Source organism: Taurulus bubalis (assembly GCF_910589615.1).
Source record: "Taurulus bubalis genome assembly, chromosome: 6".
Classification (NCBI taxonomy): domain Eukaryota; kingdom Metazoa; phylum Chordata; class Actinopteri; order Perciformes; family Cottidae; genus Taurulus; species Taurulus bubalis.
In genome coordinates, this window is record NC_136594.1 from 16,918,910 (window position 1) to 17,043,289 (window position 124,380).

Genomic DNA, 124,380 nt, shown 5'->3' on the forward strand with positions numbered 1-124,380 from the left:
CAGCCCCTTAAGGTTATACATTTTCTCTATTTCTTTGGATTGAATAATTGCCTTCCAGAGAAAGTACATTTACTGAAGTAAATACCGTTTTGAGTATTTCCATTTACTAATTCATTTCATTTTTTTCTTAATTTTTTTCTTACTGATCAACATTTATTTTCATTATTAGTATATTTTACAAAACACATGCACATAGTTTGACCATCTTAACATAGTATGGGTGTAGATTAAACCAACCATCAATATAATATTCCAGTAATATAATGTATTTATGTGTTTATAAAACTATTTTTGAGGGTTAGAAGTGTGAATGAAATGTATATATATATATATATATATATATATATATATATATATATATATATATATATATAATTGTAATTATTATGTTTCTTTATATTTAATTAATTATCTGATTTAATTGATGCGAATTTAGGTTATAATATATACGCATTATGCTTCTATCTATACCTTTTCAGTCTTTCAGTCTACATGCTACTATTCTGAATTGAGCCATTATGCATGATTAAAAGTTATCAATATGTAGATCATTTAATTAGTCATTTAATTATGGAGAAGTCACTCAAAATGAAAGGCTTTCATATTATTCTATGTCACTAAAGCAGCAGGGTCCCACCATGTATGCGATCTATAATGCATGATGTTGCCTGACAGGGTCACTTTACGGCACAGTAGCGCCCTCTAGCGGGTGGCAGCCAGCCAGTCCCCGTGTTGCCTATATGTCTGGGCCACAGTAACGGGACAGCAGGTTCAACCATCAGTTGGGAGTGGAGATGGGTAAACAATAACGGCTCCGTGTTTTATACATTACCTATCTTTCTACTCTGCAGTTTTTTTATTTGTATTAATTGAAACCTCAGACTCAGTTCGCTTTGGGCTAATTGAAATAGACTCGACTCTTCCGTCAATTAGACAACACCGGCTTTTTGTTCCCATCCGTCATGGCGATTGCCCACCTCGCCACCGAGTACGTCTTTTCCGATTTTTTGTTAAAAGACCCCACCGAGGCCAAGTACAAAGGGGTGCGTCTGGAGCTGGCGGTGGACAAAATAGTCACGTTTCTGACGGTGGGTCTGCCTTTGTTCCTCATCTCCCTCGCTTTTGCGCAAGAGGTGTCAGTTGGTGAGTTATTGAATTTGTGAGCATCCTGTCAGGAGCAACCTTCATCATCATCTGAATTTATAATCCTGTCAATTTTTCCTCACATAGAATAATGCACATCAAGCCTGCATGAACTTCTTTGTCCCTCTCCCGCTGCTCACTGCTGTAGCACGTTTATTCCAATGAACCAAACTTAAAGGCAGTGGCGGATTAAGCAATGTGTTCTGCATGACTGGAGAAGAGTTATATTCAGTAAACGGCCAGAAAAAGAGAGGTGTGAATGTTGGAGAAGGTGTGGTTTAAGTCCCCACCCTTCTGCTTATCACACGCCCAGACAGAGAGGCAGTCACACTGCCGCTGCTGCTGTTGCTGCTGCTGCTGCTGCTGCTGCTGATGATGATGATGATGGTGGTGGGAACTTTGGGCATGACAGTTTATAAACTAGTGCTTTATGGAGAAAGGAACTGGAAAATAGCTAACACAAATTAACAGCAGGTGATCTGCATTCCTCTTTAGTGTAAACCCAAAAATATATACAGCTTCATCAGCAGTTTAACAAATCTATGTAATCCTCTGAGGTCATAATACCATCTGTTGTTATCATTATCGGCAAGTACTGCCAGTGCGGCCCCAAAAAGACAAAATGGATCCATTACACCACAAGACTTGAGAGACCTTTTATTGTGCAACAATGGCGGAAAGACACGATTACTATGGTCAGCTTTTGTTTTCACATTATGCTAAAAAGCTGCATGCACATTATTGCCAAAATCCCACTTTGGTTTTACTTATTGAATATATCACAAAGGAGATGTGGAGAGAAACTATGGCTTTTCAACACAAGACATTAGATGGAGATGTAGGTCTTTTTTTACTGCAGACATTCTGACTGTCATAAGCACAGGTGTTACTAATAGCATTAACAATGGCTCTGTACTATTCAGGTGTCGCAGTAAGCCGTGACAGTGATAGGATTCAGTCTACTGTAATATAAAAATGTATTATCCACCCTAATTATACCGGTAAGAGTAGACTTAATATTATAAATACCACTGAGTACAACACAATGGGCCTTTTTTCACAGCAGATATTTTACTCATGTTAAATTAATAAGTGGCTGAAAACATGTTGTCCTATGATGTGAATGCCCAGTGCTTCATTCTCCTACCACATACAAGACTGAATGTCATAGATGGACACACACATATAATTCTGTAGTGAGAATGTGCTCATGTTGGTTTAAACTTTAAAGCATCATTCTGTAATATTAATATTAATATGACAGCCCTCGTGGTGCCAAAATATTACTTTCTGCTGGCTATCTGGGTCATTTGTGACTTGCTCATGCCTGATTGGACTCCCCTCTCACCATACAGGGGACGGCATAATTATTGACACAAAGTATGCTGAAAACAAACAAATTAGGCCATGAGTGTAGAAGAGGGAGGGCTGACAATTGTTGTAGTGTTTGTTTCTCTTTTCAGAAGTATCCAAATGAATCGGATTAACTCTACCCTTTCCTCCCCAAGGTACCCAGATCAGCTGCTTTGCTCCAACTAACTTCTCTTGGAGACAGGCCGCATATGTGGACTCGTTTTGTTGGGCAGCTGTACAGCAACAAGGTGACAGCTCACCACTATGGCTGCACAAGGTACAGACATGTTTTTTTCTTTAATTATCAGCTATGGATGCTCATTGACCATTGAGAGACAGGCTTGAAACTGACTACCCAATGCTCATGCAGTTCAAAACAGAGAAATGCCTTCTTTCTAATGTTACAGTTATACTAATGTAGGGACAATTAGCTAAATTGAGGGAATTATAGCGTTAAATTAGAATTATTTGGCCACCGATTTAATCTCAGAATCAACCTGATAACATAATAAACCATTTATTTTGGTGATCAATCAAGATTATCTTAATGCACAAATTAGCTATTGGAAATGAATGACCTGAACTTAAATAGATCAAAGAAAAACATATTTACAAGAGAGTTGATAAAGAGGCTAATTGTAAATTTAAATTCACCTGGTCAGCAGAGAAGAAGCATATTACAAGCGTGTCTGTGGCTGGCAGCTACCGTCGTTACGGTGACGTCAGGAGTGAATGATGGTGCAGCGACGGGGATAAAGATTAGTGGAAGTTGAGGTGACGCAGAGACAGACTGATAAATAATAAAATCTGCAAATGGACTTTATAGGCAGAATTTGGTCAAACAGATCTGGGAAACTACCGATCACCCGACATGCTTACCCAAAGGGGGCGGTGTCAATGTTCAACCCACATCTGGGCACTCTGTCCCACAGACGTTAGAGGCCATAAGAATGTGTATCTGAATTTTAAGACAACTTCTTAAATGGCCATACATAGTTACTAAATAACTGACTAAATATCTGGCATTCTGAGGCACAGGAGTTTACAACGAGAACAAACAAGACATTTGTATCTTTAATGGTTGGTTAGATATTAATACCTGATGTTAACATGCCTGCTTGGGGGAATTTGTAAAAAAAAAAAAAAAAGTAAAAAGTATTCAGTCATGTATTACAGCATTTTAGAAGCCTGTGTTTCTTTGTTTGAAACAAAGGGGAGAGCAGTCACTTTAAAAGGAGAATGGGTTGATTGTCCGTACGAGCAGCATTATGAGGACTTTACAGTTATGTGTCCAGACACACATTTCAGCTTGAAATGTATGTCGAGCTAACCTGTTGTTAGACACTATCATCCTTTTAATCCCATTTTGAATAATGTTAATTTTTTCTGTCGGGTGAAAGAAAGTCCCAGTCATGAGGGAGCCTGGGTAATGCCAACCATGTCAACAGGGCCATTAGCAGTTCCTGGTTAATCCTGTCTCATCCAGGAGGACTTTCATGTTCTTTACTATAAATACCAGTCTTGGTCTGTTATCTAGTCAGACTGGCCCCTAATGGTCTCACCACGAATTTACAGCTGTAATAAAAGGGATCACAGTCTGCTTTGGAGGGCACTGGAAGACATCACCTTTAAGCTGTGTCTGTATTCTGCTCCTAAATATCCAGAAATATTTTTTTGTCTTATTTTTCTCATGCATCTTTCTTCTGTTGTCTCTCTTTCTGTGATTCCCTCAGTTTTTCCCGTACATCCTGCTCTTACTGGCCATCCTCATGTATATCCCGGCCCTGTTCTGGCGTTTCTCTGCAGCTCCGCACCTCTCCTCTGACCTGAACTTCATCATGGAGGAGCTGGACCGCTTTTACAATCGTGCCATCAAAATGGCCAAGAATCTAGCATCCTTAGAAAGCAAAGGTTCACCTGAGGACACCCAGAGGTAAACACATTTGTATTGCTCACTACGATGTCCTCTTTAGCAGGAGATGCAAGGATCTTGTTCAGGTAAATACTATGGTGTTTGCGTTTCTAAACACTTGTGTCTTCATGCAAAATGTCTTTCTCTGCTGCAGTGCTTTGGACCTGACCGAGGGTTGCTTTAAATACCCTTTAGTGGAGCAATATCTGAAGACCAAGCGCTTCTCTTACTGCCTCATGGTCAAGTACCTATCATGTCGGGGACTGACTCTGCTGATACTCCTGCTAGCCTGCATTTACCTCGGCTACTACATCCAACTTGTCTCGCTCACTGACGAGTTTTCCTGCGACCTGCGTACAGGGGTGTTGAAGAACGACAGCATGGTGCCGTCTGCTGTGCAGTGTAAGCTCGTGGCAGTGGGTGTTTTCAGGCTGCTCAGTTTCATCAACTTGGGGGTGTATGTGCTTCTTGTTCCGCTGGTGGTGTACGCTGCTCTTGGACCAGCTCGCCAGAGCTCCAGCTTTCTCCGGCCCTATGAGTTGCTGCCAGGCTTTGGATCTTTGGGCGTGGTCACGCCCTTCTACAACGACCTCAGTATCTACCTGTTATTCCTGCAGGAGAATCTGAGCGAACTAAAATCATATAAGTGTCTGCAGGTGGGTCCAAGCACAGATACTGTAGGTCCAATGTTAGAATTTGTCATCTGCATTTTCTTTTGCTTTTTCTGTGAAAAATAAATAATGTGTCTTTTTTACAGGTGCTTGAGTTGTTGCAAGAAGCTGGTGAAGAGGGGTTTGACACAATGTGTCTGCTGCAAACTCTGGGTCAGGTGAAGACTGATGTGATAGACAGTAAGAAGACATGCTTACGCAAGAACAACAAAGAAACTAATACATCCGAGGAATGATTCCTCTGAGGTAAGACAGACGATTTATTCTTCTAATGGAAGCTGTTTAACTTCATTGAAATTAACTGATTATGTGATGGATTTAACCTTGAACATGTTTTATTTTCCTTGTTACCCATTGATTCAACAGAAAAATAATAAGATCTGCTATGGTGAAAAAGAAGATCAGTGAGACAAACCTGTGCACTTACATGTATCTGAATTGATGGTGATGTATTGCCTTACAGCAGTGTAATCCATATCCAAAACAGAGGCTTCTGTATTTTGGCCAACAGACATTGTACTTGTACTCAGATATCTTATTTTTAGTAAATGAGAATATAACAAGTCTCAAGTCTGAGGCGACATGCTGCGAATTCCTATCTTTTTCTACATGCTACCTTTCTCTGATATCAGATAGCATTGTCAACTTGTTACACTTGTTTAACTTGTTTCAAAAGTCTGGACCCAGGCAAACTTTTCTCAGGATCTCAAAAATCTTCCAATCATAATTTATAATAAAATCTATGTTCCTTGGCCTGCAATCTGTACATTCAATTTCCATTTGCAAGAGTCCACTTCCTGCCCTTTATTTTAGAATAACACAGGTTTTAACATGTATTTCCAGTGGTAGGATAATAATAAGATGTCTTGATTGATGGCATACTACAAACATGAATTGTTTGACAATATAAGAATCACTAGAGCCTGGACTGTGAAACATGTGATTATGTATGCATAAACGTGTTGTTAACAACAGGTGGTATACTGTATGTGCATGTTGAAAGTAAAACAAGACCTTGGTATTACAGACAGATGGACTGATAGCAGCTTTGCATTTCATATGAAAGATGAATTAATATTCTTTGGGGGAGTAACATGTCATTAACAGATGGTGTCAGATGTAAAACGTTCAGGCTTTAAGGGGCTTTCTACAATTAAGTTATGTTGTTCTCCATTATGTCGTCATTGCCCAGTACAGACAAGTTAAATGTGAATGAATTCCGTCTCTCTCTCCTTGTAAAATACATTGTTTTCCAGAATACTTGTGACCAGCAAAGTAGAAACATCTGTTCATTACAATATAATGCAAATCATTTCGCTGCAATAAATATGATACTTAAAAAGTAATCGTGAATTGATCTTGGTCTATGGGGCATTGAGGCTTTTCTTTGTGGTAGTTTTGCATTGGCATTATAAAGTATTCCTATGTGGAAACTAGGTGGGAAAAATATTGGAAACACCATACAACTGCCAATAGTCAAATATAGACAGACATCACTTCTTTGTTGTTCTTTGTTGTGTCGGACAACTTTGCCTTCACAGCTCAGTGTATTGTGTCGTGTCTGAAGCTCCGCCTTCCGCAGCTTCAAGTGCGTTCAGTGACATGATTGGATAAAACGTTGAAAACGTCATCTTTATTGTCCAATAGGCTTCGAGAAGGGAAGCTTCGTTTGTATTTGGTTGGTGAATCGAGCACCGTCTTAACGTAATGAGAGATTAGTTTGTACAATCGCAATACGTCTGTTGAACAAGTCTGGAACATTTAGTCTCAACTCGTATAATATTCCCGGAGCTACAGCATGTTTTAATCGTTCCCTTATATGCAGGTGAGTCTGATTGATGTTTGTGTTTTTACTGTGTTGTTCCCTTATGTTAGCTAGAAGTCGCTTAGCTGACTTAGCTATGTTAGCCTAGTTGAAAAGCTTAGCCTTATGGCCAACACCGCTGTTGACTGTTAAAAGTTGCTAACGCGTTCCGTTCATATCTTTACTTCTTCGTACTTGATATACATACATGCTACAACATGCTTCTGTGGTTTTAGTATATCAAAACACGCATCGCTGTAGACTAACGCAAGCTAACCATGTTAGCATTCGCTAGCCGCAACAGTTATCTTGCTTGGATGTTTAAGATGTTTGTGCTCTTATGGCAGTTGTAGACCGTATCAAAAGCTGTCACGTTGCTGTGGTTTACAGTTAGGTCTCCGATCCACATCATCCTGACACAAAGCTGCAGACATGGTGGAGCCAACGTCACACAAGTTTGCATCACTAGCAGAGGAGATGGGCTTCTGGAAGGAGCAGGCAGAGGCACACCAGCAAAGGTAACAATACTAGACGTTAAAACTCTACACCTTGGATGTTTTTAACAGGCATCTGAAATAACAAGCATGCATGTTATACACCGGAGTGAGTGAGTGAGTGATTGGTGGTAGTAAACATTGTTTTGTCATCAGGGCTGATGAGGCTCAGGAGGAGCTGCAGGAGTTTCAGCAGATGAGCCGAGAGTATGAAGCAGAACTGGAAACTGAGCTGAAGCAGTATGAGGGTCGAAACAAAGATCTGCTTTTTGACAACAACCGCCTACGCATGGAACTGGAAAGCATAAAGGTAGAGCACCTTGATTGTAAATAGGCCCTGGACCCTACAGAGCTTGACAAGCTCTGGTGCCCCAGTTACTGATGAGTGATGAAGACAGACAGCCTTTAGCTGACCCAAATTCAGTTTATTGTTGCTTCTGCCACTTGGGAAAAACTGCCTCGCTGTTATGCAGCTGACTGCTATTTTTGTTCAGTGATTCATGGGGAAGAAATCATTAATGAGAGACGCGAATGCAGGATTTCCTAAAAACACCCTGGTTGTCGGGGATAAGGAGGAGAAAGAACGTTCAAAGGGAATTTTGACCTCGGTTAATGTTGGAAAAATACACAGATCCTCTTATTCAAACATTCCTGCAATTGCATTGATTCATTTGCCATGACACTGTGAAGCAGGCATTGGCATGTGAATTCATTGAGTGCTGTGTGCTGTTTGCAGGAGAAATTCGAAGCTCAGCATTCTGACGCTTTTAGGCATATCTCAACCCTGGAGGAAGATCTGGCACAAACCACAGCAGTGAAAGATCACCTGCAGAAATACATCAGAGAGCTAGAGCAGTCCAATGATGACCTGGAGAGGACCAAAAGGTCAGTGTCTTAAGAGGTCTTGTGTCATTGTCTCACCAATGGGCTTCATCATCAAATGACACTACTGACCTTGTCTTTAATGCACATACACACATACAGTTAGACTGTAGCACACATAGCCAATATGTACAATAGCTCCAGTGTTAACTATAATGGCCCATCCTCTTGTTCCCAGGGCTACCATCATGTCTCTGGAGGACTTTGAGCAGCGAATGAACCATGTCATTGAGAGGAATGCCTTTCTTGAAAGCGAGTTGGATGAGAAAGAAAACCTGCTTGAGTCTGTTCAGAGGTTGAAGGATGAAGCCAGAGGTACACACACACACTGCAGCTTCTCAAGTTTGCCAGAACTGCTGATCTCTGCAAACTGACACATATGCTTAACTCAGTGAAATTTGATAGCCAATGTATTTTGAGCATTTGAGGAGAATCATGAGGGTAAAATGTTTTTTTTTTATTATTAGAAATGTAGACCGTCAGTGTGGGCTCAAGATTTTCTCTTGCTTGTGAAAGTGCAGATGTGCAGAGCACATGTTGATCAGCTGGTTGTTCATTTTGTGGTATGCTCAAGTGTATCTTTAACAGTAGAGTTGATGTTTGTCTATGCTAGGTTTTAAGCTTGGCTTGGTATAAGACACTTGTGTTATTGTTTTGAATTGCTGTTTCTAGTTGATAAAAGTATGCACATTATTACCAGACTTCATAGATTATCTATTTGGCCTGAAATTACATTTTTGTACTTGGAACGTAATGGAAACTGATGTTTTTCTTCAAACATGTGGTACTGGTATCTTTGTCTTTTTCAAAAAGCTGACTCTGTTTACCTGTCTATTCTGTTTGTGTCAGACCTTCGCCAGGAGCTGGCTGTACGTCATAAGGATAGACGTCCGTCCAGCAGCTTGGGCAAAGACACGGATAGAGCAGATCTGCCATGCCCCTCAGCTGGTAACCCATCCACCACCGTCACACCCTCCAAACCTATCAGCTCATTTGCCACGCCCCCTCCTTCCAGTATCCGACGAGGTGAATAGAAAAACGTTGACTACAGTAATAACCACAGTAAAAACTGACTATACCAACTTAATATTAACATATTATGTCACCTACTTGTATCTGTTTTAGGTGACGGTCTAACAGGGACTCCCCTCACAACGTCTGCTAGAATATCTGCACTCAACATTGTAGGGGAGCTGCTGAGAAAAGTTGGGGTAAGCGATTTAAAGATGAATGGTTCAATCAATGGTTTTCTGTTCTTGTTTTTCCCCATGTATGAGCTGACTGATTATTTATTGATATCCCTGCCAGAATCTGGAGTCAAAGTTGGCGTCCTGTCGAGACTTTGTGTACGACACGTCTGTCAGCAGACCAGCCCTTCCAGCTGGCCCTGGCAGTCCTTCTTGTTTAGACAGAGGCTCTGAGATCCAAGCTAGCAGCATGAGCCCCCCTCCTCAGTACGAAAGGTGAGGAAAATGACATCAGTGTAACTTCAATTATTACATTGAAGTCAGTTTTTCTCATTAAGGATCATCTTACTTCTACCTAAACATAGCTGCACCGTTGCTTAAACTTTCAGGGAGTTATTGTTTTATTTTGTCTGTAAAGCCAACAAATATTGTTAACAATAAGGGTGTTCTCATTTTTATCTGAGGTTTGCTCATGAGTGTATGTGCTACATCTTGTCTTGCAGTTTAGTGAAACGGTTAGAGTTTGGACCGGCTCCTCCGAGAGGCGTCTCCCAGGGTGCTCAGTCTCCTCAGGGTGGGGTCAAGATTCTTCTATGAGAGAAAAGAGACGAAAAACCGCCTTCCTCATTCAATAACCGGACACCAACTCCCTGTCGCCTCTCCATCCTTAATAAACTACAGCAATGGGGACTTTGAACTCAGCTGTCTTCCCTTGTCGCCACGTGCCCTGCTGAACTCTTTTAAACAAGAAAGCCTCTCTCCTTGCCCCACATAATCAGCGCATGGACTTCTGCTGCCTCAGGCTAGTATCACACCATATCTATCAAAGGATGCAGCAGGAAGGAACAGAGAACCTACTCACACTATCTTCTGCTGTATCATTGACACTGGTGGGAGCATTTGAAAAAAAAATTCTGCATCTACTGATTTTTGTTCTGTGGTGGATCAACGGGGCTGATGAAACATTACTCCTCCCAGGAAACACATTCAGGATGGGAGCTGTTCTTGTCCACTGACCATGCAATAGGATGCTGAATAGGGGCCACTGGACATGACCCTGATAAAGGGAACAAGAACCTTGAAGTATCATTTAAAAAAAGTTTAGATTGTACAAATATTGTTTGTCAAAACCAAAGCTTTAAAAAAAAAAGAAAGGAAAACGACTGATTAAAATTAAAAGTAATGAATGATTAATAAATAAATAATTTGATATAAAAACAAAATATGGTGAAACTTAGTTATTTTTGTTTTCATATTCTTTAAGCTAAGGGCTCGAATAATGTAGCACTGAGCAACATCAACATTAACTTACCTCTGTTGAAATACTTTCCCCACGCCGAGCCCCCAGTATTTGTTTTCTAGAATAGACTCAATATTTCCCCCTGCTACAAAAACTTTAGTCTCTGCCAGGATCTGGTGTCAGTATTTCAGCCATCGCTGCCTTCATCAGTGTCGTTACCTTTTCAGTTTGTAGGCCCTGCGTGGCAGTAAACTCATGCTGCATGCCAGGCGTCTTGGAATGAAATAACGTCACTTCCCTTCAGGCTAGTTTAATATCACATGGTTTTCAGTTTGACCCGGTTCTTTCGATCACCCCCTCTGACTGTTGCACAGACTTGTTTTAGCTGACCCATTATTATCCGGTAGTCGAAGCTGACGAACGTAAAGTATAGGAATAGGTTTTCGGTCTCGGAGATGAGACGTTCATTTGTCATGCTGCAGATTTATGATTTAGTGTTACTAATAACTTTTATAATGATTGAAGTTGATTGTAGAAGTTTAAATCGGCACATTGTTCACTACTGAATGTATAGTAATATTCCCCTTTTATAGGTGTGAGACCTCCTGTCTGCCATCAAGAGTTATATGGTGGGCGACTGTGGATACCAAGCAATAATAGATTTGAACTATTCATCCAGCAGCTTATTTATCAAATATTACAGTACATATTTGAAGACCACATTGCAGTGTAGCCTGTGTGTAAAGTTAACTTGTGGTTAATACATATGAGAACTGGATTTCCTGCTCCTCTTTGCTGTTTAACCTCCTCCTTGACTGACATTAGCGAGCTGTTACTGTAATCCACCACCACTGTGCACTGGGTGTTTGTATACAGCAGCACCTCTGGAACTGCTTCTGTATTTGGACTGTAAACTGTATGTGCCTGAGGTACTATACCCACTTTTATCCTGCTGGTTTGCAGTTTTTCTATTGAACTGAACAGATGAGAATGTTCTGATCTTTGAAGTTACTGACCAAGATGGAAATATTAAAAGGAGAAAACCAAGTTTTTTTTGTTTGTTTAAAGATCTTTATTTCTTGTGCAGGTGGTTCAACAGTAAATAGATACAATTGGTGTCATGTAAACATCCGTTGATTACATATAACATGATCAAATGAGAATGAGTTGGTTTCTGGGTGATATGGGGGCTTTTTCTTGTACAGTAAATCAGGACAAAAGGGGGAGGAAAAAATAGAAAATGACGACGCCCAATACTGAAATCTGGCTGGTGATTTTATAGTTGAGGCTCCCTTAAACCTTGTCTAACCTAAAAAAACACTCTTGCTGAGCTTGAGTAAGAGTAATCTAAACATGTCTGGGCATGATAATAAATGATATAAAACCGTGACTTAAGAAAATGTTTAACAACTAAATATGTGTTTGTCGGGATACAAACAGCAGCACTGACTGGAGGTGTAGAAAGATATTTCTATACTCTGCATCCAATCTGTCAGTGCTGCTCTGAACAGCAGTCACAGGCAACAAGACAACAGTCGCTGATAAGAGATACAGATCCATATCCGTAGAGTTACATGTCTGCTTTAAGTTGTGGTGGCTTATTATGGAGACTCGAGGTTTTGCTGGCAGGTTAGCGTGGTAATTAGAGGCACCTGTTTGTGTACAAAACTTGCATTAGAAGGAATCGGTCATTCAGTGCAGTACAAAGCAGTGTAACATAAAAAGGAACAGCAAATCAGCATAGCCACCAAAGCAACTCCCCTAGATATCAAGTCCTTCTGATTATTGTGTATTAAGAAAAAGTGCTCTGAAACAAGACAATAGATCGGCACACTATTGGATGTTTGAGAAAATATATATATTTCAAAGTGATATGGAAGAACAAGATAGCATAAAAGGCTTTGAAGTTATTCTCTGTTAAAGTGGCAGACGGTGCCCTGGTAGGTAATTCTGATATCTGGTAATTTGGTGTCCCTCACTCCACAGACTTGGTTCCATTGAAGTCACTTTGGGAGTCGGCCTCCTCCTCTGAGGCGTCATCGACCACCCGTCGGCCGCCGCCCGTACGCCGAGCTGCGCTGCCAAAGGAGGGCTCATTTCCACGCCTGCAAGTGCCACAGAGATGGACACGGATACAAACGGAAACATATCCCAACAGTGAGAGGAGCGGTTATTTGACAGTTTTTGAGCTGGTTAAGGTTTGAAAACCACTCTTGTGTTGATGAAATACAGAATGTACAGTTGTGCTTTGGTTACAGAGTAAGCACGCCGGTTATCTTTGTAACTCATTTGACTCCTGGCTCAGGAAAATGAGTTTGGTTTATGGCAATTAAACCAAGCACTGAGAAAAATATGGCCACTAGTTAGAAATTGGGGTAATAGAAAGATCACTTGAAATCAAAAATTGAGTTTTTTTCTAAATAAATCATGGCAGCTGATGAGCCATATTTCTCTCAGTTAGGCCCAATGAAAGAAATGATAGCATTAAGAGCGCATGGGGGTATGAAAAGTTATGGTAAAAATGGTGATGGAGCAACTTTAGGCGCAGAGGTACCTGCTGTGTTACTCCTTGGGTTCAGGGTTGCCTCTGGAATAGAGATGGACACCATTGTTTTGCTTGTGCTCAGTGAAGGCCACCAAACTAAATTCCACGAACATTTTACTGCTTTAAATGTGTGTTTACAACCCTCTAAATATGACTGTGGTGACAACGTACTCTTTAGCACTCAAATGTAGGTGACCCGAGAACAGATATCGCTATTTGAGCGAATGTTTGTGCGTGAAATGAAACACAAATACACAGACATCCTCCTCTATTTATCATTCTGTTACTTTTCCTACTGTGGTGTGTGTCCTGTTGTAGCGTCACAGGAATAAAAAGGTGAATGAGACAAGAGAAACAAAACAAAATGAAACTCTGCCCTTCCAAGAAGACGGAAAGACTCTTTGGCACTTTGTTTTACCTGAGTTTGGTCTTAAGAGAGTTGACCTCACGGCTCATGGCGTCGCTGGCCTCGGTGGCTTCATCCAGCTCCCGCTGCAGCTTCCTGCGGGCGGCTGTAGCGCGCTGAGACTCCTCCTCTGACTCCTCGAGCTGCCGCTTCAGCTGTTTCATGCGGGTATTTGACTTTTCCGCCTGGTGAGCGAACAGAGGACACCTCACTAACTTTTCCTGTGCACTCGATTCCAAATAGCCATCAACTCAAAAACATGGATAACGTTTGTTGTTTGTGCACACCAAGAAAATGAACAGAACCAATGTGCATGGCTGCGTAGAGTGATCATACCTGGTCTTTGTACTGCTCGGCCTGTTTCCTTTCATCTTCCACCTGCATTATCAGGTCCTTGAGCTTCTTGTCCTTCTGGCGCACAGTCTTAGCCGATGCCTGCTTTTCCCTGAGAGAAGACAAAAGAGTTCAGAGGTTAACACAAGTTTAACTGTAGACAACTTTGTTTGAAGTGCACCATGAAGTTTCACGTGTGCTTAGGACAGAATAACATTGATAATAGTCTTGCTGGAAGATACAAATTAATTCCTTGTCAATTAGGTTTTACATGGAAATGTCCCTTATGCCATGGTTTTAACTCATCAGTGATATAAAACCATTTGAAAAACACTTTGATCACTTTCTCAGTTTCCGACCTGTTTTCCTGCTCCAGCTGCTCCTCCAGCTGTGCCACTTTAGCCTCCAAGGAAGTGATAGAGGACTTGAACTTGGACTTGACCTGGTTCTCCATCTCCTGCAGCTTTGACTTCAGGTCCTTGTTCTGGCGCTCCATCTGCTGCCGGGCACTCTCGTTCTTCTGGGAGGTGCTGCGCTCTGTCTGCAGCTCGTTGTTCAGCTGATCCGTCTGTATGCATGCAAGGAAAAGGATGAGGCCTCTGCATGTTTTAAGGCCTTTATGACTCAAGTAGCTGCTACTGTCTGGTCACCTGCTGTGTGCTCTTCCTCAGCCTGTCGTTGAGGATCTCCATGTTGCTCTGTTCTTCCTCCAGCTCCTCCTCTAGCTGGGAGATCTTAGCTTCCAGGCGGCGTTTCTCATCTGCCAAGGATGACCTGTGCACAGAAACGGGTGTAACCATCACTTTGTCTTTGGCCTTTATTTCACAGACTAAAGCAGTAAAATCTCTACCCACTTTCCAGAGGAGTTGCTGGCCAGCTCATCAGATAGCTCGTCTCTTTCGGCCTCCGCCTGCTTCCGTGCCCTTTCAGCTGCAGCCAGTTCCTAAAAACATGTTAGAGGGTTAGTCCTTTATTTAAAGCCTCTAATCTCATCTTTGCTTATTTTATATATTGTATGTATTCTTACCTCCTGTATCTGCATGAGCTCAGCTTCCAGACTCTTGGCCTTCTTCTCACTCTCCTTTGCGGTGGTTAACACCTCTTCTCTGGCAGAGCGGGCATCTTCCAACTCCCTCTGATAGTCCTTCAACTGCGCCTGGAGGGAGGAAGAGAAAGAGAAATAAGGAGTGCATCAGAAAGGGATTTATTCAACAGGTTTATTAACAGAACAGCACTAACCAGAGTTTTGACCTGATTGTGGATGCAATGCTCACATTTATTGTGCTGTAGTTACCCAATATTTAGTTTAGTTGAAAGATAGTACTTTGGAAGCGTTAGGTACACACTTCCTTGCACCTGAAGATACTAAATAATAACAAAAAGAAGGAAACGATACTTGCATCTAAAATCAGATTAAATAAAATGCTGCATTTCATTCGTCCCTTCACTCTCACCTGGAGCTTGCGGAGCTGTTTGATGGCCTCATCCCGTCCCTTGCTGGACGTCTCGATTTGACCCTCCATATCTTTCATGTCTGTCTCCAACTTCTTCTTGGCAGCTGTCGCCAGGGCCCTCTGCTTACGCTCATCCTCCAGCTCTGTCTCCAACTCACGGACCTGCAGTAGGTATTCATCATTGCTTGGATCAGTGGTTTCTGAAACCTTTTTCACGCATTAACTGACACAAATTAGACCATGAACCCCAATTGATAAGATTTTGTCCCGGGGTACCTTTGGATGTTTTATTACAGAGAGTGTTTAAAGTCCATGAGCAAAGTCAAACACTCTGTCATTGTGTTACTTATGGATGGAACTATAGTGAAAGTAAATAATTCCCCCTGGAACCCACTCAAGGACCCATTACCTGCTTGACAAGCTGTCTCTTCTTCTCCTCTCCCATCTCATCTCGTCCCTGAAGGTCTCGGTCAAACTGGGCTTTCAGGGCCTGCATGTTGACCTCCAGGCGCAGCTTGGCGTCCTCAGCCGCCTGCAGCTCGTCCTCTAGCTCCTCCAGCTGGGTCTTCATCTCTTCCACCTGAGCATCCAGACCTCGTTTGGACTTCTCCAGCTCATGGACCTGCCATCAATATTTCGCTAAATTAACAACTATAGTTTGGTGTAAATAGCATACAATGAGAATAATCAAACCATGGACTTTCAGCCTCAAAAACGTCTTGTCAGTCCAGTCAGTTAGTGATGTTCTTAATGAAATATTTTCCAGCACTAACATTTTTTCCAACATCATCCTTGGAGCTGATCAAGTCCTCCATCTCCATCTTCAGGGACTTGTTGGCTCTGTCCAGCTCTTCTTTTGAACTCTGGGCCTCATCCAGAGCTCTCGTCAGGGACATAGCCTTGGTCTCCTTCTCTCTGGCCTCGGCTTCAGCTCTGTCTCTCTCATCTGCATATTTACTGGAGATACTCTTCTCCTCAGCCAGCATCTGAAGACCAGAGAAGAGGGAAACCCATGGATAAAGTTGTTTGAGGGTGTTAAGACAGTAATCTCTTAGTGTTACCAGTTTTCTTATTTAGCTGACCTGGTCAAACTTCTTCTGCTTCTTTTCCAGGTTGGACACATTCTGTCTCTGGTTGTCCAGGTCCATCAGCGTGTCCTCGAGCTCTTGCTGCAGGCGGTTCTTGGTCTTCTCCAACTTATCATACGCAGATGCCTTCTCCTCAAACTGGGTGTTTGCTGCCTCCAAATCTCTTTGCATACGTTTCTTACCTTCTTCTAGCTGCTCGATGTTTCCCGTCATTTCATCTATCTTCTTCTTCGAATCTGACAACTGTGCACAGAAGAAGACTTTAAGGCACTAATTGTGAAGACGATAAATGCATTTTATTTTTAGCTTTGTTCATCCTCTAATGTTTTTACTAAACCTCCCACTTGCATCTCACCTACAGTAAAACGTTACTGAAATTTCTCTTGAATGTAAATTAGCAACCCCTAGTTTGAACTCTGACCTGGATGTTGAGGGTGGAGACGTGTCTCTCCACATTCCTCTTGGCCTCCATCTCCTCTTCAAGCTGCTCCTGCAAGTTATTCTTGTCATCTTCTGCTTGCCGCAGTTTTGTGGAGAACTGCAGTTTCTGACGTGTCTCCTCAGCCAACAGCTCCTGTGGCAGAACACCAGGTCAAAGGTCAATGCTTTGATTCTGACCTTTTGGTCAGGAAGCATTATAGTAGTAGTAGTATATTTAATTGTCACAGTAAATGTACTGTATGGGGATTATATCATATGCTTATATCATATAGCTCTAACAATTATGCTTAAAGTCCAGTTACCTGTGAGTCTTGGAGTTGGGAGCTAAAGCTGGAAACATCTTTGCTTAGTTTGATGTTCTTGCCCTCGGCTTCATTCAGTAGGTTTGTCACACTCTCCAGTTCAATCTGTATCAAGACAAAGATCCGGTTTCTGGGACTTTCATTTTCAGCACATCAATCTGGTAGCTTTTTTTTAATGTGCAGTACTGATATAAATACTGAAAGTAATTTACAGTGATCTTCGAGCAGCGATCTCCCAGCTCGGTCTTCTGCTTCTCGCTGTCGGTGAAGCGCGACTGTAGATCTGTCACCTGACCTTCCAACTTCTTCCTCTTGTGCTCCCCGTCTTGTTTGGCCTGGGTGAGTGAGTGCACCTCTATGGTTAAATCTGATGTCTCCTTCTCCAGAGCTTGTTTGGCCTTCTCCAGGTTTGACTTCACCTGAGCAGGAGAGAGAAAATACAAGATCAATATTCTGTGTATTGTACATATGAAAAAAGGGGGTAGATTGCCTTTCAGAAACAGTATGAACTTTACATAAACAAGCTAAATGACACTGTATGGAATGATGCAGGCGTACTCGTTTGGACTGCTCCAGCTGGTCTGTGAGCTCCTCCACAGCCTGGGTGTGTTTCTGCCTCATCTCCTGTATCTGGGACTCGTGTGTCCGGTTCTCTTCATCGATGGCTTTCTTCAGCAGGTTCACCTCCTGCTCACGTTTGGCCCTGGATGGATGGATCATGCAGATGTTTACTTGTTTTACAAATATGACAAAGCTGTCACTTCTGTTTTACACCTTCATTCTATGGAAACCTTCGAAGAAAAAGGCAATATTTATGCTTATCAATGTAATAAGTATTTTCTCTAAAACCTCTACCATAGCCATACATTCTTAATAAGTAATAATTGGATATCATTATATTTGTATATGTCAGTATCGTATGACCGACCTAAGTTCCTGCTGTGTGGCAGTACTGTCCAACGTGTCCTCTAGCTCAGACTTGAGGGCCTCCAGCTCCTCCCCAAGGTCCCGTTTGATCTTCTCTGCTTTGTTCCTAGCTGCCCGCTCAGAGTCAAGGTCCTCCTGCAGGTCGGAGATGTGTCCCTCCAGCTCTCTGATCTTCTTCAGAGCATTGTTCTTCTGAGCTGTCTCATCTTCTAACCTGAGGAGGAAGAATAGTGCATCAAGGAGAATATTTGTTAGCATGACTGAGTTGCAGCCAAGAAGTTACATTTTAAAGTGCTACTCTGCCTCAGATGAATTGACCTACTGGGCTTTGCAGATTCATGCGTATTGTAGATAAAAGCTGTAAATGAGTTCTACTTTTGTCACTTCTTCGGACTTTACCTGGCCAAGGCGTTCTGTAGCTCCTCCTCTTTCTTTGCGAGCTGGGCTTTGAGGTCAGCTATCTGGGCCAGCAGGTCGGCTATCTGCTCTTGCATGTCATTTGACTCTGCTTCCAACTTACGCTTTGCCTTATCCAGCTCCTGGCGACCCTTCTCTTCTTTTTTCAAACGGACTATAATTACAGCAGAGAGGTAACAATAATTATTGTCTTTTCTATGAGTATAGCTTCGGTGGCAACATAATGGTTTTGAGGGTGTTAATACCCAATGATTCATGACAGATGATTACCCTCTAGTTCAGAGATCATGGATTCGTGTTTATTTTTTAGCTTGGTGAGGTTCTTTGACTTCTCCTCTTCCTCTGCCAGGTTGGAACTGAAGTCTGCAATCCTCTCCTCCATCACCTTCCTCTCCTACAAAATAAAGAGTTGGTAATCTATTTGCTGCAATCCACTTTCTCCTATTGACATATTAACTCTCTTAATAACTGACTGACCATTATAAATGTCTCAGATAAACTGTTTGTCCAGACATACCTTCTGCAGCTTGTTGTTCTGGTCCTCCATCACCAAGATGTCGTCCTCCAGTTTTTTTACCTTCCCCTCACTGGTAACCTTCTCTAGCTGCAGCTTTTGACGGGCATCTTCCTCCTCCTCCAAATGTTCTTCCAATTCCTACAAGAACCACACGGCAGCATTCACGTTCTGCTGCTATTACCTCACATCATAAGAGCATACATAGCTAAGCATCTATAGAACAGCTACAATAAACACTAAGTTAAGAACAAGAAACAGATGTGTAGACCTGCATCTGCTGTTGCATCTTCTTCTTATCCACTAACAGCGTCTGAGCACGTTCTTCCTCTTCATCCAGTCTCGCCTCCATCTCATGGAGAATCTCCTCCAACTCCTGCTTCTTAGACGCCAAGCGAACCCTCATCTCCTCAGCCTCGGCATACAGCTCTGTCTCTGCTTGAAGCTGTTCCTGCAGTGCGTTCCTTTCCTCCAAAACCTGCAGCAGACAGATCAGATATAATTGGGCTCAGCTTCATTGGTAGACCTTTAAAATTAGCTTATTCTTATTGGCTTGGTTTCACTCATGTATTAAATGAAACACTGAAAAGACTTTGAGATTTCGTCCTTTACCGATGTGTGTTTCAAGGTGATCTCCTTCAGGTCAACTTCAGTCTTCATAGCAATTTCTTTGGCTTTCATCAGCTCTTCGTCCTTCAAACCCATCTCCTCCTCCTGGCGTGTCACTTGCAACAGAGGCTTGACCTGTGGTTCACATTGTAAAAAATGTACACAAATAACTAATTTTACCTCTACGTTACAAACATTAGAAAAGCCTAAAAAACTGTGTTTTACTGTGATTTTGTTGCATTATTCTGCAGAATGATTAGCTGACCTTTGTGAAGAGCCTCCACCACTGCCAGTTCCTTAGTTTGAGGTAGGCAGCACAGTTCCTCTGGATCACTTTCATTGCTGTGAGTTGCTGTTGCCTCTTGGCAAATGCTCTTTAAAAATAAAGTGAAACAAATATACCATGTATGATACAAAGCAAACAGTTTCTAATTTATAGTGATAAAAACATTTAAAAAGTACAAAAACGTGATGAAAGCCTCCTCTATTGTTACAAAATACTGTCTAAAAGACTAGATATTATTAGAATAAGTGGGAGGAGGCTTGTGAATTCATACTTTCTGGCCAGGAATCCTCTAGCCTGGGACTGGAAAGCGATGATGACCACAGTGATCTTCAGATCTCTCTCCTCCTCCAGCTGGGCCAGGACTCCTGTGCGGAAGAAGATCTTACTCTGTCCGATCCTGTACAGGTTGGGGTCCAGGTCCACATGCTTGATCTATACAGACAGGAGATCAATGAGAAAAAGGAGGCTCACACTGTCTATAAAAAACCTCTGAATGAACGTAAATATAAACATTTTAATTTCGTGAACTTATGTGTTTACCATGAGGCAGCAGGCTTGTTTTCCATCCATGAAACCTTTGGGGATAGAACCCGCTGCCAGGATCTCATAACTATGAGACAGGAAAAAGACACACATGTGCTTCGTAAGGTTTACAAATATTATAATTTTTAATGGCACTTTATAAATTGGTGAGTCTCCTCAGATCCCGCTCACCGCTGGCGAAACTCTTGGAAGAGGATTCTGTTGGGAAATCCTTGTCGGCAGATTCTGATCCCCTCCAACACACCGTTACACCTCAGCTGCTCCAGGACCAGGAAAGCATCCAGCTTCCCGGCCTGAGAGGAACAGGATTTAAGTTTGAATACACTGGCTTTTATAAAATAATCTCACATATCACAAAATATTGCACAGTTACTGCTTCATGTGGGTATTTGTTTTCATGTTATATAAATCATGTTAAGGCTTTAGGAATGTATTTTCTTTTACTTCTTTCAAAACATCCAAATCTGAACAAATTATCCTACAGGGAGCCAGAAAGTGCAGCCCTAGACAGATCACCAGTCTACCACAGAGGCCAACACATAAAGACAGCTGACAACTGCCTCCTGTTAAACAGTATGACAAATTATTTTATCATCTAAGGTCCTGACTTTTTCCTCACTGTAAAATAGACTGCATGCCTTGCCATAACTAGTGTTACTGTCACTGCACTTTTCTTTACCCTCTTCTCGTGGTTGGGGATGATGCATCTGACGAAATTGGGCTGGGTGTTGTGCAGTGTGGTCATGAGTTTGGCCAGAGACTCCTTGTAGAGCTGTCCCACCGTGCGGAACATTCCCTTCTTGGTCTTTGAGCTGTCTGTCATCTTGGCTAGTGTGTCAAGACCCACCACTCTGTCCCCTGAAATAGACAACACACAAGTTTGTTCACTCAACTTAAAAAAGTGTGCTGAATACAATGTGTACAATGTTTTGTTCCTATTTGATTTGACTTGACTTTATTTGATGGACATCACAGTGGCATTAGCATCGTAACATACATTCATGCACAATAACTAGATTCACTGTGTTAAGTGTTTGTATCGAAAGTCTAATTTACAACACCTGGCCACAGTAGGCTTATTTTTATTTTTTTTAAGAAAATACATCCACAAATACATACATTTAAAGCCCCTATGGGTACAGTTTTCACACCATGTTTCAAATTAATCTGATGGCACAGGGTTTTATTTGTAGTAAATTAGAGAATCCAGAGGAAAATCAGTGCAGTGTTTGTATTGCCTCTAGTCCATTCATCTCAATGTCAGATTTGTGGCAGGGCAGCAGCATGCATTTATGTCTGCCACAGTGTGACTGACGTTTTTAAATTCTACAGATGGAGGCTTTCAACTAAAGAACATCATTCATTTGAATACAGACTAAAATGTTGTTGCGATAGCAGTGTGTTTCACTATATACTTAGTTCTTATTAAGATGTTTTTTGACCATTTCTGTTTTATTGATACACAGAGACAGGAAAAGAAGGGGAAAGAGCGAGGGTATGACATGCAGCCAAATCTAATTGCATCAGTGTCACTGCACTGAAATCAGTCCAGACTTCTCACCATCTTTCCAGAGGTCCTGCATAAACTGGCTGGAGGAGTTGTTGAGCAGCGATGTGACGTTGTCATTGAGAGGGTCCATGTTCTTTGTCAACCAGGCTGTGGCGTTATAGTCCACCTACAACAAAACAAAACAACATCAATGTTGATTGAGCTTCACTTACATATATGATCTTACATTTCAGCAATAATCTCAGCAATATTGTTTTCAATCATTGTACCCAAATTACAACTCAACATGTTCATATGAGGACACCATATCATGCTTCATCACTTATTTATTCACTTATTGTAAGTCGCTTTGTATAAAAGCGTCAGCTAAATGATATGTAATGTAATATCATATTATACAAACATCCCCTCATACTCACCCTCCCTGCATAATGGAAGAGGGAAAACTCTGTCTTGTCTTTGAGCTGTTTAGGTTTGGCAAATTTCACATGGTTCCCTTGTGTGCTTGAGAGTTTCTCCACAAAGGAGACATCGGTGGCTTTGGGAAACCAGCACTCCTCATCCAGCAGAGCCAGGACGCCGGGAGGGTTGTTCTGCAGAGAATGTAGTGATTACTAACTAACATGTATATTAAGACACACCATACTTAATCACATATGTGCGTCAGGCAGGAGAACATACTTGGTTTGGCCTATTAAGGAAGTGGATTTAAATTACACTGTGCTTCTATTGTCTCAAGGCCACTCACCGGCCTCTCGATGAGCTCAATGCAGGGTTGCAGGTCGAGACCAAAATCAATGAAGTTCCACTCGATGCCCTCTCTCTGGTACTCCTCCTGCTCCAAGATGAACATGGTGTGGTTGAAGAGCTGCTGCAGCTTCTCGTTGGTGTAGTTGATACACAGCTGCTCAAAGGAATTGTCCTAAAAAAAAAAAAAGAACTTAACATACATGCCTTTTGTGTTTATTACAGGTGCAATACTTATCTAAAAAAACAATATTTAGACTCATACAAAAGTAATCCCTCTCAGATTATTGATGTCTGATTTAACAACATGTCCAAACCTCAAAGATCTCAAAGCCGGCGATGTCGAGAATTCCCAGGAAGGAGGCTCCCTGGCGTTTGGTCTTGTCCAGGGCCTTGTTGACTCGGCCCAGGATCCAGCGGAAGAGTCGCTCAAACACAGCTTTAGCCAGGGCTTCAATAGCAAAGTCAGCCTGACAAATACACATCAACAGTAATTATCTACATGATTGAATGAAGTATTATTGTTCTTATGTTTCACTCCCTGTAGTACCTGCTCTTTGGTCTGTGCCTTCTGCACCACCTCTCTGCCCACTTTGATCCGAGGGGTGAGGATGGCACGTGTAAAGTCTGTCACATTGATGCCCTGCAGGTGACACACCTTCTGGGCCGCTAGAGAGAGAAGAAATATGGAGGTGCATTCAAAACAAGAATGTTTTTTCTGTTTTTGTACATGTACTGCCACAGTTACAATTTGTGCATTTTATATTGGTAACAAGTAAAGTGAGAAGTTGTTGTGTCTGACCGGTATTGTCTGGCATAGTGGCCTGCTCCTGGTTCCTCTCTTTCTTGAACTCAATGTTTCCCAGCTGCATGACTGTGGAGCACACCTTCATCATATCTAAAACACAAACACACGAGAGTTAGCATCAAAGAAAAAACAGCAGTGGCACCTCCAAGCAGCCCATCAAACTCTTGCCAAGTAGAGTCAAGATCGCTGTTACCGACTCTCTCCTCCTCGGTGAAGCCCATGATCTTCATTGCCTCCATGGTCTCTTCATACATCTCATCGTCCTCCTGGCCGGTGACCTGAACATGACCCGCACTCAGGAAACGGTAATTAGTGAACGGCTCCAGAAGAAGCTCCTCTGAAGAATGTAGCACACAACATCAAACATTTCATTAATGACTGATTCACTTTCTGTGAACCTGACAGTGACGATGTACAACAACATGGGAGGTTAACCTGCAGTAACTATCCAGCAGGATGTAATATTACTGATTATGCGTCAACTCACCACGCAATTTGCCCTGGACACCAGCAATCATGTAGTAGAAGATGTGAAAAGCTCTTTCTGTCTTTGCTTGTCTGATACAGCGAGACTTCTCCAGCAGGTCTGAGAGTTTTAGCTGTTAGAGAATACATACACACACTGAGAAGGGTTCAATCGACCAAATCAACCTCTGTTTAGGCCCCATGCGAAGATGAAGAGTTCAATGCTATTTCATGTCTAATCTGCCTTCCTCACTTTGATTAAAAATAGACTGATAAATAAAGAAGAAGAATCTACAGATGTAACATTAAATTGGCAGCACTTTATAAAAAAGGTATGTTTTAAAACTTTGAATCTTTATCACATATAAAAAACATTTTATAATGGCCTTACAGTTCAGTATTGTAAAAATCAAGCAGAAATTGAATAGGCTAACTTAATCTAAAGAAAATGTTGAGAGGCAAAATAAATTACCTCTCGTATTTGAACTGATACAGAATTGACACTAATCCTTCTTAAGGCCTTTGCCGAACAAAAAGTGCATTGTTGCACAAGCAAAACTTGCTTTCAGAGCGTAAAAACACAGATAGGATACACGTCTCAATGTTGGCTCCAACGATGTAGCCGGTCACTTCAAAGTTGATGCGGATGAATTTACCCTGTGAGACAGAAGATGTTACAATGTAAATGCTGTAATTGACAAAACAGGCCCTAAAGAATCATATTACCGTAAAAACAAAACTAAATACTCACAAATCGGGAGGAGTTGTCATTTTTGATGGTCTTGGCATTTCCAAAGGCCTCCAGGATGGGATTGGCCTGCAGGAGCTGCTTCTCTAGCTCCCCCTAGTGACAACGGTGGTACACAGAAACATCACTATGACACACTGATGGATTGCTGGAGGCGGAGTGCAGCACTGTAGGTGGTGAGCAGTGGGGATGAAGTGGTTCAGGGTGGATATGGGCTGGGGAAGGTTTATCAGAGACAATATTAATGAGTACAAACTTTCTAAGAAGTAAATCCACAAGTTGCTTTAAGATGACAGTATAACTCCTTCCTAATCTTCTTTGGCTTCTCTCAGTATATTACAGAACAAAGACACGTGGCCTGAAGACCGCATTTAATTTTGAAAGACAAAGTCTTAAAACGAGGAGAAGCTGCTGTTGCTGGTGTGGAAACAGAGAGAGAGAGAGAGAGAGAGAGAGAGAGAGAGAGAGAGAAATGGACAAGTGAGGTTATGCTCGGAGAGACACGGCATCCGAATAATTTTAACATTACACAACCTTTGATGAATATTACCAAAGTATTTGCATTCAACGTGTCGGAAAATCAAAAATAATTCAGATTCACAAACAGCCTTCTGGAGATGTGATTTGCTTCGAGCGTGACTGCAGAGCCTGTGGACTGGTAGGTGGAGCTGGGTGATGGTCAGTAAATGAGGCAGACACTCCTTCACTCTGCATCGAGCTAATCCACCTGATCAAAGGGGTCTGTGTCCGCCTAGCATCGAGGTCAGGTGCTGGAGATCTCTACCTTAAAAACACTCCCTTCAGCTACCCTGTAAACGAGCTAAAGCCACGAAGAGGAGAGGGGCACGAGTGCTGTGTTAATAGTGTAGTAAAAAATGGCAATGGTGAGAGAACAATGATGAAGATTAATGATGGACATGTTCAGACATTTGTTTACTTCATTGATCTTGATTGTGAATTCTTATTGTTTTTCTAACAAGGCAGTCATTTCTTTAAAAAGACTATTAGAATAATTAAAAGTCAATCTTTTTTATGTTTAAGGAAAAACTGGGAAGATACAGACCAGCTGAAGAGGTGTAGTTCAGAGTTGGCAGAGCAGAGAAGAGGGTCTTAGTCACTGGGAGAAAGAAAGGAGAAAAAGAGAAATAGAGTGCAGCAAAACGGCAAAAAAAAAAGGCAAAAGAAAGCTGATGGGAAGGATTGTTCTTAAAACACTGTAAAGAAAACGCTCAAGCAGCTAACTAATGAGCAGTTAGCTGAGTCAAAATAGTGCCTGAGGAAGAGAGAAAGTGAAGGCAGAGAAAAGAGATAGACCCAATGCTTTTTCTTTTCAGGCGAGGTCCGGGGGAGCCTCGGAGTCTTACAGCTGAACATTGTTTCCTCTGTGGCAGACACCCTGAGGGGGATTGGAGCTAATAACAAGTGGAAGAATCGCTTTGACCCACAAATGAATCTTTCCGATACCTTCACCTGACGCAAGAGCAACGCCACGAACCATCAACGCCTCGTCAGACGACTGCGACGTCATTTTACTCATCCTGACCTGAAGTGCTGTTCAAAAACAGCCGCAAGAATGTCAGGTGAGAGGACGAGGAGGAGGGGAGGGAACGGAGAGGAATGGTGGGGAAGTCGGTGTTTAATAGATCAAAACAGGACACGGGCATGCTCACACTGTGCTCGTTGATCTGTGAGAGACCCTGTCACTGCCTGGGAGGCTCCAATCTCATCTCCGCTGGCAGTGAAAGGGTGTTCATGAGAGGATGGTTGACACAAAACTCAACACGATGAACTAATTCAGGAGTATGAAGCACTACATTCCCTTCACAGTAACTGTGAGTCAGTACTATGATGATGGTCATGCAGTCTAAATCAGCTGTCGTTGGGTAAGTTATAGACACAGCGAATGTTAGAGTAAACACCTTCTAACTAAAGAGCAGCAAGATTTGGGATCTCGACCCTTTGTGTCAACAAATCATCACAAACAGAAACAATATATTTGGGTAACTCAGTGACACTTTCTTCATGCACTTTTCTAACCTAAGGAAGGGACACACACAAACACTACACACAAAAACACACTCCAGGCATTCCCCTTTACTCACGTAGGCAAACTGTGTTCCTGATTGTTGCTATTTGGAGGAAATGGCGATATAAAAGGATTAAAGCGGGCAGTTCCCTGCATATGTTGAAGAGTGAGGGAACTGGCTGATATACAACATGATCTCTTCACAGAGATACTTACAGCACTGCTGTCCTTCTTGCCTTTATGTGAGGAGGCCACAACAGCCAGATACTGGATGACCTTCTTGGTGTTCTCCGTCTTGCCAGCACCAGACTCTCCACTAGGGAGGAAAAAGTGAGAGGGGGATTAAAAGATACACAGAGAGCAAGACGATAAGCAGCACTGACAGGTACTCTGTTCACAGTTCAATAACCCAGTTTAATTGAATGGAAATGTCTGTCCAATGTCGGACTCAAAGCATAATGTTATTGTTCAGTCTTCCTACTACATATGATTAGGGATGGGTATCGTTTGGGTTTTTTCTGATACCGGTGCTAAACCGATACTTTTAAAACGATACCGGTGCCTAAACGGTGCCTGAACCGATACTTTTTTATTGCCAAGGCAATTTTTTTTTCTTCAAATTGAACAATATTATTAACTGTTTAAAGTATACTATAAATATAAATAAATAAGTACATACAAAACACTTGTCTTCAAACTACAGCTTCAAACCTTTTAACTTCAAACTATAAAAATATATATTTAAAAAAAGAACAGACACAAGCATCAGGTGGCCTGATGGGACCGTGTGCAACAGAACTCAGACACTGTTGGATCCTAAAACTGCTGCTTTACTGGACTACACGTCATCATTAATATCAACTGGAGAGATTTGTTCCAGAAAGCCAAGGACGGACGTTCAAAAGCTCGTGCTCGTGTCTCCAGCGATCTCTGTGTGCACGCGCTGTGTGTGCGTGTGTGTGTGTGTGCGTGCGTGTGTGTGTGTGTGTGTGTGTGTGTGTGTGTGTGTGTGTGTGAGCGCTGGAAGCCCCGCCCCCTCGAGCCCCGCTCTGCATGCAAGCAGACAGAGAGCAGAGCAGCGAGTGTGCTCTGATCCGCGCTATTTTAATAATCGTTTTTAGCGTGCGGGCACCGCGCTACCTTTTTAGTATCTATATACTGTGCAACTTTACAGAGTAGTGTAAAAAAAAAGTATTTAAATCGGCTCAGGCACCGGAAGGAAGCACCGAAATCTGCGTTGCTTTTCGGTCCGGTAGGTACCGGACGTTCTCGGTACCCAACCCTACATATGATGCCCAGATCCTTTGACCAACTATCATGTTCATAATCCATACCTATTCAGTGAGGTTATGTCATTTTTTTAAATTTCTAAATGATCCCTCTCCTCCTATGTGGCATTTCTGACTTTGTCTGATAGCAAACAGTGGAGAGATAGACGGACATAGATATGTTACACAGGTGGTATGGGCCTTATTCTTTTAAGTTAGTTTCCACACTAAACTAACAGGCTGATCTTGTAGTAGGTACTCTCCATGCAAGAAAGCGAATAAATCTACCGCACAAAATGTCAATATATTCCTTGATGTAATGGCCTCACCTCACACTGTGTATATATATCTACAATAAAACCTTATAACGGTTACTAAATTATCTGGAGTTATATGATACTCTCAGACTAGTCAGAAACCTATAAGTTAAATATGTACTGCCTTTTTTAAGAGAGATTTTATAACAAACAGAAGCAGGATCACATTCCTTCCAGAAAAGGATCATGGATACTTAGAAAGACAAAGTTGAATGATACCAGAGCCACCATCCAGCAGTCCAACACACAGAAACATCCTTCCATAAAAGGCTTGGGGTGCTCCATGTGCTGGCAGCGCTGAGAGGAATCTAATTACTCTGTCCTGTCCAGGTTTGTGACGACATGCGACATCCAGGCTCCTACTGTAGGGAGCCGTCAGTGCAGAACACATTCTGATGGGAGTTTTTCCTCCAGATGGTCTTTTAAACTGTCACTTCCTGCGTGTCCTGCTTATCGTACAGCTTTTACTGACAATCATAAGATTATTTTTAAAGTACCATATTGCTAAAATTCCGATGCGTAACTATGTTTTATCATGAATTTGGAAAATATTAGCTCTTCTCCTTGTAAAATATTGAATATTTTAAGACTTTATGAAAAATATAAAGAGAGAGTTGAGTGTGCACCCTGTGATGGGATCTGTGGAGGCAATTTTGTATTTATAAAGAGTTACACACAAGGTTGATAACAAGAGTGGCAGACAACGCAAACAGTGTCCTCAGTCATCTGAGGAAAGGAAATTAAGCTAATTGAAGGGGAACCCTCCATCGTTAGATGTGATGCGTTCAAGCACTCAGCAGGTTCAGAAAAGGCTGTGCATCTGTGCTCTTCTGCAACATTCTGCAACTTTACGGCCACTATCTCTATTCCGTCAGTTCTGTCTTTCACACACACGCAATGGATATTAGACCAAGGAAACTGGTGACCCCACTGAGAAATGTCAACATCTCAAGAATGGATTTAGCAGCAGGCTCCCAGCTATTTCCCATGACAAATTCTTGCTACTGTGTGGAGGAATTTGAGGAATACAATCACTGCTAGTATTACTAGAATACACACAAATGCCTGTAAAAGCAAGCGAGGTGTCACTTCAATTGCTGCTAAGCATGAGACTACAAACTGCATTTCTTTGCACAACCTTGTGTTGTACAATGACAACAAATTAAAGATTAAACAGGAAATCCCAAAATGCTATGTTTCATAAGTCTCCCATGACAGCATATTAACACACACTTTTAAACCTCATGCATTAAAGAGGTCTAGATGAAGGATTGTTGTAAAAACAATATCAAAGTGCACACACGGTGCAATGAGCCACACGTGTAAACATGCAGGAGGACCGTGTCATACATGACATTCCACGTATCGCACCAGAAACATTTCTCCCATATAAGGCTCCAGAGGCCTGCTGAGAATGAGACCAGCTGGAGCTCAAACTGAACTCTGTTAGGGACTGACTATGGTTCCACAGAGAAGACAGAGTTTGTATTTCAGCCCTGTTGTATCATAGAACTTCCAGTTTATCACTTTAAACTTGTTTTGAATCATGCTTTGTATCAAACATCTTCATCTTCACCAGAAACAAACAAATACCTCCCTGCACAGAGACAGGGATAAATACTTGCAAAGAGAGCTTGATAGTTGAGGAAATGGTCTGATGATATCAAGGAATTTTCAGCATCGTGGCATCTGTACATTGTGAGTAGAGAGAGCCTTGAGGGGGAAAGGCCCATTCCTTTTATCCCCTTTATTGGGACAACTGGATGCTGAGCATGCTACTGTTCACTCAGAACTAATACGGGAGATACTGTGATCTGGATGTTAATCCGCTCAGCTCCTTGATACTAATCCGTCAATTTAACTGTCTGTAGTGGACTCACAAATGTTTGATTTGGTGCATTAAAAGCTCTCCACATTGATCCTTCTGATGAAATAAGCATAGAGTACCTTTTAGTGGAAGTGGAAATAGATAGACGAAGAACACATGCATGTGGATTGTACACAATTTGAGAGTGGAAAGTAAGTGAGAGCAACCTAAGGGGCAATAGTTCCTAGAAAAAGTAGTAGGAATACACAATGTAACATGACCTGGCACACATATGATTTATACAAAAGCCTATTAGGCCACTAAAACAAATTGGTAAATGAATGTTGTTTTCTATGAATTAAAGTAAAGGCCAGTCCAAAGCAGTTACTGCTGTAGACAATTAGGTCCTTTATCCCTGAATGTCCAATAGATGTCAAAGTTCTCAATAATTGGTTTGAAAAAAATAACAATAAATAAACAAAATGAAGCCCAAACATTTGCAGAGCTAATCTGGTTCTCCCATCAGCAGGCAGGGCATACTTCCTGACCGAGGGTCTGAGAAGAGAGCGAGGCCTCAGCCCCCTGGGACGCATTAACGCTCATCAAGTTTGGCTCCATAAGGAATACAATACAAGTCACAACAACATTATCGAACAAACGAGAGCTGTCTGTATCCAGCCAGCCCCATCTTAAAAAAATATCACAGTTATTTCATGTATGATTTCTTGCTGGTTGAGTCTGGCTCCTGAGAGACCAGAGAGGTAATTTGTTTCACTCTGTGTTTACTCAAGCATTATGTAACTGTTCTTCCACACAAACACAACACGCAGCCTTTCTGATGCCATTGATGTGACGTCCAGGAAAAAGGTTAAGGAGAAACGACAAGGGTGAGTTTGGAGGTGACAGATTTTTACTTACGTGCAGAGGATTGACTGGTCCTCACGATCTGGAGATAAAAAGAGAGTTTATAGTGTTAGACAAGTTTTATGACAGCTCATTCACAAATATACAGTGAGTAAGTGTCCAGATCACTTGTAAAGTCATGTGGTAAACCAAAAGAATCTGCAATGACCAATACAAATATGTTATTTTTATATTATGTATTACAAGCACAAGGACGTTATTTACTTTTTTTTCATCTTTTCTTCTTCCTTATGTTTGGCCACTTGTGAAACCACAATCTTTTCTCCAGAAATAAAGATCAATCTACTGTTACACTTGAGACACCAGCTGGGACTCGGTTCAAGGCTTTAGAGGAGGCTCAGTGATTTGCAAAGGCTCCCCTGTGCCTAAAGAAACATTGAACTCCCACAAATACTTTGATTGTTAACCATGAAATCAACTCTGAATGTGCTGAGCAATGAGTCATTACATCGGCTCCACAAATGCTCCTGGGAGAATACAGTGAGTCCATGTAAGGCTATTTAGTATTTTGTAACTGTATCCTGCAATACAAAGTGCTCCTGGGGGAGGACAGGGAGTACCGTTGAGAGAAAAGTTAACCTTGCTCTCAGTGTTCAACATGAAACCTCTTTGTAAGTGACACCTGAAAGCTTTACAGCAAACAGCTCCTCATCTTCATACAGTGAAGAGCATCATTAATGTGCAGCGACATCATTTTTAGACAGTGATTTATTAAGCTGTGTTACAGTGGCCCTGAACTGCAAACTAGTTCCACTGGATCCATTCCACACACACACACACAAAATGTAGCATGTTCCGTCTCTGCAATTCCTAATTAAGGCAAAGGAAAGAGAGAGAGAAAAAGAGAACGAGAGAGAGAGAGGTGGCCAGAGTCGTGAGCTTTTGCAAAACTTCCAAAATCAACACTCAGTCTTGCGCCAGAGATTCAGAGAAAAGATACTTTTTTGTGACACTGATTGTTCAGATTAAGTAAAACCCCAAATCTGATTATAGGGGAGTGTCTGCACTTGTCTGGCAAACACAAATACAATGGGAGCACAGAAGAAAAGCATGCTAGTCACCTGCTGCAGGGAAACATTTAACGGGACAGCAAACTCCCTGCGGGAATTTCAATGTTTTTCTCCTGGACATCAAAGACTGAGACACGGTATGAGAAGAATGGGATCTCGGCCAAGATAGCAGGAAGAACGTCTCAAAGCTTAGGAGACTTATCTGGATTTGCTGTTGTTATGCACCACTTCCACTATAACATGTGAACTGTTCACAGTACAACTCTCAGTGTAGACATCCTGCATCATTAGTCACTACTTCATGGGAAATCCCACTAATATATCAACAATAACAACTCTCTGCCAGCCACAGTGTGACACAATAAAGGCTCAAGCGGAGCTCATAGATGTGTAGATATAGTCTTAACCTTTTGGCAGTTGAGGACTCTTTAGTGCAGAGAAAGGCTTATTGAAAGCATTTACACTGAGACCATCCTGAAGCTTTATGGTTCTTTCTTGAATGTACGTTCTTCATAATGTTTCAAGACCAAAGATTGTATATAAGAGGAAGATGTAGTCACCCTGACGTCACCCATTCATTGGTGGACTAACGTATTGAAGCCTTGAGTTTGGCATTTTGGCCATCTCAATTTAGTTTTTCGAAACCAAAAGTGACACGACAGAAAACGCTGAATACGACTAAAATTGTAATAATTAACTTTGATGGAGTAAAAACACACCATGAAAGGGTTAAAGTTGTGACACAAAAAACACAGACAACTCTCAGACTAGACAATGTCGGTAGAGAGCTGTCAATCCCAAGGTGGCCCCGCCCTAAAGCATACCTGCTTTATGGTCTATTTGACTATAAATGGGACCATAATTTACTAAATGAACATCATGTTGTATTGAAGAAGACTGAGAACTCGTGATTGAGACCATGAACTCATGTTCACAATGTTTACTGAGGGAATACATCAAGTGAGAAGTTGGGTCATTTTCTTATAGACTTCCATACAATCAGACTTCTTTTTTAAACCAGAGGAGTCGCCTGCTGTTGGCCATTACTTTCACATTGGATTCACTCAAAGACTCAAAAGCAAGCATTTCTGTTGAAAAACTGTTTGGAATTAAATATTAAGATTTCTACGATTAAAACTTCTTGAGATTAACGATCATAATATGATACCAGCAAACCAATCTAGCAGCTAATTCCTTCTTTAAACCTAAAATTTAGTGCCATTAACTAAGCACACCTGCGTTGTCAGTCAGACGCTTATGACTGCCTATGTCTGGATTAAAAACAAGAAGTGATTTCTGTCTGCCTTAAAAACAAGAAGTGATTTTCTACTGAAAGAACTTTCTACTGAAACAACAAACAGCATATTTTAAGTCACATCTTAAAAGTCATGTTTAAAGATTTGAAGAAGTGATACTTTTTTTACAATGCTGTCTTTGCTTTTGCAGCTGACTTCATTGTCTAGTACTTTTAAAGGCATGTTTTAAATTCAAAACCTAAATGGGCGGTCCACAATCTTAAACATCAATCTCATTTGATATATCATGAGCCCAAGATGACGTCTGATTTGTTTAGTCTGAAATAAATGCAGCAAATCAAAACACTCTCTTTTTCATGTGAACGTTGTGTTCTAGGTGGTACCTCACATGTGAACATGGTCTCCAAGTTGCAGCTGTACAGGGATGAGCTGAAGAAGTGTTATCCAAACACCCACACAAACACCAATCAATCCTCCTCCTTCGTGTTTACTTGCGACACCGTGTTTAAACACAATAGCTACATCCAAAAATGTCCTGTGTCGGGGCTATTTAAAATCCTCTAATGTACGCATATTGGTGTCAGTTGCATTCTCAAAGTAGGAGAAATCATTAATTCACATTTTCAAAGACCTAAAGCAAATTTAAGATACTAATAATGACAATGCTGAAAGAACTAAACAAATTGAACATTGAATCTGACGTTATAGTTTGTCGATCCACAGATTAGGGCTGGATATTGTTTCAGCTGTATTTCTTCTCACTTTTTTTCAGATGATCATTTCTAGGAACCTCAAGACTCATATGTATTTTTCTCAAACCGGTAATGTACATTCACATGAAGGAAAAGTGCAAATGGGAACTGAGCTATCAATATCATGAAATATATTAACACTGTATATTAAAAAAGCAAGTTTATGCTTGCATTGGGTCAAATCCTCCATATCATCCAGATTGAGTGATTTAAATGTCTGGGTAGCTATATATCAGTTTCTCTCTTTGCAGCCAGAGATATTTAATGGTGTTGTAGGAGAAGATTTTGGATAACCCCACCTTCTTTGGAGCTCTGTAAACAATTACTTCCTAACTTTACTGTAAGTCCTGTCTAAACATCCTGTTTCATTGGGAAACTCATCAAACCAAAACAGAAAAGTACAATCTCAAATCCATTTAATAGAAAATCTTATTCTTTGCAAACAAAAAAACAAAAAATGTGATATTCACACTGACCAAAAATAAATAGTTAGAAGATTGGGAAGGCTGCTGAAACATAGCCCTCCACCCATCTCCCAATCCAGATGTCAACTCCTCTGAGAGGACGTCCTCACATCAAGTCCAGTGGGCACGACCCCCTGGACGCACAAGAAACAGCTTCTCTGGGAAACCAGCTGCTCTGAAGTCGTACCAATGCAGGCTTATCCAAGAGCCATTTACTGTAAGCACGGCTCTGCCAAGGCCATCGTCACCTCTACAAGACACTGACTCTCAAATAGGTCATAAAATACTATTTTTACAACTTACAGCTAACATTGAATTAAACTTGTAGGTGCAGTAACACGGTTAGTTCTGAACTGCACATACTAATAAACACAGCTCTGCATGTGAAACTATCAGCCTGACAGTGTTGGCCTGTTTGTGGTTTTGTTAACTGCTTTGTCATCCTGACAGCTAAATGCTGCCAGCTGTCATCACTCAGACAGAAGCGAGACTTGTTACAGCTGATACCGCAGCTCACCCACACCAAGCTTTTTAAAGATACCAGCCAACACTTCAATCTGACAGAAATCACCTGAAAACATATGAGGCCAGAAGCTTGCAACTGCAAACAGTCTCCTTGGTTTTGTGCGAAAGTTATTGGAAGCTGGTTTTACAGGATAAGCTGGGCATAAAATAACTGTGAAGCAAACAGTGGAATTACAATTTCCGGGTCTGTCACATGATGCCATGGCGCCCAGAAAGACTTTTTCCCATAGACTTAGGTTGAGAAGAGATGTCCGTAACTGTGACTTTGAGGTGAATAAACTTCTCAGTATGAACACTCAAATAGCTCTTATTTATCATTAGGTCCTAAAAGTTGTAAAATGCACTAATATCCAAATCCAGAAATTCATTATTTTCATTGAAAGATATGTTTCTATTGTATGTTGTTTGTGTGTGTATGCAATGTGGTAGAAATATTACATCACAAACGCTTGAACAACAGAAACAATCTATAAAATAAATGATAATGCTGCTCCATCAGAAGGAAATAAATATCACAAAGAGAAACATCTTACCTTGCATCATGTTTCTGTAGGCATTATCAGCGATGGAGTAGATATGCGGGGGGACTTCATGTCGTTTTTTCCCTTTGTACATTTCAATGATCTTCTCTGAGTAAATGGGCAGCATTTTATAGGGGTTCACCACCACGCAGAACAGGCCGGAGTACGTCTGAGAGAAAAGACCACGAGGTAGATGAGTGTGTGTGAGCTCTATACATGTTTGTGTTTGTAGTTAATAAAGATTGAATTACTGTTGTTGATGGTCATAAATATATAGATACAAACATCTGTGTGTAGTTGCACAACGTTAGGATGTGAATAAATGATTGTGGGAGCATTTACATGTTTTCATTGTATACTTACATAAATAAGGCCAGAGAAGTACCTCTCGCGGATGTTGTGCAACACGGAGGCTTCGTTCAGGCAGGTGAGCTCGGCCATGTCCTCCACCTTGCTGAATTTGGGCGGGTTCATCTTCTGGATGTCATCCTTGTTGATTGTCACCTTCTTGGCGCTGTCAGCCAGCTCCACCAGAACCTCGTCTCCATGCTCCTCTTTGATACTGGCCGCCTCGAAGCCATGCCTCTCCGACGGGATCCACACCAGCTTCTTGGCCGACCAGTCCGCCTGAGCCATGGGGCTGTTCAGGAAGTCTTTGTCAACGAAGAGGAACTTCTCGTCCTCGGTTGGGGCCTTCTTAGACATTTTTGGTTGTAGTTGAGGGCCAACTGTTGGAGAGAAAAAAATGTAAATGAATTGGATTTTATAAAAGAGTAAACAATAAAGGAAGGGATGTGGAAAATAAGTATGGATGGAACTAACCAGATGGAACAGAGGCAAGAGGGAACAAAGCAAGGCAGGAAGGGAGGAATTAAAAAAAGATGAGGGCATAAAAATGTTTTTGCTGAACATATTGTTATTGCAGTGACACCTCAATATTATACTATTAAACATTTCATAACTCAGACTTCATGAAACAGATCATAGATAAATAAAAACCCTGCTGCAAACTAAGCACTGCAATAAGTGATGAGTCTCTTGGTGTAGGAGACATGATACTAAAGTTTCCTCCTGCCTGTGATTGTTACTCAAAGAGTTCCCAGAGTGCAGTTATTCTCACAGACCTCCACCCCCTCACGTCCCTACACGTTCACATACGCCACTAGGGAGTCGCACAAACAATTCCCCCTCCCTAATTTAGATAGAAAGATTGAGGCATGGGCAATCGATTTTAATTAACTCTGTAACAAAACATTCTCCAAAGAAACAACAGACTTAGCTGAAATAACCCCAAACCATTAGTGCTCACTGGCATTTACTCATACACAATCATGAAGTCAGTGCTTAATTGATACCATCCATGTTTTCCATGTCTTTCCTCCTCCATCTCTCTCTCTGTCTCTCTCTGTCTCTCTCTCTCTCTCTCTCTCTCTCTCCCTGTCTCTCTGCTAGGAGGCTCCAGTCTCGTGCTGTGATGGCCATATATGGGCCCCTTCTCTGGAGCAGGACTCTTTTTCTGCGGACCTAAACAGCAAGGCAAGTGAACTCCCAAACAAAGCCCATATAGGGAATAGTATGTCTCTTGCTGGCCTCGTCGTTTACTTCAAAATGATAACAGCGAGGCACAGTGCCACAGTGCATGAGGGGGGACGGGGCTTTAACAATCATGCTTCATATGGGTCCCTGGCGACACTCATTTTAAATTGCAGCAGGCAGTGGATAAATTATGTCTGGGAGAAGTACCTGCAGTGGGAAGTCAAATGCAAAGGTGTAGGAATTGCACATTAACCAAACTCAAAGTCAAATAAACAGCATGGTAGCAAATATTTTTAATATATCTGCATATTCTGCAACATATGTCTGAATGTGCAGCCAAACAAAATTGGTTTAGTCAGACTAATACTACATTTTAACAGCATTATGATTGAATTGGATTGGGATCTGAACTACTGAGTAGAAAGTTCAATGGTTTCTGGATTACAGAAAGTGAGTCACTCATGTCCACAGGCTATTACTTCACCCTCTCCATCCCTAAGTGACTGGCATACACTTTAATTAGGTGGGAACGATGTAAAAAAGCCACTGAGCCTCCCGAGAAAGCCTATAAATGTACCCAAGGGACCAGCCAAAGCAAACCACTCAAAAACTACTGAAATATATTGCATAAATATTAACTGGAGACACAGACAGACTTCCTATTTGTCGAAAAACTGCAGTGCCTGCGGTTAAGTCCAGTGAGCTGGGCATAGTTCTGAGGAAACGACCAGCCGATGCTTTGATGATAAGCTTTTTCTGCAGATAAAAGTAAACAGACCTTTCCTGACACTCCTCCCGGTGCTAAAGTATGTGCAGCCAATCAAAGCCTTCCTCCCTAACCCCTTTAACTTTCCTCACCACTGTGGCTTGATACATTTCTAAGGCCTCCTCTCTCTGTCTCTCTCTCTCTCCCTCTCTGTTGTGTCAACACAGCTTTGTACTCCGCCACTGTATCTTGAAGAACGCTGTCTGAAATGGAGTTGACAAGATAACCGGTTGATACAGATTGACTGAAATGTAAAGGATTACAAAGCTTTGTTTGTCATCACGTGCATCATTTGCCATGAGACTAAACTACCAATACACCATTATAACTACTATATTCACAGTCATACCACAAATTAATGAACATTTTTTCCACAAACAATATTTGGCACAAAGGCCACTGATCTGCTTAGTTCAGCGCAAAGCATCAACTCAAAGCAGTATCACATTTCTGTTTAGATCAAATCCCTCACTATCATTAGACGTTGGCCGCGAATCTAAAACACAGAGAAGAAAAACGTGATACAAATCTATGACGTGTCCAATAAGGATTACTTTATTTTAGAATCTCTATTTATAATGATAATAAACAAGTGGACATGTCACCCAGGGGACTCAGTGACCTATTTCTATTTCTGTGTGATTGAGGTTTGTCAGGGCCTGTGAAGGATTTGATTCATTTCCTCTCTTGGCTGTTCCACAAACATTCTCCCTGTTATCATCTTCTTAATAACGCATTCATGATGATTTCGATTACGGCATAAAAATAATTAAATCAAATAGACAAATGACAACACTTGGTTTGCCCCTTTAGAGAAAAGTTCCTCCAACATATAGCAGGGACTGCAAAACTGTCCGTTTAAATATAAATATTGCACCAATATTGAATGCACTCTCAACACATAACTTTTTCAGGGATGCCTTGACGTTAAAAAAATATTAGTTGAAGTTTACAGCACAAACATTCCTTGTCTTGGGCTTTTATTTACACTGGGGGCATCAGTGTTTGAACCAGTTTATCATGTTCTAGAGAGCCATCCCGCAAGACTGCTCTCTATAGTGAAAGTCCTCTCCAGTGTGATGAAGTTAAAAGAGGGTGAGGTTTTTTTAACTGCTGAACATTATGTAGCTTGAAAAGCAGAGGTGAACCTGGACATTACTGACAAACAATTATAGCGAGAACAAACAATAAAATGAAACCAGATTGTTAAGAAAGGTTAAATACACGCTGTCCAAACTATCACTGTGAAAACTGTCATTTCTCACTTAAGTGTCTGCATCTTCAGCCACAACAGTTTTAGCAGTTTGACAGACAGGCAGCTGTATACAACCATATTTGGAAAACAGGAAACGCCATGGTTAGAGTTGAGCCCCTTTCTTTGCTGAGCTATTCAGACATAACTTCCCCTTACTTGAACGCAGCATGATTTTTTTTACAGCATTCACAACCAATTTACGATCATATACACTTGATTAAATACACAAATGTAGTACTGTTTGAATTCAAAGTGTTACTAAAGTAAATGCATAATGTACTGTAGACCTGAGCACCAGCTTGATTTTCTTCAATTAGTACTTCAAAGAAGTGATGGAAATTTAAACAAAGACAAAGTGTCACAACAATCTAAGCTAATAAGCTAATGCTAATATATTTCGAAAAAAATAAATTATACCAGTACTTTAAAATTCCTATTAAATTATATTTGCACCATGCTCAATGTTTGAATCAATAATAAAAAACACAAAAAACAACAACATAAAATGAATCCCTTTTCCTCAAAGGCAGTTTAAGTTAGCAAGGTGTTGGAGGGGTGTGGTTTGACAAGTGCCCTGCAGCATCACTCCTGAGAAAACGACCCTCTACAGAAACTTATATACTTACATAATGAGAAGAAAGTGTTCAGGGGAGCTTTGGGTTTGGAAAGTTAGCGTCTGGAGCAGCAGGCGTTGACGAGGTACTCCAAAAACGAACAGACCAAATGACCCCCGTCTAATTCAGAGCCTTACCATTTAAACGGCGCACAGTTGCGCGAGGGTGGAGCTGCACGAGCTGAACCTCCTCCTCCAGCATCGGCCAGCAGCAGACAGCATCCACTAGCGGGGAAGGAGGAGGAGGCAGTGGACATGCGCACTGCGGACCAAGGGAGGAAGGATGTGAATGAAGAGGTGCTGAATGGGGTGTGGAAAGTGCTGCTGATAAAATGCTGATAAAAGGTTTTACAAAGTCAACATAATTGAACGTGAAACAATGTACATGCTCTATCATCACAGCTCTTAATACACTGGCATCAGGACATTATGTGTGTTTGTGTTTATTTGTAAGTTATTTAACATCTTATTCTTCTACCCCATTTATTTGCTAGCTACTAGTTTCCAGATTTATATTAGTTTTGCAAAGTGTGTCATAAATTAGCTTAAAATGCTGCTTACATGATAATGTCATCAATAATAATCATCAGGTCATAAAACATGATCATATAGCACAGCTAGGTTTGTACTTATGTACATTTAGCTGGGAATACCTTTGTACTTTGGCTCTGGTAACATTTTGAATGTATACTTGTAATAGCAAGTTTCATAGTGGGAGAAGCGCAGATATTACTAATAACATTACCGATGGCTCAGTAGTGTCCCAGTCAGCCATTAACGTGTGACAGAGAGCCAGCATGCACAGTGGAATTCAGTCATCTTACTGTCATTAATTAAACCTGTGTTACTGTGACATGTTAAAGGGAACTCTGTGAAAAAGGTCTGAGTATTTTTTTTCGACATAAATGAGATGTTTCATTTTTCCACGTTGAATTCAATTCAATTCAGTTTATTTTGTATGGCCCCAAATCACAAATACAAATTTGCCTCGGAGGGCTTTACAATCTGTACACATAACATCCCTGTCCCGGGACCTCACATCGGATCAGGAAAAACTCCCCCAAATAAAGATAGTAAAAACCCTTTCACAGTTGAACGTTTTGTAAATTCCATCAAAACATTAATATTGTATTTTAGAAAAGTATTTTGTTCTTCTGTGTTCAGGATCATACGTATAAAACATCTCGTGTAAAATAATGGGTTCAACTAAAAAAAAAGAGGCACATCTCAAATATTTGATGGCAACACAACAACTAAAACGGAGTGGCTGCAAGCTCCCTGTAGGGTTAATTTATTATGCAATCTGTTCCCACTCCTCATAAGGCAAGCTGTCCCCAGCACAGGAATCCCCCGTCACTGTAACCGCTCCAGAGAGGTCCCCCTTTGTAAAATAACTCATAATTTACCAGATGAATGTGTGTGTATATCCCACGCATGTTTTCTATCATTACGCACATCACATTCCACTATCACAAACAGCGCCACCTCCCTCCTCCCTCTTCCGTTGCATCCCTCCTGTGTCCAGCTTCTTTCTAATGGAACTTCCTATATAAGGACACCGATCTATTTGCTCAGATAAATCAAGCTGTTGGTGGATAGCCTCGGGCCTGTTTTATGCCAGACGCACAGGTCTGTGCTGGTGGTGTGTGTATATGTGTGTGTGTGTGTGTGTGTGTGTGTGTGTGTGTGTGTGTGTGTGTGTGTGTGTGTGTGTGTGTGTGTGTTTGTGTGTGTAAGAAACCTAGTGACAGACCAAAGAAGCAACCTGGAGGACCTCCAACTCCCTCTGGCCAACATCAAGGAGATGGGGTGGCATTAATAAAGGAGAAGCAAGGGTTGAAAAACTCTGGGAGAGACCGAATGAGAGACAAGGCAGAGGGAGGGATGAAGAACCAGACTACGAGGAGGAGGAGGAGGAGAAAGGCGGACAAAGCAGCAGATACACTGAACAGAGAGGTTGCCGTCTGTGCCATATAAGGACAGTGGGGTCTGTATGGAATCTCGGCAGCTTTCTGTGTTACTTTCAAAGTCTAGCACAGGCAAGCACCCCGAGCCCCAGTGACTAAATATGGTCCAGCAGCAACAGCATTGTTCAAACAAACAAAGTTGTTTCTTTACCTGTGACACACAACTGGTTTATGGCTCATCAATATGGTACATTAAGGCAACATTCTTTCCGTCTAAGTGGAAGACTAAGTGTATTTCTCTGGTTGTAGTATGAAACTTGCATCTCTCTAATCCCCTCAGGTACATTGTAGGATCATTACTCCATGACTGCTGTTGGAGAAAAGGTCCCTTCTACATTAATCTTTCATGTGTTATATGGTGATCCATGCAAGGAGAATAATGGAGGCCAGGAATCTAAAACAACTTGTGTGCTGACAAAATTAGCCAAAGCTTAACTTTGGTCGGAACATTTATCCTCCCTGGTTGTCTGAGATAAAGTATAGTCTCTAAAACGATTCCTCAGAGCACTATGTCAAGCTAAAAAGAAGTGGGAGAGGACATGGATAAAGTGCCTGGGTGAAGGGTGGTTAACGCAGTAGTCAATGAATCAAAATTCAAGTCTTGAATAAATCTAAATCTAAATGAAATATGAATTGTATCTGAATTGCAAATAAATTCATGCAACAAATGACTGAATTTCCTTGACTCACATTAATGCCGTTCACCACTCACAACTAAACCAGTCCCAATGGCAACAGTTGACAGTGTATATATGGTTTGTCCTTCAACAAAATGTGATAGAATAAATACACAATAAAAGCAACATGAACTTGCAGAGATCTCTTACATACAGTATGTTTAATGGTTTTTCTTCACCTTCATGTCCATAGATGGCCATCTATTGGAGAGAAAACATGTTTATGGATATGTTTGACCCTCGTGGAATGCAGTTGCTTTCTAATTTGAGCACAGGGGCAAACATCAGTTCCCTCTGCTGCAGTCAAAAGACTACTGCATTCAATAGTATTTATACAGCTGTCTCTTATACACGCCACTAATTTATACAGTGGAGGAGAAATGCTACCTATTATAGGGCAACCTGCCAATTGAACAATCATGTGCCATTGTTCAACTTCCTACGCTTATATAGCCATTTTCAAGGGAACACTGATATGCAGTGCCAATAAACTAGGCGCTTCAGGGCCACAAGCCTTTAAGGGCAAATAAATGTTTGCTCCAAGGGAGCCATGTAAAATCAAATGTCCCGGATGAGGCTCGCTGTGACTCCGTTCTCAGCATGCATATGCACTCAACAACGCATGGTTTCAAATTGGACTAAGAAGCAATATATTAAGACACTGTATATAAAGTTAAGTGTGCAGGATATCTTGTTGCTGATGGTAAATGGTTACATTTCGTCTTTACAGCGAGCAACTCACACCATCAGAGGCGTGGGTAAATTTGGTAAAATATAAAGTATGCTGCACATTATGACCCAACTATGTCAATGAGCTAATTTGAGAACTATGATCTCATCTATCAAAGCCTCTATGATCAACACTGAGTGATACATATGGCAGAGGAGACAGGACAAGTTTAATTCTAAACCCTAAAAATAATTTAAACATGAATTATATTCAACTAAGTACCCGCTTCAGTAATGAGGCTGGGAAAAAGATGTCTAGCCCCGTAGATAATCACTTCCAGAAACTCAGGGCTTTAAGTCGTGTGAGATAAGAGCATCAAGTTCCCATAAATGGTGACAGAGGAAGTGAGATGCAAAGAGTATCGGCTTGTTGCAGTAGATGTTTGTGTCCAGCACGGGGCACGTACGGTGGTTGTTCTTTGTATGCCTTGTTTCCTTATTGTAAACTGTTGTTGATTTATCTTTTATGAACTGCTGAAAGGAGGTCATCACGATTTCACAGTCACTAAGCTACAGACAACACTTAAAAAAGAGGTGAACAAGCAGGAGCATAGCTAAATATCTGAATGATTTTCTATTAATCTCAGCATAAACATGTGGATCATCAGCTCTGTGAGATTAAGAAAAAACATCTTAATGAGGTTTCTGACTATTGCAGACAAACAAGGGTAGAGTAGTACTGGGGCTAGGGCAACATGTGTGGGTTTGGCTGCACAGACCAACACAATGAGTGCCACAATGTTAAAACAATCCCAGGAAAGTAGCTTAGTGGGAATATATAAACCTTTCTAGTGCTGGTTATTTAAACTGTAGTGGATAAAGCTAATGTTCAAAAATACCAATTGTAGCTGCAAATAGTTCTGATTACAAACAATTACAAGTTTACAAACGTTTTAAATAAAAAATAATTCCATATCTTGTTGAACTAACATTTTGCATGTCATAAAATCCTCCTAACCACCATATGAATCCAGTTAGAGAACCCTGTTTTATGCACAATGTCACATGTCAGCAACAGATAGAGGCAACGAGGCTTCAGCAACAGCATCTTCATCCTTGTTTTAGGTGAGGCTGCCACCATGTGGTAGCAAATTAAATAGCACTAACACAAATGTTTCGATCCAATGAAGCAAATAAATATACAACCTTTAATTTTGGACAACTAAAAGACAATATGAAAGTATAAAAAATGTGTATATTAAAATAGAGAAGACATCAAGGAAAGTTATCTCAACTTTTTTGCTTGAACTATTGAGAAAATGAGAAACGTGCGGCACCATGACCGAAGCTAAACCCATTGATAAAGCCAGATATTCAAAGCGAAACAAAAAAGGTAATCTGGGATCATTGGGAAATTGGAACATGAATCAACACAAAAAATGTAGCATTTGTATCAGCAGAATACATATAGTCCATGCTGTAATGCCTATGGATTACACTCAGGTGAAAATACAGTGGAAAACTATGGACAAGAAGATTCTGTCACTTAAAGAGTAGAGGCATTGTTTTAGTCCATCCTGATGTGCCAGTACTAAGTGCATCAACTTTTAGGCATCAGGTCCAGGTACAGTGTTGCTGGCAGTAGTAGCAGCTGGCAGAGACGCCCCCCGCAGAAACACCTTTCCACCAGGATCACTGCTGTTCACGAAGTGGCACATCAAGCCATAAAGGAGAGGTCTGGAAAGTAAATGAGAAGAAATTGATCTTGTAGTAAAACATGTTTTTTCTTTCTCTACATTAAAAAGCGACACAAGCCAGACTGCTATCTCTGGTGCATCAAATGTGCTAAGCCTTCCAAAGCAAAGGTGGGTACATGTTATTGAAAATCTTGAGGTATTTTAAGTTGTTTAAACTCCCATAACTGACCCCCAGAGAGTTTAGCAGATATCTTTGAACGTGGTGTTGGACTGCAGACTGCACCGCACTTACACAGACTTGGAGCTTGAATCCTCTGTGACTTTCAACTCACTCGCCAAGAACTGTCTGTCCAAGGGAACATCAGGTTGGCCTGACTCTGAGAAAACAAACACAGCTGAGTTTAGAAGTAGTGCACTTTGCTCTACAATAGTCACTGGTTAGGTTTCAAGTAAAACAAAAAGAAAAGCAGCTGGAATCAGAAATTTAAATATTATATATATTATTATTTAAATATTAATATTATATTTACGACAGTAATACAATGAAATGTGACGCATCACGGTTTTGTGGTAATGTTCCCCCCAGATTGTGAAAACACTAGTTGTGCCTGTAATCGTTTCACCCACCTGCTGTGAGCACTGATGCGGTGTACTTGTACTGGTTGAACTCCAGGTACTCCCGGATGAGCTCGTTGATGAGCAGGTTTTCGTGGGACAGCGGCGGCCGAGGTTCCCGCTGGTCATCCAGGGCGCTGAACACCTCAGCCCGGATCCGAGCCTTCAGCTGGCCCAGCACACCCCGCGACTCCAGCGTTTCCCTCACGGCTACGACATGAAAGTGTTATTGGATTAATTAATACGAAGTTGGGTATTAGGTGCGTTAACTGAACCTCCCGAAAATGTACCGTTACATGGTGGCGTGGTAGGTTAGTAGCCTGTATTTAGTTGAATTAGCGTTTGCCCAAATGAGCGGTCTAATTTTTGACGTACTCCACTCATTAATTTGCGAAATGAATGTGCGCTTACTAAATGAAAAAGATACAGACCTCTTCAAATGTGTTTCAATATCGCAACCGAAGCATTAGGAACCGGTCTTCAAATCGGTATAAATTAGATTATTCTTTATTTCTCATATATACTTTATAATGTACTCCTACAAACGGCTTCTGCAGGACAAACGTAACGTAAACCTCGCTAGCTAACCTTGCTAGCTAGGCTAACGTTAGTGTTAAACGTCGGCGAGCTGTGTGTGAAATCCATGAAAACCAAGAATTGCGTGGCAATAGGTTGTATTTATATAGGCCGAATTTACAAGTAGATTGTACCAGTATATAAAACCTTGGGTCAAACTTTAGGGTGTAAAATTGCGGACAATAGGCTCGCTTAGCTTTTACAATTGTTGAATTTTTGAATGGAGACTGATTCAAACGAGGTCGTCGTGTTGTCGAGAAGCTAACGTTGGCTTAACTAACCAGCGTTACCAACTATTATATATATATATACTATATATTTTACTAACAAAATAAATAAAATGATCCGTCGTTTATCTATTCCAGTTTAATTTAAAGAATATAATATGAGACGTTAAACAAACGATAGTGAACGCTTACCACACTTCAGTTCAGTGATGGTCGCCATTGCAACAAGTGTAAACATACAACGGTCTGCCACTGTTCATAACATACACTTCTGCCATCTATTGACAGGGTTGTGTAACTTAAACTAACAAGTTAAAAAAACGCATGGCAACCAATCTGCCATGCATACTCCAAATCAGTATAATAAGATGTATTCGGGCTGCATGCATCAAAATATGGCCATTACTTATATAATCTCCAATGTTAAAGAGAGATGTAGAATTGAGAGTTGAGACCTTGAATGATGTGGGTTCACTGTACATCACAACATGTGTTTTTCCCTAAACACTCATTTGCAAATACATACATTCAAGCATAAAGACACTCAAATAACATTTTATTATTCAGCATGATGTATGGAGCAAGACATTACATTAACAGTAAAAGTGAAAAAAATCAACAAGCTTGTTATAAAAAGTATAAATATAATACAATCCAAAATTTGAAGGACACTTAATACATTTGGTCATATGACATAAATAGGAGTCCTCTTACAATATATTGTCTAAACCAGTAAGACAAAAACAGTGAATGCCTCTTCTCTTTATAAGGTCGTGGGCTATTTACAGTCTGTCATGTCAGCACCATAAGAACAATACTGCATATGGCCTGAGTTGTGTGGTGGAGGCAGAGTGACAATCACACAGAGATTTATCACTATTGTTTTGAAGAGGCATTCTCTTCATTCATGGTGGTTTTCGCTACCAGCGTCAGTTTGAATCTGACCAGCAAAGTCTCTACTGAATTTTTATTTTTTATTTACTTTGACAGGAATAAACAACAGCCGCAACATAGTTTGACGGTTGCTTATGTCTTGGCTCACTTCAATGTTTTCCCCTTTTCCCTGACATAAAAACTCCACATTGGCTGCTTCCAGCTCAGATTTTGAAAGCAGTTAAAACCTCACTTCCTCTGCGTTTGCCAAGGTGGACCTTTTAAAGGTTAGTGTGTCAGAGTATTTCCTCACCCAGTTTCTGGGGCAAGAAGATGAAATTGACTTCTGTCAGTTTACAATTACAAAATTGCCTCTTTCTTGGTATACAAGGCTAAAAAAATAAACAAATGAGTAAACATCATCGTTTAAGCCTGAGACAACATCAGAAAATATATCACGTGATTTATAACACTTAAGAAACTACAAAAATAGTATAATCCATTCAAAAAGAATGATAATCCTTAAGATGTGTGATAGTCTTAGCTTGTAGCTCTGGGCTTAATCTTTTCATGGATTAAACTGACTCCATGACTCTATATACAATATTTAGAGTAGACTCAACAATCCATTGGAGCTTTCTTCTGAATGTTCATCATCTGAGCTTAATAATGTCTTTAGGACAGCATGTCTGTGTGTTAAAAACCAACATATAAGGACTGCGTCAGCAGCATGCTCTTGAGATTCATTGACAATGCCCTCATGGAGAGGAGCTTGAGCTGCCACAAAGCTTGGATTGGCACGATTTTACGTGTGCAGCAGAGCCACACAAATAAGATGCCACATCTGTACACCTGGACACCGGCTCCGTGGTACGAAGCCCAATGAAGAGTTAGACCAGCCCGGCTTCCCGGCACATTCGGTAGAACTGTCCCCGCTGTGCGATGAGGTTGGCTGGAGTGTCCATCTCTGAAACGAGGCCTCTGTCCATGACAATCACTCTGTGAAGCAGAAAAAAAGGAAGATGTTTGTAGGCCTATAACTGGGCATGTGATTAGTGTACACTTATTGATTAATTATCGTTAATTAGTTTTCTGTCAGTCCACTAAATACCCCCAACATATCGACCATTTAGGAGATTATAAGGTACCTGGTGTAGTCCATGATGGTGTTGAGGCGGTGAGCAACGGTCAGGACGGTGCAGTCTTCAAACTGTGTGCGAATTGTTGACTGGATGAGCGTGTCTGTCTCCAGGTCCACAGCAGCTGTTGCCTCATCCAAAACCAGTATCTTGGTTTTTCTCAGCAAGGCCCTGGCCAGGCACACTAGCTGGCGCTGACCCAGACTACACAGACAAAGGAGAGGGATTGAATCACATATCAGATTCTGTCTTGTATGTATCAGGAAACTTTTTTCCCTGTATTCATATTGTTTTACTGACTAGAGAAACTAGGTCGTGGTTATATACAGTACAGTGAGACATATCTGTATACCTGAGGTTTTCTCCTCCCTCTGAGCATTCATGGTTGAGTTTGTCAGGCAGATTAGAAACAAAGTTTTTAAGGTGAGCGAGCTCCAGTGTCCTCCACATCTCCTCATCTGTGTAGGTGTCAAAGGGGTCAAGGTTCATTCGGAGGGAGCCTGAGAACAGCACGGGGTCCTGGGAACGAGGACAGCAGATGTTATTCATCAACACACGCTTCAGACTGGTAACACGATTATTACAATTTAGAATGGTGGCTTATTCTCCATTGGATACGGATTGCAGCTATTGCAAACAGTTTATGTGATGAAAGCCAAGGCTCAGATTCTGTTATTACTACTGTCGCACCTGAGGAATGATAGTAATGCGGGATCTGAGATCATGGAGTCCGATGTCGGCAATGTTGACTCCATCTATGAAGATCTTTCCCTTTGCTGCCTCTAAGATCCTGAAGATTCCCAGGGCAAGTGAGGACTTCCCCGCTCCTGTACGACCCACAATTCCAACCTGAAAAAGAGGTTTTTAGTTAGAATGTATGTATAACACAATTCAAGCAATTTAAACCATCTAGGCTTAAGATGGCAAGCTGTCTTTATCACAAAAGATGACTCACCCGCTCTCTTTCATGAATATTTAAGGTGATGCCCTTCAGAGCCAACTCAAGGCCTTTGCGGTACTGCAGCCCATAGTCCTGGAACTCAATAGTACCTCTCTGGGGCCAGTCCAGGGGCAAGGAGCTGCCTTCAGTACTCCAACTCGCCTGAATGAGACAATAAAAAAGGTTGAGTAGAGAACAAAAAACCCTTTGTGTTGTACAATGTTGGATTTAGTGTTTTGAGCTGTGATTTGTTCATGTGGGTGTGGTGGGAACACTTACCTCTTTAGCAGTCTCAGCATACTCGTTGACTCTCTCCACAGACACAATGTTGTTTTCCACATCAGTCCAGGCTCTCACAATCCAACTCAGGATTCCAGTCACCTGCAAAATATCCAACACACTGAGGTTTACTTTCAATCTCATTCTTTCCTGCGCTGAAAAATGCATTTGCTGATTGAGCAAAGTAATGCATGTATATTCCACTTTCCCCAGTGTAACCTCTAATTGCAGTCCCACAATGCTGTGCGGTGTGGGAATTTGGCTGTCTTTGATGTTAATAAATCGGGTATTGGAAAACCTCCAGAACTGCTGTGTGAGAATGTGTGTGAGCGTGTCTGTGGGTTGAGCCTCTTACCTGGAGGGAGTGTGACACTGCCAAACCAACTATGCCTGGGCTCAGGCTGCCTTTTCCCATCACAGAGAGAATGGCAGCAGCTAAGACCACACCATTACCGACAAACTCCAGATTGACTGCCAGCCACCTGTGGATGTAATATTGATTTAGCCGTGGGCAGGCAACTACCAAAATGTGTCCTCATTACTAAAGCCAGAAGTCCTTTTGTGTAACCATGTAGCATAAAGCAATCACAGCAACTGTTGCTCCTTTGACTCATCACTAAACCTCATGAACTGTAACTGAACGATGCATAAATGAAATGAAAGCACATTATAATCATCACATATCATCTCACCGGGTGGCCACAAATCTAGGGAAGTAGGAGGTCTGATTGAAGTCGACCCTCTTATTAGCCTGCAGAATGAACCTGGACTGCTCGCCAAAGGCCCGGATCACGCTGGCGCCCTGCACTGTCTCGTTGAAGTGGGTGTAGATGGGCGAGCGGCTCACAGCTTCCAGCCTCCGCAGCTGACAGGATGTGGCGACGTAGAAGCTCTGTAGCCCACAGTGGAAAAGTAAAAAAAATAGTTTAATGAGTGAAAACAAGACGGAGCACCGAGGGCTTTCCCATAATTCATCGTGAATGTGTGTTACATCTTTGTCAGCACGTGGGGGAACAAAATACATGTGAATGGCAAAATCAGGGTTGGTTTTGGAGTCCGCAGCTTTCCAATAATACACTGTAATGGAACCCAGCTCTTGCTTAGCCAGTTTGAACATAAAACTCTTGTGGCGAGTTGAAATGTTTGAGGGGAAAATGTACCTGGACAAAGGCGTAAAGGAAAGCGAGCGGCAGGATGATCACGGCTGCAAAGGGTGTCGCCATCAGCACAATGATGCAGACTTCCATGAGTTTGAAGACGTAGCTCAGCATCATCTTCAAGCCATCGGGTACCATGCAGTCAATGGCGTCGATCTCTTTGGCAAAGCGGTTGAGTAGGTTGCCGCTGGGCGTGCACTCAAAGAAAGACATCGGAGAGCGCAGCACGTTGTTCAGCAGGTCCATGTGCAAGTGTCGAGAGGCGATGATGCCGCAGATGGAGATGGCGACAGTTGTACCAAAGATGGCTATACCTGAAGAGAGGGGAACGATGTTTGATCACGTCAGAGTCGAACATCAACAAATCAGTATCGACTCTTCATTTGTCTGAACCATGAGGATTCTTCAAGCTCTCTAACTGACCTTGCACAAAGCCAAGAGCACCAAACACGGTCAGTTTCAGGTCTGTGTCGCTCTGGGTGCCGTTAACAATCGGGTCGTCAGCCCATTCGCTCAGCCAGTAGTTGTAGGCCAATGAGGCGCCCTGCTGAAAAGCGTACAGGAAGACGATGGGAATAATGATGACCAAGCCGATGGTCTTGAAGTACTTCTTGTACATCGCCAACCGCACCTGATGTAGAACAACACAAAATGTAGCCATCAATCTCAAGGAAATAGATGATCAACTATTTTATCTTTTATGGTCATGAAACTTGCAATAACTTATTTTTGGCCACCATTAGTGTGAAACCAATGGTCAAAAACTATTTTCTGACTTACCCTTCCAGTGCGGGCCTTGTCAGCCTCAGTTAGCTTGCCCAAGTCCTCTGGTACTTGTTCCTGGTCTGTTTCAGACACAGGCTCCATGTTCTGCAGGTTGGTATTCGTGGTGTCACCCCTGCAAGATACAGAGAAGCCAGAGGTCATGCTTGGTATTGCCAAACATCTTTATCACACATTTGCAGTTTACATGTTTATTTACACACCCAATGAGCTGCTCCTGTGACAGGTCTCTGGAGAATGGCATGAAGTCGACAACGCTGAGGCGGGCATTGGACCTCCTGGAACCAGCTTCAAGAGAGGGACATTTTGAGGGTTTTAAATTGGGATTATTCATCTTTAGACTGGTGTTTATTACAGTGTAGTCCTCCTTTCTGCACACGCTGAATTGTATTTGTATGGTCATCTTTTAACAAAATGTTTCTCACCTCTCTGTATAGCACTCTCTTTTCGCTCAGTGCTGGCAAATGTATGAATGAAGTCAGCAAAGGCACCGTGGCGGCTTAGAAGCTCCTGGTAGGAGCCGCTCTCTGTGATTTCTCCATCTCCTAGGACGAGGATGAGGTCAGCCTGTGGCAGGAAGCTCATCCCGTGGGTCACTAGGATGCGAGTCTGTATAGCAAGCCACACAAGTGAAAATGTTTTTTTTTTCTCAATTGGCACAAGCCAATTGAGGCTTTCTTCAAAACAAAAGTGTCAGCAAAGTGGTGGCATGATAACAATAGTGCATGCCGCATGCCTGTAAGTGGTTGAAGGAATTGTAAAACCATGTTTTAGCTTGTTGCAGCTGAATTGCATTTTGGTTTTGTTACATGTATTACCTTGTCTCTAAGGACTCCTTTTGGTCCAATGACTTTGTCAAAGATGTGTTGGCCCACATGTGCATCAACAGCAGACAGAGGATCATCCATGAGGTACACATCAGCCTTTCTGTAGACAGCCCTGGCCAGGCTCACCCTCTGCTTCTGCCCACCTGACAGGTTCAATCCCTGCAGGGACACAGTGATTCAAAAGTTTAGATAAACTCAAAGGATTTGTAATAGAAAAAAAAACCAAAAAAACACATCATTTCTATTTCTCCATTTCAATACCTTTTCTCCAATTTCTGTAGCATCTCCAGCAGGAAGGATTTCCAGGTCAGGCAGCAGTGCGCAAGCCTCCAGCACTCGGTGGTACCATGTCTTCAGTTTCTCAAAGCCAAATAAGACGTTGTCTTGGACTGTGGCGTTCTGGATCCAGGCCTGCTGGGGCACATACGCCACCGAGCCCTGTGAAGGCACATGTCAAAGGAGAGAGATTAATTAAATGAAACCCAAAACTAAGAATAACACTTTCATGTGGAACACAAGCTCAATACCTTAACAGTGACACAGCCGCTTCTTTTCTCTGTTTCTCCAAGCAAGGCAGACAACAAAGAAGACTTTCCACTGCCCACATGTCCCACCACAGCGACGAGGGAACCTCGTGGCACATGGATATTGATCCTGTCAACAAAGAAACAAATTGTTCTGTCACTCTGTTTTAATTGCAGATTTAGTCTACTTTATTTTCACAATTTTTTATAACTCATACCTTTTAAGACATGGAGGGCTCTCAGCTGCCCAGCTGAAAGTCCCGTTTTCTATCACCACGTGTTCCCCATCTAAACGAGAAAGAAAGGTTGAGTAAAATGAACCAAACCTGCAATAAACGCTGAAGACAGGACATGTTCCTTCAACCTGAGCCACAAACATACTTTCAAAACAAAAATCCCCCTTGAAGTTTCTCATCTGAGTGCAACTGGGCGTAATTACAAGTGAATTAGCTTAATCATACAAATTACAGAGCTGTTGCTTTTCACAAGCTGTCCTAGGAAGTGTTGACAGATTACAGACTGAGGACCGCAGGGTTTCTCTCTTTTCTTTCTCTATGAATCATATGTCTGAATTCATGCTGTGATTTACATTCAACCACTAAATGGGAACATCCTATCATTACCCTGTCTACCAGTTCGCCAGAGACTAGGAAGTGACAGTGCACATGATCTATTCAAGGTTGTGCTACACCACAGATATAAACAACAAAATCTTGCGAGCTGTTCATATTGATTATGAAAGCCTATGATCTAAGGTAGTATAGGGAACCAATTGTGGAAATGGGTGAAATTAAATCGCGCAGAATAATCATTTATTCAATCAATGTTAAAGTTTATACATGGGTGGGGTTCTTACCAGAACTCAATGGAGCCTTTAAAACATTGTCCCCTTTCAGCTCCTCTGAGCACAGGTATTTCCCCAGACGTCTCAGTGAAACCATAGCCTGAAACAGAAACAGTGGTTAGTTAATTGAGCTAGATCCATCACACAGGACCATAACAATATACCTTCTCAGGCAGCACCATGGATGGAAAAAACCCCATCTCAGAACAATTACAGGTATGACATTACAATGTCACCTACCTGCATAGTCGTGCTTATAGCAAATGGAAGCTGGCTTAGTGGGGTCTTCAGGATGTTGATCAGTGCCATTGAGACAAAAACCTTCTGTGCATCCAGTACATTCCTGTCATCCAGCGTCACATAGACGCCAAACATGGCAAAGGCAATCTTGGGGAAAAAAAGAATAAATATTACACAGTGAGTGATGTAGGATCTTTAGAGACACAATTTATAGGATTATGCTGGTTTTATTCTAAATTTCTCCAATGGTTTAACGTATGCCATGAAAAGACCATAACCAAAAACAATGCATTAGTCTGTGTCTCAGTACTCTGTGAGCCCCAAGTCCAGTTGTTCCAACGGAAGATATCTATATATGTACACACATGTATGCATGTATGTATACAAAGTACTATATGTATACAAATATGTACTTTTATGTTGTCTAATTTATTTGTCACGCTTGGAACATGGCTCTTAAATTAGTCTAATATTTTTTTCTATTCTACAACGCTGACTGACCTTGTACAAAGCTCAGTGCACTAAACATGATCAGTTTGAGGTCTGTATGTACCCTTTTTATTGGTAGCTCTTACCAGGAAAGAAGAGGAGTTGAAGGATGCAATGGAGATGGAATAAAGTATCTGAGACTTCTTCAGGGCTTTGAGCTCCTTTTTTCTGTGGCCCAAAACCTTCTCCAGGAAGGCCTTCTCCCAAGCATAAAACTTCAAAATCTTTATTCCATTCAGGATCTCATTCATCAGTCTGATGCGGCCGTCCATGGACTTCATTTGGACCTCCTGTTGACCAGACAAAGAGCTTTTTATGTTTTGTCGTGAAAAAATGTAACCATCTGTGGCACAGTGGAAAGACAATTATCAGACCAAAGCAAGCAAATACATGCATTTGTGAACAACTGTAGTAGTTTTCCTGAACATCATACAACTTGTTGAATTCAGTAAGAATTTATTGCTTGTTACATTTTAGTGATTTTTATGACAAGGAAACAAAGGGCCTGGAATGTGGTCACTGCATTCAAGACTAAGTTCGATTAAATTGACATTCAAATTTACAGAACCGTCTGTTGTTTTTCCAAAGAAATGAAAAATTATGCCCTCCTACTGCCCGCCCTTTCCTTTCATTGTTTTTCAAGCACGTTATATGGGGCGGACATCAAAAGGACAAGAGAGAATGTACCATTCAGGCCAAACACCCACACGGCTCTTCAGCCACTATCTAAACCAGCTGTGGCATCCCTGAACTGAACATGCCAGATGTCAGGGCTACTGGAGAGAAAGTGTGCAGGATTCCTTATACTGTTTTTACCTGTAGCTTGCTTCTTTTCTTTGCAATGAATCCGTTGAGGGGGAAAATGAGAATGACAGTGGCGATTCCTGCCAAAGCTGATGGGCCAAGTTGCTGATTACAACAAAGAATAAAATGGTGTCAAGGGCCTGTCAGTCAAAATGCAGTTGTGCATAAATGAGCGACATTGTGAAAACATGTTTGACATACCTGCCAGAGGAAGAAGAGACAAAGAGAAATTTCAATAGGAGCGAGCCAGACAGCGTTGAAGTACACCACAAAGTCCATGAGCTTCTGAGTATCTGCCGAGACCAGATTCACAATCTCGCCCACAGTGCAAGTCCTCCGTGCAGAGCTGTTTATCACCAACGACTGGATTGACGACAAAAGAGACAAAGACATTTTAGCCCTCAGTTGTCAAACATAAATTTACACCCTCGTAAAGATTACAGACAATCATTCATTTTAGATAAAAACTGTTAATCTTACTCTGTCTGGAAGGAGAGACAGCTGTTATTTTTGCCATTTAAAACGTAATTTATGTGCTGTCTAGAGGTTATAGGCTACATATCCGTGGATGCAGATTTACCCACCTTCCTGTAAACCAAGCCCATAACAGCTGTCTTCACCCTCATTCCCACTGTGAAGCATGCATACATGTACTGATGGCTAAAGAGGGACTGGAGACAGGACAGCAGGAACATGAGAGTGGCGTAGAAGTAGCCTTTCCACAGCGGAGCATCTTCGTCTCTCATAAAATCCAGAAGAAGACTGTGGAGGAGGAGATTAACACTTAATCAGGATGTTCAGTTTTTAAGTGCATGCAAGTCATACAAGTGTTTCTATGTATGGTTTTCCTTGGAAGGCAGTGAATTAAACCAATTTAAAGCAGACACAGACAGGTTTTTACCCTGTCAACATCATTTTACTGTGTTTTTTTCATTCACTGTGGTATTATGTGACTTTCATTGTGTGTCTTAAACCAGCAGCCGTTCGTGCTGCTGTGGCTGCTGCCTGACTGCTCCACGCAAAGTAGCTCGGGTTGCACAACAGTGCTCAGCTTGTGGCCGGGCTGCCCTCACACTTGGCCAGCGGTTCCCTTATTGTGGTCCGACAGCATTACTGCCATTTAGAGGCTCCTCTCCCTCTCGGCCTGTCCTCCTCACTGCAGAACAGAGGGCTGTGGTCTCGTCTACTTTATCTGCTCACAGCTCCATGACCGTAATTAACACTTCCATTGATTCTCTGCTGTGCATAAACAACAACATTCCAGTCTGGCTAGGATTGTGTGGCGGGGGTCGGGTCAGCCGTAACCTGTGTTTTATTGCTGCCAGCTTCTGTTTTTGTTTGAGTAACAAATCATTGAAAACAGGACAATGAAGGTGTTTCTACAGTAAAGTATATCTATATATGTAGACTGTAGTATCTGCTTAACCAATGTTTCCCTAAATGATACCAGGAAAATCTTTTCCACTTAAATCCCTAAATTGGATAGTTTAGCCCCCAAAACCACAATAAAACCTATTTTTACTTGAGCCTGCACTGCAGTCCATCCAGGTAATTTCAGTCCGAGCTGAGGTTTTGAAATATTGGCTGCAGCTTTCCTTAATACAGTGAACGCAATGCAATTTGGTTTGTGGGAAGCTATATTTGAAAAACTCAATAACAACAACAATCTCTTTCAGAATATAATGATGCGGTCACTTGCGATAGCAATTTTCCTATGAGCAATTTTATTGGCAACTTCTTCTTTCAGAATGAGCAGAACACAAACATTTGTGGATTATCTTGTTATTTTTGGTGCTCTTTGCACTGTACATCAAATAACCCTGGGCTTCATGGCACTGGGTTGAGAGACAGCTAATCTCTACAAACATTGTCAAATCACACAAGAGCAATCTTTTTTGCCAGATTGCACACATTGTGAGACCAGATTTACGTTTCTTCCTGGAAGGCTTACCTGAGCACCTGGGGGATGGCGAACATGAAGGCATCGTGGAATATGATACACAGGGTACCGGTCAGGAAGTAAGGGCCGAACTTGCGTGCCAGCGTCCTGAGCAGGAAGAAGCCAGAGCTCTGCTCCTTCTGCAGCTTCCTAAGGAGCTGAGCCTGGTCTGGCAGTCTGCTCCCCAGCGCCACACCCGACGCTAAGGCCTTCTCCTGCCTGCCAGAGCGAGAGAATGCACGCAGTTACAGACGAGCCATATGTGTCAGAGATGCCCCTACATGATGCTGGCGCCTTTCAAGTCTTTAATGTAAAACAGATTGTAAAAACCCCTGTTGTTATTCGTACCATCACTGACGGACATAAGAATTTGCCAGCAGTAAAAAGCATTATTCACATGATTATTGGATTTAACAAGGGATCTTCAAAGCACTGGATCATGTTAACAAGCTTTGACACACGGTTCTTGCCTTGACATTATGGTGCTCTATGTCCTCAAGGGACTTCTTTGGACCTATTTTTAGACCAAAATGCTTTGGGTGGTGAGACGTCCCGAACTCCAATTTACCGTAATCATGGCGAAGTCATGCTCTGCTTGGGTCATTAATTCAACCGACACCATGCTGACAATTGGCCACAATGCAATAAAATGGAATTGATGCTTTGTGCAGGACACGTGCATGTCTTGTACGAGTTTTTTTCTCTGTGAAGATTGTTTTTTTGCTGCACGTTTTCTTCATTCTACAACTATACTAGCTAATACACAGAGAATATTTGGCAACCAATCACAGTGCTCATTAAGGGGCAGATTGTATGCATGAAAGACAATTTACTCATCATGAGGAGTCCTACATGCCATTTGAAAACAAAATGTGTAGCACTCCATATGATGTCTACTGTGGTTCTAGATGAAGCGTTCTAAAGTCAAATAAAATTACCCAGGTGATTGCATTAGATGTCATCATGTGGGAGACTAACAATTCATGACTTAAAGTTTGTGTTACAAACTGGGGGCATGGGGGAGTGATGCTATTGGTTGCATTATGGGAAATGTGGTGTTTTTGAAACTTGCGTTTATGATAAAATACCTGCAAAGCTATTTACCTACCCATCAGCTTCAGCTGTACTTTGTGTTTTACACTAATAAGGAAATGTTAGCATGCTAATTAGTTAATACGTTAGCATGAAGCTCAAAGCACAGCTGATCCTGTGTACAGCAGTTTGAATGGTTGTAGACGCTTGACCATGTTTATTCTGTCTTTTTATAGTCTTTCAACTTTATGAAAGTTTAATACCAAATTGCTGGTGTATATCACTTCAAACCGTCAGACTCAAATTATCAGACGTTCTCACTTTTGAAGTTTGGCACATTCATCTGTCCAGTCCTCCTCCAGAACAGAGATTATCTTGCGCGATGTGTCTTCCTCTCTCAGGGTCCACAAGTCCTCTGCTACCAGTGGGGTGCGATATCCTTTCACAACAAGCCTGACGGAGGATGATTCACACACATAATCGTCAACAAAACACACATATTATTGTAAACAAGTACAAACTGTCGCTGTAGTAACTAAGCCAAAGCCAAAAAAATAGGGGTTTTTGAAGAACCATCTTACCCAGTGAACCACCAGAAGAGAATCATTGAAAGGAAAGAGGCGTCTTTCACTGGGCAGGGATTCTGCAACAGATTAAAGACCAGACTCAATGTTGTTTTCGCAATAAAGCTCTCACCACTTTAAGGCTTTCGAGACACACACATCTTCACAGAGGCCGTCGGTTGATGGTTGAATGGGTGAGGAGTGTGTTTAAGAATGATAGTGTGTGTACAGTCAGGTGGTCCATTGTGGGGAGCAGAGGCCGTAAACTCCCACAGGACAGAATAAATAGAGCTCAGTGCTATGGGTGGGAGATGACGTTTTGAGGTCTAGCTCAGACAGAGCGGAAATGTTTAATCACAAACTGTCCAACAACTGGACACACACACACACACACACACACACACTCACACACACACAGTTCTCTCACGCATTCTTTATGGCATCTCTCCACCCTGCCACCCCCTCATCATGGTGTTTGCTTACTTCATTACCAGCGCTCTCGCTCTTCCTCTCTTCCGGTGAGTAACTCTAACCAAAACGTGGGCCCTAAGGAGAAAGACGAAGAGGACACACAAAGGAGCGACCAATGGGTGTGTCCACCACGCCAGATTGTGGCTTCTGCCCCCTCAGCCTCTTCACCACCAACCAAGGGCTTCTGAGGGACTTTTCCAGCTATTTTGATTGTTTATCACCAGGGAAATCACACGTCTGTTTGATTGATTAGAAGTTCATTTTCAATACTCTGTCAGTTGTCCGGAATCTACTTGCTATTTGGAGCTTAAGTGTCATCAGGTTCATGTTTGATGGAATAGTGAGACCTGTATTACGTAATGCCTGTGCTGTTGTGTGGTCACAGGCTCTAAGCAGTGGTCCTGATGTTATCCAAAGCTGAAGGGAGTGAGTCGCAGTGATGGTATGCAGGAGAACAACACACACACATTAACACTCTCCTCATAGGAAGCCAAAGCGGTGAAGTGAGAGTGGAACGAAGGAGGGAGGTGAATCACATCATTTCCTCCAAAAGGGAAACATGTTTTGACGACAAAAGTTGAAAACCACAAGATAGCTGCTCAGGCGTTTTCTTTCCTGGGTGTTGGATGTTTTTGACGGAAGTGGGATACATTCTCTGCCTACCTTTTCCAAGACGGTTTTCCCCTCTGGAGGCTTGTCAGCAAAACAGCACAGAAAGAGCTGTGCCAATTGGATTGTGAAGTAGGAGAAGAAGGCGAGGTATCGTACAATGTCTGAGGCAATGCCCTGTGGAATAAAGAAAGCACAGATGAAGGAGGTTGCTACAGGGCTGAAAAATATCAGTATTTTAGCCAGAGTTCCTTCAGTTTAAGTGTTAAGCTATTCCAGACAAGTTTTGTGAATTAAATTTATATTTCAAGCTAAGGAATTAATTGGCTTTGTGGCCCAAAACAAATGTATAATTGTTCTTAAATCAAGATATTAAGTTTTCAACAGGATCAATGCGCTTTGGCCGTTTCATCTCTTAAAATATTACATAACAAATCACACAACATCCTGTGGATGTGGATGTGGATGTCGTTTAGCTCGACTGTGGCTTGAAAAATACATTGCTTTTCCCGTGCTTACATTGTATAGCAGAGGGAGGGTTTACACACTAAGATCTCAGACACAATAAAGACTATTTTGGACCTGTAGGCTAAAGTGAGAACCCAGTCTTTAATGGTGTACTTTATATAAATGAAGTGATGGTTAAAGCTGCCTCTCTGTCACGCTAAGAGCCCATATCTGTAAATAGGGAGATTGTGGTTTCACAAACCAGCACTGTTACAGTCAATCAAGGGAGCAGCTGCGATATTAACCGCTCAGAGACTTTCATGAAATTTAGGACTGGCTTGTTATTCTTGACGTACAGAAATTATGGGGTTTGGCAGATGCATTGTTTACTACTGGGTCAAGGCCACTGCCACAGCCAGTCTGTGCAATGTCCATGCAATGGCTATGCATGAACGTCCGAGCCATGGTAAACAGTAAAAACGGCTTTCTCTGAAAAGTGTGGTACTGTGCCCAGAAAGGAGATCTGAAGGGGCCAAATGGATCCAGCCACACCGTGAAAAACAGGGTCAGGATGGTCGGAGAGTGGGTGGGAAAAATGTAGGTCAGGCGACTAAGAATGGCCAAGGGTCGACAAACAGGAACTCAGTCAACTCGAGCTGTCAACGCCACAATGTGAATTAAACACTTTCTTTATAAATACTCACAAAATGTGTGAGTACAATATTTAATGTAAGTTGACACAGTAGACAGAGAACATCTGCTAAACCGTGCTACAAAACCTTTGTTAACATTTTTTTCCAAGATTAAAGCACTTGTTTTACCAGATGAATTGTAACATTATCAGCATCATAGTAAAACATTCTGCAAGACAAACTGTAACACTAACATGTATACAAAAACCTGTCAAAGACAATGCTAGAGCCAGCAGCAAGTTAGCTGAGAACAAAAACAGGAAACAGCTAACCTGGCTTTGTCCTAAGGTAGCCTAAAATCCTCCCACCAGCACACCATAAAACCACAGTGTTGTTTTTACTCTTTGTTTTTGTACATATTTTTCTTCGTATTAAACAAAAGAGGTATTGTATAATGTGTTTGGAGAAAGTCAGGCTAGCTGTTTCAAATCTTTGTACTAAGCTTCTTAGCTTATTTAGCTAGCGTATGTCTCAAACTATTCCTATCTATGGAACAGGAGTTATTAGCTTTTGAGTGAAAGTCAATGATAACTTCCTTTATTTTTTGTTTTTAAAGGTGTAGTGAACAGCGTCATCTTATTAGACATCTGCTCGTTTATGTAGTTGTCTTAACTATCTCCAGTCCAACTTTGACCGTATCTTCTGCAACCATTTCCTTTCAGTCTACATATATTATAGTAGACTACCATTCAATTGCATGACCAATTAAAATATTCTGGATGGTTTTAAGACCTTTAGAGAAATTGATGAACAGCACATTTTGATAATCTAAGATTTAGAAGTATGTGATATGGGGGGAGAAATATATAAGTGGTCACGTGTGCATCCTATGAGCATGCGTGTGGTTAAATGAAATGAAAACATCTGTGTCAGAATTCTAAATGGCATCGCATTATGTGCAGATACATGGATTTCCATCTGGCTCTGTTTACAGCAGTGTAGGCCCATAAACACAGCACTAACGTTCCTCTGGTCTGACCCTGGACTGCCATGTCTCACCAGCATTTATCCAAGGGCCATCATTACTCTCCCCCAAGCAGTGTGGGAATGTCACACTGAGGAGGATAAAACAGAAATATGGATATGTGTGTGTTTGTGTGTTTTTATAGAAATGCAAATGCAACTGCCCTACGGCTGTGCATGCTTAAATAGAAACGTACCCCTTACAACAATGATTGTAGTGTCTGACGCGAGGCACAGGAAGAAAAGGAGAACTTAAACACACACAAGCTTGACCAGAATTGGCAATGTCATCCTCCAACACTTGGTTAACTTTGGCTACCTTGGTTGAAATTGGGGGATGAAACAGAAACTCTTTGCTGACACAGCAGGGTATATCTCAAGCTATATGCTGCTGGAGTCTTGTGTCTAGACGATGGGTTGGAGTGGACCTGATTAGATATCCCCGTATGGGGTTTGACACCGCAAGTTCACTGAGTGCAAACTTGACAAATACACTTACTTTGGCTCCAAAATATTCCTTATTTTTAATACTGAGCATCTTGGATGCTTGGAATATACACCGCATCATGTGTTCGGACACTGTGATGATCTATTTTATGAAATAATAAGTTATTGTGTTAACAATTATATTAATCAATAGTCTAAAGACATACCTCATCCATGGCCAGCTGGATCTTCGCTCTTAGAGGCACCAGGGAACAGACCACAGCCAATACCCAGAACAGGAAGAGGAATACAGAGGAACGACAGCCTCTTATTCTTTCCAACTGGATGATGCATAAGGCCAAGATCTAGGGAGAAACAAAGCGAGACAGAGATCATTTATCTAAGAATTCACATGTGGGGGTCTCACAGCACAGGAGAGGAAACAATTTCCGAGCTTAGAGAATACTCAAATCTGTGACGCCTTGTTTTTTAAACAGCCTGGAGCCACTCAGCAAGAACAAGAAAACATGATTTCCAAGTATAAATCACCTTTTTGGAAGTAAAAAAACCTCTGTCTGAGCTGCTATTCAGTGGTACTTCAGTTGAAGAAAGTAACGCCCTATACCTCCCATATTAGGTGCCTATATGTCACTGCGCACCTTTTCAACAGGGACGGTATAATCCGATTCACTCTGATCTAATGCAGCCAATGGTGGTTTTGAGAAAGAACATGGGATTTCCCTGGCCGCAGCCAAAGACGGTATCTGGCTGACTTCCGCCTACAAAGAAATGAATGCATGGTATGCTGCATGCCCTGCACACATTGCTTAATGTTGTATACTTTCCTTTAAAAAACAAACAAACTCTATACGTGATGTTTTCTCAAAAATAGGCCGGATTCAGTGTTTGGACATCTGTATGTCCTCAGAGGAGTCATGCATCTGCTGTTGAACCTCTGTAATTGTTCCCTCTCTGAGTGGTTGGCCAAGTGAGACGTCACTTTGTCATGCCAGCTCATCACCAAGTGGGGAGAAAGCGGGTTTAGGTTTCATGATGAGTACCGCATTGGTTACTTTGGGATGCGCCACAGAACTGTCCTGTTATAAACCATAGCGGCTCGGTAATTATATAAGTTTTTCACATCAACAACCCTATACATTTGGTGGGGAGATGTATACAGATTTCTGTGTGGTGATCGTGAGGGTGAAGATGCTCATGTGATCTGGTAGATATATGCAGGGTTTTCATTAACTTGTTGTGGTGACACACTGATTCTTTATTCTTGTGTTCATTCATTTTCCCTGCACACTTGATACTTGCCAGTCTCTTGAAGGAGAAATACAGATAGACAGGCACTTACAATCATACCTATGGGGAATTTAGAGTCTCCAGTCCACCTGACTGCATGTTGGAGCCGAAAGTACACCTAAAGAGGGGACGCAAACAGAGAGACAACCGGCCAACTCAAGGCACATGAACGTCCAAGCCCTCTAATAGCGTTGGTGAAAATGTACCGAATTACAATTATTCTAGTGATAAATGAGGAGGTTTTTACTATCACACTTTTTTCAACACAAGTTGCTTCCGTTCAATTTGGTCTCCATTAACTCCTGAAGGAAAATGTGGCTCTGTTGCAATTAAATGCTCCGCTATGCTAACCAGCAAACTTTGTCGGTCTGCTGATTGGGCTGCATGTAGCATACAGAGGATTTTTAGCTGGTTTGTTTTTTAAAAACAGCTGCCTGGAAACGAGGTTGAGGTTATAAAACCAACACAATTAGTTGAAAGATGTTACAAACGTCCACTATAAGTCATTTGATCGATTGTTGATTTTAAAATATAAATGACTGCTGCTGTAAGTAGTATGCACATTAATAAACAACCATTTATGATGATTAAAATACAGTTTGTAAAAGTTAAATATATGTTTCAATACTGCTCATTGATTTATTTCCCCTCTAGTTTTGATCAACTCTTCGTTTTCTATGAAACTGTATATCTACATCTCACGGTATGTCAGTCAGCAACACCAAGCCCATGGTAAGAACTTTATGTCCTCGACTGCTGGTACTTTAAGTCCCGAAGAGGTTAAGGCTGCATCAGCCTCAATTCAAACCTTAACATAAGTGGGGGAATCATAAAGCTGACCTTGGGTCCGCATCTGAGGGAAAGGACCCTGCTATTCCTAGCCTTCCGCTCTGACTTGCCATATTGCTCAAAACCATCAGCCATCTGTTTGTAGAAGTCAGTGGGTGGAGCTAAGTCCATCACTGAGCCCCGAATCAAAACCCTACCTTATAATTACATGGGAAGTGTGCAGTGCCCGGGAAGGAATAGGACCTTTACGTCATGGTATTGCTGATTATAGTCAGTGTCATGTGCGTGCTTTTCATCAATAGTGACCACGATGTGTGGGCTGAGAACTGTTACCACACACGGAACAAGCTGGTCCGAGCAACAAGAGCACAGTGTTCCAGGCCTGCACCCAGGGAACCCGTGGTGTTGGGTGGCTACAATCAGCATCATGAAATGATATCCTTTAATAAAGATGGGATTGGTAAATAGATTTAAAGATTGGTGACAAACTCTTCATTAGATTTAGTAGATGTTTGTTGCCTGTCTCCTTGGCCTCATAAATTATATTCTTAAAATAGGTGATCTTTGTTGAACTGTATCCCTCCATACAAGAGACATCGCAGTGTATTTTTACCCAAACACGTGCTGCTATTGACTCAGGAGTCTGAAAAGACCACAGGTGGGCAAGGCTGTCTGACTAGAAGACTGTGTAAGACCTGTATAAGGCTGCAGAGAGTGGAAGCTTTGTGAGTAAACCTATACAGCTCACTGGGCTACAGCAACCCTTCCTATCCGGACTCAGCACCCTGACTGTACTGCCCTGTAAATGTTACATCACTCCTGCTCGGGACAGACAGCATTTTAAACTTGCCCTGCCACCCATGTTGTCAGCTGCACCCCTCTTCTCTTTGTGCCTACTCATCAGTGTAGTATCAATTAAAATCCGCAGAAAATGAGTGGGATCAATGTTTTGAGAAACAATCAGGGTCGTTTCCATCAACACAAGCCACAAAAAACATTTCTCAAATTGCACACCAGCCCTTATATTCTATAAATACTGGGTTATAGTTTGATTAAAAATGTTTGGAGAGGAGGAGAGAGACAAACAACATGTTTAAAGAATAACGATTTCATCTAGACTGCATAAATCTACACCGAACTTGCTCTGATTTGGATCCAAACATTTGAGTTGTTCGCACTGTTTCTCCTCAGACCTGAGCAAATCAATGTGCACTATATATTTTGGGTACGGTCTTGTTTATTCAAAACCTCAGATTCTTATTCCAAGGTAAGTTGAATGAATGTTTTGTGATTTTTTCTGAATTGCAACAAACCCCTTACTATCGTACAATCTTGGTTTAGAACAATGACGCTCAAAGAAGGAACTGGCGTCAAAACTTCCAGTCTAACAGCCCACCTGTAGTCTAGTTTATATACAGACTGAACCTTTCTATGTCATTAGGTTTAACATAGGCTACAATTGTGTTCACCGTTGTATTTGGTGGTTTTGTGTTTTGTTTTTTAAATGAACAAAAAGGTTGGAAGAGATTAAAATAAGCTTGATTTAACGTGCATGATGAGTCAAAGCACTGCCACCACTGAAGAACTTGTTTACAGGATTAGAAGAGCATCAAAGAAAAACGTGATTCAATAATTTTGAGTAAGTGCTAACTGCCTACTTGGAGTTCATGAGTGAGTCAATCCTCATAGTTCATGGCTATGACCGGCCTTGCAAGAATAAACCTCTAAAAACACATGAAGCATTTGGGGTTTAAATACATTATTCACTTGCATGGCACATACCAAGCACATTTTTCATTGTATTGAAACTTTGCACATAGATACATATTTCAATTCCACATCAAATAGTAGCTGATGTCACTTACACATGTACTCTGCACCCTGATGAGTGGTGCTCAAATACTGGCGGCATTTACAGGGTGCTGTAATATTTGCATTGCCTGCAACACTATAAATCTAGCCCTGGTTACGCATCTTTGCACCTCAGTGTCTGGCCAACAAACTGTACACAAGCTATATATTCTTTCCTTTGCTGCACATTGACGTGTGAGCCAGAAGAGCACAAGCTGAACTATTCCCAAAACTTCTGTTACCCGGAGCAACACTGGAGGGATGTCAAAAGTGCGATGTGAGCTACAAATCAGTTCCATAGCTTAATAGTTAAAGTGTGTGTCCTCTCATTTCAAACTTGCTCAATGATAAATAACAGGGCATTCCCATTTGCTTGTCTCCAGAGACTTGTGAAATTTAAAGTAGTAAGCTACTTAAATTATTTCAGCACCTATCAATAGTTAAAATATGTTCAACAATTCACACACAATTTATATGTTAGAGGTATGGATGAAATACACTTTTCTGTTATACCCCATACAGTGCATGCACTAGCTGTTTCAGGTGGATGAGTTCACAAACTGACTTAAAGTTATTTTGAACTATGTTTTAATTAATGTATAACCACCTCAAACTAAGAGGTGTTTTTGTTAGCTAACGATGAGCCCTCAACGTTTACAAAGGGAGCAATACCTCTTCACAGACTCTGCCCTGTTGCACCGCTGTACCAGGCAGTCATTGCGTAAGTGCCTTAAACTTGCATTCTCTCCAATGGCCATCAGAGGGAGACACCTCTGGTTACAAAAAGTAGTATTCTATAGTATATAGGAAAATTACCCGAAAAAAAATTACTCCTAATTACACTTATTTTATTACCTCAGTAAACATTGTTAACATGAGTTTATGGTCTCAATTACTAGTTTCACGTTTTCCTCAATGCAGCATGATGTTCATTTATTATATTATGGTCCATTTAGAGTAAAACCGAACATAAAACCGGGTATACTTTAGGGCGTGGCTACCTTGTAATTAACAGGTGTTGTCCGGTCTGGGAGTTGTTTATGTTTATGTCTTACAATTGTAACACTTTTACAGTGTGTTTCAGTTCAGGAAAGGTAACTGTAACTACAAATATCGTTTTCAGTGTCAAGTTGGCGTGGGCAAAAGCCAAGATGGAGGCTTCAAATTGGCAGTCCACAAACTAAGGGGTGCTGTCATAGTCCACCTAACCCTTGTGTTGTCTTCGGGTCAAAATGACACGTGTACAAGTGTATATATATGTATGTTGATGGGTCATTTTGACCCAAAGACAACACGAGGTTCAGTCAATGGCTTCTATAGTAGCCCAGAGGGGACAATGCAAACACTGACTCTAGAGAGCGCCTTTTGCATTTGTGAAGGCCACTGCATGATCTTCAAGAGGAATGGGAGGCGTGAGTGGAGATGTAATCAGTTATTTTCAATCCGCAACCTCACTGCTAGATGTCATTAACTCCTATACACTGCTCCTTTAAGCCAGCATCTTTGGTTAGATGGACTTTGATTTAGAGATTCATCACTTTGCAGGATGCTACTTATCCAAAACTCATAAAATTGAAATGACTTCAGTCTAATAATTCCCTGTTTGGACAGATATAAACTTGTTGGTAAACACTAGAGTAGAATCGGAAAAGAGCCACAGTATTTACCACAGTCATGCTGCGTATGATGGGGCTGAGTAGGAAGACCATGTGCTGCTGGATCTCCTGGCTCCTCTCCAGCAGGATGTAGAAGAACTCCACGAAGCCAAAGGAGGCCAGAAGGAAACCCAACACCTGGGCAGGACAGGAAAGGAATGAAAAACTGAATGGAAAAACTTTGATGCCAAATTTGCCAGTATATTTCTTTTCTGTTGATATTGGGTTTTCTTTTGAGAAAAATAATCAGAATGTTGCTTTTGTATGTGATTGCAGTCATGTGAAAACAAACTGAAGACTGGCCATAGTCTGTGTGAAGTCTCACCATCTTTGCAATGCAGAGGCAGGACATTCGAATGCGTCCGCAGTCATGGCAGTAGAGGTGAAGGCAGTAGAAAGGAACCAACAACCACAGATAGATACAGGGCACCCACACCAGTACTGTGTTTTGGAAACACTGGGTCAGGTCTGGGTTGGCTGTGTACCACGTACGGTTCCAGTCCTACAACAAAAAGAGAGTAACAAAGCCAGACGTTTAGATCAAGAGAATATACCTAGGTCAAACTGTGAGATTACATCCATCATTTGACAGACATATTATGGGAGTCTAGATAATTCAGACTTCAGAGTTTAGTTTCATTCATCAGGGCAAATCCTTTTCTGCCCACGTCTTTGGCTTGTTTCCTAATTTGAGTAGGACAATGTAAGCTATCAACACATTAAAATGTGAAGTCAAAGATTATCCTAATAATGAAGCCTAGTCACAGTAAAAGTCTGTGCAGACAAGGTGTGTTGGACACATGCTGCCAAAGGTTTGAGAATGTGTAACAGCAGCAGAAGCAAGATGGGTTGTCTTCAACTAAAAAAATACCAGGGTCTAAGTGGCCTGTTTATCACTTCTCTGGCCTAATGAGGGGCAGGGTGTCTGGCTGTGCTAACGAGGCGGCCCTGCGGAGCCACCACAGGAAGGGGTTTAGAGCTTCTAGCATGGCGGAATCGTCTGGCCCGACTGGTAGACTCCCAACTGGAATAAGGAAGAGAGACCACAATTGGTGGCAGCTGCTGCTTCATTATATATCGCAGCCCTGCTGGGGAACCACGTCAGGTGAGATGCACTTTGGTAGTTGCTGCTGCTCTGGGAGGGATGCGTGTCACAGCATGAATTATGATTAATTCAAATTTACCATTAATTTGATGTTGTCAGAGGTGGCACTCTTTGCCTGCATCAGGGCTACAAAAATCCCCACACAGCTACATCTTTATAACGGAGGTGGTTTAGGTTATGTAATGAACACACCATTTCATATAACAGTGGTCTCTGTGAGCACTGTTTAAGTGATAAATCTCTTGAGAAGCAATGTGTGGGAGGCTACTTTCGCAGACCCTTCTGATTCCTGCGGTCACCCTCTCCAAGCACTTTCTTGTGTATTTTGCTCAGTACTTATCCTATTTCTGTGGCTGCAGTAGATGGCACTATCTTATAGGTGGCTTATTACCTGACAAGCACAGCTATGTGAAAGTAGAGACTTGCAAACCTGCTGAATGCCACTTTTCACATCCTCAGAAAATCAGTGGCTAACAATGAGTTAAATAAATGAAATTTTGTGCACAGTCTTGTGAGCAAAACATTATTATGCGCCTAATGTGAGTATATGGTGTATGAATTGAGGACACTGGCATTTTAGAAGGCCTTAATCACTTCTGTGACCATCTCACCTAGACTTGGACCCATTTGTCAAATTACAGGATGGTTTGATTTAGAAAGAAGGAAACTAAAAACATGTGTAGCTCCTATAATGACCCCTTTCAAATTAGTCCAGCCTAAAAAAGCTCACAGGCATTGGGCTATTTTGGATCAAACTTCTTTTGCTGAGCTGGATTGTGAATGTTCAGTTCAGTATTAAAGCCATATAAATCACCATCACTACCCTGAGGCTGTGACCAATGAGTAAGCAATGACGCTGTTCCAAAAGTATGTGAAAGGATAATCACTACAGTTAATAACTGAAAGTACTTTGCAGCTAACATTAGACAAAACATCTGTTAAAACAGCTTCTATACATTGTAATTGAATATTGTGGCTAAGAACATCACATATGTACTTTGAACATTTGTTGAAAAGAGAGCTGCACAAGACAATAGTTACTTTCACTTTTTCAACAAAGTTTGATGGCCATTGTTTTGAGGTTTTGCAAGAGCAAAAACAGAGAAAGAGCCGTAATGAGAAACAGAAACACACACACATAGAAAAGAGAGAGAGAGAGAGAGAGAGAGAGAGAGAGAGAGAGAGAGAGAGCATTCAATAATCCAGCTGGATTCTTGACAGCTCCATCCTTCTTTTTTCAGGCAAAATGTGGATATACAAGATTAAAAAGCCTTTCCAACAACAGCAGCTCACTCATTGTGATGCATCTTCATGCAGCTCTCAGCATCTCATTGCGCTGAATCACAGAGCAGAGTGACAGTAAAAACAATTTTGGCAGACATTAAAGGTAATGATCCTATTCAGACTTGATTTAGTTTAGATTTCTAATGTGCTTGCAGGCTGCAATCTGAGAAGGCCAGCATACGATGATTCTCTTATTGTACTGGTGAGTGCTGCCAGCTAACATTTTAGATTAAATTACTCCCTTTTCTCTTCTACACACAGGCTTATGATTTTTCATTCTATTGTTTAGTAATGGACAGCACACACCTGTCAAATGAGCAGCATTTCTTGATAGGCCAATGATACTATAACAACATGCTAATGTGGCTAATGCTAATTGCTTTAATCACTAAATCACATCAATGGTGAGGAGTAAGTATTATGTTGTATTTTTGTTATGCATCTACATTTACATAGACAACAATTGGTGCTCATAAAGTACACAAAAACTAACTTTGAGATAAATATTTACTCATTAATATTGGCTGATTACAAATTAGCCTACATTTTGTGACTTGCAAAATGTAACTTGTAACTTGCTTGATGCAAATATTACAGGTAAACTCGTCACAAACTCACCCACAGAGGGTCCAGGCCACTGAGTCTGCAAAATGCATCCATCCACTCGCTTGCTCCGTCCTTCCTGAGTCTCCACTTGTTGGGGTCGATCAGCCCTGCTCTGCACTCTCAGCACCAGTGTGTGTGTGTGTGTGTATGTGTGTGTGTGTGATGTGCTGAGAAGGAGTTCAGACTTTTCCTCTCTGACTAATGGTAGTAAATCTTGGGGTTAGCTGGTTCCTGTATGTCTGTTTGGCGGGCACTTGCTGTGCTTATAAGTGTGTGTGTTTGATTGTGTCTGCGTGATTTTTCCTCCCCTTTAATAAAGCAGCTTCTCTCAATGAAACTCTGTTTCTTTCTGCCTCGCTGTTAGAACTGCTGCTGTCTTGAGATCCTGTGTCTATCTGACTCTCACTCTGTCTGCCTTCTGTTTATGAGCGTGTCTCCTTATTGGGTGGGTGGAAATCCCTCTCTCTCTCTCTCTCTCTCTCTCTCTCTCTCGCTCTCTCTCTCTCTCTCTCTCCCTCACTCACACCCTTCTCTCCTCTCCCACATCTGCTGGATTTCGATCACAACACCGCAGCTACTCCCCTCAATGGGATGACAGTCGCACACCCAGCCACTCTCCTCCCATTTTCACTCACTGCCCCTCACCTCTTTTCTCGCTCCTTATTTCCCCACATCCCAAATCAGTCGTCTCACCACCACCAGAGTCTGTTTGTGCACACACTTACTTTTGAAACTGGGACCAGCAACACTCAGACAAACACTATGATTTAAAATATTCACTGTACTCAAATCCAGGATATTAGCAACCTTAGTTACTGTTGTGAGACAACTATTTATATGTATCGCCAGCGTGGTGCAAAGCTTAACATATTAGCATGCATGTGTGTAAATCCCTTTGCAAATGGGCAATAGCACTAATATTTAACATACTGCATGAGTCACAAAATTGTGTTTTTCAGTCCAGACATACAATGGAAAATGTAGAGCCACCTCAATGGCAAAAGCGTCACGAGCGTTCCAAATATTGCAAAAACAAACTTGCTGATATAGAAAGAAAAGGGAATCTATCGGTTAATAAGTCATCGTATTAGACTGAAACTTGCACTGTCAGTGGAAAATGTAAAATGATGACGCAACTTTGTCACAAAGTGTCATTTCTGTGACCAATTTGCCAATAAAGGAACAATATGTACTTGATTATTGGTGCTGTTTATTTGTGCAAAGGAATGTGTACAAGTCTGAAATACTGAAACACAGGAATTTAGAGGAATGTTGTTGCATTATAATATAAATAAAAAACACAACAAAATCCATCTTATACATGTTTATACACGGGTTAAGGGGAAAACATGTGTGTGTCCTTAAAGCTCTTTGTAGTCTGCTGAAAAGCATCATCGAATGGCGTGATGACGGTCACACTGGTCAAGACACGGGGAAAAATTCAGCACGGCAGCTGCGCAGGAAAGTATGACAGCGTCTCCACTGGGACTAACACCACCGCGGCCATCATCACCGCAGAGAAGAAACATGGAAAGTTCGGCAGAGAGGCAGACCACCACCAGGTCCTGTGTCTCGCCATGTGCAAATACGAGATTATTATTCTTTTAAAAATGAGTCATCACTTTATGTTTCACCTCCAGGCTGCAGAATGTTTTTTATTCAGCACTTGAGCTCCTAGTACTAAATTATGAGAATTGTGTAACACGACATGTGGATTCATTTGAATGTGACTTCTTTTTTTTAAGTTGGATTTAAATGTTTTGTTTTGCGGTACAAATGGAGGTGGCATTAGGACAGGAAACTGGAACTACAATTGTGGTAGAAATACATATTTTGAACCAATGATTGTTGGGTGTGCTTTGTTATGAGGTGTGGTCAGAAGGACAGCAGGTTCAAAATTATCTTTTGCTCTTCCCAACGTTTATCCTGCTGGCTTCAACATTAACTAATAGGAGGTTTATAGAACATGAACTAGTCTGACAAAGCCTAATGTAGCTGTCAGGCAGATGTAAACAAAAACGATATTCATGGGCCAACCTGACTGTTGTGTTATGTCTCAGTCCCACAGCATGAGCGGAGTGTTTCTACCACCAAGAAATGGTCCGAAACACCTCAGGCAGTGTACCAAGACCAGTAGGGTGGGCGGTGTGTGTGTGTGTGTGTGTGTGTGTGTGTGTGTGTGTGTGTGTGTGTGTGTGTGTGTGTGTGTGTGTGTGTGAGACTAAATCACAGGCTGCAGTGTTTACAGTACACCTCTTTGTCCCAAATAACCCCCGGGGTCCAAACACTGAGAGAGTAAGAGACGTAGCATGTCCTCCCTTTCTGTTTTAACTCACATGGCTGACATGCTTGAATCTCTGTGGCAGGGAGTCTTTGTGTTTTCTAATCAACAGTAGACAGATCACAACATCTGGTGCTTGGCTGCGTGAACTTCCCTTGAATAAGACCCTGGGAACTTTACTCTCCCCGTTTGGTAGTAAATGTGCATATATATATTCTATGGGTTTTCTGTTTGGAGGTGAGATTGTTTAACAACCCCCCTCATAGCGCTCAAAATAAACTTCTTTGCAGTATTGGAGCCAAGACTCCTCAGCTGATTGGTCCCAGACAGCAGCTTGAGGTTGAGGATGTTGCAATTCATGGAGAAAGAGTGGCACAAAAACAACACACGCGCAGAGTCGTGCATATGGAAAGAAGAGCGAGCGCTGTGCGAACTGCTGGTACAGGCCCAAGATGGGTTAACATACATAAACATACACACATTTGGCCTACAAATATGACCAAAATGATGGCCAGACAGCAGACTGTTTACAGCAGTGGGGAGAGGGAGAGAGAGAGCACCCAGCATGGACCCGATTGGAGACTGGCACTGGAGCAGGGCCACTTGTGGTCATGGCGTGTAGTAGTTGTAATGTGGACCTGGCAGGCGGTGGATGCAGAGGGTGGCTGCGGGGGTGGCAGGGCCCCAGCCAACTCGTGGTGCAGCGGTGGTTAACCAGTCTAGGTCACCTACACTTCCTCTGGCCTCTCTTCCTGTGAGGAAAAACAGTCTAGTCAAAATAATTGTGTCATTTTGGCTTCTTACGTTTGAGCAAAGGGAGACAAATTTAGCAACAGCAAAGCAAAGGGAGGGGCCTAAAACAGATTAGGAAACAAAGTGACAAAATATCTGCTGTTTTAACTCTTAAATAAGCAATTTTAGACGAGTGGCACCGCTCCAGTGCAGCCTGTAAATTCAGATGGGTCAGCCTACGCAAGCAGTTATAACTGGGCTCTGTCTTCCGCTTCCCTCCCTGCCGCTTTTACCCACAATGCCATCTTAATCTGCCCTGCTTTGCTCTTGAGACAGACCTTTGATCTGTCTGTCAGCGGGACTGCTGCGCTGAGCAAGGGCGCGTGATATGACGAGTAAGTTACAGTGTGAGCACTGTATGTGTGTGATTGTGTGTGTCAGACCTGTTCCCTCAGTGTGTCGACTCCGGGCCCGTCTCACATGCCTCTGTGAGTGACACAAGCCTTCAAGTATTTATCACCTTACTGCCTACGCACCTGCTAAGGAGTCATTCATAAGAAGTCCAAATACACACAGCTGGATTATTCACATAAGGTTTAAGAAACTGTTACTGACACAATCACAATAAAGTTTTGGAAAATACACTTATTTGCTTTCTTTAGATTTAGATTAGAACATTGATACCACTCACATATCTTCTCAGTAAATATGACGGTATACATCCAGCAGCTAGTTAGCTTAGCATAAAGACTGGAAACAAGAAAATCTCTCTACCAGCACCTCTAAAGCTGTGTCCAGACAGAATGATGGCAGAGGAGGCATAATAAGTCAATGGAAAGACACGTGTGGACACTAAGTTCCCGAACTGAGGCAAAGTGTGTCAGAGTGGAAAATGTTTTAACTTGAGTGAAAAATTATGAATCTGCTTCATCACACAAGACGAGAGGAAAATAATGATGTTCCCTCCGGATAGAGCTTTCTGTTTCCAGTCTTTAAGCTAAGCTCTGCGAACAGGCGGCTGTCTGTAGCTGTGTGTTTACCGGATAGATGTGAGAGCAGTCTTGATCTTCTCATCTCACTCTGGAAAATAACCATCTTTCCCAAAATGTTGAACTCTTGCTTTAATTCCACACGAAGGAACAAGCGCCTCAGAATAGCTCAGAATCTGGACACCATGCAGCTTTGTCGCCGGACAAATTATACTCCGAAGTTCAGCCACCTTATGCAACAATAGGAGATGCTTTGAATAGGCGCAACCAATTCAGAATTAGTAAGGTAATTGCTGGGCCCCAGTTGTTTTTTTCTTTGGTGAATCTAATCTCAGCGCGACATCTCCAAACCTCAGACACAGTAAAGATGCTCTTTTTCTTCTCAGACGGCAGATGTCTTGCCATCCTTTTCTCAACTGGCTGGAACCAGAAGGTGTCTGAAGGAGCCGTCTGTACCCTGCAGAGGAAAACCTCTGCAGGGTACAGACAAACAATGTAAATAAACTTATCAATGTCTGTTAGTTTTCTGTGTGCATTTGTTGTGCTTATAAGATGACTGGGTGAAAAGGGGGATGCACTGTGGTTGCTGAAGTCCAATGACTTTTTATGACATTATCACTGAAAAGAAGAGGAAATGCAAAGAAACTGAATGTTTCCCAAAAATAATTTGCTTTCCACTTCCTCTGGAGTTTAATCACAGTTTCCTGAACTGGCACATGTTTGGCAATGCATCACAATGTGTCATGTGTGTCTCTAAGTTTGAGTTCAAGAAATCTAGTGAAGAGTTTTAGCAGTTCTAAAAAACGTATCTATTCATTCTTATACAGCAACAGTGGTTGAAAGTGTGAGTTGGTTTTGCTTACAAAGTCTACAAAAGTTATTAATGATGATGAGTAGGATGAAAGACTTAAAGTTTAAAACTGTGAGTTCATCTTATTTATATTCTTCTACTAGTTTTATTTACACATAAATAAAATGACAATACGCTATAAATAAATCAGCCGAAGCATCCCAAATACTATGAAGTGACATTAGCTTTTTATTTCTCTGTGTGAAGACTAATCATCACATGACGGCCTGGATTTCAGTGATAGACCAGCGCACCAAATAATGTCAACATATGAGATCAACATGCGTCAATGACACATCTCAACATATTAACTGTACACAAATGGGACATATTACTTTTATTCTACTCCCCAAAGGAACTTCAAAAACAAGTAATATGGTTTGTAATCAGCAGTGAATAGAACAAAATGATTGACGCATCAAAATTTAAAATAATTTGGAGGGCCTAGTTTTTTAAAGACTAAATTCAAGCCACAGGCACACCATTTGGTAGCTGTGCTTTATGTGTCAGTCGGCGGTGAGTTTCGGTTAGGGCTGACATGGCTGTGCCTCACTGATGACCAGCCACGGTCCAACCAGGTTTAGACAGCCTTTAAACAAAGTAAAGACGCTGGAGGCAAGCCAGGAGGCCACAGCTTGGCTGGACTCTTGCATCTGCAAGGCAAGGTTAACTCTCGTCCTGCTTCTGGTGCAATTATGGGACGACAGATAGGACAATACAGCCAATTGAGGCCCCAACTTATCTATCCATATATCCTTCCATAACCCATATATTTATCCATTTATCTACATGTCTATCATCGTATTGAAAACAAAACCACAAAAGATCAGTGTCTAGATTGCGGATATGGAAATAGATAATAACATGGACGTATCATATTTAAGTTAGGCTGCTATAGATAGCTATTTATATACTAGTAACATATCCTGGATCAACCCCTGAGATCAGAGAGAACAATACCAGTTTCCCCATATGAAAAATTAGGAGGAAATTGTTTTTTAAATGTTTTTTTTCTCGGACTTGAAATATAGAGGTGGTTTTTAAGATATTTTGCAAGCCAGCAGTAAATCAAGCACTATTAGTAACTTTATCCAACATGTTTGAACAAGTTGCTTAACTTTTAGAAAATGCTGAGATAAATGACTTCATAAATGCTTTAAGTGTCACTTGTCACATATTTCATTTCAAAGGTTAAAAACATGGTTTTAAATTGACATACTTTGCATTGACATGTTTATTTTGTCTTATTTCCATGAATCATGGTAAATTGTAAGATATCTGAAATATCTGCATGGAGTATTCCTGAATTTGACATATTCCGAATATAATTTGTCAATATTGAGGTTGCAGATTTATCTGTCACCCTTGTTGGTTTTAAATGTAATTTTCATAGAAATTACTCAAAAAGCTTCAGTTAGAGAGTGATTTTAACTCATATGCATCCATCTACAGCCTTAATTTGTCTTGTGTAGCATCTGCAGAGACTCAGGAGCCTCAGTTTAAACAGGCAAGCCCTCAGAGTAGACACTGCCCAATTACTTTAACAATGCTTATTAGGATATTGTGGTTTCTCTCTAAACTCAAAACAGACCTACTGTTGGCCTAATATAGCAGCGAGTGGAAATCCACGGGACGAAATCCCGTCACAAGTTGCTAATAACCTGGGTGACTGGCTCCCCCCTTAATAGAGCCCGGAGCCTGACTCCCACTCACCCTGGCCTTTCGTGACGTATGGAGGCACCAGCTCATCACAAGTCACCACACTGAAGTGGTAAGACGGCCATCAACAAAAACAATTCCTCGCCTTTTCCCTTGCGGATTGTGGGCCGAAGCCCTCTAAAAATATCACCAAGAAAAACTGAGGGGGAGGCCTGGATTGCGGTAGTGACATTTATTAGGGAATCATCCACTCCCTGCGCACTTTAAACACTTTGTCTTTTTCAGGGTGGAAAACCAATGGGATGAGTACAATGTGGAAACATCATGACCAGCATATTTTCTACCACTGGCTGCTGTTATAATATCATATGTCTATGTTCCGTCTACCTCAGAATTCAGCCACAGCCTTTTTTCTTGTCTGTTTCACTTCTTATTTTATGTCTTTTGGATTGCTGCCAGCTGTTAAGCACTCATTTTAGTCATGGCAGTTTCACAATAACAGCAACAAAGAAAGTTAAGATATGCTTGCTAGTCACCGACCCAGCAGCACCAAATTGGCAAAATGACCCTGAAATATACAAATTATTTTCATTTTCTGGCCTGAACTTGGACTCCGTCTGCACTAGTTATCATGCATATACATTCAGAAACTCATGCCATTTTTTCAATGCTTTAATTATATCCGTCACTACATTCCTCTATGTACATGCAGTCATACAAAATGCTGGAAAATGAGCACCTTACACTACATTAAATCATGTATCTTCCCACATAACAGTTGTCACTCAACTTCCTATTGCAGGGCCATTTGTACAGTATGTACTCATATACTGGTAGCCCACAGTTTGTACTCTGTAAATCAGAGAGTACAAACACGACTTCCGGAAAAAAATATAGGACAGCAAAGGAAAAGTAAAGAGAGCCAGATCCTGTGGCTAACAGGAAATGCTGGTTAAATGATAGGTTTGCATACATGAAGGGCTGTTCAGCTTGACATCAAACCCTTTAAAAGAATTGTTTCCATAAATGTTTCTGCCTCTGTGTTCAAAATGAGTGTAAATGTGAAAACGTTGATGCCTCTATCCTATTATAAATCAATGACTATTTTAGTCAAAAGGTAACCCTGTTTCTCCTCAAGTACGAATACTTCTTATTTTTGTAAACGGGCTGATATGTCTGAGCTTGCTGTTGAGGTAGCTCTAATTTCTGTTGACGAGGCTGCACTTTTCACTCATTTTCCGAAGCTCGTTTACAGGTGGCCATGAATGTGTTTTCTCTATTGGCTTCCTATCTGAATGATATAGTTATTTATCAAACTGGTTCATTCAGAAATCTATGTCTTGATTGTCAAAATGCGCATGAGTTTTCAATTACCTCACGATAAGGAACACATTTAAACATTATCTCCGATCCCTTTGGTGTGAAAAAAATAGAACTAAAGGAATAGTGCCAGACAGACAGGGGCTATTTAACTTGTACCAGACGAAGCTAAATACACTCTTCGGTGGCCATGAAAACAGGCGGTTTAGAGTGTGATTTAACTAGGTCTGTACAAGATAGATTTTCAAGTGTAAACAATTCAATAATGGAAGAGAAATCACTTTCCTCTGGTTTTAATCTTGTACAGTCATCTATAAAAAGGGTTCGGTGGTGTTTTTTTTCAGAGACTTGGTGAATTTAAATCAGAAAATGAATCTCTTTTTTTTTTACTATTTTATGAGACATCTTGCCTTTTTCAGAGGGATACCACCAAACCATAAAATCGTTGGCTTTATAAACACTGTTGCATAAGTTTAATTTCTTTCTTTTTTGTATCAATTTGGGTTGACTAACTGTTGTTTTCAAGGAAAATACCATGCAGTTAAAGAATTTATATTGTCGAGGGCAGCCTCACCAGTATTTGTGGGTATCAACAACGCTCCTTCAAGGTCATAAATAAAAGTGACACGCAACTGTGGTTGTGATAAGACAAACCGTACAGGCCATTTAAGGGCACTTTCCTGTTGCTGATCTTGCACTTTGACCTCCCAATGAACAGGGCCCAAACCAAAAGCGATTATACAAGGAAACATAATAAAGAGGACTAGGATATCTTGCAGGATGATTTTGGCATCAGAATCAGTAATTCTGAAATACAAAGAACTTTTGTATTTCCCCTGAGTTTCTATTTACAGTCACGTGGTTTTGGTGAATTGGAGCCCTTTCCTTTGGTGTGACAGTGGCTATATTTGTTCCAGGATAGATGCCAACACCCAACTTTGTCCCTGAATTAACGTAGGAGGATATAGAATATTTATGTTAAGCATTTAATTGTATTTATGGTCGGGCTAATTGAGCTGATCATTGGGGTTATTTTGAAGGGACAGATAGATGGATGTTTTCTTTTTTTCACTTGTAATAGGAGATGACAAAACAAATTACAAAAGTCTGTGTTACAAATTGGGGGGTGTGGGGTTTGAAAGAAGTGTTTACCAGAATTTACAAGTTGTAGAGAAATGCAGGATCCAGCTTGAATTTTGGAGCTTGGCCCACACTAGGGACTAATTCTGTAACTAAGATTATAAAATACAACATGTTATTTTTTCCACGACGTTAGAGTATCTAGAGGAAGAGCTTAAAAATCAAACACACACACAGACATAATTCCAGAAAGGCGCTGGAAATGCTGAACCCAAAAGGAACATATCCTCAAGACTCAGAGGCTAAGTGCTCATAAAGCTTTGAACCAACATCATTCTTTTCTTCAATTGTATTTGAGGGGTGGGACGTCATGAGCAATATTACGCTTGCATGTTGCTGTCATCTATTCTAAATAACACATTTGACTTAAAATCATACATGCCACTCACACGCACAAGCTTTGGATGTCCCACCATCCTGCACTCAGGGACCAAACGAGACAAGACCTATCATGTCTCCTCTCAGTGAGAGCAGACATTGTTGACTCACTGCAGTCTAGAAGCGCTCAGCCTGCGTCCCACCACAGCTATGCACTGTCTGACCAGAGCCTCGGAGCAAGAGTGTGCAGACTCACACACTTTTATGGATGCATGCAAACATTACACAAACACAGTAAAACACACATACATACAGGTACATAGACACATACGCCAGTCTCACTTTTTCTCCAGCCCTGCGGTTTTGTCTTTAATCGCCTCAATTGCAGCACACTCAACAGTAAGAAAACATTCACTTTCTACCGTTAAGACCTGACTGTTGATTATTACTTCATATATCTGTGATACAGTAATCTGAGAGGGAGTGTTACTCTTTGTTGGTGGACATAACACCTGTCAGACACTTCTGCAAAGGCTTTTTGAAAGCCACTTGTGCTGAAAGGGTCAGTTTTCTCTCCACAAAGCCTCCGACCATGTGCCTCGAGTGAGCCAGACACACTCCAGTCTGTCCACAGACATCAAGCCCCACTTAAAGGCTCATTATACCTGTATCCTAGTGAATTAAGAGATGTTCAGTTCAGGTATTCATCCCCCAACATCTCCCACCGATGTCTGGATTAACCTGTTGCAGGGCCGCAAGCAAAAATATGATTTTGCCCCCCACCTGCCCCCCTTTGTACATCGTGTACTACCCCTAATTACAGTGCACACAGCAGACTATAAATGGCAGCTTCATTGTGAGCCAGAGAATGCAACCACTACTCCTGTGCTGGAATAACACTGCATGGACCCAGGTTTTATTTGTGCAAATTTGGGATCATTTGATTAAACACAATTTTATTTAGAAATGTGCACCATGTGAACACAATATAAAGTAAAACAATAATGAAGGTCTGAAAGATTAGGAGGCTTAGAAAAGACACAATAAAGCAGATATAATCAATAGATTCAATAACAATGTGAAAACCATGTGAAAGGGGTTGCTGTAGTGATGACACTGGCTCCCTGTCTCATTCCGGATTGACTACAAAGTCCTACTACTCACCCATAAATGCATAAATGGACATGCACCTCCCTACCTACAATAACTCATCACTCCCCAAACCGCCACCCGCACCCTCAGATCTACAAACCACTCGCTCCTCCGGATCCCCAACACCGGGCCTATGGAACAATCTCCCTGACCACCTTAGGGCAACTCAGACACTGAACTCTTTTAAGACTGGCCTAAAAACCTTTTTATTCAGGAAGGCATTTTTTACCTTGTGTTGATTCATTGTCAGCTATTAATTTGTCTTTTTTTAAACTTTTTTATTAGGGGTTGCTCTAACCATGTTTTAACTGTTTTTATTTAGTTTTAATATATATTTGCTCTGTGGCACTCTGAGTTTCTTCTGAAAGAAAAGTGCGTTTAAAAATGAAATTTATTATTATTATTATTATTATGAACATACAACAAATAGTCACCGAAATCTGCAGCGTTGTCTCGTCAGCACACAGCTTTCCAACAAATTTAGCAGTGCAACTTTACTGTTTTGGTTAAACCCCACTGCTCTTATAGTGTAGCTTTCAGGCAAAGCAGGCAGCTGTTTTCAGCACAAAAAAGAGAGTCTTAAAACACACTGTCTACCTGCTTAGAACCAAATGACAGACAGACACCCGGGGCCTTAGGGACCTGTTGTTAATCCAGCCCGGCTCACACCTGTGACCTGCACACACACACTCATGCAGAGAAGACAACAGCATGTGTAGCCCCACATGCGTATAGCCACCCACAGTCAGACAGGCAGATAGGGAAACACTTAACCAATGTCTCACCACAAACACACACACCGACAAAACCGACACACCCCGCCATTCACTGTCCTGGCCTTGTTTACTCATGACCATCACAGCTCTGCAGCACTCAACCCCATCATTCCCCAGATTCCTGAGTCCAGCACCATTTTATGTGCTTTGCAAAAATACTTTTTTTTTAAGGACAGGAGTCACATTTGCATTTCTAGATTATGCAGACTAATATAAAAAAAGGTAAACAATAGAGACAGATAAGGCTCAGACCAAACCATTTGCATTAGGTGAAATCTAATTGTTCTGTATGTATATATCTTGTTTGGAGGGCCACACTGCAGTGACACATATTTGACTGAATCTGGTCGGCATGATAATGAAAACTGGAACCAACTGGAACCAACTAGAGTTCACGTAACTTCACTCAGAAGGCCTTTATCTCTGCAACACTGCCATCTGAAGTGACTCTGATTGCTCAACACACTCCCTCATTTTCTTTTGCCTTATTTTCAGGTTTGGTCTTGAATAACAAGAATAAACAAAAGATGCACTCATGACTTGTTTGACATAGAAAAGCAAGAGAAAGTGTCTGGCCAAGGGGTACTTTTCTGTATTTACTTTATTGTTTTAAATGCTTGGTTTCCTCCCACTGAGCAAAGTTATGTAGGCCAGGTGAACTATGTGAACTCTAAATTGCTAAGTGTGGATGTGTATAGCCCTGTGACGGACTAATGACTCGTCCAGGATGCTGGTCCTGTGACCCTGCACAGCAACATGAAGCTATAGAGACTAGTGGATGATTATACCGTTATCTCACTGTGCCCACCTTTCTTTTAAGCATTTCATTTTTCCGTTTATAAAGGTTACAGAACGCTATCTAAAACACAAATAAAAATAATCATACATAACACAGCATATTGACCAACTATACAAACAATCAGACACAGAAAAAAAGCATACAAGAAAACAACACATACATAAATCAGCAAACTCGATATTGAACCTGCTATAACAATTACATATTAATGAATATTGTGCACTTGGATCCCAAAGTTGCAAACCCTCACTGTGCCCATCTAATGCATGCAGTCATTAAGAAAAGAAAACATGAAAAATTATCTGAGCTACAAATATAAATAATGCTTAATGGTCATTTATATAAATTTTACTTCTCTAACTGACCCGTAGCGTGTAAAATGTATTTTAGTGAGTTATTGACCTAGTTTCTTTAACCTTGAAACCTTAATTTAAGCATAGTTATTGCACCCATAAAACTGCATGGACCATTGAGCAAATATTAAATCAAGATGAATATTAAAGAAAGCTAATGCCATCTAGTGACAGACCCTGGATTTGCACAGGATGACGAGACTATAGCGACACATGTATTCACAGCTGTAAGCCCTCCAGTCACATAGACACACTATGATGTATTTTTTTTTTTTTAAACATACACGCAAACACCACATAATCCATAAAAAGAGTCACATACTAATTAACTCTTAAGCAGAACTGAGATTGGTGTTTTTTTAGACTACAATCATTACAATGGCACATATATAACTCCATTTAGGTTTGATACCTCCTGTAAGACGTGCCATGCTGCAGCATACACCGGTTGTGACACGATGCAGTGTCGCTTATAGTAAGCAGCTCATAAATAGGTCAAATAAAGTGTGCTTGGGTCAGCGGGGGGAGGTGTTGTGCAAGTCGCGTTATCCGTTTGCGTCATACGCCTGCGCCAGGTCCACCTTCTGACAGATTTCAATGACAGTTTGCGCACATTTCTTGTGCGTTTCTTTGATAAGACGGGCAGATAAACCGTAAAGTGAGTGTCATGCACAGAGCCGCGCGCACAGCTTTACATGACGGGGCTGGTGTGGTCCGCCAGTGTTTAAAATGCAGAGGTAAGCGGTCACGGTGACGTCAGCAGCGACAGCTAAGAGCTACAGTGCTACAAATGCAAACACACTACTAATGTGGTCCGGATGTAACTATATGCAGCTGTAATGTTAGCCTTGTTTTGCATGTGTTTCATAACTGCTGTTCTTTTCCTTCGTATTGAGTTAATATACATATAAAATTAGGAGTCACAGGCTACTAACAGCGTTACTGGGCACACGTATAACTTGTTAGCTGACGTTCAGCTATTTGAAAGTGATATATTGTTTGTTAATTGTAAATTTCTTTAGCACAGAAAAGCAGAAATGATATGTTTGTATGTGTTTTATTCAGTCAATCATTACATACACAATAAGTAAGGCCACAATCTAGTATACAAAAAAGAAAGACAGAAAAAGGTATAGGTAGAAGCATAATGCTTATATATTCCTATCCTAAATGACAAGGAATTAGTGTCTATGTTGCTTTATTACATTTCCATCCATAAGACTCTAAAAAATACTTACGAGACTATTTATTTTAAGCATCGAACGCTAAACTTATAACATAACACTTTTTTGTTTTCCTCACTGTGGTCAAATCAAATCAACCGACAATGAAATGTTAGTTAATATGTAACAGATGTTTGAACACGGGCATACTCTTAACCCTGACGTCCTCAAAGAGGCGACACATGCATCCTTGTATTACTTCAATGTCGTTATGTGTTTGCTATTGTGTTGTAACCACAGCCTGTGTCTATAATAGTGCCCCTGCAGCTGAGCGCACGCGCTTATGGGATCGTCCCGACCCCACGCGACAGTGAAGAGAAGGAGATGTTGGACCAGATGCTGCGCGTGGACCACGCCGGGGAATACGGGGCCAACCGCATCTACGCCGGCCAGATGGCAGTGTTGGGACGATCTAGTATTGGACCCCTCATCCAGGTTTGTGCGGAGTGCGACACACAAGAAGTCAAAAGTCCGTAAACGGGCAACAAAGTTTATCACTGGCCTACAACCTGCACTCGACAACGGTTGATAGTGATGGCTCCATATGTCCAAATGTTAGAACATTTTTCAATATGCAGAAGTCATGGAAGAAACTCTCACAACGGTATTACAAATGTGGCTGGTTTGGAATGATTTCTACTGAAGGGTGAGTCCTGCCATCGCCAGAGAGAGGGACTGCTGTTTAGTATACATATGACATTCACTTTTAACCTTGAATTAGCTCTGCTAAATGTTTCACTCTGACACTAGAATTGGATTTGGGTAAGAGGGTGAATTGGAAAATTTGTAATAAGTATAGTTTCACTTAAAATCTTGCCTACTGCGACTTAAAGGTTTCATTCAAAAACTACCTTTTTTTTGTTTGCTGTATTGTGATCCACAAATAGAAAACAATTATAATATGTGTGCATCCAGCACAAGTGTATCTGCATCATTTTTAATACTACATGTTCATGTTTGTTTTTCTTTAGGAAATGTGGGATCAAGAAAAGAAACACTTGGAGAAATTCAATGAGATTCTGGCTGAGAACAGAGTTCGCCCAACAGCGCTGTTACCCATCTGGAATATTGCTGGATTTGTTTTAGGTTGGTACCAGTCATAAGCATACTGCAGAGTTCAAAACGTCAGGAGATAAATTACTTTGAAGAACAAAACACACGCAAAGAAAAACGATTTTGACACCATACCCGATTGGGAGTCCTTGTAAAGTAGCTTAGTTTGTTTTGCTTGTTTGTACCATGCTTCATTTAATGTGAATAAAGTTAGAGCTCTATCTGCTGTCGAAGAATCCTAAAATATATTTGTCCTGATGGTGCATCTATCCACATATTAGAACTTGATGTTAACTAGTGTAAACAAATTATTAACCTATTTCACTACTTACTCTGCTTTATTTTTGAGCCAATATGTAGTCAGTTGCTGCTTTTATTATTCAGTCTTAAATGTGTATTTATTTTGTTTTAAATCTACTCCAGGTGCGTCCAGCGCACTACTGGGAAAAGAGGGGGCCATGGCATGCACTGTGGCGGTGGAGGAGAGTATCTCCGAGCACTACAACAGCCAGATAAGAGCTCTGATGGAGGCGGACCCCGAGAGATACACCGAACTGTTACAAGTGAGTCGGCCACTCTAGATCTGGCATTGTGGTGATACATAAAGCATGTGAAGGAATGTTAGTGTGGATTTTGTTTACTTGTGGTACAGAGTTGTATAGTATTACACAGAAACAAACAAGCATCTCTCAACAAAAGAAAGCTGTAATGTCAAACATACATGTCCCAGAGGGGATCAAGAAAAAAAAGCATCATCATAGAGGGGTTAAGATGTAAAACATGATCGCTTAGGGAAAACATAAATAAGACTGACTTGTTCTATAGATTGTATATTTAGAAGGATGACCTGAAGCCTGGCAATGTTCCTCAGAACAATAATATACTGACATATTTGCACAGTGAAAACAATGAGGTTATATCCATAAAAAAGCTCTCTGTTTAGATTTGATTGTTGCCGCTCGTGCATGCTGGCCAACACAACCTTTTAGCTTTCAACCAGAGGGTTAAATGGTGGATTGCATATTTTCCATTCATTTCTAACTGTTATCTTCAAGGTTTTGACATTTTGTCTTCATTGTGTTTGCCTTTACTTACATCACCAGGTGGCTTTTGACATTTGTAGCTGGACATTGTCACAAGTTACAGTTTATGTCTTTCTTAGTTTGGGCACATTCCCCAAGCTGCAACAGCTTCTTGAATTTGTTGACACATCATTGCAAATAGCAAATTCCACATTGTCATGGATTTGGCATTTTATCATTGGTAACGTTTCTGGATACTTTACAGATGGCTCAAACCACAGACAACCCATGAAGATCCGAATTCAAAGACTTTGAAAGAGTCAATTCAGTTGTTATTATGCCTGATTGTATTACATAAAATATTTGGGCTGCACAATCAATCATGCAGTTAATATGAATGGAAATTGTGACAATAGCATCCATTTAAGTTGTTTGGAGCAACAAATGTGAACCATGTAAATAAGACAATTTAAAAAAGAGGCTCTCTAAAGAGTGCAATATACTTCTCCCGTTTCTGGCCTAATGAATGGCATTGTGTTGCATTTTAATAGGTTATAAAGGAATTCAGAGACGATGAGATGGAGCATCATGATGCAGGATTGGAGAATGATGCGGAATCAGTAAGTATAATTTACTTTTCTTTCACATATAATTACTTTTCACAAAAAAGGCCTTTTTAAATCAGAGTACACTACAAAACATAAATATCAGTAGTCATTTACCAGTATTGAACTGTCTCTGCAGTATTCAATGAATGCAATTTAAACTACCACAATCTAAGCATGTTTTATTTGTTTTTTGTTTTAGGTTCCTGGATACTGGCTCCTAAAAAATGCAATACAGCTTGGCTGCAAAGCTGCGATATATATTTCTCAGCGTGTCTGACATTATAGTTAGAATCATTGAACATTTGCTCCACTGTGTGTTTGATATGTTGACTTGGTTTGTATAAAAAATTTTGAATTTGAATCCTGCTCCATTGTAAATTAACACATTCACAGTTCATTCATAAAGCAAAACTTGTACAGTGTATATTACACAGACTGTTTAAGTCGGAGGAGGTCATTCTTCCTGAATTAACTTTCCTGTCGTGTTCGTTTCTCCCCACCTACTTTAGTGTTCCCGATCAAATTTGATTGGCCTGTTTTAACTGCTCTTACATTAAGACAAAAAACATTATCATCATCAAATTTTATTTAACACCTTTTTAAGATGTAAACAATGTCTCAGACTAGTGGTTTATATGAATAACTGCTGTGAATATACAAAGGATAGACATTGAAAATGTATCGCTAAATTCGGTCCAGAGCCCCTCTGACAGAAAATCCCCTCATCAGTCGCCAACTCATTGTGTTCACAGAGTAAAATGAGGCTCAAATCAAGGTTTATATGAGGGGAAAGTGAGACGATATGAAGCATTGTTTAGGCTGGAAGGTGTGGTTCACGTCGGGGGAAGGGCACATAAGCACGGGATAGAGATGGGTTCCCATAACAAACACCTGATTTCTTTATTTGAAGTTTGAAATGTGTACAATTGTATATATGCGGTTGTGAACAGGTGTTCACACACAGGCGTGTGTGTGAGAGTGGGGAATAAGATGCAAATAAATGTATTTCTCGCTCCTCTAAAGCCGTCTTCTGAAAACAGGTTGAGAACCACTGGATAGATCACCTGAGCACTTTGGATATCTGCACCAAATTGATTGACAATCTATTCAGCAGTTGTTGAACAATTTCACTAAAAAACTAAACCTGCTGGTGGCGATTTGAGGAAAAGTCAGTGGATTTTAAAATCAGGAATCAATAGTTGTTGAGATATTTCAGTCTGAATTCACTCTTTTAAAGTGTTTTACTTTAAGATCAAGATGAAGAATTCATAAAAAACCTGAGGACATTTTATTGGTTTGTTGGAAAGTGAGCCAGATGACTGAGAGAGTCAGTATTAAGTATTGTATGCTTGTACACATAGTACTTTATGCACTGTATGAATGTATTCAGTGGATAACCTCCATCTGTACAAATAAACTGTACAAACACATGCACATATTACAAAAGTAGTGAAAGATGGAGAAAGAAAGAAGAAGAAGAGCAGATGACTGGACCTCATCACGGTTGACAACAAGTTGCCGTCCACCTCAGTGATCACTGGTAAGCTGATCATGTGAAACCTAATGAATGTACATATAATGTAATGAAACTGCTGTTGTATTGAAAAGGAGGGGCAGATATGCCAAAAGCCTTAGAACAATGTATTCGCCTGACAAAATACTTAATGCCCATGTTTTAATTGGAGCGAGTTAAAAAAAACTAGCCTACAATGTTGGACGATAATGAGAAGAAATGCCGTATATGTGAAGTTAATCTGTTAATCAAAGGGATCACATAACATTTTAAACTATTATTCTGCTATAAATGACGAGCTACTTCTTTAACTAAGAGGCAGCCGAAAATACTCACGTGTGATTTGGGAGACATCGAATGACGGCCCGTCTTGTCATTTAGTTTGAAGGACTTTTTTTCCATGTTAGTGATGTCTGTCAATAAACTGATGTTGTGATGTTTTTTTTCCCCTGTGTAGAAAGATAGGTGTTAAGAGGAAGGTCGTCGATGATAACGGACCAATTGGGAAGAGGAGGAGAATGGACTCTTTAGGAAAGTTTAAGGCCAGGTACCAACAGCAGGAGAAACTTGGCCATGCATGCACGCACACACGCAGGTACACACAACTACACACATTTACATCTAAACACAACTACACACATACATTTAACATCTTGCCTATGTGGAGGATATTATAAGGCCTTGAGGCAATCAGATGTCAAACACAATATTTATGATTGATTAAAGTTGTAAATCATTTAAATAGCAGATCTATACACTGTTATCAATGTAACTCCTGCGTCCCTTTTTTGTCACAATGCTTCCTTTGAGGTGCAGCTTGCCAGATAAGTAGTGTTAGTGAGAAAATTCGAAAACCACTTTTGCAGTAGTGATTCAACTATTGAGAGTAAGTTTTTATTAGATATGAGCTGATACAGGATCTCATTAATGTTTCTTTTCTTCCCTAAGAAGAGTGCAGCAGTGGACAAAAAACAAAGATATTCCACTAGCCGTTCACCAAAAGATAAATGCCTGAATGCATGTAATGAGGACGTATTGTTACTAGCATACACAGCCAGCATACCCTTCAACAAACTCTCCTGTTGCACATGTAATAGTTCATATATCAAGCTGAGCAATGACTTGTCACCCTAGCCTAACTGCTAAGCGTTCTCACACAGCTGTTCTGGGTACATTAGGTCACTGAGAAAGAGCGATTGACAAGAGGCTTGTCCAGGGGCCCCTAATCTATTAGGCCTTTCAGCAGGTTGAGCAGTAAGGGCGGTTCAATTGAAAACTTAAAACTCATACTATACAATATATGTGAATACAGATGGGTGATAAATTAAAGAAGGTTACAACATAATGTATCAAGCGGTTGAGCCACCATTTCCAAGTTTCTGGATATCTGGAGGAATGAAAACACTCTTCTTCCAAAAGATATTATTCCCTTATTTGGTTTTTGATGATAGCACAGAACCCGGTCTAAGTCAGGTGTTCAGTCTGCAACTGTTATCAATTCATTTCCTATCTTTACAAAATGAAATGCAACAAATATATATAAAGACATACATTTCTAATGTGTATTTATTCTTAAAATAATAAATCATGCATAAAAAAAGCATGCAGTTTTAATTCAAGACTAAATGTTTTAATTGCAGCAACAAATTAGGCAAAACTAGAGATGCACTGATAGCTGGATTAGGTACCCGATACCATTTAAAAAAAATACATAACAATACAGTAAATGTATATCTATGTATTTATTATATTTTGTTTTAGAAAGTTAGGAAAGCGATGTTTACGTCAAGCTTAATGTTGCCTGACACATAAAATAATGAGCCCTGTCTTTTCCACACAGGAGGCATACAGCTTGTTAATTAAACACTGCTATCGGATCGGACATTCAAGCCAAAAAAAGACTAGTTCAAGCTTCGCATCAGACATTTGTCTAACAGAACACACTCTTTGAAGATGTCCTTGGGCCTTAGGAAGTTGTGATTGGCATTTCTTTCCATTATTTTCTGCCATTTTATAGATAATCATTATATTAACTGATATATTCAGGTCGTTCCTTTATTTCATCACCTGTCTGTATATCAAGGTCTGTACTAAAAGTGTTTCACTGAGAGGAGCTGTTAATACGGTTCACAGGCTCTGATCTATTTTGCCTCGCATGAGGTCAGAGGAGTTAATTTAGATGGGGTGGGCGTTTGCACATCAGACCTGACCTCAAGGGTTAATATGCGTATTTCCTCCATTCCTAAATAATATGTTCTTCTTTACTGCCCATCAGCACAAGTATAAACTGAAGTTAAACACAAATACACGTGTTTCTAATGATGGTGGACATTATAAACTGATTGTTGAGGGCAGCCTGTTATCAGTAAACAACCTGAAAACTAAATATAAGGTAGTGTATTGTTAAGTGATCATCGGCTTCTCTTATTAACATTGCTGCACACCATGAAATGATCATCGGAAGCTGTTTGAGGGCCGCCTCAGGGTATATAGTGACTAATTTACCATACCTAGTAATACCGTAACCTCTTTAATTTGTATTAATAATGTATCTGTTTTTTAGACAATATATTAATTGGTTAGATTTCATAATCACAACGATACCCTTGTATGATCTCTGTGTTCTGCTACAATTGTTTCTACTAAGCTATAAAAACACTCACTATCTTACCTGCACTAAATACAACCAGAAACGTTTTTTCCTTGTTTTGATAGAACAAAAAGTCACAAATGTCACCTAAAGTCACAAGAGTTCCCCTCGCTGTGCATAAGTAATATGAGACAGTGGGCAGCTTTGAAAATCAGAGGTAGAAGATCATACATTCTCTCTGCCCAGATTAATAGTGCTGACAGTTTTATCACAAGGTGCATCTGTTTAAATAAAGAAGCAAAAGTACAGCTCCATCCGAAGCACCATTTTGGGTAACGGAATTTATGGTAAATAAAAACATGAGTGATGACTCCGTAAACATGCAGGTGTTAATAACTGCAAGCCATCAGCTTTACATCTAAATTAGCTGTCATTGTTTAACTATAGATATGATACTTTTTAATATCATAATATAATAATAATAATAATAATAATACTTGCATACCGTGCTACGAACAGATCGGGTCCAATCTACTTCCAGGACATGGTAAAACCGTACATCCCAGCTCGTTCGCTCCGCTCGGCTTCTGCCAATCGGCTTGTAGCTGCGTCACTGCGAGCTAAACACTCAACAAAGTCACGACTGTTTGCTGTCCTGGCTCCTAAATGGTGGAATGAGCTCCCCATTGACATCAGGACAGCAGAAAGTCTCTACATCTTCCGTCGCAAACTAAAAACACATCTTTTTCGACTACACCTTGAATAAGGAAGGTAGTGCCGTAGTAGCTCTTTAGTGGCACTTAAATGGCACTTACTGATAGCACTTTGTGGTTTAACTTTATTGAAGAAATTGTACTTTCGTGATTCTTGTTGTTCTGAGTCTGTACTCATGGTTGAATTGCACTTATTGTAAGTCGCTTTGGATAAAAGCGTCAGCTAAATGTAATGTAATGTAATATCACTTCTAGTTTTAATTTCACTTCTTTAGAAAGTGAATGTTATGTGTCTGTCTATGGCCATCAGGAGTTCATGTGAACTGTTTAGGTTCATTTCTCAGAAACCAAAAGGAATCTGCTGAAACACTGACTGAGAAATTGCCAACGAGAATTTTGAAAAGGGCAATAAAACTAAACTGGGACTGTCTTGCTACCCGTGAATAATTTTGGTTGTAAATTTTGAGCAGTGCGAATAATACAAATCCGTATAAGTCGTAAAAGCTTTCGGATACAGATTGTATTGCTTCTTGGCTTGGCTCTGTGCAGACTGTCAGTCAGCCGGCCTTTCTGGGGTTTATGGTAACTAACAGATAGCACAAGGTCTGTCTGTAGCATTGAGTAGCCTCTGGGGATTGAGTCGATATTGTTTCACAGAATCACCATAAAACAGTACTGTGGTCGTCCCAAAGTATAGTTTTCTTTCATATTTTGTAAAAAAAGAATGTGTTTCTCCCATCAGTCAATTTAAAATGATTATGAATGAATGAACCTCCAGAATAATTATCCAACAAACATCTCCTGGTCTTTGAGGATGAAATGTAAGCGTATATATCTCCTTTAGAGAAGCAGACAGGGAAACAGCGAACGTCCTGTGACACAAGACGCAGTATTGTTTCCTTTCCCTTTGAGGACAGGATGTACCTATCTTTGTGTATTTAAAGGTGTGCTTATATTTAAACTTACTCCAGCTTTATATGCATCGTCCTGTTGTAGAGGGTCCTCCTCAACATGAACAGCTTTCTTAATGTTGGACCATCATGGTTAATCAAGGTTTAAGGGGATTAGGGATTGGGAAATACAAGCAGATGTAGTATGAGTACTTTAAAGCATGAATATTAAGACATTGGAACATATGCTTATTTGCTTTCTTGCTGAGAGTTAGATGAGGAGGTTGATATCTCTCTCGATGTTCTCATTTTACTCTCAGCAACAACACAAATAAGTGTAGCTCCCGAAATGTCAAATTATTCCCTTTGATCTCCAACACCTTAATATAGAGAATAATTGTCCTTAATAATAAGTGTCCTCATTCACTTTCTATATTTGTCCATTATGCTGAAAAGTCTGTCAACCTTGGATATCCTGACACGATATGGCTAAGCATGGACATAATGATGTCATGTTTTAGGTGATATTAGTAGACCTCCTCGGGCAATAAAGTTAACGCAGATGCTAACTGTCATGTCACCATAAACTTTATGTGCAAATCACGTGCATACTTATTAGAGTATGCGTTGCCTTGATCCTTTAACAAGGTGTTTCCAGAAGTGAGGGGCCAATAAGTCGAACGGACTCAGTAGTGCTTTTCATATACTTTTGGTTATTTAGGTCAACTATTCACATACAGCAGCAATGGCTGAAAAACAGCCCGACTTAGACAGGCAACTCTATAAATATTAAAACAATTCACTGTTCTGTGGTATGTCTAAACATATAAATACCTGTAGTGTGATGTCACTATATGCTTTAGATTACTGTGTTACAGATTGAAACGTTGTTCTTGGTTCTTGGAGTTTGTTTCTTGCTTGTGACACATAAGTAAATATTTCTCAAATTGTTCTGCTGAAATATGGCTGTGTGCAGGTCCACGTGCATCTGACTACTTAGATCCATGATAAATCTTTTGGCTACTGAGGGGTGTGTGGCCTGAAAAAGCTGTAAACCACGTGTCCACATGTCTTCACAACACATCATGCAAAGGGCTGACATCACTTCAGCTGGAATGTCCGATTTACAGCCTGCCACACTGTGCCATCTACCAATCGTTTTGGAGAAAGAAAAAACACCAAGGTCAGTCTTCGAGGAAGGTTCATTAGAACAACATTTCTCAAATATAATCTTGCGATGTTGCACCATTTTCATCATATCATCACAACAAACAAGCGTGCAGAAAATAACCACGACCACAATAATGATAAAAAAGAACCATGACCATGTTTTAGATATTTGACATGTTCATGTATAATCTGTTTTGTTTTAGCAGTTTTAGTATGTAAAATATAGAGCTACAACAAACAGACCTTGATACAAAACCAAAGGACTTTTACGTGAGGTGACACCTCAAATGTAGATGTAATTCTGCATGTGCCCGTAACAAATATTTGCTGCAAATCACTGCCAATCAGATTGTACAGTATGTAAAAAGGTTTTATTGTTATGTGAGATATACATAATAAACAAACAAAATAGCATATGTTTTATCTGATCCACCACTTTGGTCCCAACTAAAATATCTCAACAACTATTGGAAGGATTGTCATGAAAGTGTATGCAGACACTCTCGGCTGCCAGAGGATGAATCCTGATTCGTGATTCCCTGACTTTCCCTCTCGCACCATCGGCAGGTCAAAGTTGAGGTATCCAGTGAAATACCTCAAAGTGAACTGAATGGATTGTTTGGCCTTCAAAGTGTTCCCTTAACGTATGTTCAACGTTAACATGAGTGCTACCATTAGGTGAAAGTTGTATGTGTCCAATACTTTGGTGAATACCTATTAAATGGCATTCCCATAAGCCTCAGTTTTACTTAGCGTTTAATAGCACGTTGTGGTGTAATGGACCACGGTTGATCTCCCCTCGCCGTTCCTAACCACGGATTAATTACACAGTGTAACCATCACAGTGTGAAATAAAGTATTCATGCTTTTCAAGTTGCCGATTGCTGATGTTTAATGTGTTAACATGTGTTAACTGACAGGAGGAGGACGAATGTTCCTTTCAGTTACATTGTGATGCGTTCAGGCTCTGTTCAGTGACATGTTGTGTTCACATGTAATCTCGTAAAATGTAGTGTTAGTGAGAAATTTGGAAAAAATCCAATTGTTTGAGGGAGATGTTTTCGCAACAACATAAACATTACTAATGCTATTTAGCATTAGTAAACACTTAATTCCTCATTTATAAAGCAATGTTCCAATATGAACATTCATTAGTAATTAATTAGTATGCAATACATAAACACAGTTATAAATGTTTGATTCTTGATTAATAAGCTTGACAATTATGCGTTTCATGATTGGGTTTTCATACTTTATAATTGATGGATTCCCCATTTGTAAATTAAGTAATATATATTACAAACCAATTATGAACTTATAGATGATGCACTAATGGTTAACATGTGCTTTATAAACGTGTTGTAATACTGCAATTCATGATTAATTCAGGTAGTTACTATTCGTTAGCTAAGTATTAGTTAAGTATTTTGTGTGACCACATCTAAAGTGAGGACTATCTATGCTTTACAACGCATTAATAAATTACATTAAAAAGGCCAGCAGTGCCTCAAAGTTAACAAAAGTCTCATTTATCTTCTCAACAGAAAAGGGAAATAGGCACAACACAAAGTGATAAAGAAAAGTAATATGATGGTGATGGGGGCGATGGGTTTTACAGTTTGCTGGCACTTACACATTATTGATTATAAGTATCTTCTAGTCACAGCTAGCTAGCTGTGTCACCTAGCTGTGTCACCAGAAAGAACGCTGGCCAGGTGATGTGAAGCGATGCCCGTCAGTGGCACGAGTGGTTTCATAGTTTGCTGGCACTTACATATTATTGATTATGTGTATCTAACTATCACCTGGATTGGTCTACTTACAACTGAGGTGGCGCGTGCCTGTCTCAGGACCTCTAGTTAGTGACGAGCTTGCTAGCTGGCTAGCTGGCTATTTAGCGAGCTCGTCAAAGCTAGCTAGCTGAGACTAGAGACTCATAATCAATAATGTGTAAGTGCGTGAAAACTGTGGAACCGTGTAGTTATTATAAAGTGTTACCAACACCTCTAAGCAGCTTATAATACATAATATTTAAAACTACTATGACAAGATCTTTTAATCCATATACTACAATTACATTAAATTTTGTGTTTTTATGAGGGGGAAAAATATCGGCGACTATAACAATGTAAAAGGATAACATTTAGAATCTCTCATGGTTTACACTAACAGAAAAAAATTGTCTGGAGCCTTGGAGACCTATAATCAAACGGTAATATAGATCAGCAATGATCAGCAATTAGTATCAACGGCCAAAAAGATTTGATCAGGGATCTCTAAAAGTTTTATTTGCTCTCTTTTTTCTTTTGTGCTGATCCGATCTGTTATCTGATCCGTGACTTTGATCTGTGATACATTCCGAACAGTGAGTTTTCTCATCTGTTGCACCAATAGCACGCTAAACTAAGATTAAAATTGGAAACAGTATACTAGCCAAACATCAGTATTTTAGCATTGTCTTTTAAATTTAGCTCAAAGCACAGCTGTGCCTAAGGACACAGAGATATTGCTGTTTTCCCTTTATTGGTGAATTAAATCATGCAGGCTTTTTATATTCGTTGCAAACCGTAGCCACATAGCTAAATTACCTAAATTATTTCTGATTTCCATATGCAGAATGTCCAAACGTTTTAAGGTGTGGATTCTGAGGTATATATAATGAACCCATGATATAAAGTGTCCAAGAAGACAGACATCAAGGTGACATTTGTCTGAATCTTCTCTTATCAGATGGGGCTTGTGCAGCTGTCTCCACCCTGTGCGATAGTGGAATTGTTGATCAGGTGTGAAGACCTCTTGTCGAAGCCTAGCATGGGGTGACCCCCACTGCTGGTATCCATCACTGCAGTGACAGGCCTGGTGGTTCATTCGGCATGACTCCAAGGCCACGTTGCTGCTCGACTGTGTCACGAGTCCCAAAGACAAGCTGATCGCTCAAGCACAGTATGCACCCACCCCACCCCTCTTCAGAACCAGTGGCCCCCTTTGGCAGGAGAAGAATATTGAAAAAAACCCTGATGGAGAAGATAACATTTTCATGGCAGAAATTGTTTCAGGAAAAAACAGGGTACATGCAAGTTACATGACTTTATATGTATTTCACTTAAGACGTGATGCTTTCAGTTCCGTAATCTCACGATTTGTCCTTTACACATCTTTGGCTGTTTAGGATTGTGGTTTTGGTATTCATATTCGAGGTGGAACATATTTTGCCCGGATGAAGGTGCGTCTGGCACGCCAATAAGGTGGATAGAACACATAGTTTGCTTGTGAGAGGTTCAGCAGAGTAAGCTGCAGCTTCTCGCAGCACACATTACGTATTTGCTTGTCAGCTATCCAACGCTATGCCTGTTACATCACCATCCCAACCCTCCTAAATCCAACACCTTGTATTCGTGCCACTGACCCCTCCTCCATCTATCACACTGATGTATTGGCAGTCTGTAGAAGGTTGCCACGCAAGGCCTCTTGACACCTGGTTTTAGGGATAGTTTTGCCCATCCCACCTGCTAGCCTCCTGCAATGGCCGAGCACTTTGCACTGATCCCGCTAAAATCTGCCTGTCATCCTCACTGATTGAATGGAGAGTGTTACTCCAGCCAGGTCTCTTATCTCTTGCCTGAGGCTCGTTCTCATGTGGCTTGTAAAGATACCACTACTATCTCCTATTAATCATGGGCCTCTTTTCCTAGCTATGCGCTGCACTGCTGGTGACAACATAGATTCAGAGGGATGCTGTTGTAGATTGTCCAATTACACGCAACATGGCAGAGAAGGCTGCAAGGCATACTTTTGGTATGGTTCACAACCTTATGGAAGGTTTTATTGTTTATTTTTTACGCAACATGTGTTGCAATCTTACAACAAGAGCTTGTTACCTGACACTCTATGGTTTGAATGTGTTGTTTATACGGTTGGATTTTGGACTTGTTACCTGTGAGTTGCAACATTTCTGTGCTGTTGTGCAGGCGTAAAAATCCAGCACATGACTGCTGTCTCTGGTTCGCTCTTTCTTTGAAGCTATCAGCCGACAAATATTCTAGCTCGCGGCCGGGCCCTCAGGTCTTGAGGTTGGTGATGACACGCATTTTCACCAGACAAAGTGCCCAGACCACCCTGGCTTTAGGTGTCCTGACCTTGGAGGTTGGCTGTGAAAAATAACAACACAAGGGGAGAAAGAATGGCTCTTGTGCGGCACAAGGGGTCAAGCTGTTGCCCTTGTTAGGGTGAAGTTCAACATGTCTCATGAGCTCCTCACAAGTTATGTAAAATGTTAGTTTTTCAAAAGAAAAGAGACAAATGTAATCGACTCCAGAAGTATGTTGGGCTTGTGAGTGTCTGTTGTAGATGCAAAGGAGGACAATGTTTGACAAGTTGGATAAGTTGAATCACTGGAGGGGTAGCACACAAATTCACTTAAATCCATTGATCTGAAGCCTGCTGTGAAAAACGTATCATTCTGTCCAATCCCATATCAAAGAAAAACAAAATAGCAGCAATGCCATCTCTCTGTTCGTGACATTCTAGCGAAATGGTGATAGATTTACAACAATTTCTTTTGGTTTTCAGCTATTTGAGGTATCTGTTAAACAGATTGTTGCATTGATTTCTGGGAAGACAGATGGTGGTGTGCATGCTTCAAGACAACTGAAGGAATGAAGAATTGTTCAGCTCGGTAGATCAAATTCAGTATAGTTATGTCCTTAGGGTACTTTTTTTATTGCGCGTAGGTGCATACGATCTCACAGACATATTTTTGAGTAGTTTAGTTTTCATTCTGGCCATAGTTGAACATAGATCAAATAGCTTGAAATGCTTGAAAATGAGACAAACATATAATAATTCTGCCAAAGCAATGAGACAAACCTTGATAAATATTTCTGCCCTGTTTATAAATGTTTAGCTCATCATTGCGGACAGCATTCCATCCAATTTTCTTTTCTTTTGCCAAAAGAGAATGAAAATCTCCAAGACACCAATAACAGACAAATATTCTGCTACCCATTTTACTGTACACCTTTGACCTAATCATAATTTTAAGATGGTTTATTGGCTTTTTCTTTTCCTCTGTACTTTACTCTTTCTCCTGCAACCGAGCACTCCCCTCAGCCCCAGCAGCCTTTGGCCTTCTAAGCAATCACTATTTGACGTGATTGACACGTCGGGATGGTGTACATTTCATTGTTGAGAATTTTCGAGCCCTTGGCCTCATGAACCCTCAGCGATTAGTGGTACGTCACCCTTCAGCCATCCTAGTGGCACAAGGCTGGATTACCAACTAGTCAAAGCGGGCAACTGCCCGCCGGTGCTACATGTCATTGACACAATTAAAATCAATTTGAACCACTGAAGTATTTTATCAACTGTGATGTGTCCTGCATCCCGTTGTTCAGGAATCAAAAATGTTACTGCCAATCTTTTTATATTTTTTATTTCTGAGGCTTAAAAATAAGAAACTAAATCACTTTTTAAACAAGTTTTGGGGTTGTTGCCCCAGCCAACTCAAGTGTCCACCATCTGTGCCTTGAGAGTGTCCGCTAAATTGTTGACCATGCGGGAACCCTTACGGTACTATACATTCCCATGTCGGAAAGTGTTTGAAGTGTGTACTCCAATGACCTCGGGGTCACATACCACCCAAAAAGGGCTATGCAGTTATGCTGACCATGTAGATGTTTAAATCAAAACACTGGCAATCAGAGATGGACGATGGAAGGGAGAAGTCGAGAGACAATTGGGGGAAGGAGAGCAGCTCGTTCTTGAGCCATAGTCAGATGAGAGAGAGCTAAGTGGTGGGTGTGCGCAAAGACTTGAAATGTGTTGAGAGACGCGTGTGTTATCGTTTCTCCCCGCCACTGGACGTCAAGTACCTCCCCTTGCGGTGTGTCGTCAGTAGTTTATCTCAAGGTCTGGCTGGAGCTGCAAGTGAAAATGGGAGGAAATCTGATCCATATGGTGGCACTATAAAGCTCACAGCTGATTTTAAGGCTTCATCAAAACCTGGTCAAGGCTTCATCTCTACTCATCATCTCTCCTCTCACACCTGATCACTGCTCTCTGAACTTCTCACTTCCTGACCCCTGGGGTGCCTCAGCAACCATCTTCAAAGCTGATTCTTCTTAGAGAAGTAAGTAAATTTCCTGGTTGAAAAGTGTTGGATTTAATGTAGACAATCTATGGACAACTAGATTACAAGACGAGGACGATTTGGTCCAATAATGTGTAATGTGTTTCATGTGCATGTATGAAGCCAGAGTATGAATGAGTTATTATGCATTGCGTGTGTCTGTTCTCGTTTTGTTGCTTCAGATATGAAGATCTTAGGCAAGGTTGCTTTCTTGCTTTTGCTCGGGGGAATCTGGTGTCAGAACAACCGTAATGCTAAAGCTAGTGGCAAGTCTGCCAAGAAGTCTGGTGGGAACCAAGGAGGTGATGTTCAGCAGTCTCCCCCCGTGGTTGATCTGACTCCTGAAACAGCTGGAAGCATTGGAAGCATTGGAGGCTCTGGGATCTCTGAGAGCTCTGGAAGCACTAGAGGCACTGGAAGCACTGGAAGCACTAGAGGCACTGGAAGCTCTGTGAACTCTGGAAGCACTAGAGGCACTGGAAGCTCTGTGAACTCTGGAAGCACTAGAGGCACTGGAAGCTCTGGAAGCACTGGAAGCACTAGAGGCACTGGGAGCTCTGGAAGCAGTGGAAGCACTAGAGGGACTGGCAGCTCTGGAAGCAGTGGAAGCACTAGAGGCACTGGAAGCTCTGGGAGCTCTGGAAGCAGTGGAAGTCCTAGAGGCACTGGAAGCTCTGGGAGCGCTAGAGGCACTGGAGGCACAGCTGAAGCAGGACGGGAGGGTGCTGCAGGAGCTCGAGCAGCTGGACAACAGACAGATGATATGAGGCTGCACTTCCTCAAGAACAACCAAGTTACATGTAATGATGGAACAGTGGCTGGGTGAGATGTTTCTTTCCCGTAGAGGAAATTATGAGATATTTGCCATTTGCTATCTGTTTGCAGATAATACTGCAAACAGATCACTGATGTGGAGATAAAGCAGCCATGTATGGACACACTGATGTGTGTCCATACATGGCTGCTTTATCTCCACCATCTCCTCATTCCTGTTTATTTGTGGTTCTGCAGGTTTTACCTAAAGGAGTTCAGAGGAAGCCGCCGATGGCTGTTATTTCTGGAAGGTGAGTTTTTAAAAAGCCAACTGGTTAAATTAGTCCTCAAGGGTCAGCTGGTTTTGACGTGACGCCCCCATTGGAATTTTGATGGGGATGTCATCTTGTCACCTCATCTTCTGTTATTCTCCTTTTTTGGTTACTGCCTGTCACTTTGATAGACTTTGAATTAGGGAAATGTATGTGGATTGTCCTCCAGTTTGACTAAGTTACGGTATGTATCCTGAGAGCACAGGGGAAGTGTGCATCAAATTTACAAAACATAAGCATTTTGCCTGGAATTTCTATAACAGGATATATGATTTAGTAGTGTATTATTATGGGCAGGTAAGTTTAATCATTTTATTTGTGTATGTCAAACCCCTTTGTACAAAGCTGAAAGTCAATCAACAAATTGACAGGTGCTGACAGTTTGCAAATTAAAGGAATAATTTGTCTTTATTGTCCATCTCTGAGCAAAAATATGGTCTTGTTAGCAGACCAAGCTGCAGGTGCATTCCTTTCCCATCCATTCCTCAAGGGCCTCTGTGGTGGGCTAACAAGGGTCTCCCTTCTGTGCCTGATGTGAATGTCTAATATTAGTCCCTATTATTTGTAGGTGGCTGGTGCTGTCACAGCAAAGATACCTGTGATTCCAGGTACCAAAATATACCCAGACTTATGAGCTCATCGGAGTGGCCCCAAACAAAAAGAGGTAGGTCAGCTGGCCTTGTTGTAAAATGCATGTAATTCTGTTCCCATGATGTTGCTTGTTTTAAGTAACCTTTTGTGAGACAAATTGATACATGTATGTTCTCTGATTGCTGCATTTACAGGAACTGGAATATTGTCTTCTCAAGTGCAGGAAAACCCACACTGGCATAATGCAAACATTGTGTAAGTACCGGTATAACCTCACTGTGTGTCTTATAGTGGCTACTGGTGTCACATGCAGACAATCCTTCTTTGTAAATGTTTGTTAGACAGAGACTTCCCCCCATATATGATTTCATGACTTAAAACAGTAAGAAATCACTTTTGTTCCTATTGTTATTGTTTTTTCACTTGGTGATGTGCAGGTAATGCACAATGTTTTTTTTGTAAAGCTTTTTTAATTAAAAGAAAACTCCCTGCTGTGTCTGGAAGAGGGTGGCGATCATGGTGAGCGTGGGCCAAAACAGTAAAGTTGCAGGCTGTAAAACCAAAACAATGAGACTAAAAATGTGTAAATGCTCGACAGAATTGAGGAGAACTAAAGGATATCTCTGTGGGTTTAACATTGTGGGTATGAATGTCCTAGTTGGCATGGTCACTTGATCCAGTATTAACATGAATATATAAGACTACCTTTTAAAGACATTTTAAAACACAATCTTCCATGTGTATGATCAATTTGAATGATCAATAGCTAATTGAGGTTAGCACGGGGTTGTCAATTTTTAATAAATGACAGAAGAGATAACCTTCATTGAGGAGGGGTGGAATTGTTTTGATGGCCTCAAGCGTTCTTCTAACAAATGTGATTGTCTCCTTTTCTGCAGATTCATCCCTTACTGCTCCAGTGATGTATGGAGTGGCATGGGGGTTGCCCCGACCCCTCCTCCAAGGCCACGGCAAGGCAGAGAAAAAGACAGAGATAGAAATACTAATGCAAGTAAGTTTCTTCAGATCCTTCAAGTTTTTTTTTTCCTGTGTATTATTGTGCTCCTAGTCATTTGATGTGTGTATTTGTTATCAGCTGAGTACAGCTTCATGGGAGCCCTGATTATCCGCGAGGTCATCAAAGACCTAATCCCCAAAGGAATCAAGCAGGCCAAGGTTGTCATGCTGTCTGGCACGAGGTGAGTTTGTTTTTTCGCTTGCGGTCTGATGCTGACCACAGCTTTTGGACAAGAGCCTACATCCTCTGTACCTTCTGGACCATCTCCATGCCCAACATTAAACAAGAGAAGCTCTATTTTGGGTGCTTCCTCTTGTCGACAATAAAGACATAATATCTATTAGAGAGCCTTGCCCGGAAATGGTTGTCATTCCTCCCAGGTTAGTTGTTTGGACTCTGCGAAGACCTAAAGCCAGATCCACTGTCTGAATGGGAATAGCTGGCATGCGCTGTCATTATGATACCCCGGAACAAAAATGGCACTCGCAAAGCCAAACTATTTATGGATTTTCTTGGCTCTCCTGTAGCGCTGGGGGAACAGGTGTTTTGCTGAACATCGAGAGGGTGGCCAGTCAGCTGGAGCAGCTCGGTGCAGAGGCTCAGGTCCGAGGCCTCGTGGACTCTGGATGGTTTCTCGAGAGTAAACAGCCGAGATCACCCAACTGCCCTGAGACTATTTCCTGCTCACCTGAAGATGCTATCAAGATAGGACTCAGGTGAAGTCATGCATTCTTCAGTCAGCCTATATAGATTGTATACAAATAAACACATTTATAGGCCAGATACAGAAATTATCTCTCCTTTGCCGTACCAAATATAACAATGCTCTTGTATTAGTTTTTTAATTATTTATTTATTTTTATTGTTAAAGCGACTGAGAAATATATTTGTCTGTATTGAAGGTGTGTGTTGTTTTCTCAGGTTGTGGAATGGAGTTGTACCTGACAGATGCCGGCAGCTCTATAAGAGAGGAGAGGAGTGGCAGTGCTTCTTTGGGCACAAACTGTACTCTACCTTGACCTGTGAGTGCTGGCTGGGGCCTCCTAAGTGTATCATGACTAGTGCGGTGCCCTTTGAAAACATACCTGTTCAGAAGGGGTCGAACGCTTGGCCTATGGTGTTGCTGTGTTCAGAGAAATACACCTGCAATCACATAGTTGCGTCTCACGTCCAAGTCGCAACTACTCTCGGTCAGATAGAGAAATAGGCCGGTACACAGGAAAAAACACCAGTGACAAACCGGACCTATTAGAATGATTTCATGTCAGAATTGAAAGCTCAACCATTTACTTTACTTCAGATTTTTTTTTGTGAAGGCAACAATGCCTTAATCAGAGCTTTTTGGAAAAACAACGCTGATGAGAGCCGTGCGATTGAATCAAAATAAATGTATTTGCTGTTAGTAAAACTAAAAGATTTGCTGATACAAGATATAAAGCTCCATAGAGGTTTCTCAGTTCATCACTATGAGCGTCCCATTTCTCATAGCCACATAGTCATCTGACCCATTGTTTGCATGAATATATTGATTAGAGCAGTGGTTTTCAACCTTTTTTTCAGTGATGCACCCCCTGTGTAATTTTATTCAGCCAAGTAATCCCTAACCGGCCCAAAGCATTTTTGGTGTAATATACATGTAATACATACATACATATGTAATATACAGTGCTGTGCCATCAGTGTCTGATTTAATATATAATATATACAATTCAGTTGAAGAACTTACACTTATATTATTGAATATTTATTAAAAAACTATTTTTGAATTCATGCTAATTTTAAATATATTTGTTTAATCCCAAATACCCCCATTTGAGAACCCCTGGATTAGAGCATCTTTAAAACTGAACTCTTTGTTTTCCATGTAGCCCCTCTGTTTGTTGTGCAGTGGCTGTTTGATGAGGAACAGCTGAGAGTGGAGAACATCTATATGGGAGGACAGAGTCTGTCTGAGGAGCAGTGGCAGTACATTCAGAACCTGGGCAGGGAGCTCAAGATCTCACTGAGAGATGTCACGTAAGAAAAGTTGGAAGAAAAGTGATATTAATCAATCTAATAAGCACCTGGGGGTTCAAATAAAAGGTGGGCTAACGTCGAGAGATGGCTGTATTCTTCTGTTTGTGTTTTTCAGGGCAGTGTTTGCTCCGTCCTGCCTCTCCCACACAGTGATCACCAAAAGGTAAGACTGGATATTTGACTCCTTTGGTGGGAATGCACTTTCATGCCTTCTGCCCTCACTTTATTCTCAAATCCAGTAGTCATCTCTCCCTATGAGCTGATGCTGCTGTTTTTGTTTGCTCGTTCATCACACCACATTCTTCACGTCACCAAATGCCATTTCACACTTTCCCTAACCCCTCGGTACCCCTTGAACACACTTATTATTTTGGCGCACAGATGGATATTGATGGGTCAGTGCTCGGTTTACAGAGTTAGACTAAGTTAAGTGTATTTAATGAGGGTGAAGATTCTTTATGGAAGGAACTGAAGGTTCAAGGTCAGTATAGGTAACTGTGCAGTTGCTGTTCTGTGAGGTAACACTTGCTGCAATAAAATGATGAGCCAAAAATGGCTAAAGTAAATTTAGAATCCTGTGATCAGTCCATGACATCACTGATGACACTTTCCTGGTCTTCACTTTACTTTTTCTTTCTTTCTCTACATTTGCCTCTGTGTATTTCTAATCCCTAACTTCCCTGTACTGTTATTCTTCCAGCAACTGGATGAGTTTCCAAGTTAAAGGCACCTCTCTGCCACGGGCCCTGCACTGCTGGGACAGGAGTCTGGAGGCCACCCGCAACCACAGAACCCCAGCCAAAGGCTGTCCTTTCCACCTGGTGGACACCTGCCAGTGGCCCCAGTGCAACCCCACCTGCCCAGCCTTGGTGGACCGGGCCACGCAGCAGGAGCTCACATTGCTCCAGATGCTGGTCAGCATGGGTCTTGACCTCCAGAAGCTGGGTCTGGATCCCCATGGAGATGCAGATTATCTGACCAGCATGGTTAGCAATGGTGGCTAAATGTAAAAGTGGTTAGAAGCTTGAGCCATACAAAAGCTTAATAGAAGAAATAATGTATTGAAATTTTAATGTAACCATCGAAATAGTACATAAATCTGGTTACTACGTCTTGTGCTGCTCAGCATTCCATTATGTTTCATGTGTCTGTTAATATGGTGATTTGACTGGTGGCTATGTCACTGAGTCTGAGTGGTTTGGCTGTCCCCCTACTGGACACGAGAGGAAAGAGCTTTGGGTCTAAATCAAAGCTGTTTGAGCTGTGCTAGTTGAATAGCGTTGAGTTTCAGCAGATGACCAGACATACTGTAGGCTCTCTCCTTCAACACACTTTCATCCTCATCACTCTACAGGAAAATCAAACCTTAGAGCATAGCAATAGAGTTGGACATTTATAATAAATAGAGGCTCCTTCAAAATATCAGCAAATGTTGCTTTAACAAGACTCATAAAAATAAACATTTGCACACAATATATTATCGTAGGTTAACATTTTAATATGCTTTCGAGAAAGATTCATGTACCGGGAAATACGTTCTACCAAACAGTCATACTTTTCCTACAATAGCAGTTATTCATGATGTGTCCACTTTGGATTATTCTGATTTGGATTCACACTAACCCGATAATGTTTTTCACACACACTGTTCCAAAGACACCGATTGTGATTTCTGTGACTTAGTTTTAGTCTCTAGCTCCTGATGGTGAATGTGCATGATGTTCTTCTGTATAGGCCGGCAGGAGTTCAACTACTTAACATATAATCGCCTTAAAAACAACGCTGTGGTTATTTACCGCTCAGTGGTCAGGATCATTATCTAGTGACATGCATGGACATAGTACAGGCTATGTATTACAATCATTAATCGTTATCAATATTTGCAACTCATGCTTCTTTACCAATGTTGTGCATGTTTTGCAAGGCATTTTCAGATGCTACTGTAACTGTATGTTTTTTTTTCATCTAGGTACTGTAATAACAAATGATAATAATGTGACAAGAATTGTTCCAGCTGTTAACAAGCATCAGACTGAGTTGTTGCTCATGTTGAACAAGGAATAAAGATTTGAATTTGCTCTGACAACATGGACTTCTGTTTGTTGATTCTCTTGAAGTCTGTATTGTAACACAATCGTAGTATGTACAAAGTTGCAATGAGAAGATGCACACGGTGTGTCCTTTGTCTCTGTCCTCCGGCCCAGTTTGTTAGAGGGCACTAATACGTGTCTGTGGATCCACAAGAACCTATAGTCAATCAGTCTGAGGAGCATTTACATCTCACGACTTTCTCTTCATATGCTGAGTAATCTAATGTGGATAAATAAGAGCAATTATGCACCATACTGCAAGATATGAATAAAGTGACATAATCTAATAATAAAAACACTGGTTGACTGGTATCTTGAATGGGAAAAGAATAAAATATGTGTCTTTGCTTGTGTCAATGGACCTTTTGAAAGAAACAAACATATTTCCTGCTTTATCTTGGCATTTTATTTGATCAAATTCTTAGATTTTATTATATACTAATCTCAGTTTGCAGTAAATAACACACATTATCTTCAAAGGGTATGTCCATAAAATTCCACTGCTCAGTAGAAACACAAATTAAAAGATTGCACACATTCTGCATGGGGGCATCATGCACCTGGAGCCTGCTAGCAAATGTGACACATACTGAAGACTGCCTTGAACCTATGATGTAGCCTCTTCTGTCGTACAGATATTGTGCTTTTGGAAAATTTCACAACAAAGACACCCTAATCTAGAATTATTAAAAAATAAAATGAGGAAATTCAACTTGTCCACTTTCCTTTGCTGCCAAATCACAAGGTCATATCCTCCCTCTTGCACTTAAATTGACTATGTATAAACCAATAAATAAGCTTTGTTTTTTATGCTGAAAATAAATATTTGTTTGCAGTCAGCAGGCGATATTGCTCTAGATAAGAACATTTAAATGCATGTAAAATGCATTATGCATACATTTGACACTTTGTGCATGGGATGGATACAAACGTATTCATGCAATTGTACATCCTTACTACTGGGAGGCGCTGCTTTAAACTTAACACATAAACTAAAGATCCTGCACGTATCTGATGGTGACACCGGGTTGCAAATGTTTTTTTCCCAGAAAGACCTTTTTGGAGGCCACATTAACGGAACACTTGTAAATGTAGAAATAATCTCTTTATCGTTTTACATTGGCACAGCCGGTGTGCAGTGCGTTTCTTATCGAAAACATGAATACAGTAACGTCATGGTGGTGTGGTTCATCTCAATTTAAAAAAAAGTCTTGGATTTTTTCCCATAATGCACTGCCGTTCGAATCCACTTCCTCTTTCCGCCATATTGCAGAACCGGTAAGATGCCTGTTTTCACTGCCACTGTCAATCGTTTAAGTATCTTAAGCATCTGAATGTTATATCTTCCATTTATGTGATCATCTTGAAGCAAAAGTGCGTATGAATGATTTGGGATGATTATGGCTTCGATTAATCAGACTAGTTAAACACAACTGGTCTACAACTATTGCCGAGCAGTCCCTCCGTTCGGCCCTTCGTATTGGTGCGTTCAAGGCGCCTGAAACCGTTCGCTTTGAAACCACAGGAGTGTCTTTTCACTTGCAATGAATATGTATTTACCACATAACACGTTTTCCGTGGAAATGCGAGTGTAACGCCTGTTGTACGAGGTCGACACGTCGTTGAACACTGTGTTGGGAGGGATGCTTCGCCACTTTGTCAACGTAACGTAGTCGGCTAGGTGTGTTAGCTTCCCGGTGCTCGTGAAGGACCATGCTTTGTGAGGGTTGTACTTATTCAGTGTTACTCAAGTAAATTGTGAGTTCATCTGCTGTGCGTAAAATTCCGTTGGAATCGGAAAAATGGTCATCCTCCGTAACTCACCAATGTTAGCCTAGTTGCTAGTAACGTTAGCTGTGTGATAAATGCACTAGTCGTGGAAGAAAAGGGCTGGACAGACTTTGCTTATTGGACGTAGCTTGTATGTGCTTCAATTCTAGTACATTAATTTCCAATGTATAAGGATGAGGTCCGACGTTATCTTTAGTCGTATTGTATGGAGTGTGATGCTCTTATTTTTTTTATTAAAGTAAAATTCTCTTCAGATCAACGAGGTTCATATATCCACGATGTGAAAACACAGGTTAAGTCTCCTCTCCGTAGTCTGTAAAGCATTGACTATAATGAAGTGGTTTGGGGGCCCTGAATCCTGTTCCCACAGTGGGATGTGAAGCTATGCACAGCTTCGTTTGTTAGCTCTGGCTCACACACATCACTCTAATCACTTCATGTGTCTCTTTTATTCGTCTGCAGGCATCATGGTGCGCATGAACGTTCTCGCGGATGCTCTGAAATGCATCAACAATGCTGAGAAGCGTGGGAAACGCCAGGTCCTCCTCAGGCCCTGCTCCAAGGTTATTGTGCGCTTCCTAACCGTCATGATGAAGCACGGTAAGTGACAGGTTGTTTTCTGATTGTTGAGTGGTGTTTTGGTATTAAGAAACACCAGGCTAATGATTTGGCCATGTGAAAGTGGCAACGCTCTGTGCATACCATCTATTGTAAAGCTGAAAGGGGATGCAAGTTACAAAAGTGTGTAGTTGGGGAATGGTCAACATCCAGCAGAACATGTTTTTTAGGAATGGTAATAATGACTCGAGTTTATTGTCTGAGACAAAAGCGTGATTAGTCTATATGTTAGTGGTGTTTTATACTTACTGTTCTTTGTCATTTGTACCTCCAGGTTACATTGGTGAGTTTGAGATCATTGATGACCACCGAGCTGGAAAAATTGTCGTCAATCTCACAGGCAGGCTGAACAAGGTATTGTCTTAGTTGATCCAGCTATACCACTGATTGTAAGAACATTTCAATTAAATGCAGTGTTTGAATTATCTGGCTGCGTTTAAAACAGTTCCCTTATGTCTGCTCTTCTAAATGATACAAGCAAGCCACGAGATGTAAAAAGCTTTTGAGCAGCTACTTTAATTAAACACATTGTTAAAGAGTGCCTTGTTTTTTGAAAAGTGTTAAATGCAACAGGGGATCAAGCTTTCACAGATGGTGCATCTTACAGTATTTTACTTCACGCTTGAATGTGAGGTGTTAACCAGCGTGTTTTTGTGTCTTTCAGTGTGGCGTGATCAGTCCACGTTTTGATCTCCAGCTCAAGGATCTGGAGAAGTGGCAGAACAACCTGCTGCCATCAAGACAGTTTGGGTGAGAATTGTATTCACTAACCTTTGTGGATATTGTTTAATATATATTGTAAGAAATGCACAAAATAAACCTGAATGATGGCAGTGTAGTGCTGAACCCACTGGACCTTTTTAAGTCCATTCTCGCTCTCGTTTCCTGCTAGGATGCATGCTTTTGCTTTGTGGTCCTGTGCGGTTGCGTTGGGAAATTGTTTAATTTACTTTTCCCTCAAGAGATTTGAAGATGGTGATAATGATTTTGTGCTCAGAATCCCAATTGGCTCTATATTAGACTGTTTTTTTTTTTTAATGTAAAAACAATTAGAGGGCAGGTCGCTCAGTTTTTATTATTCTTTAAATAGAAATGCCCTTTCAGCCATTTGTAAACAGAACTGAATCAGTCATATATTCTGTTTCAAGTCAAATGCTACTATTATCTTAGTACACAAGAGTTGCTCGTCTACCACTGCATTGATCTGTTAGTTTGGCATTCACACAGCTGTACACTCCTTAACTTCGTGCAGTTTTTCCTGTCTGCTTCTCCAAACTTGGAGTATGCAAACCGCATCCAAATTACTGTGTAACGTTACTAAACAGGCTTTAAGGATATTTGTATTTATACTGCATGTGTATCATCATCATCATCATCATCATGCCAAAACCTGTGTCAGGTCAGATGGCACATTTTTTTTTAGAATGACATGGGTGAAATTGCATTTTGATAAAACAGTTGTATTTTAGACCAACATGTGAATACTGTGGTGCTAGAGAATAATTTATAAACAAAAAAAGGTGGTACCATCCTGCTCATGTCCACCCCATACGTGTACCGAGGCAGCATGCATCAAGCTGGCTCAAGCATCACTATTTATGCTTTTTAATGTATTTTTTGATTTTGTAATTATGATTAAAAAAGACAATTGTTACATACATAGTCAGTGGTGTTAATAATATGAATTATTGGTCCCAGTCCCACTAATTGTTATGGTGTACTAAAGTAGCACATGACATGGGAAACTGAGACCACAGATAGTGATATAAATATTTTGGAAAACAAATTGATTCCGCCAGCAAAATAGTATTTGCATGAATGTAAGGCCCTTCCCTTTGTGAAGCAGTAAAACATATTTTCCCGATAAAACTTTACTTCAAAGAATCGCCACCCTTTTTTACTCAAAGCTTTCTTAAGACAGACTGCTTTTTTAAAGGATTTTGATACTTGATTTAGATAATTTGCTTTTCCTCGTATATGGTAGTCCTGTTACAAAGGCTATTGTAATGAACTAACGTCACATTTTGCAGATGTTTTTGAACTTAATAAAGTGTGAGAAGTTTATAAAGAATACTTAATTTCCTTACAATTTACTGGTGTATACTTAGTCAGTCCCGCTAGTGTTGTAGTTAAGGGACATATGGCGCGGCTTTCACAAACGCAGATTGTCTTTTACAAAGAAAAACATATATTAAAACATCAAATAACAGGGAGGAGGAGTTGCGTTACCTGCATTTTATTTTTTGCTGTGGTGGCACGTTACCAGCAGAGACATTGTGGTGGCCTCTTTGCTGTGGTCCAGACGTAGACACCTCTTTGGTAGTTTTAGTAGCACCGATGCTGTAATTGCAGTTACAGATGACAGAAATCCACCAAGTTGAGGGGGGGGGGGGCAACCGTGTTTTCCATGACGATGTCTTCGAGCGCTCGGGGCGCCCGGAAATCTGACGAGGCAGTTGCCTTTTAATTCTCTATGCCAGAGAACCCTGCATAATAGACCTGTCTTAAGTGTTTATCATTACTTTTTGTTGTTCAAGACACTGTTGACCACTGTAGAAAAGAGGAAAGTTATTTTAATCAGTGCTAGTAAGAGCCTGTATGTAGGCAGTCGTTCTGTATCTGCAGCCAGTTTACTGCGTTGTCGATGCAGAATGTGAGTTAAAGACATGTTATTTATCGTGAATGGAGTGACTGGTCAAATTGAAACGACCAAAAAATGTTTGGTCTTGTATGTTAACTTGACCCCATTTACTAATTTGGATGACCGGCTACCATTACAGGGAACGCGTTGAATTGCTGTTTTTCTTATCTGAAGAGAAAATGGGGTTTGCTGACCTGCAGAAGCTTTTATGGGGTAGTGTGGGGCTAAAATAACTTTTGTCAATAGCTGATGGGTTTTCTTCTGTTGATGGGGCATCAAGGCAGTAGTTTTCATGATGCATATTGTCTTCGAGAGTTACCAGTTGTTACTTTGAAGTTGTCCGGTTCCACCCGGCTAGAAAAAGCTTAATATTCAACAAATGTGCACTCCATGTAACCAATCGGCCTGGAGTAGGTTTGAGTATCTACCACATCCTCCGGGCTAATAATCAGTACATATCTTGGAGACATTTGAGGTCCTATAATAGGTTTTCATATCAGTTATTGCTTTGGCAAACTTAATAAAAGGCTAAATATTAGCAAATTGGGTTTAATCGGATGGAAAAATATCAAGGTATTTTGTGGCTTTCCAGTGTAGAATCTATAGATGTTTGTAAGGAGACCTCTTTATTTTTGCTGCTTTTAACAGACTATAGACGTGCCTGTTGGAGGACAGAATCTTTTTTTTTTTTTTAAGATGGTACATGTTTTAGTGATGCTATAGTGTGTCCATGTAACTATATAATTGTGGTCCGTGTGAAAGATATTGAGTTATGTATCTCATGCAGCATGCTGCAGTTTAAGATTTCTGAGTTTAGTAACGGGCTGACTTTTGTTTCCACAGATACATTGTGCTGACCACCTCAGCTGGCATCATGGACCACGAGGAGGCCAGACGGAAACACACAGGAGGCAAAATCCTTGGATTCTTTTTCTAAAATGTAAAGAACTGCGAATTAAAAAAAAAATGACAGGTGAAAGCTGTCTGCTGTGCTTTATTGTATACAAAGAGGTGACTTTTGAAAGGAATGGAGCTTTAGTCACACAAATGTCCCTGGGATGAGACCGAAATCCTTGTAGAACACGCTAGTGCTAGTCTGTATTTGAATTTTTACAGAGAAGGCGCATGTAAAGATGTCATGAAAAACAAATTCATGCATTTTAATTGACAAAGCATTTGAACAAAAGTTGATTGACGAGGGAACAGGGTAAAAAGTAGTCTGCTGTTTTTCCTCCCAAATTTTGCTCAAATTAAATAGTTTTGCTGTGCAAGATTTGTCAGATATTCATGGTACCAACGAACATCACTTCTATGTGGAGCAAAAAATATACATTTCAACAATCTATTTTGATGTCCAACCAGTGACCAAAAATGAGGGCATGAATAAAAAATAAATGGTATTGGCTTGGTAGAATGCCATTAACTTTTTAAGATGACATAAAGCCAATGTGAGCAAATGGTATCTGACCTCAAATTATACAACCTGTGGACATAGGATGTTATGAATGTGAAAGCATAATATCTCAATCTGTGGTCATTGCTCCTCGTAATTCAAGAGTGAAACGCAAGAACAAAAACGTTTCGCTTGGCTCAAGCTCAAAGTTGCTGCACGGTCACCTGAGAAAACAAAGCATTTATCGTTCATCCCACTGATGGCAGCTTTTGAGATATGAAAAAGTATACGAGAAACATGCGGATGTCCATCGAGACCAAAAAAACATTAGACCCGACTGCAAGTGGTTTAAATGTGTGACATGCCTGACTGGGGCCTTGGAGAGTTCCTACCATACACAACATACCTGCCTGTGAAGAGGACTTGTGCTCTGACACAGACGCCTCTAATAAGGACATCCATGTTGTCTCTGGCCCTAGCGACCATTAAGCCACAGCCTTGCTTGATGACTGGCAGCTTGTAAAAAGCCCTGCCTCCTGCAATCCTCTCACTGGTGTGATCTCTTCTGGGGTCCTGTGTGTATGTAGTCTTGTCCCCAGCCTCTTAGGAGTCTGGCATCTGACCTCACATTAGACTCTGAAGAGGAGAGGTAACAGCCCGCTAATGCAACATCTCTGTCCAAGTGCTCCTCGTGGGCTGAGAGCATAACACGCTGCTCGCCTTCCTCATGGGCTCACAGCACTCAAGGCTGCCTTGTAAAAAGAAAAAACAAACTGTTATGCTGCTTTTGAAAACTGGGGATACAGACGCTGAGAGACATCAGAAGTACTGGCTTTCATGCTCCGTTAGCGGTGACATTTTGACAATAATACATATGAGGTCAGCTGTCTTGGCAGCAACAAATAAACCACTTGATCAGATGGCTTGTAAACAGTTTGATAGTAGTTGCAGTTTTTATGAGTGGGAGATTCTGTAAAGTATCAAAGAGCACAGACCAAAAGAAGCAGAGCCTCATTTTCCCAAGGAGCAACTTATTGACTGATTTGGTCAAAGGCCCTGGCCATCTGGTCCGTTTTTAAAATGTGTCTGAAACCTTGAAAGCCTCGAACGCCCCCTCACTCCCATTTGTGCTGTCTTTTTCTTGACTTTGAACTTTCTAGTAAAAAAAAAGTAGCACTTCACCAGAAACTCTGCCAGACTCCAGAAGAAAGATGCTCCCCCGGGTAGAAATTTGTGAAAATCTGCTTTTTAAAAACACATTTCTGGTCAGCTTTGGATAGTGGCATTTACATACCCTTTCAAAGGTGGAAAAGCAATACATTTAAATTGGTTTGCATCTTATCAAGATTAGTAAGTTACCGTATCTTAAAATTCAGGTATGACATGAAAGAACTTGGAAATATCAAATAGGAATGTAAGTTCCAGAAAGTATGACACATTTGAGATAAGCATCGTTAGTAATTCTGTGTAAGTTATTCTCCATCATTCAAAATAGTCCAGATTTACATATAAATGGTAAGCCGTAATCATGCCCTATTTATTATAACACCTTACACCACTATTGCTGTTTAGAAATGTCATTGTTGTTGTTTTTAAACTTTGGCCAGCTTTGTTGTCCGTGCTGAAATTTGATGTCGGGGTAGCAGCAAATTACAAACAAAAAATAAATATATAAAAACAACAGGGATGAAAGATAAAAGATATATACAATAATACAAATAAAAATAGCTGGGATGAAATATGTACAGCAGATATGTTTTTTTCTTTTGTGCAAAATATATGTGATTAATCAATCAGTCAACAGAGGATCTGGCAAGAGGTGACTTATTGTAAAGTCTAATTGCCGTGGGCAGGAATGTTCTCCTGTAACGGTCCTTGTGGCAGCGGAGCTGGATGAGTCTTTTGGAGAAAGTGCTCCGCTGTCCCTGCAGTAGTTGGTGGAGAGGGTGGTCCGGGTTGTCCAATATGGACAATCATTTCTTCAGTGTCCTCCTCTCCACCACCTGTTCCAGAAACTCCTGCTTGCAGTCGATGATGGAGCCGGCCTTCTTCAAAAAACAAGTCTTTAGTCCAAGTAACCTAAAAGTAGTATATATATTATCTCATCAACCTAAAACATCCATGTGTTCCCACTAAGAGCACCTCTGCATCCGAGTAGAGACCAAAGTTATGAGGCGCTTTCAAACTGCAAATGTCTTGAGAAGGAACACGTGGAGTCACAAGCAATGCCTTCTGAAAAGCCTCCCTTATTCCTCCCTTATTCCTGCAAACCTCTCCCTGTTTCTGCCACAGACCGAGTCTGTTTGAAGACAATATGCAGCCGTGCATCTGGGGATCAGGATCCATAGCCCGGCGGCCTCCAACATGCTTCTCCAGTCTGCACCAGATGTCAGCTGGATCCCCGAGATGTCCCTGAAGGGGTTAGAGCGCTGCTGTGGAGGAGAGGAGAGGAGGAGGAGACGTGCAGCTCTCAAAACAAATAGAATACATTAATACGGAAACAAAAAGTCTGCTGTTTGGCTTTCTTTGATAGAAAGAGCCAAAGGCAGGGGGAGCGAGAGAGCCACTCGTTGCAGAACGTGCAAGATGGAAAATATTGTGCTTGAGACCATGCTAATATGTTGAATAATTTATTAGCTAACTAAAATAAAGATGGTTGAAGCATTCTCAAATAATGAGAAAGTTAAAAGATCAGTTCTCCCACACATGTTGTGGTATGTAGCCCAGCAGATAGTTTTTTAATAACTTTGCCACTATTTTAAGTTCCAACCACCATACATCGCAATTTGCAAGTCAAAAGAAACCATTGAAATTGATCCAACAATTTCGAAAAACTGAATTTACAATGTGAAGCAGAAAATCTGCTTCACATTGTAAATTCAGCTTTTCAAAATTCAAAAACCAACCATTGAAATCTAGTTATTGGCTGTTGAAGCAACGGTTGAATGCAACCTCTCCGTTTGAATGCAACCTCTCCTTTTGAATACTTCACCGATATTCATCCGACCTTTGGCCTTGAGTCTCGTTGTCTTTTGACGTGCAAATCCCCAAATCAATGTTCACTCGGTTTTGTTGTGCTTCTTAAAATGTTTAAAATCTGTTTTTTCCGACAGTGGATAAGTTGCAATTGTACCGCAGAGTGAATTCATTTTGTTGTTGTTGTTGTTGTTGTTGTTGTTGTTGTTAAAAGTAAAATGGCAAAAGTTCCAGTATACATTTAGTCAGTGTGTGAAGGAAATGGGGAGATTTGGTGCTGTGTCTCTCCACATTGATTTTTGTTCTACTTGCTAACCTCTGCCATTCCCGTAGACAAAATCTCCATTGCCTCAAGTAATTTCTTGTTGCAACTCGGGCTGAGAAATGAGAGCACTGTGAGATGCTTTGTTCTCTCCGTGGTCTTTCCCAGTGTGATGTTGATGGAGTTCGAGCAAAGCAATTTAGTGCTGTAAATTCCTTGCAGGAGGAAAGCATTTTACAGTTGACACCGAGGTCCTTGTGCAAACATCACATCCATTACCACGGAAAACTGAGAGACGGCCCATTGGAGTCTGGAAACGTATTAGCTGCTCGCTATAATGTCATCAGTTTTCACAGAGCTCCCTTGTCCAGCTGCACTGTGGATAACAGATGGTGTCAGGAAGGTCCAATACCCGTAGCTCTATTTGTACTGTCGCTGGAGTTCCCCGTCTGACCACTTGAGGGCAGTAGAAACATGTCTTATCTTCAGTATTCCTCCTCATACTGCATTCAGGCCAGGCTGGCTGGCAAGCTGCAAGACTAATTATGATTGATTCAGAGATAACAGAATTAATATTGGAATAGCAGTAAAAGTTCAAAAAGTGGATACAGTCAAAGGACCGACATTTCTTTTACTCCGCTCTACAGTGTCTTTTACCGCCATAAATCACTTAGGGGGTCACAGTGAAATGAATGAGAAAAACAAAGACTGAAAAGTGAAAAGGGATGTGCAAAGTGAATTGAGGCAATTATCTTGCAATTGCAAACGTTAGATATATTTTTTATATCAAATATTCAAGCACAGGGTGGGAAACAAAGTCTGGTGGATATTGCATCGGACTCCTTGACAGATCTGGAGTTGTTCAGGAAACAGCACAACTCAGTCAGGGTTTTTTTTCCAAATAAAAACGTGATAAAAGTCAAAGGAATTTGTTCAACTTTGATCAACGCTGTCTTCTGTCGCAATGAATCTGCATTTATGGGGAAAGAAAAGTAGAATTGGTAACCACAATCAAAAGCAGACAAAACCTTTTGCATCAGTGTAAACAACATACAAGTGATTTCAAGGTATAAGGTCACACAGTCCTGTGCAGGGCTGCTTTTGTGCCAAAGCAAACACATATAGCTTATGTTACCATATGTTGCATGAGGTCATACTTTGCATCGCACATTGTGATTTATTCCACCACCCAACACAGCTCCGACAGACGCTGTATCTACAAAGACCAGAGGAAATTCTGGTATAAATGGTGACCAGCTGAGAAGAAGATATGAAAATGTATCTTTTGTAGAGAGCGAGAGAGAGGAGGACTGTTGTATCTTCAAATACAAATGAATTCACACATTCCAAGGTGAAATAGAGGGCTGTGCATTGTCATATGGTCATTTCACTGATACACTTATCTCATGTTTTTCACTCTGCGCCCTATCTCTGTCTGTATGCCTTATTTACTATACGGACCAGGGAGGGAGGTAGGAGTGCTGGGTGGGAAGTGTGCGTGTGTTAGTGTATTCATGGTGCAGAGGAGTCTGGTGTGCATATGATGAATGAGATAGTTAGGAAGCAGAGAATTTATGGCTGTGAATGCAGCCATCCATTCTGCCCTGCAGTCCCTGGCTGTCCTCAAGGGCATCGTGCTCCTCCTGGTCCCATCTTAGGTGGATCACCGGGGATCCGACTGCTTCTGCTGCAGTCGCTGCTGCGGAGAAGACACCGTTTACCAGCAGCCACCCTGCTCTGCTTCCCTCTATGCATGTCAAGCAATGGTTAATTAGCAGGCAATGAACACAAGCTGCTAATGTACATATAATAACATGGGGGCCAAGAGGTGCCAGAGGGGCTGCTGTTATTAATTAGGCCTCTCATTTGTCTGCTATGGATCACCTTGAGCATTTTAGTACAGTTTGGCCTGTACAGTATGCCCCGCAGTGAATTTACAGGCTAAGAAGTGATTACTGTTAAGGCTTAAATAATAAATTAGTAAGTATGTAATGCTACTTCAGGCATTATATCCCATCACATATCAATACTAGACCCAACAATACTCCAAAAATATGTTTCTTTCCATGTCTTTTCATGATCAGCTTTGTCTGGAAAATCACCATTACAAACTGGTTTCTGATCTGCCACTGGGCATGTTGTGAGATCAGAAACCAGTAATATCAGTTATAACCCATTACTACTAATTATCAATTAAAACCCAGTAATATCAGTTATAACTCGAACCCCAGGGCACTGTAGCTCTGTGAACTCTCTTTGGGAGGTTGCACTTCCAGTTCTAGACGATGTCTCTCTTCTATTAATATTGAATGCATTTCACTTCAACTCATGAATGTAATGTTTACTTCGCACTAAACACAAAGTAGAGTTGAGGCCAATGAGAGTGTCAGTATCTGGTCATAAACAAAAGTAAAATGGTTTCCCGTGTCAACGTTTTACACTTTGTGCTCCCAACTATCCACCCTGGCCTCCCTAAAAGCTTCTCCAGTGTTAGAACCACATCCCACAACTCCCACCTTATCTCCCCACAGACAATGGTTGTAATTCATGTAGCCACAAGAGGTATCTGTTGGACCAATGCTAACAGGTCATTTCCTGCATTTGTGATCAATCAAATCGCACCCACAGCACCATATGGCATAGTGTCACATCTCATCTCTGCATTTCATTACATCAAACTTTACTAGAGGATTATTTTAAGAGCTGAACGAGGTGTCAGGAAGCTGCATCGCCTCAGCTTTCTCCAGTATTATATACTTAATGGACATTTTCTGTGCAGTTTTCGCTGCAGGCTCCCATCTGCCAATATACGAGTCTCTTTATTATACGCAGGTGGTGAATCATCCTCTTTAAGGTTGTGTATTCTCTGCATCCCAAAAACAAAACTATAGTGCACCTTAAACACAAGCATTTTGTTTGCAACGATTATGAAAATACCTTGAAATAAAACAGTCTTCTGAAAGTCTAGGATTTTTCCGAAATGTGTTAATAGTTTTAACATCCCTCCAAGCAATCTGGGGATTTAGGGCCATTAGAGAATAAAACACTTACAATCTTAACTAGAAATGCAATGATTGGGAAGATCAGCTTGGTATCCCTCCTTTACTTTACCACATTGGCTTTTCTTTGCTTTAGAACAATCTGCTACGGGTTCACTTGTTGCTGTCGGGCATGTTCTGCATTTAGTCACAGTTATTGTGAAATTTGTTGAGGCTATTTTTCTCAAATTGATCTCCCAGTGAGCTTGCGTTTTGTGTCTTGACTAAAGACCGGCTGTTAGAACCTCCCGTTAACTGACTCTTTCTCTAACCACTTAGCCAGACAGAGCACTGCAGCCGAGTCTATTCGTGGTAAGACTTTTTCAGTTAGGATGCTTGTGTAATTTGGCCTCTGCACTGCTGTCAATGCCCTCTCAACACTCAAATGACATCACTTCACAATTACATCATCCTATCTTTGCAGGCAAAAGAAGCACGTAAATGTTGCGGGCCATTAAAGCGGATGAATGCTTTGACTTTGTGTTTGATGAGAGTGAGGAACACTAATGGTCTGAGGGCCCATGTGACCAAATGTGCACACGTACACACACGGCGGCAAGCATGGGAAGGATATTAGTGCTTTGGGGCGCATGTGAATGCTTGTGCTTTTACGCTTTTTCATGGAAGTGTTTATGTATTTGTGTTTGTTTGACAGAGAGAGAGAGAGAGAGAGAGAGAGAGAGAGAGAGAGAGAGAGAGAGAGAGACGTAGCAGCTGTAGGAGCCAGGGGGCCCCGGGCTTTATAAGACGTCAGACCCAGCTGGACGCCTCCAGGGGAGGTCAGGATGTGTTGACAGCTTCCTGAAGCAGATGAGAGGGCAGAAGTGGCTCTGCCTCTCATCTCCAGCTTATGTGGATGTCTCTGAAGATGGCACAACACATCACATCAGGTAACACTTTTTTTTTTAACACTTTTCAAGGGTTTGTTGAAGGGCAGGTGTATCTGATGGGAGTGTGTGTGTGTGTGTGTGTGTGTGTGTGTGTGTGTGTGTGTGTGTGTGTGTGTGTGTGTGTGTGTGTAGGCACGTTTCATCAATTCATGTAAAAATGGCCAAAGTTATTGCTAAAGTGTATGCATGCAGAGCAGATGTGCATCGTTACTCCTTGCACTTTGAGGTCTTATTCATATAAAAATACCCTTGGTATTCATGCTTGGGGGAAACAATCACAGCCCCTGTAATGCAAATAGCCATTTTAAAAGACAACATTTCATTTTGAACATGTGCTCCCAGATTTTATCCTCCGGTTAAATTATCGAACTAGCTGAGTAATGACAGTTTCCCTCTCAATCACTCCATCCTTCTCTCAGAGAGAGATCAACAGGCCATCAGGGCCACAGCCTTGAAAAACCACCTCCTGGTGCAAAGGTCAGAGGCAGTTGTGATCCCGGCAGCTATCCCACATCTAGGTGCCTTCCTCTTTGCTTGGCAGCTTCCATATTGATTTGATTAGTTGCTAATTAAAACTTGGCAGGCTGGGCCGGGCACAAAGGAGATCGCTCAATTAGCGGGTGTCAGAGAATCTAATTCTATCTCTTTCAGCCTTTTCCTCTGCCTTTCTCTCCCTCTCCCATCCTACTCGATCACACATCTCCATTCTGTTTAATGACTATAGAGGATGAGTGAAAAGGCAGGGAGGATAACTCTCTGAGGAAAGAGATTGAGCACTCTCAAGGAGCTAAAAGCATCCAGCCCTGTAATCCTTAAACTAATCTTTGCTTAAAGATGCAGTTTGCAAGTTGTAAAGAAAGCGCCGGCTGCCAGTGGACGTTTGTTTGGGCATGTTGCCTCCAGCACGCCTTGATGCCTGCTACCTTCTCTTCTCTTCTCCTGGCAAGTCACATGCAAGCTGTTGCATTTTTAGTGCTGTGCCTCTGGGACAAAGAGTTATGAGCTTTAAGATCCACCTTTTGTCAAAACACCAGATTTCTATACCTCTGCAGATGGGATGTGTTCTATTGTAAAGGCGGTTTTCACTGAGGGGTTTCATGTGCTGATCCTGCTCATTTCAGGATGACATTTGACGTTTTTTTCTTTCTGAACTTACATCTCACAAACTGCGTCTTTGCGGAAACATGGAGAATAACAAGCTGTGGCTCCGGCTCCTTTTGGGGTTGAATGTGCTCCTTGCAGAATTCATCTATTTAGCCTAAGTGACTGCCTTGCCTTCTTGCTATCAGTCTCTGTCTGCAGTCTACAGAGAGAAGATGACAAGGGAAGGAGGTAAACTCTGTTATACCATTTGTATTGAATGGAGTCCTTTGAGGCGGTAAATCGGGTCAATTTGAGGCTACAAGTGCATATGGGCAGACATTCTCAACATTTAGAAATGTATGTGCTCTAATTATTTTATTTTATAAACCACGGAGAGTGGAATATACTGTATAAGGAAGAGAAGAAGGCAAGAGGGATGTATAACTGGTACTATTTGTTCATGTCGTTATCAGTTAGCAACAGCAGACTTGACTTCTCTTGACTCTCTTCACTTGATTCTCGTTTGCTTCTAGCGAATATGCGTCTCCAGTCAGCACCCACGTGAACCCCATGGCTTTTCGATCCGCTCCCCACCAACTTAAACGGTGGGAGTTATCATTGTCAAAACAGATTTAGACACTGTATGTGACTCTCTGATGCATGTCAAAATATACCAGCACACACACATCCATGGGTGACGCTTTCTGCAGGAAGAAGGGCTGTTAGAGATTTCAAAACTTTTGACTGCTCACAACAGAAAGAAGGAGTCAGAGAGCAAAGGGCAGATGAATTGTATAAATGATCCATCGTATCTGGTTTATGTAACAAAGTAACTTAGTTTTGTTCACTTTATAAGCTTGTGAGGCTGCAAATAAAGGACACCTCCCAAACTTACACCCACAGACACAAATACATAACAACTCTCCTAAATGTCCTTATTGTTACGCCTGGCCTTCATCGTCCTCCTGTTCCTGCCAAACTGGACAAGGCCTGCATTCATTAGTCAACCTCATACTCTTATATAATATTTATAAGCAGCAGTCGGCTATATTTGACTGCAGAGACTGGGTGCTTCCAGTTCAGTCCGGTTCGGGCGCTGACTGCAGGAGAGCTGGCTCACCTTGGACCTGATTGACTCAGGCTTTTATACCGTTCCTCCATTTTACAGTAGAGCAGCGCAGCCTAAAATGTCAGCAGTCACCGGTTGCCAATGGCAATTACTCATAGGCTGGAACTGATTAGCTTTGAATAAGCCTGAATGGCATTCTAGTCTGTGGTGTACATAGTAGGCTATTGTCTGGTGCCTGGATGCACACTAGGAGGATATCCCCTTGACATGTGTGAACAATGTGGACAGATTAGTCCCGCCATGCATACAAAAGGGTCCTACAGACCATGCCCCTGCAATGTACCCGTGAAGCTGAAGGCAATATATCAATAATATTATCCATACTGTGGTGTGAGACTATATATCATCTGGGATTCTGCAGTATAATTTACATCCGATTTTTTATCATCTTAAAGGCCCAGTACATCTATTTTCTCAATCATCTTCTTACTATGAGCGATGGAGCTCTGCATAAACACAAATGTTTCAGCCACTGGATGAACAGTTTTGATCTTTTCTATATGCATTTTCTGCATTTCTGCATCTTTGTGTTCCTCTCACTGGTTTGGAGTGAATGGGGCTCAGTTGGAAAAAGGGGGCATGGCAAACTTTCCCACAGCAATCAGGTCTCTGCCATATTTGAATCAAAATGTGATGACAGCATGGACATGTTTTAAGAACTGGAGACAGCACTCCCTGAGAGCGGCCGCTGTTTTCAATGAAAACTGCGTGCCCAGTGCATAAGACAAGAACGATTTTTTGCTTCTGGGTCTTTTGAAGGGTTGTTTCCTCATGTCAGAACACTATCAATCACATCTGATCACACCACAACACACAGTCCTGCTGAAGTATATTAGTTGACTGTTAAAATAATAATAAATGGTACCGAAGAATGTTGTTTTACCAAAACGATAACTCTAATTATTGCTTTTTTATTCATGAATATTGATGTGATATCAGATTCATCACAGATTCAAGTAATACTTCTCCTTATAGGTTCATCAATACAAACAAAACTTTTCATATCTTCAAATACACTGGGGACATAATTAAATTGCCTGCAGCTGAAAATTCTAGAATGTAGTCATCTCCACATTAGTAGCCTCACAATCATTCCCAAAATATAAATTATTTATTAATATCAAGAAATTCAGTCAACTCTATTATGTTTGTGACAATCAGCTTTACAGTCACACAAATAAAGTGTTGTATCATCTGTACGACAACAATTAAATTCAACGAAATTGCAAAAGGTACATTTAAGTGCACAAAATTAGACATTTATCCTACGTAACATGTCTAATTAAAATTAATATTCTAAATTAAAAATAATAAATTAATTTTGTTTACAACGTTTCCAACTGGTGGGGGACTTGTTCTTCTTAGCGAACACAGCTTCCCTCTTTCATTCCTTCAACCACCATCTTGAAATGGCGGTAATGCAATATTTGCACATTATCCCAAAACCTTTTGATATCCAAATATTGCATGATGTTTAAAAGTCGAAGCAGAAACGTAGGCTTTCTTCTGGGCATGTATCTTTACCCCAGCCCTGCATGTCTGCTG

General features: G+C 41.1%; 8 protein-coding genes across 10 annotated transcripts; 5 read left to right on the top strand and 3 right to left on the bottom strand.

Moving 5' to 3' along the window:
- Positions 1-962: 962 nt before the first annotated feature.
- On the top strand, positions 963-5,315 carry LOC306737401 (pannexin-1-like; the record flags this gene model as incomplete). Its single annotated transcript, XM_079219133.1, has 5 exons — positions 963-1,143; positions 2,652-2,773; positions 4,230-4,429; positions 4,563-5,064; positions 5,166-5,315. 5 exons carry the CDS (start codon positions 963-965, stop codon positions 5,313-5,315), a joined length of 1,155 nt encoding a protein of 384 aa, XP_079075259.1.
- Positions 5,316-7,315: 2,000 nt separating this feature from the next.
- Positions 7,316-10,814, top strand: nde1 (nudE neurodevelopment protein 1; the record flags this gene model as incomplete). The annotated part of the gene is made up of 8 exons (XM_079220367.1): positions 7,316-7,401; positions 7,534-7,687; positions 8,114-8,262; positions 8,438-8,574; positions 9,109-9,285; positions 9,385-9,470; positions 9,568-9,722; positions 9,950-10,814. 8 exons carry the CDS (start codon positions 7,316-7,318, stop codon positions 10,041-10,043), a joined length of 1,038 nt encoding a protein of 345 aa, XP_079076493.1. The 3' UTR covers positions 10,044-10,814.
- A 951-nt stretch (positions 10,815-11,765) lies between these two features.
- On the bottom strand, positions 11,766-36,404 carry LOC306737702 (myosin-11-like; the record flags this gene model as incomplete). Of its 2 annotated transcripts, XM_079219470.1 has the most annotated exons (41): positions 11,766-12,791; positions 13,650-13,822; positions 13,974-14,082; positions 14,330-14,538; positions 14,621-14,744; positions 14,825-14,913; positions 14,998-15,126; positions 15,425-15,586; positions 15,834-16,046; positions 16,198-16,410; positions 16,507-16,755; positions 16,934-17,086; positions 17,256-17,360; positions 17,468-17,674; positions 17,814-17,958; positions 18,184-18,396; positions 18,582-18,753; positions 18,870-18,993; positions 19,117-19,254; positions 19,385-19,591; positions 19,726-19,857; positions 19,988-20,096; positions 20,280-20,440; positions 20,549-20,618; positions 20,723-20,844; positions 21,231-21,409; positions 22,113-22,227; positions 22,481-22,654; positions 22,810-22,983; positions 23,126-23,278; positions 23,359-23,477; positions 23,611-23,706; positions 23,810-23,953; positions 24,104-24,202; positions 24,675-24,738; positions 24,833-24,925; positions 26,932-26,958; positions 27,072-27,171; positions 31,166-31,193; positions 35,712-35,868; positions 36,063-36,404. In XM_079219470.1, 41 exons carry the CDS (start codon positions 36,402-36,404, stop codon positions 12,662-12,664), a joined length of 5,922 nt encoding a protein of 1,973 aa, XP_079075596.1. In that variant the 3' UTR covers positions 11,766-12,661. The 2 variants fall into 2 exon arrangements, with proteins under 2 accessions (XP_079075596.1, XP_079075595.1); XM_079219469.1 differs by lacking the exon at positions 26,932-26,958 and having other exon boundaries at positions 27,060-27,171.
- A 7,982-nt stretch (positions 36,405-44,386) lies between these two features.
- Positions 44,387-46,519, bottom strand: cep20 (centrosomal protein 20). The gene is made up of 4 exons (XM_079220274.1): positions 46,490-46,519; positions 45,507-45,704; positions 45,172-45,256; positions 44,387-44,919 (listed from the first exon to the last, which is right to left on the bottom strand). Exons 1-4 carry the CDS (start codon positions 46,515-46,517, stop codon positions 44,790-44,792), a joined length of 441 nt encoding a protein of 146 aa, XP_079076400.1. The 5' UTR covers positions 46,518-46,519; the 3' UTR covers positions 44,387-44,789.
- A 317-nt stretch (positions 46,520-46,836) lies between these two features.
- Positions 46,837-70,990, bottom strand: abcc6a (ATP-binding cassette, sub-family C (CFTR/MRP), member 6a; the record flags this gene model as incomplete). The annotated part of the gene is made up of 31 exons (XM_079219778.1): positions 46,837-48,169; positions 48,319-48,513; positions 48,662-48,828; positions 49,000-49,158; positions 49,265-49,411; positions 49,529-49,630; positions 49,884-50,010; positions 50,221-50,420; positions 50,689-50,999; positions 51,109-51,316; positions 51,466-51,583; positions 51,672-51,756; positions 51,894-52,077; positions 52,287-52,454; positions 52,557-52,733; positions 52,823-52,949; positions 53,038-53,107; positions 53,676-53,763; positions 53,904-54,050; positions 54,479-54,682; positions 55,209-55,301; positions 55,398-55,559; positions 55,781-55,958; positions 57,148-57,354; positions 58,489-58,620; positions 58,749-58,810; positions 59,865-59,987; positions 62,566-62,703; positions 67,954-68,079; positions 68,267-68,443; positions 70,949-70,990. 31 exons carry the CDS (start codon positions 70,988-70,990, stop codon positions 48,061-48,063), a joined length of 4,533 nt encoding a protein of 1,510 aa, XP_079075904.1. The 3' UTR covers positions 46,837-48,060.
- A 12,914-nt stretch (positions 70,991-83,904) lies between these two features.
- coq7 (coenzyme Q7 homolog, ubiquinone (yeast)) lies at positions 83,905-87,572 on the top strand. The gene is made up of 6 exons (XM_079220207.1): positions 83,905-84,042; positions 84,785-84,963; positions 85,500-85,614; positions 86,005-86,144; positions 87,155-87,223; positions 87,411-87,572. The coding sequence occupies exons 1-6, from the start codon at positions 83,973-83,975 to the stop codon at positions 87,486-87,488; spliced, it is 651 nt and encodes a 216-aa protein (XP_079076333.1). The 5' UTR covers positions 83,905-83,972; the 3' UTR covers positions 87,489-87,572.
- A 12,826-nt stretch (positions 87,573-100,398) lies between these two features.
- Positions 100,399-105,928, top strand: notum2 (notum pectinacetylesterase 2; the record flags this gene model as incomplete). Of its 2 annotated transcripts, none has more annotated exons than XM_079219139.1 (12): positions 100,399-100,559; positions 100,875-101,036; positions 101,226-101,278; positions 101,868-101,963; positions 102,085-102,145; positions 102,790-102,902; positions 102,987-103,089; positions 103,436-103,624; positions 103,830-103,930; positions 104,777-104,924; positions 105,040-105,087; positions 105,625-105,928. In XM_079219139.1, 12 exons carry the CDS (start codon positions 100,399-100,401, stop codon positions 105,926-105,928), a joined length of 1,539 nt encoding a protein of 512 aa, XP_079075265.1. The 2 variants fall into 2 exon arrangements, with proteins under 2 accessions (XP_079075265.1, XP_079075264.1); XM_079219138.1 differs by having other exon boundaries at positions 100,399-100,529; positions 100,830-101,036.
- A 2,351-nt stretch (positions 105,929-108,279) lies between these two features.
- Positions 108,280-113,047, top strand: rps15a (ribosomal protein S15a). Its single transcript, XM_079219424.1, has 5 exons — positions 108,280-108,292; positions 109,268-109,405; positions 109,698-109,777; positions 110,088-110,173; positions 112,908-113,047. The coding sequence occupies exons 2-5, from the start codon at positions 109,273-109,275 to the stop codon at positions 112,999-113,001; spliced, it is 393 nt and encodes a 130-aa protein (XP_079075550.1). The 5' UTR covers positions 108,280-108,292; positions 109,268-109,272; the 3' UTR covers positions 113,002-113,047.
- Positions 113,048-124,380: the final 11,333 nt, after the last annotated feature.

Coding starts and splice junctions, on each gene's coding strand:
- cep20 (XM_079220274.1), bottom strand. CDS start 46,517: ATGGCGACCATCACTGAACTGAAGTGTG. Junction 45,257..45,506: donor CGCATCAGTGCTCACAGCAG/GTGGGTGAAACG, acceptor TTGTTTTCTCAG/AGTCAGGCCAACCTGATGTT. Junction 44,920..45,171: donor GATTCAAGCTCCAAGTCTGT/GTAAGTGCGGTG, acceptor TTTACTTTCCAG/ACCTCTCCTTTATGGCTTGA.
- coq7 (XM_079220207.1), top strand. CDS start 83,973: ATGCACAGAGCCGCGCGCACAGCTTTACATGACGGGGCTGGTGTGGTC. Junction 85,615..86,004: donor TATTGCTGGATTTGTTTTAG/GTTGGTACCAGT, acceptor AATCTACTCCAG/GTGCGTCCAGCGCACTACTG. Junction 87,224..87,410: donor TGGAGAATGATGCGGAATCA/GTAAGTATAATT, acceptor TTTTTGTTTTAG/GTTCCTGGATACTGGCTCCT.
- rps15a (XM_079219424.1), top strand. CDS start 109,273: ATGGTGCGCATGAACGTTCTCGCGGATGCTCTGAAATGCATCAACAAT. Junction 109,406..109,697: donor AACCGTCATGATGAAGCACG/GTAAGTGACAGG, acceptor TTGTACCTCCAG/GTTACATTGGTGAGTTTGAG. Junction 110,174..112,907: donor CTGCCATCAAGACAGTTTGG/GTGAGAATTGTA, acceptor TTGTTTCCACAG/ATACATTGTGCTGACCACCT.